The sequence below is a fragment of the Crinia signifera genome, chromosome 7, assembly GCF_055691185.1.
Source record: "Crinia signifera chromosome 7, ASM5569118v1, whole genome shotgun sequence".
Lineage (NCBI taxonomy): Eukaryota > Metazoa > Chordata > Amphibia > Anura > Myobatrachidae > Crinia > Crinia signifera.
In genome coordinates, this window is record NC_139223.1 from 17428202 (window position 1) to 17572380 (window position 144179).

General features: G+C 47.6%; 6 protein-coding genes and 2 long non-coding RNA genes across 12 annotated transcripts; 1 reads left to right on the forward strand and 7 right to left on the reverse strand.

The window, feature by feature from the left end:
• Window positions 1–16480: 16480 nt before the first annotated feature.
• Window positions 16481–18133, reverse strand: LOC146021079 (E3 ubiquitin/ISG15 ligase TRIM25-like). The gene has a single exon (XM_083154881.1). It carries the CDS (start codon window positions 18131–18133, stop codon window positions 16481–16483), a length of 1653 nt encoding a protein of 550 aa, XP_083011007.1.
• Window positions 18134–60170: 42037 nt separating this feature from the next.
• LOC146019874 (E3 ubiquitin/ISG15 ligase TRIM25-like) lies at window positions 60171–121264 on the reverse strand. 4 transcript variants are annotated; one of them, XR_014450676.1, is made up of 4 exons: window positions 121152–121216; window positions 97274–97448; window positions 90577–93292; window positions 60171–60803 (listed from the first exon to the last, which is right to left on the reverse strand). XR_014450676.1 is itself a non-coding variant. In XM_083152500.1 (3 exons), the coding sequence occupies exon 3, from the start codon at window positions 93289–93291 to the stop codon at window positions 91732–91734; it is 1560 nt and encodes a 519-aa protein (XP_083008626.1). In that variant the 5' UTR covers window position 93292; window positions 97274–97448; window positions 121152–121216; the 3' UTR covers window positions 89898–91731. The 4 variants fall into 4 exon arrangements, 3 of the variants coding, with proteins under 3 accessions (XP_083008626.1, XP_083008627.1, XP_083008625.1); XM_083152500.1 differs by lacking the exon at window positions 60171–60803 and having other exon boundaries at window positions 89898–93292; XM_083152501.1 differs by lacking the exons at window positions 60171–60803; window positions 97274–97448 and having other exon boundaries at window positions 89898–93292; window positions 121152–121264.
• Window positions 61691–76793, reverse strand: LOC146019872 (E3 ubiquitin/ISG15 ligase TRIM25-like). Its single transcript, XM_083152496.1, has 2 exons — window positions 76678–76793; window positions 61691–63687 (listed from the first exon to the last, which is right to left on the reverse strand). The coding sequence occupies exons 1-2, from the start codon at window positions 76692–76694 to the stop codon at window positions 62124–62126; spliced, it is 1581 nt and encodes a 526-aa protein (XP_083008622.1). The 5' UTR covers window positions 76695–76793; the 3' UTR covers window positions 61691–62123.
• LOC146021388 (uncharacterized) lies at window positions 66457–67443 on the reverse strand. Its single transcript, XR_014450889.1, has 3 exons — window positions 67346–67443; window positions 66968–67247; window positions 66457–66625 (listed from the first exon to the last, which is right to left on the reverse strand). It is a non-coding gene; the product is annotated as an uncharacterized LOC146021388 (long non-coding RNA).
• LOC146021389 (uncharacterized) lies at window positions 72867–73998 on the forward strand. Its single transcript, XR_014450890.1, has 3 exons — window positions 72867–72964; window positions 73063–73342; window positions 73690–73998. It is a non-coding gene; the product is annotated as an uncharacterized LOC146021389 (long non-coding RNA).
• LOC146019873 (zinc finger protein RFP-like) lies at window positions 80583–88583 on the reverse strand. Its single transcript, XM_083152498.1, has 2 exons — window positions 88475–88583; window positions 80583–82278 (listed from the first exon to the last, which is right to left on the reverse strand). Exon 2 carries the CDS (start codon window positions 82275–82277, stop codon window positions 80685–80687), a length of 1593 nt encoding a protein of 530 aa, XP_083008624.1. The 5' UTR covers window position 82278; window positions 88475–88583; the 3' UTR covers window positions 80583–80684.
• Window positions 121265–123583: 2319 nt separating the features above from the next.
• Window positions 123584–141199, reverse strand: LOC146019875 (E3 ubiquitin/ISG15 ligase TRIM25-like). Of its 2 annotated transcripts, none has more exons than XM_083152502.1 (2): window positions 141102–141199; window positions 123584–126282 (listed from the first exon to the last, which is right to left on the reverse strand). In XM_083152502.1, the coding sequence occupies exon 2, from the start codon at window positions 126279–126281 to the stop codon at window positions 124719–124721; it is 1563 nt and encodes a 520-aa protein (XP_083008628.1). In that variant the 5' UTR covers window position 126282; window positions 141102–141199; the 3' UTR covers window positions 123584–124718. The 2 variants fall into 2 exon arrangements, with proteins under 2 accessions (XP_083008628.1, XP_083008629.1); XM_083152503.1 differs by lacking the exon at window positions 141102–141199 and adding an exon at window positions 129947–130094.
• LOC146021080 (E3 ubiquitin-protein ligase TRIM39-like) lies at window positions 134412–136199 on the reverse strand. The gene has a single exon (XM_083154882.1). It carries the CDS (start codon window positions 136197–136199, stop codon window positions 134412–134414), a length of 1788 nt encoding a protein of 595 aa, XP_083011008.1.
• Window positions 141200–144179: the final 2980 nt, after the last annotated feature.

Genomic DNA, 144179 nt, shown 5'->3' on the forward strand with positions numbered 1-144179 from the left:
TTTTTGTAGAAAAATAGGCTCGGGAACTGCTGTGGGCGGGGCATCAATTATTGCATACACTTTTTTTATACAAAATGCCCTCAGCAGTGCCATATTTACACAATGCCCCCAGCATCCGCTCTGGGCCCCATAGCAGCTGCTCCCCTTGCTCCTATGGTAGTTAAGCCCTTGTTGCTGCCCCTAAATTATCTAGAGATTTGCTACATTTGGAGTGACAGCAACAGATGTGTATAAGCAGCACAACTGTGCACAGGATGTGTATAAGGAGCACCACTGTGTGATTGAATATGAATCAAGGGCACTACATGTGGTGTAATGTGTATATGATTGTGCTACTGTGTGTTGTCATTTTAATTGGAGTTACTATCATGTGACCGCACCCCTTCCTTGTGGGACCATTATCCCTTTATGAGAGGTAGGGCACAAATTCCCGGGCAATGGTCTAGGCTCCAATACACACCACTAGAGAAAAAGATTCCTGCACCAGTTCAAAAAAATCACTTAGGTCAGATCCTCTCCCTCCTGTTTTCATCAATATTAGAATTTTTTTAAAGAAACGAGGGAGCTGTCATCAGTGCTGAACCCAGGAAAAGCCTACGAGGTAGCAGTCCTCAGTGCTGAACCCAGGCACACAGTCTTTGAGGGAGCTGTCCTCAGTGCTGAACCCAGGCACAGCCTGCGAGGTACATAGCTGCCCTCAGTGCTAAAACCAGGCACAGCCTGAGAGGGAGCTGTCCTCTGTGCTGAACCCAGGCACAGCCTAGGAGGGAGCTGTCCTCTGTGCTGAACCCAGGCACAGCCTAGGAGGGAGCCGTCCTCTGTGCTGAACCCAGGCACAGCCTAGGAGGGAGCCGTCCTCTGTGCTGAACCCAGGCACAGCCTAGGAGGGAGCCGTCCTCTGTGCTGAACCCAGGCACAGCCTAGGAGCGAGCCGTCCTCTGTGCTGAACCCAGGCACAGCCTAGGAGCGAGCCGTCCTCTGCGCTGAACCCAGGCACAGCCTAGGAGGGAGCCGTCCTCTGCGCTGAACCCAGGCATTTTTTCAAGTAAAGCATTGTCATACATTTTTTTACAAGTTTTTGTTGGCGTGAAATCATTTCAGCGTTTGACGTTATATTTAAGGGATGTAAAGTATACATAAATAAGATTGTGTTATCAATGCACAGCACTGAACCCGTGACAGGAAAAAGAGCACTCAAAAAGATACCTGTTTGACCGTCTGGGGGCAGTGGGACCTGCCTGATGAGGCGGGAGGGGGTGGGGGGATTGCCTAGTATAGGGAGGGAGCTGGTAACTGTACACAGGGAGCTGTTAAACATCTAACAATAATTAAAATATATATATGCAGAGCCTCACACAGGATCCCATCTCAGCTTTGGTCTTTCATATTCAGCCCGTATTAATAGTGCCTCTGCATGAATTTAGAATAAAGAGAAAACCCCCTGATGAAGTCTCACTGGAGACAAAACGCGTTGGATCTTCTACATTGCAATGCGGAATCTCTATTTACAAGATCACAAATGGAAAATTAAATTGTAACTGTATGAAACATGACACTAAAGACTTTAATAAATGTTATTTTTTATGGACTTCGGACGTGCATGTTTCACTCAAACATTGAGGTTTATGATTAAAGACTATCCAGGTCTAATTAGTAGACCTAGAATAGGGCGCCAGTCCACAAATGGTCATGTATATAATTCGTGTTCCCCTCCAACAGGGAACTTTGTGAATAAGGCAGCCACAATCATCTATATAACCGCCTGGAAGGTAACATCTTATTCCACTTTAAATTTAGACCCATATGCATATAGTAGAATATGAATGAGCATGTATTCTCTCACTTCCTCGCTTTTAGAAATTACGGTTGTTCGATCCCGTAGAACGTCCATCCAGTTCCGTTCCATTCAGTCCAGTCCTATTCAGACATTTCACTTACATCATACGGCAGGTGCTTGTTAGATTATCCTGTGAAGGTAATATTACCTCGATTCCACTTATAAATTTAGATCACTAATTATTCAGCTAATTATTAAAACTCATCCTCCATCCAATAGATTCTTCACATCGAGTATGGGACCAACAATAGTCTCATCCCATATGGACCTATAATTTCTCACCCAGTTTAAACTCCTATTTAAGGTATATATAGTTTTTGGGTTTAGTTCCCTTTGGAAAACATTTCCTATATCTATCATTCTTTTATCATTTACACGTACTCCCCTCCATCTCCATCCATCTTATGTTACTATTGTTTGATCCTCCAGATTGCGAGCTCGCTCTTATCACTGAGTATCATCATATATTTTGAAAATATTTGAGGCATCTCCATGTATTCTTTGGTATGTACAAAATGTTTGGAACCATGGATATTTTCTGCTAATTATCTGAACCGTCCTATTTATTGGACACAGTTGTACTTACTTTCGATATGTGTTTACCACTTGCAGTGTCTATTTTAAACCCCTGATGAAGTCTTTCTAAAGACGAAACGCGTTGGGTTATTACCGTCTTCAAAAGAACTGAGACACCACACGTTTTCTCATAAACGTTTTAATAAAATATGTCAATTTTTAAAAACATGCTTTGATAATTTGTATATCTGATTCATGCACTGCACTTAAGGTGGTGGAAACCTCTGGCGCTCTCTATACTTTCTACTATCCATACCCTTTGTCTACACTTTTTTTATACAAAATGCCCTCAGCAGTGCCATATTTACACAATGCCCCCAGCATCCGCTCTGGGCCCCATAGCAGCTGCTCCCCTTGCTCCTATGGTAGTTAAGCCCTTGTTGCTGCCCCTAAATTATCTAGAGATTTGCTACATTTGGAGTGACAGCAACAGATGTGTATAAGCAGCACAACTGTGCACAGGATGTGTATAAGGAGCACCACTGTGTGATTGAATATGAATCAAGGGCACTACATGTGGTGTAATGTGTATATGATTGTGCTACTGTGTGTTGTCATTTTAATTGGAGTTACTATCATGTGACCGCACCCCTTCCTTGTGGGACCATTATCCCTTTATGAGAGGTAGGGCACAAATTCCCGGGCAATGGTCTAGGCTCCAATACACACCACTAGAGAAAAAGATTCCTGCACCAGTTCAAAAAAATCACTTAGGTCAGATCCTCTCCCTCCTGTTTTCATCAATATTAGAATTTTTTTAAAGAAACGAGGGAGCTGTCCTCAGTGCTGAACCCAGGAAAAGCCTACGAGGTAGCAGTCCTCAGTGCTGAACCCAGGCACACAGTCTTTGAGGGAGCTGTCCTCAGTGCTGAACCCAGGCACAGCCTGCGAGGTAGCTGCCCTCAGTGCTAAAACCAGGCACAGCCTGAGAGGGAGCTGTCCTCTGTGCTGAACCCAGGCACAGCCTAGGAGGGAGCTGTCCTCTGTGCTGAACCCAGGCACAGCCTAGGAGGGAGCTGTCCTCTGTGCTGAACCCAGGCACAGCCTAGGAGGGAGCCGTCCTCTGTGCTGAACCCAGGCACAGCCTAGGAGGGAGCCGTCCTCTGTGCTGAACCCAGGCACAGCCTAGGAGGGAGCCGTCCTCTGTGCTGAACCCAGGCACAGCCTAGGAGGGAGCCGTCCTCTGCGCTGAACCCAGGCACAGCCTAGGAGGGAGCCGTCCTCTGCGCTGAACCCAGGCACAGCCTAGGAGGGAGCCGTCCTCTGCGCTGAACCCAGGTACAGTCTCTGAAGGGAGCTGTCCTCAGTGCTGAACCAAGGAACAGCCTACAAGGGAGCTGTCCTCAGTGCTGAACCCAGAAAAAGCCTATGAGGGAGCCGTCCGCATTGCTGAACCCAGGCACACAGTCTTTGAAGGAGCTGTCCTCAGTGCTGAATCCAGGAATAGCCTACGAGGGAGACGTCCTCAGTGCTGAACCTAGGAACAGCCTGCGAGGGAGCCGTCCTCAGTGCTGAACCCAGGAATAGCCTGCGAGGGAGCTGTCCTCTGTGCTAAACCCAGGCACAGACTGCGAGGGAGCTGTCCTCAGTGCTGAACCCAGGAACAGCCTGCGAGGGAGCTGTCCTCAGTGCTGAACCTAGACACAATCTTTGAGTGAGCTGTCCTCAGTGCTGATCCCAGGCACAGTGTATGAGGGAGCTGTCCTCAGTGCTGATACCAGGCACAGTGTATGAGGGAGCTGTCCTCAGTGCTGATCCCAGCCCTGTAGTCCAGGAGTGCAGGCATCAGATGTGCAGGATAAAAGACACTGCTGGGCTATACCATTACTTGCAATCCTCTCAGTACTTAGGACAGTAACATCTATAGAACACTGCTGACTGTCAGAAAAACCTTCAGGGAAAATTGCAAATATTCACGTTAACAAGCTACAGTATTGTGTCGGTACGACAACGGTGTGGTAATCTTCAGCATAACTACCTCATATTATTAACTGAAATCAGACCCTTATTAGGAGTACTACATCTAAAAATAATTTAAAAAAAGGGAAATATGATTATTTTATCGCTGAGGTTTTAAGAGGACAGAATGCTGCAGGTTAGAGACATCTAATCGTGTAACATAACCACATGCCATGTGCACACTGTATACCTGTGTAACATAACTACATGCCCTGTGTAACATAACCACCTGCCCTGTGTAACATAACCACATGCCCTGTGCGCACTGTATCCCTGTGTAACATAACTCCATGCCCTGTGTAACATAACCACATGCCCTGTGCACACTGTATCCCCGTGTAACATAAGTACATGCCCTGTGTAACATAACCACCTGCCCTGTGTAACAACCACCTGCCCTGTGCACACTGTATCCCCGTGTAACATATCCACATGCCCTGTGTAACATAACTACATGCCCTGTGTAACATAACCACATGCCCTGTGCACACTGTATCCCCGTGTAACATAAGTACATGCCCTGTGCGCACTGTATCCCTGTGTAACATAACTACATGCCCTGTGCGCACTGTATCCCTGTGTAACATAACCACATGCCCTGTGCACACTGTATCCCTGTGTAGCATAACTCCATGCCCTGTGTAACATAACCACATGCCCTGTGCACACTGTATCCCCGTGTAACATAACCACCTGCCCTGTGTAACATAACCACATGCCCTGTGCACACTGTATCCCCATGTAACATAACCACATGCCCTGTGTAACATAACCACATGCCCTGTGCACACTGTATCCCCGTGTAACATAAGTACATGCCCTGTGTAACATAACCACATGCCCTGTGCGCACTGTATCCCTGTGTAACATAACTCCATGCCCTGTGAGCACTGTATCCCTGTGTAACATAACTCCATGCCCTGTGTAACATAACCACATGCCCTGTGTAACATAACCACATGCCCTTTGCGCACTGTATCCCTGTGTAACATAACCACATGCCCTGTGCGCACTGTATCCCTGTGTAACATAACTACATGCCCTGTGTAACATAACCACATGCCCTGTGTAACATAACCACATGCCCTGTGTAACATAACCACATGCCCTGTGCGTACTGTATCCCTGTGTAACATAACTACATGCCCTGTGTAACATAACCACCTGCCCTGTGTAACATAACCACATGCCCTGTGCACACTGTATCCCCGTGTAACATAACCACATGCCCTGTGTAACATAACTACATGCCCTGTGCACACTGTATCCCCGTGTAACATAACCACATGCCCTGTGCACACTGGATCCCCGTGTAACATAACCACATGCCCTGTGTAACATAACTACATGCCCTGTGCACACTGTATCCCCGTGTAACATAACCACATGCCCTGTGTAACATAACCACATGCCCTGTGTGCACTGTATCCCCGTGTAACATAACCACATGCCCTGTGTAATATAACTACATGCCCTGTGCACACTGTATCCCCGTGTAACATAACCACATGCCCTGTGTAACATAACCACATGCCCTGTGTGCACTGTATCCCCGTGTAACATAACCACATGCCCTGTGTAATATAACTACATGCCCTGTGCGCACTGTATCCCTGTGTAACATAACCACATGCCCTGTGCGCACTGTATCCCTGTGTAACATAACTACATGCCCTGTGTAACATAACCACATGCCCTGTGCGCACTGTATCCCTGTGTAACATAACTACATGCCCTGTGCGCACTGTATCCCTGTGTAACATAACTTCATGCCCTGTGAGCACTGTATCCCTGTGTAACATAACTCCATGCCCTGTGCGCACTGTATCCCCGTGTAACATAAGTACATGCCCTGTGTAACATAACCACATGCCCTGTGTAACATAACCACATGCCCTGTGCACACTGTATCCCCGTGTAACATAACCACATGCCCTGCGAGCACTGTATCCCTGTGTAACATAACTACTGTGCACTGTATCCCTGTGTAACATAACTACATGCCCTATGTAACATAACTACATGCCCTGTGCGCACTGTATCCCTGTGTAACATAACTACATGCCCTGTGCGCACTGTATCCCTGTGTAACATAACCACATGCCCTGTGCACACTGTATCCCTGTGTAGCATAACTCCATGCCCTGTGTAACATAACCACATGCCCTGTGCGCACTGTATCCCTGTGTAACATAACCACATGCCCTGTGTGCACTGTATCCCTGTGTAATATAACCACATGCCCTGTGCGCACTGTATCCCTGTGTAACATAACCCCATGCCCTGTGTAACATAACCACATGCCCTGTGCGCACTGTATCCCTGTGTAACCTAACTCCATGCCCTGTGTAACATAACCACCTGCCCTGTGCGCACTGTATCCCTGTGTAACATAACTCCATGCCCTGTGAGCACTGTATCCCTGTGTAACATAACTCCATGCCCTGTGTAACATAACCACATGCCCTGTGCACACTGTATCCCCGTGTAACATAAGTACATGCCCTGTGTAACATAACCACCTGCCCTGTGCGCACTGTATCCCTGTGTAACATAACCACATGCCCTGCTAGCACTGTATCCCTGTGTAACATAACTCCATGCCCTGTGAGCACTGTATCCCTGTGTAACATAACTCCATGCCCCTTGTAACATAACCACATGCCCTGTGCACACTGTATCCCCGTGTAACATAACCACATGCCCTGTGTAACATAACCACATGCCCTGTGCGCACTGTATCCCCGTGTAACATAACCACATGCCCTGTGTAATACAGGTTGAGTATCCCGTATCCAAAATGCTCGGGACCAGGAGAATTTTGGATAACGGATTATTCCGTATTTCGGAATATTTTAATATTTCAATGATGTATTTTGAAGTATCTTGCATTTATGCTGTATAAACACATAATATACACACAAATATATTTTATTACCACATAAAATACACACAAACATATTTTAATTGTTCAAAAAACAAGGTTTCAAAATGTGAAACAAAATGTGTGTACTATCTCAGCACTGAATTTGAATGCCAAGCAATCATTGTCTTGCACATATATAGTGCCAGTTCCATATCATGTCCGCAGTGATGCTGTTACATATGTCCCCAGTGAGTTTTTAGCAAAAAAAAAATTTTTTTTCACTTTCTGGAATGTCCGTATTTCGGAATAATTCGGATAACGGATATTCGGATACGGGATACTCGACCTGTATAACTACATGCCCTGTGCGCACTGTATCCCTGTGTAACATAACCACATGCCCTGTGCGCACTGTATCCCTGTGTAACATAACTACATGCCCTGTGTAACATAACCACATGCCCTGTGTAACATAACCACATGCCCTCTGTAACATAACCACATGCCCTGTGCATACTGTATCCCTGTGTAACATAACTACATGCCCTGTGTAACATAACCACCTGCCCTGTGTAACATAACCACATGCCCTGTGCACACTGTATCCCCGTGTAACATAACCACATGCCCTGTGTAACATAACTACATGCCCTGTGTAATATAACTACATGCCCTGTGCACACTGTATCCCCGTGTAACATAACCACATGCCCTGTGTAACATAACCACATGCCCTGTGTGCACTGTATCCCCGTGTAACATAACCACATGCCCTGTGTAATATAACTACATGCCCTGTGCGCACTGTATCCCTGTGTAACATAACCACATGCCCTGTGCGCACTGTATCCCTGTGTAACATAACTACATGCCCTGTGTAACATAACCACATGCCCTGTGTAACATAACCACATGCCCTGTGCGTACTGTATCCCTGTGTAACATAACTACATGCCCTGTGTAACATAACCACCTGCCCTGTGTAACATAACCACATGCCCTGTGCACACTGTATCCCCGTGTAACATAACCACATGCCCTGTGTAACATAACTACATGCCCTGTGTAACATAACTACATGCCCTGTGCGCACTGTATCCCTGTGTAACATAACCACCTGCCCTGTGTAACAACCACCTGCCCTGTGCACACTGTATCCCTGTGTAACATAACTACATGCCCTGTGTAACATAACCACATGCCCTGTGTAACATAACCACATGCCCTGTGTAACATAACCACATGCCCTGTGCGTACTGTATCCCTGTGTAACATAACTACATGCCCTGTGTAACATAACCACCTGCCCTGTGTAACATAACCACATGCCCTGTGCACACTGTATCCCCGTGTAACATAACCACATGCCCTGTGTAACATAACTACATGCCCTGTGCACACTGTATCCCCGTGTAACATAACCACATGCCCTGTGCACACTGGATCCCCGTGTAACATAACCACATGCCCTGTGTAACATAACTACATGCCCTGTGCACACTGTATCCCCGTGTAACATAACCACATGCCCTGTGCACACTGGATCCCCGTGTAACATAACCACATGCCCTGTGTAACATAACTACATGCCCTGTGCACACTGTATCCCCGTGTAACATAACCACATGCCCTGTGTAACATAACCACATGCCCTGTGTGCACTGTATCCCCGTGTAACATAACCACATGCCCTGTGTAATATAACTACATGCCCTGTGCACACTGTATCCCCGTGTAACATAACCACATGCCCTGTGTAACATAACCACATGCCCTGTGTGCACTGTATCCCCGTGTAACATAACCACATGCCCTGTGTAATATAACTACATGCCCTGTGCGCACTGTATCCCTGTGTAACATAACCACATGCCCTGTGCGCACTGTATCCCTGTGTAACATAACTACATGCCCTGTGTAACATAACCACATGCCCTGTGCGCACTGTATCCCTGTGTAACATAACTACATGCCCTGTGCGCACTGTATCCCTGTGTAACATAACTCCATGCCCTGTGAGCACTGTATCCCTGTGTAACATAACTCCATGCCCTGTGCGCACTGTATCCCCGTGTAACATAAGTACATGCCCTGAGTAACATAACCACATGCCCTGTGTAACATAACCACATGCCCTGTGCACACTGTATCCCTGTGTAACATAACCACATGCCCTGTGTAACATAACCACATGCCCTGTGCACACTGTATCCCCGTGTAACATAACTACTGTGCACTGTATCCCTTTGTAACATAACTACATGCCCTATGTAACATAACTACATGCCCTGTGCGCACTGTATCCCTGTGTAACATAACTACATGCCCTGTGCGCACTGTATCCCTGTGTAACATAACCACATGCCCTGTGCCCACTGTATCCCTGTGTAGCATAACTCCATGCCCTGTGTAACATAACCACATGCCCTGTGCGCACTGTATCCCTGTGTAACATAACTACATGCCCTGTGTAACATAACCACATGCCCTGTGTGCACTGTATCCCTGTGTAGCATAACTACATGCCCTGTGTAACATAACCACATGCCCTGTGTGCACTGTATCCCTGTGTAACATAACTACATGCCCTGTGTAACATAACCACATGCCCTGTGCGCACTGTATCCCGGTGTAACATAACTACATGCCCTGTGTAACATAACCACATGCCCTGTGTGCACTGTATCCCTGTGTAATATAACCACATGCCCTGTGCGCACTGTATCCCTGTGTAACATAACCCCATGCCCTGTGTAACATAACCACATGCCCTGTGCACACTGTATCCCTGTGTAACATAACTACATGCCCTGTGTAACATAACCACATGCCCTGTGCACACTGTATCCCTGTGTAGCATAACTCCATGCCCTGTGTAACATAACCACATGCCCTGTGCGCACTGTATCCCTGTGTAACATAACTACATGCCCTGTGTAACATAACCACATGCCCTGTGTGCACTGTATCCCTGTGTAATATAACCACATGCCCTGTGCGCACTGTATCCCTGTGTAACATAACCCCATGCCCTGTGTAACATAACCACATGCCCTGTGCGCACTGTATCCCTGTGTAACCTAACTCCATGCCCTGTGTAACATAACCACATGCCCTGTGCGCACTGTATCCCTGTGTAACATAACTCCATGCCCTGTGTAACATAATCACATGCCCTGTGCACACTGTATCCCTGTGTAACATAACCACATGCCCTGTGCGCACTGTATCCCTGTGTAACATAACCACATGCCCTGTGCGCACTGTATCCCCGTGTAACATAACTACATACCCTGTGTAATATAACCACATGCCCTGTGCGCACTGTATCCCTGTGTAACCAGTGGTGTAGCTAGGTGCCACGGCGCCCGGAGCAAGGGCATGTTTCGCGCTCCCCCAAATTTGTAGTAGGTGAGGCTCCTGCGCAGTGAAAAGCGTGCACGGACCGACATTATACCACACACACCGTAATGCCCATTACATACTATGTAATACACCATAATGCCCATTACACATTTGACACATAAGTGCCACTTTCCTACATGCTCAATGCCAGGGGCTTCATGCTCGATGCCAAGGTACTTCATGCTCAATGCCAAGGGGGACTGAATTTACTCGTTGCCAAGGGGGACAGAACTGTGCAGCAGCCCGCTCCTGGCTCCCCGCTGCTATTTTCAATTCAATGCACCACCAGTAGTGTGCAGCAGGGAGGGAGGGTGGGAGCAATAGTGTGCAGCAGGGAGGGAGGGTGGGAGCAGTAGTGTGCGGGAGGGTGGGAGCAGTAGTGTGCAGTAGTGTGCGGGAGGGTGGGAGCAGTAGTGTGCGGGAGGGTGGGAGCAGTAGTGCGCGGGAGGGTGGGAGCAGTGGTGTGCAGGAGGGTGGGAGCAGTAGTGTGCAGCAGGGAGGGAGGGAGTACACCTTACTTAGCCAGCCGCTCACCTCCCCCCCCCCAACGCCCGGGCCGTCAGGGGTTGAAAGATGCAGCATGCGTGCATCCGGAGGAGAGGTGCTGAAGATGAAACATCAGCGTCTCTCCTCAGTCCGTGAGCGGGTACCGGCCGGGTGATACGCGACCTGGGCTACGGCGGAAAGAAGAGGACGGGAGCTTTGCCGGAGAACCTTGGTGAGTAGGATTTTCTTCCACAGGTACCCCTATGGATTTCTTCAGATCCTGGACCCCAGACCATGGAGCCCCGGACCCCGGGACCTACCTACGGGCTCAAGATAGGTAAGTATCAGTGTGTTTGTGAAATGTATGTATTAAACTTTTATTGTTGTTGGTTGTCAGTGTATTTATTTAAATATTTCTTGTACTGTGGAACTACAAGTGCCAGCGGGCCCTTTAATGCTCCGCATGCTGGGACTTGTGGTTCTCCAAGTCCCAGCATGCGGGGGAGGCTTGCTGGGACTCATAGTTGCACAGTATAAGACAATAGTTTATTCTATTTTTTTTTTACACCCTTTAATCAGCCCGGTGACCACCGCCCAGGGTCACCGGGGACAGCACCAGGCTTCAGCCTGGTCAGGTAAGTCCTGGAGGGGGGGACCCCTTAATTGGGGGGGTCCCCACTCCCCCAGGACCCCTGGCCAGGCTGACCGGTCACAGGGTTGAATGCTTTGGCCGTGCGACCTTATATAAAAAGTGTCCCCCGGCTGTGGCATTACCCTGCTGGCTGGTTGTGCCTGGGGCTGGTTCTTAAAATACAGGGGGACCCCTAGTCATTTTGTCCCCCGTATTTTGGGAACCAGCCCCGGACCTGGAGCCTGGGGCTGGTTTTAAAAAATCAGCGTAGCCCCTATTTGCCTGGTTTCCTGATTTTTATAATACCAGCCCCGGCTCTTCAGCCTGGTGCTGGGTACGGCAGTGGGGAGGGGGGCCATGCCGTGTTTTTTTTAATGGCTAGAATCAGGGCTATTTTTCTGCATGCTCCAGCAGAAACTGAGGCCCTTATTCTAGTTCACTCTTTCTGACAAAATATTTCTCAGATGGACAAAACCATGTGCACTGCAGGTGAGGCAGGTGTAAAACCCCACCCAAATCTAATTATCTCTGGACAAGTAACACCTGCCTCACCTGCAGTGCACATGGTTTTGTCCATCTAAGAAATATTTTGTCAAAAAGAGTGAACTAGAATAAGGGCCACAGTTCCTGCTGGAGCCTGCTGAAAAATAGCCCTGGCTACAATGAATACCCCTGTTCAAATGTCCTTATACCACATAGTGCTATCGCCATGCTCCTGCTAGAAGGACATTTACCAGAAGTATTTATTCTTCATCATACACAAGAATGTAATTCAATACAATACCACATAACAAGACATCTTCACGTCTCGGCTTCCCCATCACAGCTTAACTTCTCCCTCCTCTCCTTATGTGACACCCACGACCAAAAAAAACGGCTTTTAAACGGGTAAAACACTGCTTTTTACCCGTTCAACAAATACCGGTATTTGTTAAACGGGTAAAGCTAATGGAGCATTCCCACTGCAGCTCTACCCGTTTAAAAAGGCTAAAAAAAAGGTAATTTACCGTGTAAGAGCTGCAGTGGGAAAGGGGCATAAAGTGCAGCATACTTGCCGACTTTGGCATACTCCTTTCCGGGAGAAGCCCGGAGAGGAGTGAAAGGGGGCGGGTAGAGGCTTCGTTTTGGGGGCGGGGCACGGGTGATGTCATCAAGCCCCGCCCCCATGACGGACTGAAGCCTCAATTTGCGGGTCCGTGGGTGGGGGGGAGGGGCTAAAAATGCCGCGAAATGCTGCGAATTGCGTCATTTAGCCCCGCGCCCTCCCCGCGGTCCCGCGAAAATCAGTTTTTAGACCGCGGGGAGAGGGGGAGCCGGGGCTGTAGGGAAATGCGGGAGACTTGCCCCCCTTCCCAAGGGACCGGGAGGGGGACCCGATTTGCGGGACCCTCCCGGCCATTCCAGGAGGGTAGGCAAGTATGAAGTGCAGTCTATAGAGGTGGTCATGTGGCCCATAGTAAAAGATTTCACTTATTTCTCTAGCACCGTATAGAAGATAGTTACAATCTGTTTCGTTCCCCAAAGCAATATCTCAACTGTTAGAAAGCTACACTTTAGTTAATATACGTGTGTGTGTGTGTGTGTGTGTGTGTAACAATGGTTTCTGAAATCAGCCAGTAATTTAGTAAACACTCATTTACACAATGTCACAATCAGTCTCGCCCCCTACAGTGTCTGTATATTGTTATATACACAAGCCTCACTATTCATGTACAGATCTCTGACAATAACGTCTCCTCCCTCCTCATTTGTCCTCATCACTTATCTCTTAAGAAACCGTTTCCAATAATCAGTTTGTGTCACCTTAAAAGCCCCCATACACTGGGTTTGCCCTTGAAAGACCCCTGGCAGCCCCCCGGGGGGCGGCATACGATTTGGCATAAAATGCGCCAAATTATACATGCAGTAAATCACATGCATATCCCTGGGGAGCTGGCAGCGGGGTCCATGCAGCGCGGGGCATTAAGTCAGTGGTTCTGTGTGGCGGTTGGTAACTGAGTAGCGCTATTCGCCAGGTGGTGGTGCGGGAAGTGCTGTTGAATTTGAAAACACCAATCACCATCCGGCCAGGGCTTTCAAATTCAACAGCACCTCCTGCACCGCCACCTGGCGAATAGCGCTACTCAATTCCCAACCGCCACACAGAACCACTGACTTAATGCCCAGTGCCGCAGGGACCTCGCTGCCCACCGCAACCACCAGCTGGCTGGACCCCGCAGCCCGCCTCCCCCCCCAACCCCCCGGGAAGGAGGTCCCAGAACGCGTGGTCAGATGGCCAGCAGGTCCGACCACCCGCGCATCGGATCTGAGGGGACATCAAACCGAAACCAAATTGGGACGCTTTCACGGCCCGATTCATCGCAATCAGCCTTAATCGGCTCTGTGTATGGGCACCCTAACAGTCAGTAACCGCCTTATAGACGGAGCTCTCCTGTAACTACTTAATCACTTGATAGTCTTAACCCTTTTTGTCCAGGAGAAAGAAAAAAAAAGGTTTCCAATGTGACCATTTTAGAGGGACAACCCCCCTCCTGAGTGACGTTCCCGCGCATCATGCACAATACCTGACATTATAGATGACAAATACTGTATTACTGTAGGTAGCTTTATTAAGCTTCCAAAAATGAAGAGTGCTGTTACCCATAGTAACCAGATGATCGCTATTTTTGGTACTTTCCTGTGGATCACATCGTATGCAAATATTGCATGCAATTTGTATATGATTTGCATACAATTCAATCCGCAATGCGATTTAGCACACCCCCACTATCCACATCAGCCCGAAGCGTGGCGTGTAGTGAGACCCGCGGAATGCGTCCTCACAACCTGTTCATACCCCCACTATCCATGTCGGCGTGAAGTTGATGTTATAAAGTGTGGTGAGCGCAGCGACCCTCGCGAGGGGACACGATTACGTGACGCGTATTCTGCGTCCGCTCGCCACGCTTCGGGCTCGCCACACTTTATAAAATCAACTCCACGCCGATGTGGATAGTGGGGGTATGAACAGGTCGGGATGACGCGTTTCGGGCTGACGTGGATAGTGGGGGTGTGCTAAATTGCATCGCAGATCAAATCGTATGCAAATATCGCATGCGATTTGCATACGATCCACTGGCCGTGAAACTACACAAGACCCTATTTTTATATTACATACTAGAAAGCAACAGACAAAGGGCCTGATTCTGGTTTACTCCCAAAAGCAAATTCTCTTTCGCTTATGGACAAAACCATGTGCACTGCAGGTGGGGCAGATGTAACATGTGCAGAGATTTACATTTGGGTGAGTTATTTTGTTTCTGTGCAGGGTAAATACTGGCTGCTTTATTTTTTCACTGCAATATAGATATCAGTTTGAAGTAAAAACCCCACCCAAATGTAAATCTCTGCACCTGTTACATCTGCCCCACCTGCAGTGCACATGGTTTTGTCCAGTAGAGAGAATTTGCTTTTGGAAGTGAACCAGAATCAAGCCCATAATCTGATTTTATTTTGTAGGAAAATTTCAGTAAATCTACCACTAGGGACTCCAAAAGGGGTGTGGTACGGGACACCGACTGCCCGGAGTCAGACAGCATGGCGAGCGCAAAAAAGCCCCACACGAGCCACCTATTCTATTCTCCCTCTATGGGGGTCGTGAACCCCCACGAGGGAAAATAGCGGGTGGCTGTCAGGCACCCGGCTGTCTGCGTTTTGACAGTCGGGATCCCGACTTCGGGTAAACGACTGGCGGGATCCCGACTGGCGGGAACCCGTCCGGCACGCCTCCTAAAGGCTTTTCCTTCCACACGTGTCATCCACATACACACATACATACATACATACATAATTATTATTTAGAGTAAAATAGAGGCTGTGCTGGGAAATCTGACACATGAAGGCCACCTACACTTTTACTTAAGCAATTGTCCTTAGCCAGTTGTTATATAGCAGCGTTACCCCTGTGTAGGACATCTCTGTACTGTAAGCCATAGTGACAAACACACACAACTCTGATAATCATAAAAACATTTATTTACAGTTACTTATATACAGCGCACACATATGCCGCAGCGCTGTACAGAGAATATTTGAACACTCACATCAGTCCCTGTCCCAGTGGAGTGTACAATCTACATAGCGACATAGTAGTTTAGGTTTAAAAAAAAAAAATCCCCGGTACTTGTGTAGTTTCACGGCGCCAGCTTCGCTCGCCCGCCCTGCGGGCTCGGTGGCTCGCTACACTCGCCACGCTATTTAAAATCAACTCCATGCCAACATGGATAGTGGGGGTATGAACTATCCATGTTGGCATGGAGTTAAGTCACTTTTTTTAACATAGTTTGAGGCAAGCGTAGAATCATGAAGTAGTATGGCGCCATGCTGGCGCCGTGAAACTACACAAGTACCAAATCCCCTACCACATGTACACGCCCACAGACATTCTAGGGTTAAGTTTGTTGGGAGCCAATTAACCTACCAGTATATTTTTGTGGGAGGAAACTGGCATACGTACATGGGAAGAACATACAGACTCCACAAAGTTAAAGCATAATGGAAATGGAACCCATGACACCATGGCTGTTTGGTAGCAATGCTAACCATTACACCCTCCGTGCTGCCCAACATGACTGCAAAGCACAAAAAGATAAGAGGAAAAAGAAAAAACAGCAATGTAAGCTGCAGGAAGGCAAAAATAAAAATTGGTGATGGAGGGTTCAGTACCTAAGAAATGTCGTTCTCATTGTATCTTGACCCAGCCATCCTCCCATACCATGAAGGCGGCATGCAGGGGCTCAGTGAAGGTGGCGGAGAAGGTACACAGGCGTATAATGGGGTCCCACAGCTGGTAGAAGGACAGGCGGCCGGCCTCATAGTCCAGGTATATCCCTAATCTGCACACAGGGGACTGCGGATGTAATTTGGTTGACACAGAATTATGTATCGCTAAGTGACCATTATCAGCTCTGCTCAAGCACCAGGACTTGGAATTCCTGCCCATTTTGGATGCCATCCCTTTGCGGTCTATACTGGCATAGGCCACCCCTACCATCCAGTATGCAGAGCTACTGGTCTCCACTTCCCAGTAATGTCGTCCTTTGGAAAAAGTGGTTTTACTTAGGGCCTGACAATAAGACATGAACCTCTCCGGCTTTTCCTCACGGCCCTGAAGTGTTGGGGACCAGGAGGCAGATTTCAGGTCTCCGGAGACAATAACCCTATTCGAAGCGGTGTTTATGTCCAGTGTTAGATCAATAGCCTCCGGTACATACAGTCCTCTTATTGCAGTAATAGATATCTCAGATAATGATGTGTGTAACATTACAGGGACCACACCTTCCTCATATTCCTCCAGTTTAAGATCAACTTTTCCAGAATTCTCAAAGTCATCTCCATCTGATTCTCCATCGTGTAAGATTACGGGGACCAAGCCTTCATCATAGTCCTCCTCATCAACAACCTGTGTGGCCGGAAGATCAACCTTCACAAAATTACTAAAGTCACCTCTGTCAGATTTATCACCTTGTAACATAGTAAGTGGGACAGACACGTTTCCCTGCGCCTCAATGCGACCCATTATCGTGGACAACTTGTCCTTCTGTGTTTCCAGCTCCTGGATCAGGTCTGAGATCTCCTCTTCCTGGCTGGAGATCTCACTCAGGACTCGGGTCTCCAGGTCTTGCAGCTGCTTCCTGAGGTCCAAAAACAGGTCAGTAACTCTCTGTGTGGCATCAGACACTTTCTCCTGCTCCTTTCTCCTGTGGTCCTGCAGACACTGGACTCTTTCCTCCACATCTCCAGTCCTGGAGGTCAGTTCCTCCAGGTGTTCTCTCAAGGTCTGTTTATTTACCCCAACGGCCTCATCCATTGACGGCACCTGGTGTCCTTTGTGTGGTCCTGTTACAAAGCAGGAGACACAGATACAGGCAGCATCCTCACAGCAATGGTACGCAAGAAGGTTCTTGTGCATCTGACACTTTCTGTTCTCCAGTGAGGACATTGGCTCAACCACAGTGTGATCCAGGGACTTGTTGTGTGCCCTCAGGTGGTCCTCACACAGGGAGGTCTCACACTGCAGGCAGGTTTTCACAGCTGGTACAGGAGCCTGGAGACAATACATGCAGGAGACCCCAGAGTTGTCCGACCGCAGCAGAGTATGGAGCAAACGCTTTACTAAGATACTCAGTATCCTGTACTTCTCCAGCGCCGGACGCTCCTGATACTCTGCTCTGCACTCCGGGCAGGAATAGCCCCTGACCCTTTCCTGTGAATCCAGCACCATCCCAATACAGTCCCGGCAGAAGATGTGGCCACATGTCAGGGACACGGGGTCGGTATAAGTGCTCAGGCAGATGGAGCAGCTCAGCTCAGCTTCCAGGTCTGCAGATGCCATTCTGGAATGGAGATCCTACAGTGAAAGTCCTGTTATAGGCAATGAGGTGGAAAGATGTAGGTGAGGGAAGGGGTGGAACACTTATGTGAGTCAGTAAAAGAGGTGGAGTAGTTGTGTGTGTGTGTTTGGGGAGGGGGTGGAGTAGATGTGTTTGGGGAGGAGGTGGAGTAGTTGTGTGTATGTTTGTGTAAGAGGTGGAGTAGATGTGTGTATAATTGGGGAGGGGGTGGAGTAGATGTGTGTATATTTGGGGAGGGGGTGGAGTAGATGTGTGTATAATTGGGGAGGGGGTGGAGTAGTTGTGTGAATGTTTGGGGGGTGGGGGAGCCCTTGTTACTGGTGACCTAATTTCCTGGCTTATTATCTCACTACATCATGGAAATTACTATATAGAAAACCCACATGATTGTTGTGCAAAACAACCAGTGTGAGATGATCCAGCCACAATCAGTGTTAGTTCTATCCACCATCAACATCACCCTGACAGATATGGCTTTTCCACACTTCTATGTGTTTTACTACCCTGTTAGCATATTACCATTTATATAGCACACACATATACCTTAGCGCTGTACAGAGAATATTATTACCAGTTATTATATAGCGCACACATATTCCGCAGCGCTGTACAGAGAATATTATTACCAGTTATTTATATAGCGCACACATATACCTTAGTGCTGTACAGAGAATATTATTACCAGGTATTATATAGTGCACACATATTCTGCAGCGCTGTACAGAGAATATTATTACCAGTTATTATATAGCGCACACATATTCCGCAGGGCTGTACAGACTATTATTACCAGTTATTATATAGTGCACACATATTCCGCAGCGCTGTACAGAGAATATTATTACCAGTTATTATATAGTGCACACATATTCCACAGCGCTGTACAGAGAATATTACCAGTTATTATATAGCACACACATATTCCACAGCGCTGTACAGAGACTATTATTACCAGTTATTATATAGCGCACACATATTCCGCAGCGCTGTACAGAGAATATTATTACCAGTTATTATATAGCGCACACATATTCCGCAGCGCTGTACAGAGAATATTATTACCAGGTATTATATAGTGCACACATATTCTGCAGCGCTGTACAGAGACTATTATTACCAGTTATTATATAGCGCACACATATTCCACAGCACTGTACAGAGGTTATTACCAGTTATTTATATAGCGCACACATATTCCACAGCGCTGTACAGAGACTATTATTACCAGTTATTATATAGCGCACACATATTCCACAGCGCTGTACAGAGACTATTATTACCAGTTATTATATAGCGCACACATATTCTGCAGAGCTGTACAGAGAATATTATTACCAGTTATTTATATAGCGCACACATATTCCGCAGTGCTGTACAGAGAATATTATTGCCAGTTATTATATAGCGCACACATATTCCGCAGCGCTGTACAGAGAATATTATTGCCAGTTATTATATAGCGCACACATATTCCACAGCGCTGTACAGAGACTATTATTACCAGTTATTTATATAGCACAAACATATTACGCAGCGCTGTACAGAGAATATTACCAGTTATTATATAGCACACACATATTCCGCAGCGCTGTACAGAGAATATTACCAGTTATTATATAGCGCACACATATTCTGCAGAGCTGTACAGAGAATATTATTACCAGTTATTATATAGCACACACATATTCCACAGCACTGTACAGAGACTTTTATTACCAGTTATTATATAGCGCACACATATTCCGCAGCGCTGTACAGAGACTATTATTACCAGTTATTATATAGCGCACACATATTCCACAGCGCTGTACAGAGATTATTATTACCAGTTATTATATAGCGCACACATATTCCACAGCGCTGTACAGAGACTATTATTACCAGTTATTATATAGCGCACACATATTCCGCAGAGCTGTACAGAGACTATTATTACCAGTTATTATATAGCGCACACATATTCCACAGCGCTGTACAGAGACTATTATTACCAGTTATTATATAGCGCACACATATTCCGCAGAGCTGTACAGAGACTATTATTACCAGTTATTATATAACGCACACATATTCCGCAGAGCTGTACAGAGACTATTATTACCAGTTATTTATATAGCGCACACATATTCCGCATCGCTGTACAGAGACTATTATTACCAGTTATTTATATAGCGCACACATATACCGCAGCGCTGTACAGAGACTATTATTACCAGTTATTATATAGCGCACACATATTCCGCAGCGCTGTACAGAGGTTATTACCAGTTATTATATAGCGCACACATATTCCGCAGCGCTGTACAGAGGTTATTACCAGTTATTATATAGCGCACACATATTCCACAGCACTGTACAGAGACTATTATTACCAGTTATTTATATAGCGCACACACATTCCGCAGCACTGTACAGAGACTATTATTACCAGTTATTATATAGTGCACACATATTCCGCAGCGCTGTACAGAGAATATTATTACCAGTTATTATATAGTGCACACATATTCCGCAGCGCTGTACAGAGAATATTATTACCAGTTATTATATAGCGCACACATATTCCGCAGCGCTGTACAGAGAATATTATTACCAGTTATTTATATAGCGCACACATATTCCGCAGCGCTGTACAGAGACTATTATTACCAGTTATTATATAACGCACACATATTCCGCAGCACTGTACAGAGACTATTATTACCAGTTATTATATAGCGCACACATATTCCGCAGCACTGTACAGAGACTATTATTACCAGTTATTATATAGTGCACACATATTCCGCAGCGCTGTACAGAGACTATTACCAGTTATTATATAGCGCACACATATTCCGCAGCGCTGTACAGAGAATATTATTACCAGTTATTTATATAGCGCACACATATTCCGCAGTGCTGTACAGACAATATTATTACCAGTTATTATATAGTGCACACATATTCCGCAGCACTGTACAGAGACTATTATTACCAGTTATTATATAGCGCACACATATTCCGCAGCGCTGTACAGAGACTATTATTACCAGTTATTATATAGTGCACACATATTCCACAGCGCTGTACAGAGACTATTATTACCAGTTATTATATAGCGCACACATATTCCGCAGTGCTGTACAGACAATATTATTACCAGTTATTATATAGCGCACACATATTCCGCAGCGCTGTACAGAGAATATTATTACCAGTTATTTATATAGCGCACACATATTCCGCAGTGCTGTACAGACAATATTATTACCAGTTATTATATAGCGCACACATATCCTGCAGCACTGTACAGAGAATATTACCAGTTATTATATAGCGCACACATATTCTGCAGCGCTGTACAGAGAATATTATTACCAGTTATTATATAGGGCACACATATTTTGCAGCGCTGTACAGAGAATATTATTACCAGTTATTATATAGCGCACACATATCCTGCAGCACTGTACAGAGAATATTACCAGTTATTATATAGCGCACACATATTCTGCAGCGCTGTACAGAGAATATTATTACCAGTTATTATATAGCGCACACATATTCCGCAGCGCTGTACAGAGAATATTATTACCAGTTATTATATAGCGCACACATATCCTGCAGCACTGTACAGAGAATATTACCAGTAATTATATAGCGCACACATATTCTGCAGCGCTGTACAGAGAATATTATTACCAGTTATTATATAGCACACACACATATTCCGCAGTGCTGTACAGAGAATATTATTACCAGTTATTTATATAGCACACACACATATTCCGCAGAGCTGTACAGAGAATATTATTACCAGTTATTATATAGTGCACACATATTCCGCAGCACTGCACAGAGAATATTACCAGTTATTATATAGCACACACATATTCCACAGCGCTGTACAGAGACTATTATTACCAGTTATTATATAGCGCACACATATCCTGCAGCACTGTACAGAGAATATTACCAGTTATTATATAGCACACACATATTCCACAGCGCTGTACAGAGACTATTATTACCAGTTATTATATAGCGCACACATATTCTGCAGCGCTGTACAGAGAATATTACCAGTTATTATATAGCGCACACATATTCCGCAGCACTGTACAGAGACTATTATTACCAGTTATTATATAGCGCACACATATTCCGCAGCACTGCACAGAGAATATTACCAGTTATTATATAGCACACACATATTCCACAGCGCTGTACAGAGACTATTATTACCAGTTATTATATAGCGCACACATATTCTGCAGCGCTGTACAGAGAATATTACCAGTTATTATATAGCGCACACATATTCCGCAGCGCTGTACAGAGACTATTATCAGTTATTTATATAGCGCACACATATTCTGCAGCGCTGTACAGAGATTATTATTACCAGTTATTATATAGCGCACACATATTCTGCAGCACTGTATAGAGAATATTATTACCAGTTATTTATATAGTGCACACATATTCCACAGCGCTGTACAGAGACTATTATTACCAGTTATTATATAGCGCACACATATTCCGCAGCCCTGTACAGAGAATATTATTACCAGTTATTATATAGCGCACACATATTCCGCAGCGCTGTACAGAGACTATTACCAGTTATTATATAGCGCACACATATTCCGCAGCACTGTACAGAGAATATTATTACCAGTTATTATATAGAGCACACATATTCCGCCGCGCTGTACAGAGAATATTATTAGCAGGTATTTATATAGCGCACACATATTCCGCAGCGCTGTACAGAGACTATTATTTCCAGTTATTATATAGCGCACACATATTCCACAGCGCTGTACAGAGAATATTACCAGTTATTATATAGCGCACACATATTCTGCAGAGCTGTACAGAGATTATTATTACCAAGTATTTATATAGCGCACACATATTCTGCAGCGCTGTACAGAGACTATTATTACCAGTTATTATATAGTGCACACATATTCCGCAGCGCTGTACAGAGATTATTATTACCAGTTATTATATAGCGCACACATATTCCGCAGCGCTGTACAGAGAATATTACCAGTTATTATATAGCGCACACATATTCTGCACAGCTGTACAGAGATTATTATTACCAAGTATTTATATAGCGCACACATATTCTGCAGCGCTGTACAGGTCCTGTTTGTTGACTTCAGCTCGGCTTTCAACACAATCATCCTCAACATCCTCCACCCCAAACTATTTCGCCTAGGAGTCCCTGAAGCTACGTGTTCTTGGATTGGTGACTTTCTGGCTGATAGAAAACAAGTTGTGAAAGCGGGGGAATTCACCTCCCAAGGCGGTCCATTAGCACAGGAGCCCCCCAGGGCTGTGTACTCTCCCCCCTGTACACCAACGACTGCACCTCAGAGGCACAATCAGTAAAGATAATCAAATTCGCCGATGATACTAGTCATTGGCCTTATCAAGAATGGGGAAGAATCGGCCTACAGACATGAAGTGGACCGATTGGCCCGGTGGTGCTGCAGCAACCATCTAGAGCTCAACCCACTCAAAACCGTTGAGATGGTAGTGGACTGTAGCAATACGGCTGTTGTTGTTCCTCCACTAACAATTGCTGACAGTGTGGTGTCGCTAGTGGACTCTTTCAAGTTTCTAGGAACCACAATCTCCCGGGACCTTAAATGGGGGCCCAACACTGATACTATTGTTGGAAAAGCGCAGCAGAGGCTATTCTTCCTTAGGCAACTGAGGAAGTTCAACATCCCACAGAAGCTTCTGCTCCTCTCCTACTCAGCGATTGTGGAGTCTGTACTGTGCTCCTCAATACTGGTCTGGTACGGCTCCGCCAGCGAGAGAGACAAATGCAGACTCCAAAAGGCAGTCAGAACTGCGGGGAAGATAAATCGGGGCGGACCTTCCCTCTGCCCAGGACCTGTACCTGTCCAGAGCAAAAAAGCGGGCAACGAAGAGAGTCAAGGACCAACTACATCCTGGCCATGGCTTGTTTAACCTGCTGCCACCAGGCAGACGCTACAGGGCTATTTCCACCAGAAGCCTAAAAAGTTTCTTCCCTCATCGGTTCACCTGTTGACACATTAATTTATGAACTCCTCACTGTCTAGTCGCGCCATAACCCTTTGCACATAATCTAACAAGGTGTCCCCTCGGAATAACTTTCTATATGACTGTACATGTTCCCCCACCTGGTTATATTGTTTATACTGTATGCTGTTTATTTGTTACCCTCCTGGCTGCTGCACAGCAAACCGAAAACAAATTCCTAGTATACAGCAAGTATACCTGGCCAATAAAGCTGATTCTGATTATTACAGGGGTAGACTGCTGCAATAGATCAGAATGTGATGGGGGAGAGGTCAGTCATGGAGGAGGGGAGATACATGTTATTAGGAGATAGGAGGACAGGGAAGGGACCAGGCCTAGTACAGGATGTATGGTGTGACAGGGGTAGTCTGCTGCAGGAGATCAGAATGTGATGGAGGTTAGAGGTCAGTCACGGAGGGGGGAGGGGGGGATGCTGGGAATGGGCAATAGATAAGATCTCAGCAGGGAGACCATTACCATTCCCAAGTCAGGGAGATCAAAGACTGTGATAGAAAGCAGAGGAGGAATGTGGGTGATAGGAAGGTTATATTCATTCTTAACAAGACCATATGTTTTTATAGGAGAAGCTGAGGTAAACTGGGCTGGGAGAGCTATTGAATGATAGCAGCCAATCAGATTCTATAATTTATCTTCTAGAAGGTGCTAAATAAGTAAGTAGATCCTGATTGGTTGCTACGTGCAATGGCCCATCTGCAATATAACTCCCATCTTAGCATAGTTACCCGGCAGGGTCTGGGCTACACATGGGCATCGCAGCACTGGTGGACCCTGCAACAAAACAACTAACACCCAGGCTGGGGGCACATGGGCACGATATGTGGTTTCCAGGCAACGATATATCGTACAGTGTGTATGGTCAATTGTGCGCTCCCACCTGTTGTAGGCAGTATATGACGATTGGCCGTGCTGCAGAGCCAATCAGAATGGGTATGGATCATTGGATAGACAACAACTAGGTCGACAAGCATTAGGTCAACACCACTAGGACAACATGCATGAAGGTCGACATGACTGAATGCCGACATGGTGTTTTTCACACTTTTATTTTTATCCGAATGTTGACACCATCGACATGGACACCAAAACATAACACCGCATCCGCTTGCCATGCTTCGGGCAGGGCCAGATTTCCCATTAGGCCCGTCAGGCATAATGCCCAAAACACAATGGCTGAGGGAAGGCTGCTACGCATGCATGGCAGCACGCAGCTTCTCCCATGGTCCTTTGCGGAGTGTCAGTGATGGCACACACCGCTCACACTGCCCGCCTCCAATAGGGGGGCGGGTGCCAAAAACTTTGTGCCTAGGGTCGGCCTGACCTCTAAATCCGCCTCTGGCTTTGGGCACACTATTTTATTCTCACACCGCACCCTAGTGGATGGTAGCTCGTGAAATACCGCCTGTCGGCACATGTCGGCTCAAAAAAAAAGTGAAAAATCCCATGTCGACCTTTTGACTGTCGACCTTCCCCATGTCAACCTAATGCTTGTGTTGACCTAATGACCCTGTCAACTTAACCCCGTGTCGTCCTTCATGCATGTCTACCTAGTGGTGTTGACCTGGTGACCGTATCCCAGAAGATATCATGTACGACGTGGTGCAGATAAATGAAGGAGGGAACAAGATATCGTTCAGTCAGTCATAGAATTGCACAGTGTGTACGGCCAATCTCACTTGGCCCTGGATGAAGGGAATGTGTCAGGCCAACGTTCTGGTGTGTCCCCAGCCTTAGAGAACATCAGTAGATCTGAGAATTGCAGTAAAGATTCAGAATAAGACATTTTGGGGGAAATTTGCTAAAATAGGAGTTCTTTATCACATGGGATGTTGCTATTGGCAACCAATCACATGCTATCTATTATCTTCTAGAAGGTGCTAAATAAATAAGTAGATTTTGATTGGTTGCCCAGAGCAACATCCCATGTGACACAGTATGCCCATATTCGGGGAGCGAATGGATAAACCCAGGAGTGTTAGGAACATGCGGAGATCATAGGGTCCCCTGTTACTATAGGGACACTGGAGAGATGTTGACAAGCAAAAGGTCAACCTAAAAGTAGTTGACACAATAAAGAGGTTGACATTAGTTTGAGTTGTTTTGCGTTGTACATATTTATCATGTAGCATTGTGGTTTCCAATCTGTTGTGAATCCTGGCACCCCAGGGTATCAGAACTTAGTACACAGAACCCCTAAAGGCCCCCACACACTAGAACGTTTTTTTGGCCGATTGTCCGATATATCGGCAACAATCAGACAATTATTGTCAATTATCGGTAAAAATCGGCCGATATATTGGATGACCGGTCGGAAATCGGCCAAAAAATCGTTCTAGTGTGTGGGGGCCGTAAGCCACACGGTTCCTGAGATTGTGTTGCACAGTATGTTATCCTTAAGGCCCCCATACATTGTCCTTTGGACAAGTCGGAACTTATCTACTGACAACTCCCCTGGGGAAGGGGGAGGGGGGGTCACACGCGATTTTGCATGTAATAAATTGCATGCAATTTATCACATGCAGTCCCCGGGGAGCTGCAGGTGAGGGAGCTGAGCAGAGCGTGGTGGGAGGGCTGCAAGCAGAGCCAGGCAGGGGACACAGAGGCAGTTTACTCACTGGGCGGCAAGGGGACCAGATTGCCTGATAGCGTAGGGAAGCCCCCTGCCCGACTCCCTGTTTGCGGCGATCACCGCCCAGGTCAGTGAGTCCACGGCCTCTCCTGCCCGGCTCCTTGCATCAGCCCGCCCCGCTCAGCTCCCTGCTTCCCATGCGCCGCGTCCCCTGCCCGCCTCCAGGCTGCACATAAGATTTACCAAATCTCATGTGCAGCCCGTCCGACCTCCCGACCCAATGCGTACGGGGCCGCGCATCAGGTCGGATGGCATGTCTGCACATACGATTTGGGCTGATTTCAATGCCCGATCCATCCGAATCGGGTGAAATCGAGCCCAAATCGCACAGTGTATGGGGGCCTTTAGGTTACAGTATATTGGGCTAGATGTATCCAGCTTCAAACGTGAAAAGAGTGAGAGAGTGATATACAACCAGCCACTCAGCGCCTAACTGTCATGTTACAGGCTGGGTTTAAAAAATGACAGAAGCCGATTGGCTGTTATCACTCTTCACTTTGGCCCTTATTCTGCTTGGTGCGGCCGGAGCCGCATATGCGGCTCCGACCGTGCAGGCGAATCCCCGCATTCCATACGGATCGCCCTGGCCGTCCGTACGCGGACATGTGGCGGTCCGCATGAAAATGGCGGGGGAGACGCCTCCACCATCTTGGAGCAGCCCCCTGCATTCGATGGTCGCCGACCATCGAAGGCAGGGCCGCACGCTCCACCAGCTCCCGCAACCATAGACCTCACGGACACTTGTCCGTGTGAAAGCATGTATGGGGGCGGGCAGCTGACATCCGGCGATGTCAGATGCCCGCCCCCAACACATGCGTCACAGCCTCATTACCATGCGTACGCCCCGCGTTTGCATGGGAACGCCCATGAAACGCGGGGCGTATGCATAGGGAAATGAGGCTAAGTAGCCCCTCACGCCCCTATCCACCCCCTTTGCGGCGGTAAAAAAAATTGTGCGGCGATTTCGCCTGCACATGCGCAGAGTGCCCTCTGCACATGCGCAGAGCGAAAACATCGGCGGAACGGCCGCAAGCGGCCGTTACCGCTTAGATCTGAATAAGGGCCTTTATCGTGTTTAGAAGCTGGCCCATTATGAGGGACAAGATCTGCTTCTATTTGGCCACAGATGTATTTGATTGACAGCCACCAGCCCTGATTTTGCCTATTGAGCATAAACAATTTATTTTATTTTCGGGACCCTCCCTGCCATTCCGGGAGGGTAGGCACGTATGCTACACATACACAGTAATATTGTGTGTAATAATACTTTCTGCAATGCGACGGAGTCAGTTCACCATTTGCTACACAGCGGGGTGAAAGCCATTGTCCTCTGTCCCATGCCACACCCAGACTTGCCCCCTACAGTGTCTGTGCATACACCAATACACAGCAGTCTGGTCTCAGGTTCCCTCCATTCTGATGTGTTACTGAAACATTTACATTTGTTACAGTCACAGTTCTTTCCTTTGGAATGCAGATACTATTATTGGTATTATCACACAGTAACGTTTGTACACACAGGTGTGGGAGGAACTTCCTTTATCCGCTCTATAATGGTGCGGTTCTCCCTAAATATGAACATTTCATAGGGAAAACAATGTTTTTTATGCATGTAAAATGTAAGCTCTCACGAGCAGGGCCCTCCCTCCTCATGTATATCCCCAATTGCTTCAGTGTCCTGTTTCCTGAGGCAATGTCATTAGTTACCATATACTTGTCCTACATTTCTTTGTACTGTCATTTGCGCATTTATGTAATGTTGGGCGCTGCAGAACTCTTGTGGCGCTAGATAAACGATCATGTAAATAGGTCATAACTACTTCTCCTAAGCAATAGAGATTCCCTATGATAGGTCATGGAATGTATACTTTTTGTAGAGAAAACCAAAAATGAATAGATATTCCTAAGATTCACCCCCCCCCCCTTCCCCGCTTTTACCCAATCAGCGACACCACTGACATTTACCCATGAACGCGGCTCTCAAAATCCCCTGACTATAGCCAAACCAGGGAAGAAATGAGCTTCAATTTAGCAAAATCTTACATTTTCCATGTTTTTTTGTGTTTTTACTGCAGAATTTAAAAGTGGAATTTGCATTAAAAAGCCCCCATAACGCGACATTTTGTGTTTTTTTTTTTTTGGGGGGGGGGGGGGGGTGGTATCATCGGTATTAGAAACAACAGAAGACAGCATTCTAAGCCAAAATTATAGATGGATAATAATACACTGTAAATATGGCTATAATCTCTTGGCCAGGAGGGCCCCAGAAATCGGGGCCCCCAGAAAGGTGAGCAAACCTCGCGGTTTTCCCCGCGCCCGCCCACTCACCCTCGACCTGTTGTTTAAATACCGCGATCCGTGGTATTTAAACAACACACGGTCGCTAGGTCGCCATACATTTGGTTGTGCACTAAAGGGCTACAGGACATGAAGGAGATCAGCATGGCTGAGGTCGCCAGGGTCCGAAGGTGGGCAACCAGTAGGTGGACAATGGGAAGGTCGAATGTCAAAGGTCAACATGAGTTTTTCAGCTTTTTGTTCTAAAAACAGGAGGTACCATCCACTAAGGCGAGGAGGGAGAACATGATAGTGTGCAACGAGCCACCCGCGGGGGCGCCGTACACTGAAGTCCATGACGAAATTCAGGACAAAAAACTATGAAAAACTCATGCTGACCTTCCCATTGTCGATCTACAGATGGAGTCGCCATCAGCCCGATTGCCAGATCTCATCGGCTGGCGCGGGCTGGGTGACAGGGACACGCGAGCAACTCACTCACACGTCTCCATCAGCAAGGCGGCGGGGAGCGAGGACCGGGTGCTTCCCTGGCCGTACCTGACACAGGGAGACAGGCAGGGAGTGCCAGCGGCGGGGAGCGAGGACCGGGTGCTTCCCTGCCCGTATCTGACACAGGGAGACAGGCAGGGAGTGCCAGCGGCGGAGGGCGGCGCATGGGGATTCTATCACCAGGAAACACTCTAATGAGAGCGCCTCCATCTGTAATGCTTGTGTCGACCTTAGTCATGTCGACCTATTTCATGTGTTGGCCTAATGCATGTTGACTTTCATAGTGTCGACCCTATGACCCATACCTAGGAATTGGAAGAACATTTAAACTGCCCATACATGGTGCTATTAACGGGTGCGATGCGCGCTCCCCCGCACATCTCATTGCACAGCATATACAGTCTGTGCCGCCCGTACTTTAAACTAGAGTGCATAACATCCAATACAAACCGCACGGCGCTTCAGCCCATTGCATGTGATCTAGCTCAAAACACACAGAATTTATCGCTCCGTGTATGGGCGGCGCTAAGATTACGCTGCGGAGACACTAGACGATTTTTAAAACTAAGTTACCGATAATAGCAGAATTATAATGAAAATGTAACATTATGTGCAGCACCAGGCTCCCGTCACTGGGTAGGACAGGCACCGCACCAGGCTCCAGTCACTGTGTAGGACAGGCACCGCACCAGGCTCCCGTCACTGGGTAGGACAGGCACCGCACCAGGCTCCCGTCACTAGGTAGGACAGGCACCGCACCAGGCTCCCTTCACTGGGTAGGACAGGCACCGCACCATGCTCCCGTCACTAGGTAGGACAGGCACCGCACCAGGCTCCCGTCACTGGGTAGGACAGGCACCGCACCAGGCTCCCGTCACTGGGTAGGACAGGCACCGCACCAGGCTCCCGTCACTGGGTAGGACAGGCACCGCACCAGGCTCCCGTCACTGGGTAGGACAGGCACCGCACCAGGCTCCCGTCACTGGGTAGGACAGGCACCGCACCAGGCTCCCGTCACTGGGTAGGACAGGCACCGCACCAGGCTCCCGTCACTGGGTAGGACAGGCACCGCACCAGGCTCCCGTCACTGTGTAGGACAGGCACCGCACCAGGCTCCCGTCACTGGGTAGGACAGGCACCGCACCAGGCTCCCGTCACTGGGTAGGACAGGCACCGCACCAGGCTCCCGTCACTGGGTAGGACAGGCACCGCACCAGGCTCCCGTCACTGGGTAGACAGGCACCGCATCAGGCTCCCGTCACTGTGTAGGACAGGCACCGCACCAGACTCCCGTCACTGGGTAGGACAGGCACCGCACCAGGCTCCCGTCACTGGGTAGGACAGGCACCGCACCAGGCTCCCGTCACTGGGTAGGACAGGCACCGCACCAGGCTCCCGTCACTGGGTAGGACAGGCACCGCACCAGGCTCCCGTCACTGGGTAGGACAGGCACCGCACCAGGCTCCCGTCACTGTGTAGGACAGGCACCGCACCAGGCTCCCGTCACTGTGTAGGACAGGCACCGCACCAGGCTCTCGTCACTGGGTAGGACAGGTACCGCACCAGGCTCCAACTACTGGGTAGAACAGGCACCGCACCAGGCTCCCATCACTGTGTAGGACAGGCACCGCACCAGGCTCCCGTCACTGGGTAGGACAGGCACCTCACCAGGCTCCCGTCACTGGGTAGGACAGGCACCTCACCAGGATCCCGTCACTGGGTAGGACAGGCACCGCACCAGGCTCCCGTCACTGGGTAGGACAGGCACCTCACCAGGATCCCGTCACTGTGTAGGACAGGCACCGCACCAGGCTCCCGTCACTGGGTAGGACAGGCACCTCACCAGGATCCCGTCACTGGGTAGGACAGGCACCGCACCAGGCTCCCGTCACTGGGTAGGACAGGCACCTCACCAGGATCCCGTCACTGGGTAGGACAGGTACCGCACCAGGATCCCGTCACTGGGTAGGACAGGCACCGCACCAGGCTCCCGTCACTGTGTAGGACAGGCACCGCACCAGGCTCCCGTCACTGGGTAGGACAGGCACCTCACCAGGATCCCGTCACTGGGTAGGACAGGCACCGCACCAGGCTCCCGTCACTGGGTAGGACAGGCACCTCACCAGGATCCCGTCACTGGGTAGGACAGGCACCGCACCAGGCTCCCGTCACTGGGTAGGACAGGCACCGCACCAGGCTCCCGTCACTGGGTAGGACAGGCACCGCACCAGGCTCCCGTCACTGGGTAGGACAGGCACCGCACCAGGCTCCCGTCACTGTGTAGGACAGGCACCGCACCAGGCTCTCGTCACTGGGTAGGACAGGCACCGCACCAGGCTCCCGTCACTGTGTAGGACAGGCACCGCACCAGGCTCTCGTCACTGGGTAGGACAGGCACCGCACCAGGCTCCCGTCACTGGGTAGGACAGGTACCGCACCAGGATCCCGTCACTGGGTAGGACAGGCACCTCACCAGGCTCCCGTCACTGGGTAGGACAGGCACCGCACCAGGCTCCGGTCACTGGGTAGGACAGGCACCGCACCAGGCTCCCGTCACTGGGTAGGACAGGCACCGCACCAGGCTCCGGTCACTGGGTAGGACAGCACTGCAGACACAGCTCTCTCCAGGGGATGTGACCATTAGGTTGACAGTCATTTGGCCCACCACTATTAGTCGACACTCAAAAGGTTGACACATGAAAGAGGTCAACATGCTTTAGTCTGGCATGTTCAAAAGGTCAACATGACTTGGTTCATACTTTACTATCCCAGTGGGCATAGTGGGAGAATATAGTATCAAGCTGAGATCCATGTCCACAGTTCTTAGGTACAGATGATCTTAGTATACAGGAAGGAGGGAATGACAGAGGAAGAATTCCCAGAACTATGGAGAGGGCAGGCAGTGTGCATGGTGGGGACGCCTGTAGAGAGTCTATTGAAGGGGAGATGGGAAAGAGGAAGCTAGTAAAGAATTCAAATGGGTCCTGGGGTGAAACTAATCACAATAATAGAGCCATATCTAAAAATAAACATAAATTAAAATGCTTACTGGCTAATGCAAGAAGCTTAGTGAGTAAAATCGGGGAGCTTGAAACGGTGATCAGTAGGGATGACTACGACATCATTGGTATTACAGAAACATGGTGTAATGAGTCGCATGACTGGGCATTAAACATCGAGGGATATACACTCTACAGGAAAGACAGGGAAAATAGAAGGGGCGGGGGTGTGTGCCTATATGTAAATAATAACTTAACATCATGTGAGAAAAATATGAGCACAGACCTGGAAGACGACAACTCGGAGACAGTGTGGGCAGAGATAACCGACAATAATAAGAAACCAAAAAACAAATTTATAATAGGGGTATGCTATAGACCACCAAATATAAATGAAAGGGAAGAGTCTCTTCTTTTAAACCAAATCAAACAAGCATCAAATCAGGGTCAGGTATTAATTATGGGGGATTTTAATTTACCCGACATTGATTGGGAAAACGAAACAGGTAAATCAGCAAGAAGCAATGGGTTCTTAAGCTTACTTAAAGACCAGTTTATTACACAAACGGTAGAAACTCCAACTCGTGATGAGGCGCTCTTGGACTTAGTATTAACAAATAACACAGACTTAGTTTCAAACACAAAAGTAATTGAACAATTAGGGAATAGTGATCACAATATGGTTTCACTGGAAATCAACTTCAGTAAATTACATCAAAAAGGATCTGCAAAAATACTAAACTTCAGAAAAGCGAACTTTGAATTATTCAGGGAAGCCCTAACAGGAATTGGGTGGGAAACGGTTATGGAAGGAAAAAATGCAGAGGAAATGTGGGATACTCTAAAAAAGGTGCTTGATTCACTAACTATTGAATACATTCCTAAAGTAACTAAAGGTAAATTCAACAAAAAAAAGCCACCATGGTTGGACAAAGAAGTAAGGTCAGCTATCAACAATAAAACCAGAGCCTTTAAATTCTATAAAAATAACTTGAATGAGGAGGCGTTCGCAAAATACAAAGAATCAAACAAAACTTGTAAAGGGGTAATCAAAGCAGCTAAAATATTATATGAAGAGTGCATAGCCACTGAAAGCAAAACCAACCCAAAGAAGTTTTTTAAATACATAAATAGTAAACGTTTAATTAAGGAAAACATAGGCCCACTAACTGATACTAGTGGAAAAAGTGTTACTGAGGACAAGGGAAAAGCAAAACTGTTAAATGAGTTCTTCTCATCAGTATTTACTAAGGGAGAGCAGACTGTGGAACGAACATTTACCACAAACGGGACAAATAAGCTAGATCTCATTGTGGATTTCACGCCGAAAGAAATAATACTGAGGCTAAGCAAACTCAAAACAAATAAGTCACCAGGGCCAGATGGGATTCATCCGAGGGTATTAATGGAATTAAGGGATGAACTAGCTACCCCCCTACATTATATCTTTAGCAAGTCACTATCGTCAGGTTTAGTACCAAAAGATTGGAGAATAGCAGAGGTAGTGCCAATATTCAAAAAAGGAAAAAAGGAAGATCCAGCTAATTACAGACCCGTTAGTTTAACATCAATTGTGGGTAAACTATTTGAAGGATTTTTAAGGGATGGTATCCAGGAATATTTAGATCATCACCGTCTACTCAGTACTAACCAACATGGGTTCGTGAAAAATCGTTCATGCCAAACTAATCTACTAGGGTTCTATGAAGAGGTTAGCAAAAACCTCGATAATGGAAATGCTGTAGATGTGATTTTCCTAGATTTCGCTAAAGCATTTGATACTGTCCCACACAAGAGATTGATTAATAAAATGGAGAACCTAGGATTGGGTGAAAATATCTGCAGATGGGTAGGGAATTGGCTATGTAATAGAGAACAAAGAGTGGTTGTGAATGGTGCCGTATCAGATATGATACCGGTACTAAGTGGAGTGCCCCAGGGTTCGGTTTTGGGGCCCATTTTGTTTAACATTTTTATTAACGATATTGGGATAGGGTTACTCAGCAATGTATCCATCTTTGCGGACGATACAAAACTTAGCAAAGTCATCAAATCACCAGAAGATGTCACCATGCTTCAAAATGATCTTGCAATTCTAGATGAGTGGGCAAAAAAATGGAAGATGAGGTTCAATGTAGATAAATGTAAGGTTATGCACCTTGGGAGACACAACCAGTGTGCAAGTTACAACCTTAGCGGAGAGGAACTGGGTAATTCCATACTTGAAAAGGATCTAGGAGTCCAAATAGACAGCAATCTAGGATGTAGTGCCCATTGTAATGTAGCTACAAAAAAGGCCAACAAAATTCTGGCATGTATTAAGAGGGGAATGGAAGCTAGGGACTCAAGGGTAATTATGCCACTATATAAAGCATTGGTGAGACCTCACCTGGAGTACGGAGTACAGTTCTGGGCCCCACACTATAAAAAGGACATCATAGAATTAGAAAAAGTCCAAAGGCGAGCAACAAAGCTTATTAGGGGAATGGAGAATTTAAGCTACGGGGAGAGATTAAGCAAATTGGGACTATTTACATTAGAAAAGAGACGTTTAAGGGGGGACATGCTCAACATGTACAAGTATATCAAGGGCCAATATAAGGAACTGTCACACACCCTATTTTCTACTAGAAAGGAATCTAGGACGCGAGGGCATGAGTATAGATTAGAAGAAAAAAGATTTCATTCAGCTAGTAGAAAGAATTTCTTTACGGTCAGAACAGTCAAACTCTGGAACTCTCTTCCCAGAGAGGTGGTAACGGCTGGCTCATTAAATGCGTTCAAGGCAAAGTTGGACAGACATTTACTGGAGAAAAACATCCATGGGTACAAATAAGAAATATAATTTGTCTGTAAAATACCAGAACCTACCAAATCAGCAATGGATATCTATACCAGGTTGAACTAGATGGACGCAAGTCTTTTTTCAGCCTTACCTACTATGTAACTATGTAAGTCAAAATAGACCCCAAAAACACATGAAAAACTAATGTCGACTGTATGAGTGTGTTGACCTATGACTGTCGACCCAAGTTCTGTGATGCCTGGGGGACGACGACTGATCACTGAATAGATGGCATGCACACAGAATATATCAGTGCAGGGAGGGGAGCCTGGGACTGCTCAGTGCACCCCCTCCCCAAATGAGAAATATTGGGGTTGCGGTACTAGGCTACACCGTCAAAGGCCACTGCCATCCCTCCGGTAGCACCCCCCCACCCCCCTCTAGGTCCGGTCACGCCTCTGGTGCAGCAGGTTCCAATTCCAAGGGCCCGATTCAGACCTGATCGCTCATCTGCATAGTTGAAGATGACTGGACAGATAACTGCCACCCAGACAGAAAACCCGCCATGTGCAGATCTGCAAGTGAATTGTGAATAAATCGCTATTAACCACAAATCCGCACGCAATTCACAGACCATTGAAGCATTTTCCCGGTCTGTGCAAATGTGCGCAACGCTGACTTGTCTTTAGATCAATACTATAAATTTATTTTCCAGGCTGAGCCAGGAATTCCTTTGGTCTCCCATGGCTGCTGAGCTATAAATTAGGTGTCTCCAGAGAGCACTGGTCAGATGTCTTTTGGGAGAAGTCGTCACCCCCTCGCCTCTAATAGGTTTATGGCAGGAAGGCCCTCTGATAGCCTGTGTCTGTGTCCAGAGCAGGGCCACTGTGATAGCAAGGTCACACCTTGTCAAACTTAAGGGTCCCCATACATTAGGCCGACTTGTCCTAAGGATTACAGTCGGCTCCGACTTCCCCTGAGATTGATAAATGATTTGGCACTCGCCATATTTTACCTGAGATAAAGCAGATGCGATTTATCACATGAAAACCGGGGAAGATGCAGGAGAGCAGGGTATGGGGGAGCTGCAGGCAGGGTAGCAGCAGCAGAGGTAGCGGCAGGGTCCGTGGTAGAGGCAGATTGGGAGCGGGGACCGGAGAGCAGAGTCCGGTCCCTGCGGCGAACGGTGGAAGAATAGAAAAAAAAGGTACCTGTTTCCTAGTACGGCACCCAGATTTTCTACGTACGGCACCGTAGGGAAATCGCATTGCATCGCATGGGCCATTATAGCGGCATGCGATGCGATTTTTTCATGTATTTTTGTTTTTACTTGGTGTACACCACTATAACGCATCGCATCGCATGTCCCGCAAAATCGCATGCGATTTTATAGGGTGTGCAATGCCATGACATTAGGTATACAATAATATGATTGTATGTCCCAAAAATAGATTTAACGCACCCCTCCACTATCCACACCACCCGGAAGCGTGGCGAGCGGCGGCGGAATGCATCCTCCAACTTCTTCATTCCCCCACTATCCACGTCGGCGTGGAGTTGATTTTATATAGTGTGGCGAGCGCAGCGAGCCACCGAGCCCCGCGGATTACTTTACATGTATTCCACGTCCCCTTGCCACGCTTCGGGCTCGGTGGCTGGCTGCACTCGCCACACTATATAAAATCAACTCCACGCCGACGTGGATAGTGGGAAAACGAAAAAGTCGGAGGACGCGTTGCGCCGCCGCTCGCCACGCTTCGGGGTGGCATGGATAGTGGAGGGGTGCGTTAAACCTATTTTTGGGACATACAATCATATTATTGTATACCTCATGTCATGGCATCACACACCCTATAAAATCAAATGCAAATTAAAAATCGCATGCGATTTTGCAGCAGATGCGATGCGATGGCCCGGGGCTGAGTGAGCAATGAATAAATTACATAGGAAAATCACATCGCATATCGCATGGCCCTAAAATGGCGATGCGATTTCTCTACGCAGAATAGCCCACTAAGCAATAGCTTAGTGGGCACCGTGCTAGGAAACAAGTACCAAAAAAAATCCTATTCAAAGACTGGGCGGCCGCTGATTAGTTTCTATTCTCCCGTCGCTCGCCGCTCCCCCGGACTCTGCTCTGCGGTCCCCACTCCCAGCCTGTCGGTACATCTCCTGCCGCTACCCCTCCTGCAGCTCCCCCGGACTGGACCCTGCTCTCCGTCCCCGCCGTATATAAGATTTACCTTGTGTGCAGACTGTCCGACCTCTGGATCTAATCCAATGTGCACGGGACCGCACATCAATTACTACGCAATTTGGGCAATGTCACCCGATTTTACAGCCCGATCCTCCAAGCCTGGCCTCTCCAGCTGTTGTAAAACTACACATCCCAGCATGCATTGCCACAGTTTTAGCATTCTCAATAGTAAAACTATGGTAAGGGATGCTGGGACTTGTAGCTTTACAACAGCTGGAGAGCCACAGGTTGGCCAGGCCTGGGCTAACAAGATACAGACACAGCTTTGAGAGTAGCCAAGAAGACATCCATAAATTATACACATGTAATAATTACCCAGAACACCATTCTCACAATGTACCTAGGACACATGGAATGCGCACAGTCATTAAACAGTGACTTTGGGTAATCGCTGTAACCCATGGCAACACCACACCTCACAACAGGGATGGCAAGTCAGAGTTAAACACCAGAATCCCAAAAAGGCAATATAATTGAATAGCTATAACCCAGCCGGCAATTGAATACCCCCCATGTAGATCCGGAACAAGGGGCTTCCCATAATTAGTTACCAAGCACTTGTGGGTATTGGAGACTGTAACAGGCAGGGCCAGCGTAAGTATAAGGCACAACCAATCACCGTCTGAAGGATGCCCGTTCCCTCCCTGGTCACACAGGCAGCTGTAGGCAACCTCCCTCACATTGCCAACACTTCTACATCTCTCCTAAGATACCAGAATCATGGGCAATAGGCTCACCAAGGTTGCTAGGTGGGTACCTCTGGCTGTCCAGCTGCCACCACTACATGCATATGATATTACCATATAACACAGGTTCAGCCAATCATCTTTCATCTCTTTGTGGAGTAAATATCTTTTAAATCAATTGAATTTCTCTATAACAGGCCAAGTTTTCTAGATCAGTGGTTCTCAACCTCGGTCCTCAGGGACCCCCAACAGCGCACATTTTCCGGGTCACCCAGCAGGTGCACTCATTACTCACTGACACATTTTAAAAGATCACAGGTGCAGCCAATTACTTCACCTGTGATTCTGTGCGGAGACCTGGAAAACGTGCTCTGTGTGGGGTCCTGAGGACCGAGGTTGAGAACCACTGATCTACATGTACTCAGAGAGAAATACGCAGCAGCTGAAACAATCCAATCAACCCACAGGCGCTCGTCATATTTAGGGGACAGGGGATGGTAGCTACATTCAGAGGTACACTACAACACAACTAATAGAAGTATAACTGAAATGATACCCGATCCATATATACCAGATCCTTTCAATGCAAAAGCCACAGTTCCTCTTTTCCCTCCAAACAAGGTTCAAAAATCAAATAGGGGAGAGTCACCAACTGCCAGTGAGCCCATTAGGAATGGCAGTTGGTGGCAGGGGGTGTGACTCATGTATTTGAATTTTGAACTGTGCGGCAGCCTCTCCTCTGGAGCCTATCCTGTATAAATGCCATGCACCCTGCCGCTCTGGTCCTTAGTGGAAACATGAGGCTTATGGTTATACTTGTGGTCAGCACCATTCTCCACCTGTGCATCACATGAGTTATGGGGGGGGGGGGATTTACTAAGATGTGTATTCTACTTCACATGTGATGTTGCTATGGGCAACCAATCAGATCCTGTCTACTATCTTCTAGAGCAGGGATGGGGAACCTTCGGCCCTCCAGCTGTTGTTGAACTACACATCCCAGCATGCCCTGCAACAGTTTTAGTATGGCCAAATAGCAGAGCTGTAGCACAGGGTTGCCGACCCTCCCGGAATTCCCGTGAGTCTCCCGAAAATTGGGTCCCCCTCCCGGCCCCCCGGAAGGGTGGGCAACCCTCCCGGAATCTGGGTGACCCCCCTGAACCCACCGAATCGCGGCATGTAAACGCCGCAATCCGTGGGTCTCAGAGGAGGGGGCGGAGCTAAAATGGCACAATCGCGTCATTTTAGCCCCCCTTCCCCTCCATGGATAGCAGTAATTTCTACTATTTCCCATAGTGGGGGCGGGGCTTAATGACGTCACCGCCAAGCGCCCCCCCCCGATCAGGTAAGAAAAGTCTCCTCTCACAAAGAAATCCTGGGATCTGTAGTCCTACCCACAACCCCCTGCTCTTAGCTTTATAACTTCCTCCTGAGGGAGGGGCCTTAGATTGTTTGGTACTTATATGTTAGTTGGGCGCCCAGTACATAGTTTGCGTAGTGGTGTATGGAGAATACCAATACAGCACTATGCTGGCTACGTAACTTATGCAAATGACGTAAGTTACGTAACTGGAGCTGTGCTAATACATAAAGGATCATATCCCCACTATCCACGTCATATCCCCAGTGTCCACGTGGACGTGGAGTTAATTTCAGAAAGTGAGGCGAGCGCAGCGAGCCACCGAGCCTGAAGCGTGGTGAGCCCCGCGAGGGGATGCGTATATGTGTCCGCTCGCCATGCTTCAGGCTCTAAAATTAACTCCACACCCACGTGGACACTGGGGATATGACGTGGATATTGGAGATATGATTGTGTTAGTGTGTGTAGTGTGCATGATACTTACCATCCACGATGTCCCCGGCGCCTCTGGCACTGTGATCCCCGCATCGCGGCCACCATGACAGTCGGCCCCGGCTACGCTATTAGCGTAGTGCCACTGGGGGAGCAGGGAAACCCTGTGATGCTCCCCCAGCGGCTGCCGAGATCTCTCCTCTCCGCCGCTATTGAAGCACCGCTGCGGCTGTGCTCGCCCTGCCCGCCGCCACCCACCGTACGTAATAGCAGGGCGACCGCCATCTCTCCCCCCCTACGGCCGCCTGCCCCGTAAGTATTAGCTGAACGCACGGCAAAGGCTACGTTGTCAGCATAGCGTAGCCGGGCGCCCGGCTAATACACAAGTACCAATTATTATTTTTTAACCCTTTGAAGGCCGGATGCTTTTTTATGGCTCCAACCCTGTCAATCTTTCATCGACCTTCCCATTGTCAACCTAATGCTTGTGTCAACCTTCCAACCCTGTCGACATTACCCAGGTTGACCTATTTTATTTGTTGAACTAAGCCATGTCGACCTAAATACGGTTGACATACTGACGGTATCCCAGCAGCTACAGATCCATGTAGTGGGGAATTACAGCCGAGCAGGAAGACCATGGTCAGGGGGTCTCCAGCCGACGGATTGATGGGGTCTAGATGGACAATCACTAGGTAGACCACTCATGGGCGAACCCGTCTAGGTAGACGCCTAAAGATAGTCGACAGAGTCAAGTTCGTCGGTAACGGAAGATAGACACACGTTAGGTAAGGTTGACGGGAACGTGATTGACAGACACAAGTTTTTCATGTTTTTTGCTTTAGACGGATTTGGTTCATACCATCCGAGAGGGTGTAAGGTTACACTATAATAGTGTTCCGGGCGCAGCGAGCCATGGGGGCAGGGGACACTGTACACTTATATGGGGTCCATGTTGACCTATGTCGACATAGACACCCAAAAATTGTGAAAAACTTGCGTCGACCTAGTAACCGTCGATCACGTGCTCGTTGACCTAGCGTTTGCGTCGATCTTGTGTTCCTGGTGATCTAGCCACTGTCATTAGTAATGACCACACCTAGCACAAGACAGGGAAATCCTGAAACCAGCACCTGCAGGATCTCACAGGATTGTCCACATGGGAGACGCTATCTCCATCCTGGAATCCGGATGATAGATCGACACAAGCAAACAGTTGACATAAGATTCAATCAGAGGACACGTGGATGTTAGTGTGGGGAGCATGTTGGTAGAAGAGGGAGGCACCATGTCCACAGATGACAACATTGACCCCCAAAAAACTGTGAAACTCATGTCAACCTATGCATGTGTCGACCATTCCATGTTGAACTTTTGCAGGTGCCGACCTGGACGGGAAGGAGAAGGCGGTTTCTCACAACTTCCAGATGGGGCGATGTTTACTAAGCGGCGGCTTTTCAAGTCTGCCTCTAACATCAGCGTCCCATCCAGCCAGCACCACCGCTGCCGGAGTCCCCCAGCCGCAACTACAACCAGCGGCGGCTCCGTCTCCTCTGATTGGTGGGAGCAGGCTAGTACCGGCAATACATAGGGTAAGAATAGAACAAATCTGCAATTACACTGGAAAAGAACCTAAACATTATTGCCTTGTTTTATTTTATTTATTGTTTTTGTTTATTCATTTCATTCATTTTATTTTACCCCCTCAGTGGTGTTTTTTTTTTTTTAAGGTAGCGCTCCCCACTGGGCGAGTTTTTTAGGGGGAGCGCTACCTAAAAAAAAAACAACACGCTGTGTGTAGGGTCCGGGCAGCACCGCTAAACACTTTGACAGCCGCTGCCCGGCCCTGCGCGCGGCAACTCGGCGTGTCCTAAGCTGGCGCCGCAGGCTGTAATACAACAGCCAGGGGGCGAGGTGAGGCGGAGACACGGCAGAGGAGAGGGAGCCGGGCAGCGCTGAACTCAGCAGTGCTACCCGGCGCTAAACACTGGGAATTTTCCGGGCTTGCCAGTCTGGGCATCGAGCCATAGCCCTGAAAATTCTCGGGATTACCAGTGAAGAGGTTAATTAGATTGTTATTTTTCCATCCATCATCCTGTATTGCATATTCTCTTTCCTCTTTCTTATTCCCCCCAAACAAATGGAATGGGATCATTTGGACTACAGCAAGTTAGTCGACAGTCATTAGGTCGACATGGTTCTAGGTCAACATGGCTTTAGGTCGACAGGTCATTAGATTGACACAAGCATTAGGTCAATATGGTCTAGGTCGACAGTCAAAAGGTCGACATGGGGTTTTTCACAGTTTTTTTTACCCGAATGTCAATGCAGTCGACATGGACACTGGTTAAAGTGCACCGCGTCCCCTCGCATGGCTCGCTACGATCGCCATGCTTCGGGCACGGTGCACCGCTGCGCTCGGCACACTATTTTATTCTCCCACCATGCCCTAGTGGATGGTAGGGTATGCAATACCGTCTGTCCGCACGTGTCGGCTCAATAATACATGAAAAACCCCATGTTGACCTTTTGACTGTCGACCAAGACCAGGTCGCCCTAATGCTTGTGTTGACCTAATGAACTGTTGACCTAGAGTCATGTCGACCTTATGGTGTCGACCTAATGACCATATCCCAAACAAATAGCGCTCTAAAAACCTTCTGGGCTTTTCCAAGCAGACAATTGCTGGCATTAGTACATTAATAAATGCAAAACCAGGAGTAACGTGTAGCTAATGTTACTAAATCCCGCCCCCAGAACTGCCGACATGCGTCGACTTCTCAAAGTAAAAGCAGATATAGCTCCAGGCTCAGATTTCCCATAAGGCAGCCTAGGAGGAGATCTGTGCTGTCCGGTGCAGCCCTGTGTGACGTCGGGTCCCGTTGTCTGCATTACGCATATTAGGTCCATGTAACATACGTGTAACATAAGACAGCCTAGGAGGAGATCTGTGCTGTCTGGTGCAGCCCTGTGTGACGTCGGGTCCCGTTGTCTGCATTACGCATATTAGGTCCATGTAACATACGTGTAACATAAGACAGCCTAGGAGGAAATGTGTGCTGTCCGGTGCAGCCCTGTGTGACGTCGGGTCCCATTGTCTGCATTACGCATATTAGGTCCATGTAACATACGTGTAACATAAGGCAGCCTAGGAGGAAATGTGTGCTGTCCGGTGCAGCCCTGTGTGACGTCGGGTCCCGTTGTCTGCATTACGCATATTAGGTCCGTGTAACATACGTGTAACATAAGGCAGCCTAGGAGGAGATCTGTGCTGTCCGGTGCAGCCCTGTGTGACGTCGGGTCCCGTTGTCTGCATTACGCATATTAGGTCCATGTAACATACGTGTAACATAAGGCAGCCTAGGAGGAAATGTGTGCTGTCCGGTGCAGCCCTGTGTGACGTCGGGTCCCGTTGTCTGCATTACGCATATTAGGTCCGTGTAACATACGTGTAACATAAGGCAGCCTAGGAGGAAATGTGTGCTGTCCGGTGCAGCCCTGTGTGACGTCGGGTCCCGTTGTCTGCATTACGCATATTAGGTCCGTGTAACATACGTGTAACATACGGCAGCCTAGGAGGAAATGTGTGCTGTCCGCATTACGCATATTAGGTCCGTGTAACATACGTGTAACATAAGGCAGCCTAAGAGGAGATCTGTGCTGTCCGGTGCAGCCCTGTGTGACGTCGGGTCCCGTTGTCTGCATTACGCATATTAGGTCCGTGTAACATACGTGTAACATAAGGCAGCCTAGGAGGAGATCTGTGCTGTGCGGTGCAGCCCTGTGTGACGTCGGGTCCTATTGTCTGCATTACGCATATTAGGTCCGTGTAACATACGTGTAACATACGGCAGCCTAGGAGGAAATGTGTGCTGTCCGGTGCAGCCCTGTGTGACGTCGGGTCCCGTTGTCTGCATTACGCATATTAGGTCCGTGTAACATACGTGTAACATAAGGCAGCCTAGGAGGAGATCTGTGCTGTCCGGTGCAGCCCTGTGTGTAAATATGAACATTTCATAGGGAAAACAATGTTTTTTATGCATGTAAAATGTAAGCTCTCACGAGCAGGGCCCTCCCTCCTCATGTATATCCCCAATTGCTTCAGTGTCCTGTTTCCTGAGGCAATGTCATTAGTTACCATATACTTGTCCTACATTTCTTTGTACTGTCATTTGCGCATTTATGTAATGTTGGGCGCTGCGGAACTCTTGTGGCGCTAGATAAACGATCATGTAAATAGGTCATAACTACTTCTCCTAAGCAATAGAGATTCCCTATGATAGGTCATGGAATGTATACTTTTTGTAGAGAAAACCAAAAATGAATAGATATTCCTAAGATTCACCCCCCCCCCCCCTTCCCCGCTTTTACCCAATCAGCGACACCACTGACATTTACCCATGAACGCGGCTCTCAAAATCCCCTAACTATAGCCAAACCAGGGAAGAAATGAGCTTCAATTTAGCAAAATCTTACATTTTCCATGTTTTTTTGTGTTTTTACTGCAGAATTTAAAAGTGGAATTTGCATTAAAAAGCCCCCATAACGCGACATTTTGTGTTTTTTTTTTGGGGGGGGGGGGGGGTGGTATCATCGGTATTAGAAACTACAGAAGACAGCATTCTAAGCCAAAATTATAGATGGATAATAATACACTGTAAATATGGCTATAATCTATTGGCCAGGAGGGCCCCAGAAATCGGGGCCCCCAGAAAGGTGAGCAAACCTCGCGGTTTTCCCCGCGCCCGCCCACTCACCCTCGACCTGTTGTTTAAATACCGCGATCCGTGGTATTTAAACAACACACGGTCGCTAGGTCGCCATACATTTGGTTGTGCACTAAAGGGCTACAGGACATGAAGGAGATCAGCATGGCTGAGGTCGCCAGGGTCCGAAGGTGGGCAACCAGTAGGTGGACAATGGGAAGGTCGAATGTCAAAGGTCAACATGAGTTTTTCAGCTTTTTGTTCTAAAAACAGGAGGTACCATCCACTAAGGCGAGGAGGGAGAACATGATAGTGTGCAGCGAGCCACCCGCGGGGGCGCCGTACACTGAAGTCCATGACGAAATTCAGGACAAAAAACTATGAAAAACTCATGCTGACCTTCCCATTGTCGATCTACAGATGGAGTCGCCATCAGCCCGATTGCCAGATCTCATCGGCTGGCGCGGGCTGGGTGACAGGGACACGCGAGCAACTCACTCACACGTCTCCATCAGCAAGGCGGCGGGGAGCGAGGACCGGGTGCTTCCCTGCCCGTACCTGACACAGGGAGACAGGCAGGGAGTGCCAGCGGCGGGGAGCGAGGACCGGGTGCTTCCCTGCCCGTATCTGACACAGGGAGACAGGCAGGGAGTGCCAGCGGCGGAGGGCGGCGCATGGGGATTCTATCACCAGGAAACACTCTAATGAGAGCGCCTCCATCTGTAATGCTTGTGTCGACCTTAGTCATGTCGACCTATTTCATGTGTTGGCCTAATGCATGTTGACTTTCATAGTGTCGACCCTATGACCCATACCTAGGAATTGGAAGAACATTTAAACTGCCCATACATGGTGCTATTAACGGGTGCGATGCGCGCTCCCCCGCACATCCCATTGCACAGCACATACAGTCTGTGCCGCCCGTACTTTAAACTAGAGTGCATAACATCCAATACAAACCGCACGGCGCTTCAGCCCATTGCATGTGATCTAGCTCAAAACACATGGAGTTTATCGCTCCGTGTATGGGCGGCACTAAGATTACGCTGCGGAGACACTAGACGATTTTTAAAACTAAGTTACCGATAATAGCAGAATTATAATGAAAATGTAACATTATGTGTAGCACCAGGCTCCCGTCACTGGGTAGGACAGGCACCGCACCAGGCTCCAGTCACTGTGTAGGACAGGCACCGCACCAGGCTCCCGTCACTGGGTAGGACAGGCACCGCACCAGGCTCCCGTCACTGGGTAGGACAGGCACCGCACCAGGCTCCCGTCACTGGGTAGGACAGGCACCGCACCAGGCTCCCGTCACTGGGTAGGACAGGCACCGCACCAGGCTCCCGTCACTGGGTAGGACAGGCACCGCACCATGCTCCCATCACTAGGTAGGACAGGCACCGCACCAGGCTCCCGTCACTGGGTAGGACAGGCACCGCACCAGGCTCCCGTCACTGGGTAGGACAGGCACCGCACCAGGCTCCCGTCACTGGGTAGGACAGGCACCGCACCAGGCTCCCGTCACTGGGTAGGACAGGCACCGCACCAGGCTCCCGTCACTGGGTAGGACAGGCACCGCACAGGCTCCCGTCACTGGGTAGGACAGGCACCGCACCAGGCTCCCGTCACTGGGTAGGACAGGCACCGCACCAGGCTCCCGTCACTGGGTAGGACAGGCACCGCACCAGGCTCCCGTCACTGGGTAGGACAGGCACCGCACCAGGCTCCCGTCACTGGGTAGGACAGGCACCGCACCAGGCTCCCGTCACTGGGTAGGACAGGCACCGCACCAGGCTCCCGTCACTGGGTAGGACAGGCACCGCACCAGGCTCCCGTCACTGGGTAGGACAGGCACCGCACCAGGCTCCCGTCACTGGGTAGGACAGGCACCGCACCAGGCTCCCGTCACTGGGTAGGACAGGCACCGCACCAGGCTCCCGTCACTGGGTAGGACAGGCACCGCACCAGGCTCCCGTCACTGGGTAGGACAGGCACCGCACCAGGCTCCCGTCACTGTGTAGGACAGGCACCGCACCAGGCTCCCGTCACTGGGTAGGACAGGCACCGCACCAGGCTCCCGTCACTGGGTAGGACAGGCACCGCACCAGGCTCCCGTCACTGGGTAGGACAGGCACCGCACCAGGCTCCCGTCACTGGGTAGGACAGGCACCGCACCAGGCTCCCGTCACTGGGTAGGACAGGCACCGCACCAGGCTCCCGTCACTGGGTAGGACAGGCACCGCACCAGGCTCCCGTCACTGGGTAGGACAGGCACCGCACCAGGCTCCCGTCACTGGGTAGGACAGGCACCGCACCAGGCTCCCGTCACTGGGTAGGACAGGCACCGCACCAGGTTCCCGTCACTGGGTAGGACAGGCACCGCACCAGGCTACCGTCACTGGGTAGGACAGGCACCGCACCAGGCTCCCGTCACTGGGTAGGACAGGCACCGCACCAGGCTCCCGTCACTGGGTAGGACAGGCACCGCACCAGGCTCCCGTCACTGGGTAGGACAGGCACCGCACCAGGCTCCCGTCACTGGGTAGGACAGGCACCGCACCAGGCTCCCGTCACTGGGTAGGACAGGCACCGCACCAGGCTCCCGTCACTGGGTAGGACAGGCACCGCACCAGGCTCCCGTCACTGGGTAGGACAGGCACCGCACCAGGCTCCCTTCACTGGGTAGGACAGGCACCGCACCAGGCTCCCGTCACTGGGTAGGACAGGCACCGCACCAGGCTCCAGTCACTGGGTAGGACAGGCACCGCACCAGGCTCCCGTCACTGGGTAGGACAGGCACCGCACCAGGCTCCCGTCGCTGGGTAGGACAGGCACCGCACCAGGCTCCCGTCGCTGGGTAGGACAGGCACCGCACCAGGCTCCCGTCGCTGGGTAGGACAGGCACCGCACCAGGCTCCCGTCGCTGGGTAGGACAGGCACCGCACCAGGCTCCCGTCGCTGGGTAGGACAGGCACCGCACCAGGCTCCCGTCGCTGGGTAGGACAGGCACCGCACCAGGCTCCCGTCGCTGGGTAGGACAGGCACCGCACAAGGCTCCCGTCGCTGGGTAGGACAGGCACCGCACCAGGCTCCCGTCGCTGGGTAGGACAGGCACCGCACCAGGCTCCCGTCGCTGGGTAGGACAGGCACCGCACCAGGCTCCCGTCGCTGGGTAGGACAGGCACCGCACCAGGCTCCCGTCACTGGGTAGGACAGGCACCGCACCAGGCTCCCGTCGCTGGGTAGGACAGGCACCGCACCAGGCTCCCGTCACTGGGTAGGACAGGCACCGCACCAGGCTCCCTTCACTGGGTAGGACAGGCACCGCACCAGGCTACAGCCACTGGGTAGGACAGGCACCACACCAGGCTCCCGTCATTGTGTAGGACAGGCACCGCACCAGGCTCCCGTCACTGTGTAGGACAGGCACCGCACCAGGCTCCCGTCACTGGGTAGGACAGGCACCGCACCAGGCTCCCGTCACTGGGTAGGACAGGCACCGCACCAGGCTCCCGTCACTGGGTAGGACAGGCACCGCACCAGGCTCCCGTCACTGGGTAGGACAGGCACCGCACCAGGCTCCCGTCACTGGGTAGGACAGGCACCGCACCAGGCTCCCGTCACTGGGTAGGACAGGCACCGCACCAGGCTCCCGTCACTGGGTAGGACAGGCACCGCACCAGGCTCCCGTCACTGGGTAGGACAGGCACCGCACCAGGCTCCCGTCACTGGGTAGGACAGGCACCGCACCAGGCTCCCGTCACTGGGTAGGACAGGCACCGCACCAGGCTCCCGTCACTGGGTAGGACAGGCACCGCACCAGGCTCCCGTCACTGGGTAGGACAGGCACCGCACCAGGCTCCCGTCACTGGGTAGGACAGGCACCGCACCAGGCTCCCGTCACTGGGTAGGACAGGCACCGCACCAGGCTCCCGTCACTGGGTAGGACAGGCACCGCACCAGGCTCCCGTCACTGGGTAGGACAGGCACCGCACCAGCCTCCCTTCACTGGGTAGGACAGGCACCGCACCAGGCTCCCGTCACTGGGTAGGACAGGCACCGCACCAGGCTCCAGTCACTGGGTAGGACAGGCACCAAACCAGGCTACAGCCACTGGGTAGGACAGGCACCACACCAGGCTCCCGTCATTGTGTAGGACAGGCACCGCACCAGGCTCCAGTCACTGTGTAGGACAGGCACCGCACCAGGCTCCCGTCACTGGGTAGGACAGGCACCGCACCAGGCTCCCGTCACTGGGTAGGACAGGCACCGCACCAGGCTCCCGTCACTGGGTAGGACAGGCACCGCACCAGGCTCCCGTCACTGGGTAGGACAGGCACCGCACCAGGCTCCCGTCACTGGGTAGGACAGGCACCGCACCAGGCTCCCGTCACTGGGTAGGACAGGCACTGCACCAGGCTCCCGTCACTGGGTAGGACAGGCACCGCACCAGGCTCCCGTCACTGGGTAGGACAGGCACCGCACCAGGCTCCCGTCACTGGGTAGGACAGGCACCGCACCAGGCTCCCGTCACTGGGTAAGACAGGCACCGCACCAGGCTCCCGTTACTGGGTAGGACAGCACTGCAGACACAGCTCTCTCCAGGGGATGTGACCATTAGGTTGACAGTCATTTGGCCCACCACTATTAGTCCACACATGAAAGAGGTCAACATGAGTTTTTAACAAAACCGACTTGGTTCATACGTTACTATCCCAGTGGGCATAAAGGGAGAATATAGTATCAGGCGGAGGTACACTTATACAGTGCCCATGTCCACTTACGTCAAAATAGACACCAAAAAAACCATGAAAAACTCATGTCAACTGTATGAGTGTGTTGACCTATAGTGGTTGATCTAATGACTGTCGACCCAAGTTCCGTGACCCTATGACCCATGCCCGGGGGACGAAGACTGATCACTGAATAGATGGCATGCACACAGAATATATCAGTGCAGGGAGGGGAGCCTGGGACCGCTCAGTTACTTGGGGGGTGCACCCGCTCCCCAAATGAGGAATATTGGGGTTGCGGTACTAGGCTACATCTTAAAAGGCCACTGCCATCACTCCGGTAGCACCCCCCCCCCCCCCCTCTCGGGCTGGTCACTCCTCTGGTGCAGCAGGTTCCGATTCCAAGGGCCCGATTCAGACCTGATCGCTGATCGCTCATCTGCAAAGTTGTTGATAACCGCCACCCAGACAGAAAACCCGCCATGTGCAGATCTGCAAGTGAATTGTGAATAAATCGCTATTAACCACAAATCTGCACGCAATTCACAGACCATTGAAGCATTTTCCCGGTCTGTGCAAATGTGCGCAACGCTGACTTGTCTTTAGATCAATACTATAATTTATTTTCCAGGCTGAGCCAGGAATTCCTTTGGTCGCCCATGGCTGCTGAGCTATAAATTAGGTGTCTCCAGAGAGCACTGGTCAGATGTCTTTTGGGAGAAGTCGTCACCCCCTCGCCTCTAATAGGTTTATGGCAGGAAGGTCCTCTGATAGCCTGTGTCTGTGTCCAGAGCAGGGCCACTGTGATAGCAAGGTCACACCTTGTCAAACTTAAGGGCCCCCATATATTAGTCCGACTTGTCCTAAGGATTACAGTCGGCTCCGTCTTCCCCTGAGATTGATAAATGATTTGGCACTCGCCATATTTTACCTGAGATAAAGCAGATGCGATTTATCACATGAAAACCCGGGAAGATGCAGGAGAGCAGGGTATGGGGGAGCTGCAGGCAGGGTAGCAGCAGCAGAGGTAGCGGCAGGGTCCGTGGTAGAGGCAGATTGGGAGCGGGGACCGGAGAGCAGAGTCCGGTCCCTGCGGCGAACGGTGGAAGAATAGAAAAAAAAGGTACCTCTTTCCTAGTACGGCAACCAGATTTTCTACGTACGGCACCGTAGGGAAATCGCATTGCATCGCCTGGGCCATTATAGCGGCATGCGATGCGATTTTTTTATGTATTTTTGTTTTTACTCATTGTACACCACTATATTGCATCGCATGTCCAGCAAAATCGCATGCGATTTTATAGGGTGTGCGATGCCATGACATTAGGTATACAATAATATGATTGTATGTCCCAAAAATAGGTTTAACGCACCCCTCCACTATCCATGCCACCCCGAAGTGTGGCGAGCAGTGGCGTAACACGTCCTCCGACGTGGATAGTGGGGTAATGAAAAAGTCGGAGGACGCGTACCGCCGCCGCTCACTACACTTCAGGGTGGCATGGATAGTGGAGGGGTGCGTTAAACCTATTTTTGGGACATACATTCATATTATTGTATACCTAATGTCATGGCATCACACACCCTGTAAAATAAAATGCAATAGCATGCGATTTTGCGGCAGATGCGATGGGATGCGATGGGATGCGATGGCCCGGGGCTGAGAGAGCAATGAATAAATTACATAGGAAAATCACATCGCATATTGCATGGCCCTAAAATGGCGATGCGATTTCTCTACGCAGAATAGCCCACTAAGCAACAAGTACCAAAAAAAATCCTATTCAAAGACTGGGCGGCTGCTGATTAGTTTCTATTCTCCCGTCGCTCGCCGCTCCCCCGGACTCTGTTCTGCGGTCCCTGCTCCCAGCCTGTCGCTACATCTCCTGCCGCTACCCCTCCTGCAGCTCCCCCGGACTGGACCCTGCTCTCCGTCTCCACCGTATATAAGATTTACCTTGTGTGCAGACTGTCCGACCTCTGGATCTAATTCAATGTGCACGGGACCGCACATCAATTACTACGCAATTTGGGCAATGTCACCCGATTTTACAGCCCGATCCTCCAAGCCTCCAGCTGTTGTAAAACTACACATCCCAGCATGCATTGCCACAGTTTTAGCATTCGCAATAGCAAAACTATGGTAAGGCATGCTGGGACTTGTAGCTTCACAACAGCTGGAGAGCCACAGGTTGGCCAGGCCTGGGCTAACAAGATACAGACACAGCTTTGAGAGTAGCCAAGCAGACATCCATAAATTATACACATGTAATAATTCCCAGAACACCATTCTCACAATGTACCTAGGACACATGGAATGCGCACAGTCATTAAACAGCGACTTTGGGTAATCGCTGTAACCCATGGCAACACCACACCTCACTACAGGGATGGCAAGTCACAGTTAAACACCAGAATCCCAAAAAGTCAATATAATTGAATAGCTATAACCCAGCCGGTAATTTAATACCACCCCCCCCCCCACACCCCCCCCCATGTAGATCTGGAACAAGGAGTTTCCCATAATTAGTTACCAAGCACTTGTGGGTATTGGAGACTGTAACAGGCAGGGCCAACACAAGTATAAGGCACAACCAATCACCGTCTGAAGGATGCCCGTTCCCTCCCTGGTCACACAGGCACCTGTAGGCAACCTCCCTCACATTGCCAACACTTCTACATCTCTCCCAAGGTACCAGAATCATGGGCAATAGGCTCACCAAGGTTGCTAGGTGGGTACCTCTGGCTGTCCAGCTGCCTCCGCTACATGCATATTACCATATAACACAGGTTTAGCCAATCATCTTTCATCTCTTTGTGGAGTAAATATATTTTAAACCAATTGAATTTCTCTATAACAGGCCAAGTTTTCTAGATCAGTGGTTCTCAACCTCGGTCCTCAGGGACCCCCAACAGCGCACATTTTCCGGGTCACCCAGCAGGTGCACTCATTACTCACTGACACATTTTAAAAGATAACAGGTGCAGCCAATTATGTCACCTGTGATTCTGTGCGGAGACCTGGAAAACGTGCTCTGTGTGGGGTCCTGAGGACCGAGGTTGAGAACCACTGATCTACATGTACTCAAAGAGAAATACGCAGCAGCTGAAACAATCCAATCAACCCACAGGCGCTCGTTGGTCATATTTAGGGGACACACCCTCAAATTGGGGTCAGGGGGGATGGTAGCTACATTCAGAGGTACACTTCTACACAACTAATAGAAGTATAACTGAAATGATACCCCCATATATACCAGATCCTTTCAATGCAAGAGCCACAGTTCCTTTTCCCTCCAAACACAGTTCAAAAATAAAATAGGGGAGAGTCACCAACTGCCAGTGAGCCCATTAGGAATGGCAGTTGGTGGCAGGGGGTGTGTCTCATCCATTTGAATTTTGAACTGTGTGGCAGCCTCTACTCTGGAGCCTATCCTGTATAACTGCCATGCACCCTTCCGCTCTGGTCCTTAGTGGAAACATGAGGCTTATGGTTATACTCCACCTGTGCATCACATGGGCGGAGTCATGGGGGGGGGGGGGGGCGAGATTTACTAAGATGTGTATTCTACTTCACATGTGATGTTGCTATGGGAAACCAATCAGATCCTGTCTACTATCTTATAGAGCAGGGATGGGGAACCTTCGGCCCTCCAGCTGTTGTTGAACTACACATCCCAGCATGCCCTGCAACAGTTTTAGTATGGCGAAATAGCAAAGCTGTAGCAGGGCATGCTGGGATGTGTAGTTCAACAACAGCTGGAGAGCCAAAGGTTCTCCATCCCTGTCCTAGAGGGAGCTAAATAAATAAGTAGATTCTGATTGGTTGCCCATAGCAACATCACATGTCACGAGCAGGGATGGGGAACCTTCGGCCCTCCAGCTGTTGAACTACACATCCCAGCATGCCCTGCAAGTTTTAGTATGGCCAAATAGCAGAGCGATCGCATCATTTTAACCAGAGCCAGATTAAGGTCTAAATGGGCCTGGAGCTGAAAATGATCAAGGGCCTATTATGCGCAATAATAGGGGTTGTGGCCAGCACCTAATAATGTGGGGGGCGTAACCAGTGTTCTGGTTGGGTGGTCTGCTCATGGGTGTGTCTCTATTTTTGTAAATACTTTCAACTAATTATATATGCCTGGAAAAAGCAGGGGGCTGACATAGGAAAAATGCAGGGAGATATCCAAAGGTGCACTCGCAGGATGCCGATGTCCTAAGATACTTGCGGGGTGAGGCGGCACTCCAGTCAGAATAAAATAGTGTGCCGAGCGTAGCAAGGCACCGTGCCCTCTGCTTGGCGAGTGCAGCGAACCCGAAAGGAGGAGCGATCCACAGCCCCCCCTTGTCGGCATTGCGGCAGTCGGGAGTCCGGCGTCGGTATTTCGACCGTCAGAATATCATACCGGACCCCATATATCCCTTAGACAAATCATGCAACACAATAGTAACCCCTTTATACTGTACACACCCCTTTATACTCTTACACATTATGCCACATGGAATGAGAAAAAAATTCACACTGACTGAGCCAAAATTCACACTATGGTTCACGGATTGAGTCAAAATTCACGTTATGCCACCCAGATTAAGGCAAAAATTCACATTCTGCCACATGGATTGAGCCAAAATACACACTATACCAAACAGATTGAGCAATAATGCACAATATGATTCATAAACGGGCATTGCGCGCCATTGTGTGCATTAAAAATTACACCATAATATCAATTACATGTTAAGCCACACACCATAATGTCCATTACGTATTAAGCCAAACACCATAATGCCTATTAAAAATTATGCTACATAAGTGCTGCTTACCTATATGCTCATTGCCAGGGGTTCCAAGCTCATTGCCAGAGTTTCCATGCTCATTGCCAAGGGGGAATACATGCTTGTGGTAACTGAGGGACAGCCGCCGCCAGGCAGAAATGACAGCCATTGACAGCCGGGCAGAGAGCAGGGGGCTGCCCTTCTGTATTCAGAGCAGATCCCAGCTATTTGATATAATACCCCTTTCACACCAGAAAATGCAGGGATTTACCTAGGAATATTGACCAAGGATCATGCAGGGACATTCCCGGATTGGCCCCTTTTACACCAGCCTAGTTCCTGCATTTTCTGGCGTGAGGAGGAGAGAAAACTACCCTCCCCTCTTTAAACAACCAGCTATATCTTCGGAACCAACTGACCCATGTACACGAGGGATTCAAATTATTTTCAAATCAATTTGGTCCTGTGAAACTGGGCCATTTGGTTCCAGAGAAATCTGTCCTCAAACAACATGATCAACCATGAAATCACATTTAAAAAATGAAAAAAAAAAAAAAAAAAAAATCGGTTTACACGAAATCTCTAGAACCAATAAACCCATATGGACCAGCCTGGTATCAGATTGAAGGTCCAGCAATTTGGGTTAGACTGAGATCAACCTTGAGCTTCTGTGATGCCGTTGGAACCAGGTGGGAGTCGGAATTTGTGGGTCTCATGTTATCCTATGGGGAAAACATTCCAGCTTTGCCTGGCAGTATCTCCGGTTCCCGGGGGGCTAGAGACGCGGGGCTGGGCTCGTTGGAAAGCCCTGACCATCAGCTACAAAAATGGGCCTATTTAGAGAGTGGCCCTGGAGCTGTAGCTCCATCAGGCCCATTGTTAATCCGGCTCTGATTTTAACCCCGCCCCCCGCCGTGCAATGCCTGAAATACCGACATTGCACGACGGGGTGAATGGCTAAAATGACGCGGATCAATGTAGGCATGCCCCCCAACAGGAATGCCCGTCTGTGGCTCCGCCCCCAATCTGCCTCTTTTTAGCTCCCGGCTATAGCCCCGCCCCCCTGTATAACAGAGCTGGCTGCCCTCTCCCGGAAGGCAGCCAGCAAAAGTCGTCAAGTATGACGTTTGGTGCGTATGTGACATACTAATAGGCCATTACTTTGTATTGGGGAGAGGCCGCTGGTAACCGCTACCTCTGCCAGTAACATTAGGTCATCTGATCTCTGCTCACAAAGAAATCCTGGGATCTGTAGTCCTACCCACAACCCCCTGCTCTTAGCTTTATAACTTCCTCCTGAGGGAGGGGCCTTAGATTGTTTGGTACTTCTATGTTAGCAGGGCGCCCAGTACATAGTTTGCGTAGTGGTGTATGGAGAATACCAATACAGCACTATGCTGGCTACGTAAACTACGTAACTTATGCAAATGACGTAAGTTACGTAACTGGAGCTGTTCTAATACATAAAGGATCATATCCCCACTATCCACGTCATATCCCCAGTGTCCACGTCATATCCCCAGTGTCCACGTCATATCCCCAGTGTCCACGTGGGCGTGGAGTTAAATTCAGAAAGTGAGGCGAGCGGATGCTGATATGTGTCCGCTCCTCATGCTTCAGGCTCGGTGGCTCGCCACACTTTCTAAAATTAACTCCACACCCACGTGGACACTGGGGATATGACGTGGATAGTGGGGATATGATTGTGTTAGTGTGTGTAGTGTGCATGATGCTTACCATCCACGATGTCCCCGGCGCCTCCGACACTGTGATCCCCGCATCGCGGCCACCATGACAGTCGGCCCCGGCTACGCTATTAGCGTAGTGCCACTGGGGGAGCAGGGAAACCATGTGATGCTCCCCCAGCGGCTGACGGGATCTCTCCTCTCCGCGGCTATTGAAGCGCCTGTTCACCGTCACCCACCGTAAGTAATAGCAGGGCGGCCCCATCTCTCCCCCCTACGGCCGCCTGCCCCGTAAGTATTAGCTGGGCGCACGGCAAAGGCTATGTTGTCAGCGTATCGTAGCCGGGCCCCCGGCTGATACATAAGTACCAATTATTATTTTTTAACCCTTTGAAGGCCGGATGCTTTTTTATGGCTCCAACCCTGTCGACATCGACCTTCCCATTGTCAACCGAATGCTTGAGTCGACCTTCCAACCCTGTCGACCTTACCCAGGTTGACCTATTTTATTTGTCGAACTAAGCCATGTCGACCTAAATAGGGTTGACATACTGACGGTATCCCAGCAGCTACAGATCCAGGTAGTTGGGAATTACAGCCGAGCAGGAAGACCATGGTCAGGGGGTATCCTGCCGACTGAATGATGGGGTCTAGATGGACAATCACTAGGTAGACCACTCATGGGCGAACCCGTCTAGGTAGACGCCTAAAGATAGTCGACAGAGTCAAGTTCGTCAGTAACGGAAGATAGACACACGCCTTAGGTAAGATTGACGGGAACGTGATTAACAGACAAGTTTTTCATGTTTTTTGCTTTAGACGGATTTGGTTCATAAGGGTATGAGGTTACATTATAATAGTGTGCCGGGCGCAGCGAGCCATGGGGGGAGGGGACACTGTACACTCATATGGAGTCCATGTTGACCTATGTCAACATAGACACCCAAAAATTGTGAAAAACTTGCGTCAATCTAGTAACTGTGGATCAGGTTCTCGTTGACCTAGCGTTTGCGTCGATCTTGTGTTCCTGGTGAGTGATAAACCACCAATCAGCTTCAGAGCCGGCCCTAGCCTAAATGACGCCCTAGGCAAGATTTTGGCTGGTGCCCCCTAGCACCACCACTAGTTCCGCCTCTGACCCTGCTCCCCTTTCCCAGCACCATCAACCCTCATCATAGCAGTCATCATTTTGGTGCTCCTACCCGCAATATTTTAAATAGAAACAGTGCACACAATTGGTGCGCAGCCCAAACAGGTGTGTGTTCTTGCTGGGAAGGGGCATGGCCACACAATAGTACCTACAATTCAAATTATGCCACACAGTAGTGCAACTTTATTCACATTATATCATGCGATGGTGTCTCTTATTCACGTTACATCACACAGTAGTAACACTTTACCTTATGTACATTACTCCTCACATTATACCCTAAGAAAAAAATCCTGAGAAAATATTGTATTTTAAGCACCTCCATGGCCACACTGCAACTCAGCACAAAGCAGTGTGTGCTGGGCAGAGGAGAAGAGCTGCAGCTGCTGCTGTCACTTAAGGGGAGGGACTCCGGGGCCCCCACTGGGCCCTTCCATCAGACTTTGGCCTGGGTAATTTGTACCCCCTACCCCTTTCTCTCGGCAACCCTGATAATACCACACAGTAATGCGCCTTACACATGACACACATTATTAATCTCCTTATAACCATAATGCCCCTTACACATTATGCCAACCCTTATTAATGCCCTTCATACACATAATGACACACATAATGTCCCTTACATATATGTTGCACATTATTAATGCATTTATACATGACACACATAATGCCCCTTACACATATGCCGAACACTATTGCACAACCAACCCACCCACAGACAGCACTCGCACAGCCGCTAACACTGTGACCTATGCCCCTGCTTGGATACAGATGTTTCCTCATACATCTTGCCTCAATAGGCCATGCAGCTCCTGGCCAGTTCTGCTAATGTTGGGTGCATTTTTTGCTGAAAATTCGTCTTATTTGGATTGTTACGACCAGCACACACAAAGAGCTTCCAATGATTAAAATGATATGCGGCATGCCTATATTCTGTGTGTGACTGTGGCTGTACCTGCATACGGAATGCTATGTTACAGTGATTTCCATGAATACACTATTTCATATGCAGATACAGCCTCACTCACACACAGAATATAGGCATGCTGCATATATATCATTTTAATCAGAAGAAGCTGCTGATGCCCCTAGGCATTCCAAATGCCCTAGGCAATTGCCTAGTTGGCCTATGCCTAAGGCCGGCCCTGATCAGCTTCTACCTGCTATGTCATGGGCTTTGTTTGAAAAATGACAGGTAGGAGCTGATTGGCTGGTGATTTATCATTCTCCATGTTATCACTATTCATGGCTTAGTACATCTCACCCTAAGTGATATTATATACAACATCGCTCACAGGGACCAAAATTAAACAGATCATTTATAAGATCGCTTAGTGCGTATGGGGCTTTAAGGTTAATTTACAGAAAACTGTCCCAATAATGCTAATTGGATACTGCCCCACCCACGGCTTGCAGCATTCCATGGGCAGAGGAATTTGTCAAAATAGGTGCGGAAATTGCCAAGCAAATCGTTTTGATCAACCCTTCGAGTGTCAACATTGCTGTGAGGGATCCTCAAAATATCCATAAAAATGCCAACAGCGAACACAGCGACGCAGCTTTTTAGGCCGAGGACTCTAATTATTATAGCCACAGTAATGATGGAATGTCCGTGTGTCCTGGCTTGGTTGCTATGGAAACAGTCCTATTCGCTAGCGCAATATAGAATGTCATATTCTCTCATTTACCTTAATTGGCTCCTTTATGTTTAATATTTTACTCTTAGTTACTCTATGACAGGCATGTACAGACAATGGCCCTGCAGCTGTAGTGAAACTACACATCCCAGCATGCCTTGCCATACTTTTAGCATTCCCTAAGAGCAAGGCATGATGGGACTTGTAGTTCACAACAGCTGGAGGGCCATAGTTTGGACATGCCTGGTCTATGAGGTGAATCTTATTCTATGATGGCCACAAAGCACATGTGCAATGGTCGCTCAGAGACAGTGACCAGAATCCTGGGAAATTTCCCAGCATCCCACAGAGGTCGGTATAATAATGAACAAAAAAGTATTGTCTACCGTAACAGATAATGGGGGCGATTCAGCTTCATGCCCAGCATTTTATGGGTGTTCAGGTTGGTTTGCTAATGACAAAACTGAGAGCACTGCAGGTGGGGCAGATGTAACCTATAGGGAGAGAATTAGATTTGGGTGAGTGATTTTGTTTCTGTGCAGGATAAATACCGGCAGCTTTATTTTTACACTGCAATATAGATATCATTTTAGAGTACATACCTCACCCAAATGTAACTCTGCACATGTTACATCTGCCCCACCTGCAGTGCAGCATGGTTTTGTCCATTAGCAAATCAACCTGAATCACCCCCTAAGTACGCAACTTTGGGGGTTATTCTGGTTAATTTGCAGCCTTGCAAGTCCACCAAACCCTGCCCGGCGAATGCCAGGCCACCCGCCCCGCACTGGCTGCGAATGGATGGTTAACAGACATCCATTCACATGCTCCGGGAAACACCCAAATCTTTCCAAGATGTGGAAGGTGCACGCATATAAAAGTCACTTACATATGCGCGCACGCTGGGACGGAAATGGGTGGGCAGCTGACATCCGGTGATGTGCACACCCCCCACCCCTGCGTCACTGCCTCATTACCATGAGAACCCCTATGAAACACTGGGCATTCCCATATGGTAATGGGGCTGCCCCGCGCCCCCGCCATTCTCCACTCCCCGCTCGCCATGTAGGGTGCGTGCCACCGCCGGACCGAATGGATCTGAATAAAGGACCTTTGTGTGCATTCAAAACATGCACATCATTTCCAAGGGTATCCGGGCAAACATCGCCCACTTGTGGGGAAAATACAACATTGCATACAAATCAGAATTAACTCCCCAGTGCCTCATGCCTCAGTGAGGTTCCCAGCATAATACTGGTCAGCATTTGATTACGGATTCTGGAATTGAAGTGAACTTACAACAAAGGGTTAAGTATTTATTTTATTAGCAATAAGAAAGATCCAGCAACAGAACCTCATACTACGGATGTAGCAGCCATCACCAAATTACAGCAACCACTAACTGGAATTACTGCGACTCCAAGGGGTACATTCACTGACGCTTCTACAGATGAAAAGAGACGTTGCCCAGAGCAACCATCTAGGATGCAATAGAGATATTGCAGACAGATTGGTTTACCCCAGAGACGGAGTAGAAAAGCCCTTTAGGAGGCTAAAACAACTAAACCTAATGAATGTATGGACTATTAAAAACAAAACCCTCCTCTAAATAACAAAATACAATAGAAGGTCCCGCAATATTGGGAGGAACAGAACTTCAGAACTTATACAGCTCCGTTCTATATGAAGCAAACATCCCATGAAAATATGAAATCACTGCGGCAATCTAGTAGCATTTAGTGGTATTTACTCCTTGGTTTGTTTGCTATTAGTGTTATCAGACTACCATGGCAACCACAGTCATATTACTGCTTTACAGATTTGTTTGGAACCATTAACTAGAGACATTACTATCTCCTCCTAAGCGCCAAATACAGTATTATCAGTTATAGCAGACAGTTCCCACCACACGCGTTACCCAAATACATAGGCTTACCTACTATCCCTATAACCCGGAACGCTCATGAATTACACACGTTCTGGAGCCGATTAAAAAAACAGGTGAAATTTAGGTTTGAAGTCAGCCACAGAACCTCTGCAATTCCTGTGCTCCAGGTTAAAGGGATATTATGGTAAGCCTACACTTACAGGTACTTGTTACCTAGAGCGGCGCCCATCGCATGTACATCGCATGCCATTATAATGGCATGCGATGCGACCGATGCGATGCCCGCGATTTCACATAGAAATGAATGGTAAAAGGTAAATCGCGTCGGTCGCATCGCATGCGGCCAAAAAAATGCATGCGATGCGACCGACGCGATTTACATAGGGAATAATTTTAAATGGCCCAATTGACCCGATTTTACCTACGGAACAATGTTAAATGGCCCACAGACCCCAAATAGCCACCCTGAAGTGTGAAATGGCCCCCCCAATTGTTAACGCCACCCCACGATCAACGTCAACCCGAAGCGTGGCGATCGCAGCGGTAAGCGTCCTCCGACCTTTTCATACCCCCACTATCCACGTCGGTTTGGAGTTGAGAATAAAAAAGTGTGGCGAGCGCAGCGAGCCACCAAGCCTGAAGCGTGGCGAGCGCAGCGAGGGGACGCGGATACCTGTGAAGCCCGCGAGGTGACGCGGATACCTGTGAAGCCCGCGAGGGGACGCGGATACCTGTGAAGGTATCCGTGTCCGCTCGCCACACTTTCTATTCTCAACTCCACGCCGACGTGGATAGTGGGGGTATGAAAAGGTCGGAGGACACGTACCACTGCGCTCGCCACGCTTCGGGTTGACGTTGATCGTGGGGTGGCGTTAACAATTGGGGGGCCATTTCACACTTCAGGGTGGGTAATTGGGATCTGTGGGCCATTTCACATTGTTCCCTATGTGAAATCGGGTCAATTGGGCCATTTAACATTGTTCCCTATGCAAAATCGCAGTAATCGCGTCGGTCGCATCGCATGCGATTTTTTGGCCGCATGCGATCAACGCCATTTTTTTTCTTGCGATGCCTAGGATCAAAATCGTCGGCGCCGTTCTAGGTAACAAGTACCCATTTACATTTCGCCGTATCACGTAAAGAGGAAAAGAAGCACTTTTCTGACATGCTACGCCCTCCTGCAACCTTTACTAAATCCATTACCTGTTATTTCCCCCTAGCCAGATGTCAGGAGACAGTTATTATTTCCATTGCCTCTGTATATGACACCGCTATTGCTACAGGATTTATTGTCATGACTGAAAAGCAGAGAAAACAGCAGACCAGGGTGGGGAGGGATAAACAACAACTTAAGCTTCATTACTGTATTTAGCATTTTATCCGGACCCAGCCATCCTTCCATACCACAAAGGCGGCATGCAGGGGCTCAGTGAAGGTGACGGAGAAGGTGTACAGGTTTATAATGGGGTCACACAGCTGGTAGAAGGACAGACGCCCAGCCTCATAGTCCAGGTATATCCCTAATCTGCACACAGGAGACTGCGGATGTAATTTGGTTGTCACAGAATTATGTATCGCTAAGAGACGATTATCAACTCTGTTCAAGCACCAGGACTTGGTACTATTTCCCAACAGTGAACCCTCTCCTTTGCGGTCTATACTGGTATAGGCCACCCCTACCATCCAGTATGCAGAGTTACTGGTCTCCACTTCCCAGTAATGTCGTTCTTTGGAAAAAGTGATTTTACTTATGACCTGACAAAAAGACATGAACCTCTCCGGCTTTTCCTCACGGCCCTGCAGTGTTGGGGACCAGGAGGCAGATTTCAGGTCTCCGGAGACTATAACCTTATTCGCAGCTGTGTTTATATCCAGTATTAGATCAGTAGCCTCCGGCACATACAGTCCTCTTCTTGCAGCAGCAGATAACTCAGATAATGATGTGTGTAACGTTACAGCGACCACATCTTCGTCATATTCCTCCTCTTCATCCAGTTTAAGATCAACTTTTCCAGAACTCTCAAAGTCATCTACATCCGATTCTCCATCGTGTAAGAAAGTAAGTGGGTCAGCCACATTACACAGCACCTCAATGCGACCCATCATCGTAGACAACTTGTCCTTCTGTGTTTCCAGCTCCTGGATCAGGTCAGAGACTTTCAACAAGATCTCCTCTTCCTGGCTGGAGATCTCACTCAGGACTCGGGTCTCCAGGTCTTGCAGCTGCTTCCTGAGGTCCAAAAACAGGTCAGTAACTCTCTGAGTGTCAGCAGACACTTTCTCCTGCTCCTTTCTCCTGTGGTCCTGCAGACACTGGACTCTTTCCTCCACATCTCCAGTCCTGGAGGTCAGTTCTTCCAGACGTTCTCTCAATTTCTTCTTTTTCACCCCAACGGCCTCATCCAGTGACAGCACCTTATGTCCTGTGTGTGGTCCTGTTACAAAGCAGGAGAGGCAGATACAGGCACCATCCTCACAGCATTGGTACGCAAGAAGTTTCCTGTGCGTCTGACACTTTCTATTCTCCAGTGAGGACGTTGGCTCAATCAGAACATGATCCAGGGACTTGTTGTGTGCCCTCAGGTGGTCCTCACACAGGGAGGTCTCACACTGCAGACACAGCTTCACTGCCGGTACAGGAGCCTGTAGACAATACATGCAGGAGACCCCAGACACGTCCGAGCCCAGCGGAGTGAGGAGAAAATGCTTTGTTATGTTATTCAGCTTCCTGTTCTTCTCCAGCACCGGACGCTCCTGATACTCTGCTCTGCACTCCGGACAGGAATAGCCCCTGGCCCCCTCCTGTGTATCCAGCACCCGCACAATACAGTCCTGGCAGAAGATGTGGCCACATGTCAGGGACACGGGGTCGGTATAAAGGCTCAGGCAGATGGAGCAGCTCAGCTCCTCTCTCAGACACACAGACGCCATTCTGTAACAGAAGAGAGAAAGTGAAAGTAGTGTGACGAGTTAGGGGGAGGGAGGGGGAGCAGTGTGTGGTATGGGGGGGGGGGGGAGGAGGAGGAGAAGGGCAGGAAGGGGGGAGGAGTATTGTTCACTCTGACTTAACCCTTTACTGCAGTATTTCTGTCTGCATAGAATGTACTCTAGAAAACACATTAGGAACTGAAAACAGAGGCTGGTTAAAATGAATGAAGGGAACTTTCAGAGTAATGGGGGGGGGGGGGGATTCAGAAAGTGAGAGATTTGGTAAGATATCTGCAGTTTCTTTGGTACTTGTGTATTATCTGGGTGCCCGATTTTTTCATTGCATGCCACTAAAGGCATGCGATGCGATTTTTAATTGTATAGTCACCCATGGGTGATTTCATACCCCCACTATCCAACTACGCATGGAGTTGATTTTATATAGTGTGGCGAGCGCAGCGAGGGGACGCGGATTACTTTACATGTATTCTGCGTCCGCTCGCCACGCTTCGGGCTCGGTGGCTCGCTGCTCTCGCCACACTATATAAAATCAACTCCATGCGTAGTTGGATAGTGGGGGTATGAAATCACCCATGGGTGACTATACAATTTTAAAAATTTACAATACGGGTCTTTACAATGAAAAATTGCATTGCATGAATTGTATGCCACTATATTGCATGCGATGCGATGAAAAAAAATCGGGCGCCCAGATATTAAACAAGTACCGTTTCTTTAAAGCGGCAATCATTGACATGGCAAAACAAGTTTGAACAAGTGTAAAATGATTTCTGCTTTAAAAAGAACTTAAAATTTCTTCCCAAATCTCTCATCCTATTACATTTCCCCCATAGATACGCAACAAAGACCTGCTATACAAAAATACCCCACATACTGTTCTAAGCATGGAATGCTACAGTAACCACCTCAAAAATTATTTCTTTACCCTCTGGTAAAATCAGGGTTGCCTATGTAATACCCTGGTACTGCAAGAGTTAATAACTATTTAGCTTTATCATGCACAGCTAGGGCTATTTGAAGTTTGGAGATCAGGCAGTGATCATGTGCAAGCCTCCTGCAGAGGGGAAACAGATGCAATGCTGCATTCTCATTGCCGCCCCTGCAAAAACCCGGGTTTTTTTGTCGGGGCACAGAGCATCTCAGCTCTACAGACCCCATTCATACAGCACCTTAGACCCGGGAAATTCCTGTGTCTGCCCCGTTCACACTGCTTCCCCTAGTATTCCTGCCATCAAGTGTGTGGCATCTAAGAGCAGCTTTGATTGGATGTTTAAAAAGTATCTTTGATTGGCTGTTAAAGAGCTGCTTTGAGCAATGCAATGAACTTGCTTTTTTGCATTTTGTGAGAAAAACCCGGGTCTAGCCTGTTCACACTGCCACACACCCGGGTATTACCCAGGAAAACCCCCTGCAAAAAACGTGTATAATTCCCGGGGCATAACACCCGGGAATTTCACAAAGACACTTTCACACAGAGACGCGACACTGGAAATTACCGCTCGCCCTGGCAAATACCCGGGTTGTTGCGACCGTGAGAACAGGGTATAAGTGAGAAAGCAGTAGGGATGGCCATCGGTGCCTTTGCCATCGATGGCAAAAGTGCAACTGGCCATAGATAGTGTAAAACTATTCAATGGGTGACCATCGATAGTTTTATATATTGATGGTACTCTATTATGTTTGAGTGATTGGCCTGTGGGCCAAACAAAACACTTGGTCAGGGCTATGCTCCGTGTCCCGGCGCAAAACATCGGTTTTGCTGTGTTATCGATTGGGGGAGAACCAGATGGGTCTCCCCCATCGAGGGCAAAAGTATTTGACATCGGCCATAAACCATCGATGATTTCAAATCGCAGATGGCCATCCCTAGAAATCAGCATAAGTCTGGAGTGTTAGTAAGGAGAAGGTGCATGAATGTCTGCTGGGACCATGGAAAGGCCAGCTGTCGTTTCCATGGTCCCCAGCTTTGGAAATAACAGCCACAAGTTGCATCCCTATTATGGAGAGAGCAGCAGTACATGTGGGTTGCTGGGAATAGAGCCCATTTCTGCAGAGTAACATGAGGAAAATGCAGCCTCAGTATGAGCCCCTCACAGCACATGTGGGGAGCAGTGCCAGATTAAGGTCCACAGGGGCCTGGAGCTGAAATTCACAAATGGCCTATCCACCATACTGTCTAAAGGAACGCTTTATTCTTGGTCCTTTTCTTCTTCTCTATCTCTTTGGCAGGTATTCAATGCTTTCTATGGGGAGCTGCAGCGAATCCTGTGTAGGATTCGCTGCACTTTCTCCCCAATTCTCCCTGTAGGGAGATTCGCCGGGCAGCCGTCCGTTCTCCTTATTCAACGCCTCAGGGGCTCTCTGCCCCTGGCGGCGAATTTTAACCCCCCGGCGAATGCCGCCGGGGAGCTGGGGGATGGCTGCAGGCAGGGAGATGGAAGCCTCCCTGCCTGCGCCGGACACTGTGGGGGTGTTGGTGGGCTGTGGGGAACACAGGGAGAGCCCCCCACAGCTGGCAGGGGGCTGTGCTAGGGAGCCGCTACACACTGGTCCCGATCGTGCATGTGTAATGATCGAGACGAGTGTGCAGTGAATACATGAATATTAATGAGCGGCTCCCGGCTCGGCCCCCTGCTGGTGAATGTGTAAAAAAAATTATATATATATATATATATATATATATATATATATATATATATATATATATATATATATATATATATATATGATAGAAGGGAGTTCAGAGTGCGCCTCAAATTACAATCACAAATAATACTTCAATGAGTTACAATAAAATGTTTTTAAAAAAACAACTTTTATTCAAAAGTGTCTTCTGCAAGATGTCGGTAGCCCAACGCGTTTCGTCAAAAACTTGACTTCCTCAGGGGCATTATAGCAGATTTGTACAGACAGATTTCACACTGTGAATCATAATAAAATCAGTGTGATTTTACACATACATAAAATTAATACAATACAAAAATGTTTATATATATATAAAACGAGAAGAGCATGATGAAGGGAATGAGAAAAAATCAAGGACGAGGAGGATGAAGGAGAGGTCATTAAATAAGAATAATTTTTCTTAGGAGAGGTCTAATCAATATGACCACCAATACATAAACTGTAGTGCATAGAAAAAGGACCTTATTCAGGAAAAAAAGGTGATTAAAACCAGTAGTGTTGCCATTCAATAATTAATGGAGGAAAAAGAAAGAATAAGAACCCAGTGAGGAGTAATTAATTTGGATTATTAATCATACCGAAAGCAAATTTCGTGGATAGGATTCTTGCAATTAAGGGACCAGATTTCCCAAATGAAGAATCAACTCGCAATCCTAAGCAGAAAAATGATAGCCTTGCTGTAAAGGTGCATTGTAAACCTCAATTTTGACCGAGACAGGTGTTGGTAATTACATACCCCTGATGATCAGGTATAGCAATAAATACTGGCTGTTCAGTGTATTCCAAGTCAGGTGAGTTGGTTTTAGGGGGAATTGATTACCCCAAGTTTCCACAAAACAGGGTAACAGGAAAATCAGGCTATAAAATGAAAAACATATTGTCCCCTTTCAATACATGCATAGAAGATTTTCAAATATGTGACAGCATTCGAATTCATAATGATAGCAGGCACTTACCAAGCAGGAGCTAAACCGGATGTGGATACCAGGATTCCAAAGTGCTGAATGAAATCCTGAACTCCTCTCAGGTTATTTATGGGGCTAGCATGATTACATCACTTCCTGTGTGTGCAATTATCCTAAGTCTCAAAAAATGCTATAAAGCCACCCTTTGAGATGTGGAACTTAATTGGAGACATGAACCTCCTACTTATATTTATATCAGGAGTGTGAAACCCGTGAAAAAAAAAAAAAAAAAAACATAAATAAATAATAAATAAAAAAATAAATAAAATGGAAAAAAAAAAAAAATTATAATAAATAAATAAATAATAATTAAAAAAAAAAAAAAAAAAAAGCTATGGCTCAGTGTGACGCGCATAGCCTTCCATAACTTGAAAAAATAATAATCAAAATAGTACTGACCACTGCTAAGGCCGCTATTAAATACAATATTAGTGTCCGTGTGAATAAATATATATGTGCTTCCCACTTATAATGACCTATACATATGTGGGTATATACAATCGATGGTAGCTTAAATTTAAATTAGTGTTCCCTAAGGGGTTCCTTAATGAACCTATATGTAATAACCCGTGAAGGGGAATGTGTAGTGTAAAAAAATATTTTTAGAGAAAAAAATTGGAGTATAAAGAATTATTATATGTATAAGATATCATATAGATATCAAAAAATTATAAATATATAAGATATCATCTAGAGATCGATTACTGTCACATTTACATCAAAAAGAGTCAAGATCGTCAAAGACAGTTATTTTTGAACAAGTATTGGGTATCATCTAGAGAATAATTAATCATAATTACATCAAAAAACTAGAAAAAAATCGTCCAAGACAATTTAAATATTGTGAACGAAATAACGTATAAATTTTGTACCCAAAAGAGTGTATACATGACATAATGGGTTAACATATTAATATGACTGTGCCTATAGAGACCCCAGTGTTGCAGTTGCAATTAATTAAGAAAATAGAGATAAGAATTAACATATAAAGAATAAGAGTAGGGGGGTGTATCATACCCTAATAATATGCATGAAGATACTGTCTGCATCTAATGGGGTTTATAAAAAGGCCACAATGTCCACACCTTCATTGAGACCTTTGGGGGCTAAGGAATTCAAGGTATATATCCAATAGCTCTCTTTTTTAATCAGCTCGTGGTCTCTATTGCCTCCCCTGGGGTTCAGAGGTACCCTTTCAAGAATGGTGAATTTGAAGTTGTCTCTGGTCACGGTTGCATTGTGTTTGTCCAAATAATGGCGGGGTAGACTATGGACCTTCATCTTATTCCTGATATTCCTTACATGTTCCTGAATGCGTATCTTCGCTTGCCTGATGGTCTTTCCTATATAATTTAAATTGCAGCTACATGTAATCATATAGACCACATGATCTGAATTACAAGTGACAGCTTCTTTGATGTTGTATGTTTTGCCATTGTTCTGGGTATGATGAAATTGGACTTTATCCAGATATTGGCAGCAGATACACTTATTACAGGGGGTGGTGCCTGGTTTTTTGCTTAGAAAATGCGAAATTGGGGGATTTGGATCGGGGGTCGGTTTTAGTTTACTGGGTGCCAGAATGGATTTAAGATTTTTGGCTTTGCGATATACCACATGAGGTCTTGGGGGAAGATGTTGCCCCAGTACTGGGTCCCGGAGTAGAGTGCCCCAATGTTTCTCTAGAATGTTCTTGATGATCCGGTTCTCGCAATTGAATTGGGTGACGAAAGGTCTACACTTTAGATCTTTTTTGGCTCTGTCGTTTTTTATGAGTAAACCATTCCTTTCTTTCAGTGAGGCTTTTTTCCTTGCTTCTTCTATAAATTCAGTTTTGTACCCCCTTTCTAGGAACCGATCTACAAGGAGCTGTGATTGGGACCAATATTCACTTTCCTCACTGCAATTCCGTTTGATCCTCAAGAATTGTGCGTACGGAACGCTATTCTTCCAGGCTGGGTAGTGGCAACTTGTAGAAGGTATAAAACTATTAGCATCGACAGTTTTAAAGTGTGTTCGAGTAATAATTTCCTCATCTGGTTTCCCCTCCAGTTCAAGATCGAGGAAATCCATTTTTGTTGAATGGATTTTATATGTAAATTTTAGATTGAGGTCATTATCATGGATGTATGTGATAAACTCAAGGATGCTGGATTCATCTCCGTGCCAAATGAATAGCAGGTCATCTATATATCTTTTATACATAATGATGTTATTTTCGAACCTAGAACCATAGATGTAACGTTCTTCCCAAGCCTTCATGTGTAGATTCGCATACGCTGGGGCAAATTTTGTCCCCATGGCTGTCCCCTGTTGTTGAAGGAAATATTCGCCATTGAACTCGAAAAAATTATGTTTCAGTATATATTCTATACTGTTGAGGAGGAATGCAATTTCAGAGTTGGAATTCTTGGGGTCATCGTGTAGAATTTTGTCTATTGACTGTAGTCCTTTGTCATGTGGTATTGAGGAATATAACCCTTGTACATCAATGGTTAACCAACAGTGATCTCTTGACCAAATTTTTCCTTTTAGAAGACATAGGACTGAAGAACTATCATTTAGGTGAGACTCATTAAGTAGAACATATGGCTGCAGTTTCAAGTCCAAGTAGTGCGATAAGTTCGAGGTTAAAGAGTTGACACCTGCTATTATTGGGCGTCCAGGTGGATGTCTTGGGTCTTTATGAACTTTTGGAATGTGGTAAAATACCGGGAGAATTGGGTGTTTCACGTTCATGTACTCGAACTCCTCCTGACATATGACACCTTTTTGGAGGCCAGAGGATAGAAGATTGACCAAATCCTTTTGGAATTCAATCGTTGGGTTGGATGGTAATTTCATATATGTGGTGTCGTCATTAAGAATTTTTTCAGCTTCAGAGAGATAACTGGCTTTGTCTTGCAGTACCACTGCTCCGCCTTTGTCGGCTGATTTTATGATCATGTTGTTGTCTTTCCCCAATGATTTAACCGCCTTACTTTCTTGGACATTCAGGTTCTTCGGGAAATGTTTTTTAAGCTGGATGGATCTGAAGTCATCTCTAACTGCTTCGAAAAATATATCGAGGTGGCTGCCTCTTGATTCCACTGGATAAAAGTGTGATGTGGGGGCTACTAGTGGTTTATCTTCTGATGTATTGATGGGTTTGGAAGGATTTTTTAAAAAGTGCCTCTGGACAGTGAGATTTCTGATGTACTTATTCAGGTCGATGAAGAGGTCAAAATGATTAAGGTGACTGTCTGGTGCGAACTTGAGGCCTTTGTTTAATACCGCATTCTCTGTTGGAGATAATTCTTTCGTTGAGAGATTGATGACTCCTGTCCCTGTGACAGTGGGATTGGTAGATTTTTTTTCTTTTTGGGGGAGTTTTTTTCCTCCTCTGGATCCTCGATATCTCCGTTCAGTCTGCGTTTTAGACCATGTGGGGAATCGAGTCTCACATGAAGTTCCTCTCTTACTGTGCGATGGGGGGGATCTGTATCCCGTCCTTCCTCTAAAAAATGTTGGTGCTGATTTCTGCGTGGGGAGGGGGATCTAAAACCATCTCTACGATTAGGATGAAGGCGATCATTGTGAGGGGGTATTCTCCCTCTCTGGAATCTATTGTAATTACGATCATTTCTATTGTCTTCATGACGCACAATTCTTGAGGATCAAACGGAATTGCAGTGAGGAAAGTGAATATTGGTCCCAATCACAGCTCCTTGTAGATCGGTTCCTAGAAAGGGGGTACAAAACTGAATTTATAGAAGAAGCAAGGAAAAAAGCCTCACTGAAAGAAAGGAATGGTTTACTCATAAAAAACGACAGAGCCAAAAAAGATCTAAAGTGTAGACCTTTCGTCACCCAATTCAATTGCGAGAACCGGATCATCAAGAACATTCTAGAGAAACATTGGGGCACTCTACTCCGGGACCCAGTACTGGGGCAACATCTTCCCCCAAGACCTCATGTGGTATATCGCAAAGCCAAAAATCTTAAATCCATTCTGGCACCCAGTAAACTAAAACCGACCCCCGATCCAAATCCCCCAATTTCGCATTTTCTAAGCAAAAAACCAGGCACCACCCCCTGTAATAAGTGTATCTGCTGCCAATATCTGGATAAAGTCCAATTTCATCATACCCAGAACAATGGCAAAACATACAACATCAAAGAAGCTGTCACTTGTAATTCAGATCATGTGGTCTATATGATTACATGTAGCTGCAATTTAAATTATATAGGAAAGACCATCAGGCAAGCGAAGATACGCATTCAGGAACATGTAAGGAATATCAGGAATAAGATGAAGGTCCATAGTCTACCCCGCCATTATTTGGACAAACACAATGCAACCGTGACCAGAGACAACTTCAAATTCACCATTCTTGAAAGGGTACCTCTGAACCCCAGGGGAGGCAATAGAGACCACGAGCTGATTAAAAAAGAGAGCTATTGGATATATACCTTAAATTCCTTAGCCCCCAAAGGTCTCAATGAAGGTGTGGACATTGTGGCCTTTTTATAAACCCCATTAGATGCAGACAGTATCTTCATGCATATTATTAGGGTATGATACACCCCCCTACTCTTATTCTTTATATGTTAATTCTTATCTCTATTTTCTTAATTAATTGCAACTGCAACACTGGGGTCTCTATAGGCACAGTCATATTAATATGTTAACCCATTATGTCATGTATACACTCTTTGGGGTACAAAATTTATACGTTATTTCGTTCACAATATTTAAATTGTCTTGGACGATTTTTTTCTAGTTTTTTGATGTAATTATGATTAATTATTCTCTAGATTATTCTCTAGATTCCCAATACTTGTTCAAAAATAACTGTCTTTGACGATCTTGACTCTTTTTGATGTAAATGTGACAGTAATCGATCTCTAGATGATATCTTATATATTTATAATTTTTTGATATCTATATGATATCTTATACATATAATAATTCTTTATACTCCAATTTTTTTCTCTAAAAATATTTTTTTACACTACACATTCCCCTTCACGGGTTATTACATATAGGTTCATTAAGGAACCCCTTAGGGAACACTAATTTAAATTTAAGCTACCATCGATTGTATATACCCACATATGTATAGGTCATTATAAGTGGGAAGCACATATATATTTATTCACACGGACACTAATATTGTATTTAATAGCGGCCTTAGCAGTGGTCAGTACTATTTTGATTATTATTTTTTCAAGTTATGGAAGGCTATGCGCGTCACACTGAGCCATAGCTTTTTTTTTTTTTTTTTTTTTTTTTATTATTATTTATTTATTTATTTATTATAATTTTTTTTTTCCATTTTTTTTTTTTTTTATTTATTATTTATTTATGTATTTTTTTTTTTTATTTATTTTTTTTTTTTTTTTTCACGGGTTTCACACTCCTGATATAAATATAAGTAGGAGGTTCATGTCTCCAATTAAGTTCCACATCTCAAAGGGTGGCTTTATAGCATTTTTTGAGACTTAGGATAATTGCACACACAGGAAGTGATGTAATCATGCTAGCCCCATAAATAACCTGAGAGGAGTTCAGGATTTCATTCAGCACTTTGGAATCCTGGTATCCACATCCGGTTTAGCTCCTGCTTGGTAAGTGCCTGCTATCATTATGAATTCGAATGCTGTCACATATTTGAAAATCTTCTATGCATGTATTGAAAGGGGACAATATGTTTTTCATTTTATAGCCTGATTTTCCTGTTACCCTGTTTTGTGGAAACTTGGGGTAATCAATTCCCCCTAAAACCAACTCACCTGACTTGGAATACACTGAACAGCCAGTATTTATTGCTATACCTGATCATCAGGGGTATGTAATTACCAACACCTGTCTCGGTCAAAATTGAGGTTTACAATGCACCTTTACAGCAAGGCTATCATTTTTCTGCTTAGGATTGCGAGTTGATTCTTCATTTGGGAAATCTGGTCCCTTAATTGCAAGAATCCTATCCACGAAATTTGCTTTCGGTATGATTAATAATCCAAATTAATTACTCCTCACTGGGTTCTTATTCTTTCTTTTTCCTCCATTAATTATTGAATGGCAACACTACTGGTTTTAATCACCTTTTTTTCCTGAATAAGGTCCTTTTTCTATGCACTACAGTTTATGTATTGGTGGTCATATTGATTAGACCTCTCCTAAGAAAAATTATTCTTATTTAATGACCTCTCCTTCATCCTCCTCGTCCTTGATTTTTTTCTCCTTCCCTTCATCATGCTCTTCTCGTTTTATATATATATATATAAACATTTTTGTATTGTATTAATTTTATGTATGTGTAAAATCACACTGATTTTATTATGATTCACAGTGTGAAATCTGTCTGTACAAATCTGCTATAATGCCCCTGAGGAAGTCAAGTTTTTGACGAAACGCGTTGGGCTACCGACATCTTGCAGAAGACACTTTTGAATAAAAGTTGTTTTTTTAAAAACATTTTATTGTAACTCATTGAAGTATTATTTGTGATTGTAATTTGAGGCGCACTCTGAACTCCCTTCTATCTCATTTCTATTACTTTGGTTCCTGTCTAACAGAGGATCCCTCAGAGTTGCTGCCACTAGCAAACGTTAGCGCGGTCTGGGTACCTTTTTCTTTAATATATATATATATATATATATATATATATATATATATATATATATATATATATATATATATATATATATATATATATATATATATATAGTTTAAAAAAAAAAAAATGACAAATATTCATGTGCTGCAAGCACATGAATAAAAATAGCATGCCCCTTCACAGAAAAAAAATTCGAATTTTTTGACCCCAAAATAAAAAACACTTTATTTTCAAAGATCACATTCCAGTTCTCCAGAAAAAGATGAGGAATGTAAATAGGAGAATCCGGGGAAAATCACTGGAGAAAGCAGTTCTCAACTTCAGCATTGAATATACTCTCGGCGAATTCAACTAAAAACCCCATTGAAAACCACTGGAGAATCGCGGAGAATCACAAACAGAGAATCGCCAGACATTCGCTCTTCATTTGCAGAGAATTGTGTCCATTGAATAGGGCGAATTGTTTTTCCTGTGAGAAAATTCACTGTAAACCCGGGGAATTGACTGATTCCCCAGAAAATATGGAGAAACAGAGGCATTGAATACTGGCCTATATGTCCTCTCTGGGGGGTTTATTCTAGTTCATTCTTTCTGACAAAATCCTTCTTAGATGGACAAAACCATGTGCACTGCAGGGGGGCAGATTTAACATGTGCAGAGAAAATTAGATTTGGGTGAGTTTTTTTGTTTCTGTGCAGGGAAAATACTGACTGCATGATTTTACACTGCAATATAGATCTCACTTTGAAGAAAAACCCCACCCAAATCTAATTCTCTCTGCACAAGTTACATCTGCCCCACCCGCAGTGCACATGGTTTTGTCCATCTAAGAAGGATTTTGTCAGAAAGAATGAACTAGAATAACCCCCTGGGTGAGCTTATTTGCTCACTTAACTTCCACTATCACCTCTATGCTGATAATACTAAAATCTACCACTCCTTTCCTGATCGCTCTCCTTCCATCCTCACTCATATCTCCTACTGTCTCTCTGCTGTCTACTCCTGGATGACCCAGCGCTTTTTTAGACTTAAAATATCAAGGACTAAGCTGACCTCTTCCCACCCTCCAGCATAAAACCTGACCACCTCTCATCCTAACCTACTGTTTATGCTCACTGCTACCCCTTCTGTGTCACCCCTGTCTGTCTAACCCTCCCCTTTAGAATGTAAGCTCTCATGGGCAGGGCCCTCTCTCCTCTTGTGCCTTTCTTAGAATATATAAGCCTCTGCCACCCTGATGATTGCTTCAGTGTCCTGTCCCCTGATGCAACTATCCATATTTACCATGTACTTGTCCTAAACTGTCTTGTGCTGTAATTTGATATGTGTTTTTGCTCCTAATTATGCTTTGTAAAGCGCTGCGGAATCTGTGTGCGCTATATAACAAACTGTTAATAAATAAATAAAATAAATAACACTGCACGCCAAAGACACGTGGCGCAAAAAAGGGGTGTTATCACAAAGTGGCGTAATCACCCAATAATTCAAGTGACACCAAACTAGCACAAGCTGATTGTCAACAGATAAATTGTTAATACATACATTACACCGCATGTAATGCCCCGATTTCATATTACGCCACAGAGTGCTTACACAGTACTGCCCCATATTCACAATATGCTACACAGAAGTGCCCCTTATACCCAATGCCCACTGTAGCAGTGCCACTTATACACATAGTAAATGCCAGCAGTAGCAGTGTCCCTTATATGCATAATAATGCACACCAAATACCCCCCCCCCCCCCCACACACACACACATACACACACACACACATTTCCTTTAAGCGAACAACATTGGTCCTGTCTCCTCTCAGTGAGCTGCCGATTCCTCTCCTTGTGGCACCATACCTGCCGCAGCCCAGCGCCATCAGAGGAGAACCACCCCATCTATTAATATGGGGGACCCAGCTCACAGAGAGCAGACAGCGCTGCCTGTACACATGGTCCTATGGTTGGGCAAGGTGAGCTGGCTAAGGTGGAACCAAATACCACAGACGCTTCACAGTTTTGCTCTGTGCTGGCTTATAACCCCCTGCCTACCACTACATATACAGTACACACTAAAAACAGACACACACACACACACACACACACACACACACACACACACACACACACACACACACACACACCCACCACCACCACCACCACATATAGCAGTACACACTAAAAACAGACAGAAACACACACACCACCACATATACAGTACACACTAAAAACAGACACACACACACACAGAGACACCACCACATATACAGTACACACTAAAAACAAACACACACACACACACACACAGCGACACCACATATACAGTACACACTAAAAACAGACACACACACACACCACCACCACCTATAGCAGTACACACTAAAAACAGACACACACACACACACACACACACACACACCACCACATATACAGTACACACTAAAAACAGACACACACACACACACCACCACCTATAGCAGTACACACTAAAAACAGACACACACACACACACACACACACCACCACATATAGCAGTACACACTTGAAACCATAAAAACACACACACACACACACAAATCCTCTGCTGACACATATGCATACACAACCACACACAAATATATACACACACACACACAGTACACTCTACAGACATACACACAGTACAAACCATACACACACTTGTCAGGTGCTATTCATCACCTACAAGTAGCCATTATTAAAACTACTTACACAGTCCCAGGCCACATGCAGCAGCTCCTCGTGTTGTCTGGGGGTGGAGCTTGTAACTGAGTGGCAGGCTCAGGACCCCGGAGAAGCAGAAAGCTGATGGGAGGGTGGCCACCACATTGCCTGCTTGGCTCTTCAACTGATCTCAGGTGAGATTTGAAGTGCTGGAGCCTGAGGCATGGAAGAGAGGACAGGCGCTGGCAATCTCTGGCAGGAAAATGTTTTTTTTTTTCCTGTCAAAGCTGTCAGTCTCATGTGGGCCTATTATTACATACCCTCCAACTGTACCGTTTTAGCCGGTACAGTACCGCTTTTTAACGGACTGTACCGGCTAAAAATCAAATGTACCGATTTTCTTTGTCGGTAGCCGCTCCTCTGAGCCCGTAGGCGATGGCTGCAGGCTGTGATGGATCGTGGATGGCTGGACGCATATACGCAGACCCAGTAAGGATAATTGTGTCCCAGTGTGGCTTGTGCGGCATCACGGCAGCCAGCGCTGAAGCTCCGTCTGACGTCACCACTCAGCACGCTTCCTGGGTACCTGACTGTCCCGCATGCTGCCTGCGCACCCGTCCAGCATTCTTCCTGCGCACCCACCACCAGTGATCTGACTGGCGTCACGGCCGCTGGACTTGGATGGGGGTGCAGTACATTTTTAAAATGAATGTTCATCCTCAGGTGGGGGCGTGGCCACGGATATATGAGGTGTTGCCACACACCCTCTGCACATGGCCCTACATATGTGACCACGCCCCCTGTACCGATTTCCATCGCTAAAATGTTGGAGGGCATGTTATTAATGGGGGGCCTGGAGCTGCAGCTCTATCCACCTCATTGTTAATCCAGCCCTGGTGGGGAGTGCTGCCAGTAGGGATGGCCATCGATGGCAATTCTGCAACTGGCCATCGATAGTGGTAAACTATGCAATGGCTGACCATCAATAATTTTACATATCGATAGTCATCCATTGTGTTTGATTGATTGGCCTGTGGGCCAATCAAAACACGGGGGCGGGGCTATGCTGCATGTCCCATCGATGGAGGGAAACCATCTGGTTCTCCCCATCGATGGCAAAAGTATTCGACATCGGCCATGAACCATCGATGATTTTGAATCATCGATGGTCGATGGCCATCCCTAGCTGCCAGTCCCAGCAAGGCACATGACAGAGAGAGAGAGACCGCAGTGTGGCAGCAGCAGTACTCAGAGTGCAGGGAGAGGGGAGAGGGTGATGATGCCCACCTGTAGGGGTGCCCTAGAAGAGTGCCAGGTGAGAGTCTCAGGAGAGGATGTATCTGGTTGAGTGTTCAAAGCCACGCGGCATGCTGAGTAGCCCCCCATTACCTAGAGTCCTTGTTATATATGAGAGACAGTAACCTGTGATGTGTAGCACTACTGGTCCCAGGATGCCCTAGTATGTACTGTTCGCCATATTTATGTCACTGCAATTAAGTGATGTGCTGGAGGAGGTGGCTTGATGTACTGTAACCAATACAAATAATGTGCTGGAGGAGCTGGCGTGATAAGTGACCCGATGTAACCGTCATGCTGTGTGCTGGAGGAGGTGGCGTGATGTAACCGTTATGCTGTGTGCTGGAGGAGATGCCCTGATGTCCTGTAACTGATGTGATTAATGTGCTGGAGGAGATGGCGTGATAAGTGACCTAATGTAACCGTTATGCTGTGTGCTGGAGGAGGTGACCTGATGGAACCGTTATGCTGTGCGCTGGAGGAGGTGACCTGATGGAACCGTTATGCTGTGTGCTGGAGGAGGTGACCTGATGTAACCGTTATGCTGTGTGCTGGAGGAGGTGACCTGATGGAACCGTTATGCTGTGTGCTGGAGGAGGTGACCTGATGGAACCGTTATGCTGTGTGCTGGAGGAGGTGACCTGATGTAACCGTTATGCTGTGCGCTGGAGGAGGTGACCTGATGTAACTGTTATGCTGTGCGCTAGAGGAGGTGACCTGATGTAACAGTTATGCTGTGTGCTGGAGGAGGTGACCTGATGGAACTGTTATGCTGTGTGCTGGAGGAGAGTGTTCAGAAGTTATCCCTGCTATATGTTAAATAAACGGTTTATGCTGTTTTATTTCGGGGGATTAGCCACAAATATTAAGTAGACCCCAAATGTATCAAAGGGGGACCGCAGCAGGAATCTCCGATCTCTGTTGCAATCCCCCCCTTCACCGCCACCAGCCAAAGCTGCCCGATGTATCAACATCGGGCAGCCCGGCTTTGCATCCCTGGGCTATTGCCACTCTGAGATGGTGGAAGCCCATTGTAGCCTGTGGCTATGGGATTGCACTGCCCGGCAGGGGGTCAGTGCTAACCGCACATGCATAGACACCCTCCCCCCACCCCCCAGCATTGCAGGGATGCCCTGTCCCTGCGCCCTGAGGTAGGATACATACCTCCGATAGGATCGCATTTTACAATGCGATCCCGGGTGATAACATTCTGTCCTTGATAAATGGGCCTCAATCACTAGAGAAAATAAACCAGAAATCCAAGCTCAGCAGAAACCATTGTGAGGACTTCGCAAGTTCCTACCACAGATGCCACCCCATGTGGACCTCTTCACAGTCAACCTTCCCAATGTCGACCTAATGCCTGTGTCACCTTTATAACCCTGTCAACCTTCAGTGTCAACCTTTTGACCAGTCAAGGACGGAGTCCCAAGAAGGGCGGAGTAGTCAGTAGTTCCATCAGATATGAAGCGGGGAGCCCATCTCTATATTACACCTCCAACAGGTATCTGCCACCCCCGGAATCATCCCAGCTAAGGTGAGTAGACACCTGCACCATCGTGAGAGGACTCTGAATTGGGTCTTGATTAAGAAAAATGGGCAGAACTAGCAAATGTATTTTGAAAGATCTTTGTCCAATCATCATCCGCTTAATTAATCTGAAGGTCATGCCTCCAAACAGTGACCTATTTAGGTAGAGAAGGATTGATGTTCAGGAGTCTATTACCCATTGAGAAAGTGTGCCAGATGTAGAGGGTTCAGTAACATGTTCTCAAACAGGGTCACATGTCCTATGGCGGCCGGACACACAACCCTCGCCTGCGCAAAATGCCCAATAACCAGCTGTCCGATTTGCTGTGCCCCACATTACTTCCATGTAGCGAAAGCAGAACTAGCGACTCCTGCCCGTAGTAGAACAGCTTCCCATGGCTGGGATAGTAGGAGAGCCGCCTGATTAATGATCCCCTTTCCCAATACTGTACAAGAATAAAATTCCCCCACAAGATGGCGAGTTTTTTTTCAATTCCCGGGAATTACATGCAATAAATCACATGTAAAAATGGGCAAATCGTATGTATATGAGTCCTCCTGGGGGGCCTTTAGTGACCTCTGTTTAGCGGCGGACAAAAAAAAAAAATTACACACCTCACTATAACGAGATTGATGAACATTTTTTTTTAATAGTTGCTATGGCCAACATCACTTCTTCATTTTCAGAAGCCTTAGTAAATTTACTCAGTTACGCAACTAGAAATTGTGATACCCTGCCAAAAAAAAAAAAAAAACTGGTTCCCCCAGGGGTTTCATGCTTGCAGGCATGCACAAGCATCCCCAAAATCTAGCACTGGGTGAGGATTATCGCTATGCATTCCCCTGACAGACACTAGAGCACCAGTAGGACCTCTAGCATTAGTCTCCATGAAGCAGGCAGCCATTTTTGGAGGGCTCCAGCAGCTTCCATGCAGATGGTCAGACCACTGCTCCGCCACTGAATTTGCAGCTTAGTTTGAGACAAATGTTATATGCAATCTCCTAGCCAGCATACATCTAATGAGTGAAATCTATTAAGTAGGCTGGAATCTCTCATCAGGAAAAAGGTCACCACTATTAGCGAACAGAGAAAAGGATCATACATTACAAAATACACTAAGATTATATGCATGTATTTTTTATTCATAAAGCAACAGTGCAACCCATATACAATCCAGGGACATAAGAAGGACATGACGTATGCATTACTTGAGTACATAAAGGCACATCTAGCGCATGACCCTTATCCAGGCCCCATCGCTTACATAGAAGGCAGCGTGCAGGGGCTCAGTGAACGTAGCAGTAAAGGTGTGCAGGTGTCTGTATACACGCCTGTCCTGGTCACACAGCTCATAGAAGCTCAGACGTCCGGCCTCGTAATCCAAATAAATCCCAATTACCTGAGAGCACTGATCGAAGAGTAAAGAATGAGCATCAGAGTTGTGAGCCCACATATAGCGGTTGGTATATCTGCGCAAACACCAAGACCTGGTGTCATCCCCGATCCCGGAACGCTTTCCGCTTCTCTCTATACTGGGATAGGACAAACCGATGTCCCACAGCCCTGTAGAGCTGGTCTCTACTTCCCAGTAATGCTGCCCTAGTGTGAAACTATTAACACTCAATATCTGATTGTAAAAAGAGAATCTCACAGTGGAGTCTGGACGACCATGGTTTATATAGGAGTCGGATACAGTTTTCAAGTCGGACGATAACTCCAGGCTATTGTGAGCCGTGTTCAAATCCATGGTGATTGGCAAGAACTGCAGCGTGAAGAGGTTTCTCTTTATGACGGTCACAATATCAGACAGTCCCGTGTTCACAGTTTCTGTGATCAGACCTTCATTCAGATCCCCAATTGTGCTAAACATCTTCTCATATCTTTCCTCATCGTCAAACCCATGGCTAGGGTCACAAACACCAGTACTATGCAGCTCTAGTCCTTGCAAGATAGATAATGGATCACTTTGGTTATACAAGTCCACGATGTGGCCGATTTTCCGGGATTGCGCTACTTTTCTCATCTCCAGCTCTTGGAGGAGGTCCGAGATTTTGAAAGTAATCTGGTAAACTTGTCTGGAGATCTCCGCTACTACTCGCCCCTCTACGGCTTCCAGCTCTTCCCGGATGTCCTTGAATTGGCCGGTGACTCTACTTTGGATGCTAGCTGCTTCTTCTTGAACTCTCTCCATATGCTCCTGCAGCCTCAGGACCCTCCACTCAGTTTCGTCTTTCCCTGAAGACAGATTATCCAGAAGCTCTCTTAGTTTTTGCTTTTTCTTCTCCAAGGCCTCCCCGATGGTCTCCACCAGGTGTCCCCTGTGCTTGCCAAAAGCAAAGCAGGAGATACAGATGTTCACTGCATCCTCTGAACAGTAGTAGGCCATCGTTTTCTGATGGGCAGGGCAAGTCAGGTCTTCCAAAGAAGTCATGGGGTCAACCAGTACATGGTCCACTGACTTCTTGTGTTTCCGTAAGTGTTTATTGCAGAGGGAGACCTCGCACTGCATGCACATTTTAGCAGCTGGTACGTGGTAATCGCAGTATGTACAGAAGACCTTCGCTTCCATTTGCTCCAGGTGAGTAGGCCTGAAATGCTTCACGATGTTACTCAGCTTCGTGCTCTTTTGGAGTGCAGGGCGTTCCATGTACTCCGCTCTGCAGTCGGGACAGGAGTAGACACCAGCCTCTTCCTGGGCATCCAGAGCCTCGGTGATACAGGTTTCACAGAAGTCGTGACCACAACTCAATGACACGGGTTCCGTATATAGGCTCAGGCAAATGGAGCACTTCAGCTCATGCATGAGGTCAGAAGAGTCCATTCTGCAAATAACAAACAGAAAACAAAGCTTCAGCATGTTCCACAGCTCATACAATAAAGTCTGCTCCTCTAGTCTAGCTGTGCGAGATCCCATTGTGTATATGGGTTTTGGCCATACATGGGAGAGGAACAATAGGATGTGGTGGCAGGGGAGGATCTTGTGATCGAGACGGAAACCTTTCATGACCAGCTACCTCATTTACCAAAGCCCGCCAGTGGTATAAACTAGGTGAAGATAGTTTCTTGGAAACTTGATAACTTTAAACAGGATAGTATATTACAGGGTGGTTAGATTCCTCTACATCTAGACCAAAGGTACACAATTAAGGAGACCTGACCGGTAGTGTCGGCTCTGTGAGTACAGTATCAGCAATTACCGCTGCCCAGAAGGCATGTACCGCTGCGCATAACCATAACAAATTGGCACCAGGGACACCACATCTAGGGCAGATGTTAGCAGATCCAGTGGCGGCTCTTACCTCTGTTGAGGAGGAGGGCTGCTGCAATGCACCACCCCCTCGCTGCTGCCGGTGTTTATGGTCGGGCCCAACCTCCCCCCTCGCTGGACCAGCGCATGCGCGGTATCTTCTTCGGTATTGCGCATGTGCTGGCCCACCAGCCTTAATGGGCTGCTTCGGCAATCCACAGCCTAGGGTCTAGGGCAGTGGTTCCCAAACTGTGTGCCGTGGCACCCTGGGGTGCCTTGGGGGACTTGCAGGGGTGCCCTGCGTTGATGGTCCAGGACCAATTCAAGTTATTTATGTGCAATATAATAGTCAAATTATGGACAAACAGAAGTAAATTGTGTCCATTACCACATAACGGATACTAAGGATGAGATAGAAACACAATTTATTTAACGTAATATTTGTTTCTGACTTTCTCAATGAGAAACCTTTAGCCTATGGGTGCCGCAAAAAAAAAAAATTCTGATGCTTCGGGGTGCCGTGATTCAAAAACGTTTGGGAACCCCTGGTCTAGGGAATGAGCAGAACCCATTATTGTGGGCTTCACACCATGGCGGATTTTACCTGGGGGGGACTGCAGCCCATGGGTAAAAACCGCCACTGATCAGGTCTCCGCCCCACACTCTGTAGAGACACTGGAGTATGATAGGTTTGGTGCAGAAAAAAAAAAAAAAACAAGATCTGAACTCTGAATGATTTTCATCTAACGCACCTATATCTTGTTCACAAGGGATCTTAAGAGGATCCAAGAGGTGAGGACAGACGCATATAAGGTGGAGATTTGACCTTGTGTAACCACATTTATAATCAGCTCCTTAACTGACGAGTTGGAATTGGAAGGAGCCAACATACCAAGTTGTGTCTGTACCACATGACGCATTTACAGATCCCACCCTAAGCCAGAGATTATCGTGTGACAGGTGTAGTAACTCTTTATACAGAGTGTTAAACCATAAATGGGTTTCGCCGTGAGCATCTTGCCAGGAACCTGACACAAGAGCAAGCAACGACTGACGTAGCAAATGCGGGAGACCGCCGGCAGATGATCCAAGAGGAGAAATTGCAGGAAGAGAAAAGAGATCCCACATACTCGGCAAACAGTCCTGACTGTAAGTTCCCCCTACCTAAACTCAAGTAGACAAATGTTCCAACTGAATATATAAATAAACTTGGAAATTAGGAAGATCCAAGCCACCATCAGTTTTGGCCATCATCAATGTCCTCAATGCCACCCAAGATGTCCTACCGCCCCAAATAAATGAGATAATACGGTGTATAGTAGTGAAAAAATGAAAAATGTTCTTAGGGATATACACAGATAGGGGAGTTTTGTCATAGATACAGATGGAGCCGCTCTCTTTGGATGGGGACATGACACAACTACCGCCATGCGCCAGGTCCTCCAAGAATGGGGCGTGCGTGTCCCAGTCTCGGCAATGGGACATGCAAGCGTGTAAGACGATCGGGCGTCCCCACCAGCTCCACCAGAAATAGCGATATGTCCAGCTGGCAGACAGAGAGAGGGCGGCCCCATCTGTATAAATAGTTGGCTTGTACAGTCCTCTATAGCCAAGTCTCTGGCCTGTATCAGTAAGAGAAGTTTCTGCCATATATGGACCCGTCGCTTGAGGCCCATCGTGACCTGGTCAATATTTTGCTGCACATCGGTTTTACCGTTCACAGTAATCTAAAATGAAGAGCCCATTGCAATGGGGACAAGGCCGGCAATACACCAGGGTAACACCTTATAGGGGAACAGTACTGGGTTTGTCCCAATTGGTTAGTAGACCTTAAAAAGTCCCAAACTTATTTACAATATTAAGCAAGGATTTCAAAAAAAAAAAAGCCTGTCACCAGCATGTGACCTAGAGAATAAGGGGATACGGGATACTGTCATTGGGTCACCAGTATAATGGTTGACAGTCATGAGAGCGACATGAGTCTAGGTTGACATGCAGGAAGTCGACATGGGGTTTAAAAAAATAAATTTGGGCCGACAGGTGGTATTTCATGCCCTACCAGCCACTAGGGTTTGGTGGGAGAATTAAAATAGTGTGCCAAGCGGACGCGGTGCTACGTTTCAGTGTCCATGTCGACTGTGTCGACATTCGGGACAAAAAAATGTGAAAAACTCCATGTCAACCTTTAGACTGTCGACCAAAATTGTGGTGACCTAATGATCCATACCCGGGGATACAATGTGACTGTTTACAGAAATCCTAGCCATTGGGGGAGGAATATAATAGTTGAACCCAGCATACAAAGTTGGGGTCAAAAGAAAGAGCTTAGATCAGAGGTTCCCAAACGCGGTCCCCAATGCACCACAACGGTCCAGGTTGTGAGTATATCCTTGACCCAGCACAGATGTTTAGATCACAGAGAAAGGGCCACCAGCGCTGAGGTCACCTCTGAGGCCGAGCAGGTCCCGAACACTCTATATTTTTGAATATAAGGGAGGAATATATAGATTAGCAGAAATGATTGCACAGTGCACCTGCACCCCATTCTGCATGTAACTATGAATCCCAGCAAGGAAGCCCCTCATTACAGTCAGGGTGTGCAGTCTAGAGACCCATTCCCTATATTATTATTCCATACGTGTCATTGAGAGGGGGGGGGGGGGTTGCCCTGGTCCTGCGCCCCCCTCCCGCTGCCGGAGCAGCACAGCCTCTCTCCCCTGCTCAGCACACTCTGCTCAGTACCGTGTGGTGAGCAGGGGGAGAGAGGCAGCTGCAGCCTGTCCCCCGGCACACAGACTGCACCCCCTGCAAATCTATTTCATTTTTGTTTCGGTATGAATATAATAGTGAGCCCTTCCCATTGTTGGCCTAATGCTTGTGTCGACTTATTTCATGTGTCAACCTAAGCCCTGTCGATCTTTATTGGTCGACCTTCAGGGCCGGCGCTACCCACTCAGCAGCTCCTGCAAAGCAGGGAGGCGCCATGCTGAAAAGGCGCTGTCCCCTTCCCTGCTCTGCTAAAGCTGCCTCAGTCCTCACTGTCACTGCCTCCTGCACGCCGCCCGCAGCGCCTGTCTGACAGCGGGCGGCAGTATGGAGAGGCTGAGCAGCTCCCTGCACCGCGCACACACTGTCCTCATCCAGCGACCGGCCCCCTCTTCCTCACGGACACTTGCGCTGAGGCATGTAGCGCTGTCTGTGAATGCCTGGATGACGTCATGTCCGGATCCACCCCCTACACATTGCTCCCTGAGCCTGTCAGCTGACGAACAGGCAGCAGCGTCGCCTCCCCTTCCTTCCCTCTGCTCAGTGTGCTGTGCCAGTGCCGCTGCCAGTCCTCAACACTCCGCCCCCTCTATCTCCTCCCCTCTTCTTCCATCTCCTCCATCTCTCCCCTCCTTTCCCCCTCAGTCACGAGAGGGGTGTAATGGCGTCCTCAGCGTCCTGCCTACGCAGATAGAAGGGAGGGACTGCACAAGAGTTAAACAGCAAAAGAACAGTGAGTCATTTTTAATAATTGTAGATTTTTTTAAATATTAATTTAGACACTTTTTAAATAATGGGCTGGGTTATGTGCCTAAAGGTTGCCATACAGGCTGCAATAGCAGCGTGCGATGCGATGTGCACTCCTGCGGGCATCGCACAGTACAAAAAGCATGTGCTGCACATACTTTTTGTACTACTTTCGGATCGCATCGCACACACATTGTATGCATGCCGTGCGATGCGATCTAGCCCATAACGTATGCGATTCTCGCAGCGTGTATGGGCACCTTTAGTGCCTGCAACATTTTGCGGACACAGCACTGAGATGGTGTATGCATGTACATGCACCCGAGATCCTCCATAGGATCACATGTTGCATACACTCCCACAATCAGGCTGCAGCTTGTTGCAATGGCAATGTGAAGGGGCGCAAAATGTATGGTTTGCAGGAGGGCGCCGGACACCCTAGCACCGGCCCTGTCTACCTTCATATTGTCTACCCTATGACCCATACCCTTACTAATACACCTGAACGGTTTATCAGATACGCCGCATGACGTCTAAGGTTACTGATAATGGGCCTAATTCAGGACGAGTTGTAGTTTTGCAAATAATTCCCAACAATGCGACTGCAAAATCTTGCAAGCGCATTGCTATTATGATAGCGCCTTGCGAGTTATGGGTAGAAACCATCGATGCAGAGATCTGACTCGTCCCCACCATCGATGGCAGAGATCCGATACAGCGCGGTTTTATTTCACTAATTCAGGAGGCCCAAATCTTAGCTCCTTCCCTTCCTGATTGGTCAACCGCAGCCCCTTGTCCCGATGTACTGATGCCCATTGATTGCTTCCTGCTGTCAAGGTAGGTACTGATGGCCCCTTTTGATGGTCACCCTGACATGAGATCAGTGCAAGGGGTAAACAGATCTAGAATACAGAACTATCCACAAGCCAAATTATATATACATCTTTATCTATCTAACTGATCCTCGGTTCTATGAGAAGTACCAGCACTGACCACTAGAGGCCACTTGACTGACCAAATTACCCTTTTATGTGCTAAAAGATGTCCTAACAGAAAGTGAAAGCAATTTTTGCAGGGACAGTGATCTGTTTCAAACTTGCTGGATATGTAGAGAGGGAGCTGTGAAGACAGAGATTGTAGGTAGGAGCAGATAAGGACTGTGGGTGGGGTGGAGAGTTTGTGGGATAAAAACTGTCACAGCTCAAAGTGAATGTACATTGCAAAAGCAGCATTTTGATGGGGGGGGGGCGCTTTTAACTTGTTAGCTATAGGAGCAGTATGGACGCACTGAGGTCATGGGTTCTATCCCCACCATGGCCCTAACTGTGTGGAGTTTGTATGTTCTCCCGTGCTTTTGTGGGTTTCCTCCCACAATACAAAAATATACAGTTAGGCAGGGCTATTTTTCAGCAGGCTCCAGCAGGAACTGAAGCCCTTATTCTAGTTCACTCTGACAAAATATTTCTTAGATGGACAAAACCATGTGCACTGCAGGTGAGGCAGGTGTAAAACCCCACCCAAATCTAATTCTCTCTGCACAAGTAACACCTTCCTCACCTGCAGTGCACATGGTTTTGTCCATCTAAAAAATATGTGTGAACTAGAATAATGGCCTCAGTTCCTGCTGAAAAATAGCCCTGCAGTTAGGTTATTTGGCCCCTAACAAATATTAGCCCTATAATGTCTGTGTGTGCGTGTACATGTGGTAGGGAATATAGATTGTAAGCTCCACTGGGGCAGGGACTCATGGGAATGTTCAAATATTCTCTGTGAAGCACTGCGGAAAATGTGCGTGCTATATAAAAAACTGATAATAAATAATATAACAGCTGGGGCTAAACCATGGACTTCTATATATAAATGCTTTTCAAAGTTTCAAAGGGGGGGGGGGGGGGGGGGGGGTAGCAACTTCCAGCACCACACTGCTAAACAACCAATAAGGTTATAACGGAGGTTATTACCCAGCAGCCCCTCTTCTCTCCTCTGACTCATCACATGCTCTGTATGGCTTCTAATTGTAGAGATTGCTTTCACCCGACAGCTCTGGTGCATTGTGGGAACACGTGGGATATGGCCATCTGCACACTAAGGGGTCTATGTACTAAGGAGAGATACAGAGGGCAAATATAATGTACTCCTGAATGTCATTATTCCTACACAGCCTGTGACATGGCAGGTATTAGTGGATTGGCTGGTACTTTATCTCTCTCCAAAGCTTCGTACATAGACCTTCAGTCAGTAACGTGTTTTCCAATTACCTTGTGTTGGTGAGAGGCCGCTGGTAGCTCTGTCCACACTCACGGCACCACCAGCTCACAAAGACATCCTGGGCTATGTAGTCCTACCCAGCACTTCCCTCCTCTTAGCTTTATAATTGCCTCCTGAGGGCGGGGCCGGTTTTTATTTAACCATTTTGCGGCTGGATGAGATTCACATACCTCCCAACATGACCTCTCCAGGAAGGACCCTCTTGGCCATTTCGGGAGGGTAGGCAACCCTGTCTGGAGATCATTAACAAAGTAATAAGGGCCAGATGTACTAAGCTTAGTGATAAAATGGAGAGTGATAAACCACCAATCAGCTTCTACCTGCCATGTCATGGGCTGTGTTTGAAAAATGACAGGTAGAAGCTGATTGGCTGGTGATTTATCACTCTCCATTTTATCACTCTCCATGGCTTAGTACATCTCACCCTAAGCGATATTATATACAACATCGCTCACAGGGACCAAAATTAAACAGATCATTTATAAGATCGCTTAGCGCGTATGGGGCTTGAAGGTTAATTTACAGTAAACTGTCCCAATAATGCTAATTGGATACTGCCCCACCCACGGCTTGCAGCATTCCATGGGCAGAGGAATTTGTCAAAATAGGTGCGGAGATTGCCAAGCAAATGGTTTTGATCAACCCTTCGAGTGTCAACATTGCTGTGAGGGATCCTCAAAATATCCATAAAAATGCCAACAGCGACCACAGCGACGCAGCTTTTTAGGCCGAGGACTCTAATTATTATAGTCACAGTAATGATGGAATGTCCGTGTGTCCTGGCTTGGTTGCTATGGACACAGTCCTATACGCTAACGCAATATAGAATGTCATATTCTCTCATTTACCTTAATTGGCTCCTTTATGTTTAATATTTTACTCTTAGTTACTCTATGACAGGCATGTACAGACAATGACCCTGCAGCTGTAGTGAAACTACACATCCCAGCATGCTTTGCCATAGTTTTAGCATCCCTAATAGCAAGGCATGATGGGACTTGTAGTTCACAACAGCTGGAGGGCCATAGTTTGGACATGCCTGGTCTATGAGGTGAATCTTAATCTGTGATGGCCACAAAGCACATGTGCAATGGTCGCTCAGAGACAGTGACCAGAATCCTGGGGAATTTCCCAGCATCCCACAGAGGTCGGTATAATAATGAACAAAAAAGTATTGTCTACCGTAAGAGATAATGGGGGCGATTCAGCTTCATGCCCAGCATTTTATGGGTGTTCAGGTTGGTTTGCTAATGACAAAACTGAGAGCACTGCAGGTGGGGCAGATGTAACCTATAGGGAGAGAATTACATTTGGGTGAGTGATTTTGTTTCTGTGCAGGATAAATACCGGCAGCTTTATTTTTAATGGTCAGCATTTGATTACGGATTCTGGAATCGAAGTGAACTTACAACAAAGGGTTAAGTATTTATTTTATTAGCGATAAGAAAGATCCAGCAACAGAACCTCATACTACGGATGTAGCAGCCATCCCCAAATTACAGCAACCACTAACTGGAATTACTGCGACTCAAAGGGGTACATTCACTGACGCTTCTACAGATGAAAAGAGACGTTGCCCAGAGCAACCATTTGGTCTATCATTTTCTAGGATGCAATAGAGATATTGCAGACAGACAGAGACTGAGTAGAAAAGCCCTTTAGGAGGCTAAAACAACTAAACCTAATGAATGTATGGACTATTAAAAATCAAAACCCTCCCCTAAATAACAAAATAATAAAATAGAAGGTCCCAAAATATTGGGAGGAACAGAACTTATACCGCTCCATTCTATATGAAGCAACCGTCCCATGAAAATATGAAATCACTGCGGCAATCTAGAAGCATTTAGTTGTAGTTATTCCTTGGTTTGTTTCTTCCCGCTGCTATTAGTGTTATCAGACTACCATGGCAACCACAGTCATATTATTGCTTTACAGATTTGTTTGGAACCGTTAACTAGAGACAGAACATCAGCAGGGGTAACTCAGGCCCGTCACCTCCATCACTATCTCCTCCTAAGCTCCAAATACAGTATTATTGGTTATAGCAGACAGTTCCCACCACACGCGTTACCCAAATACATAGGCTTACCCTAATATCCCTATAACCCAGAATGCTCATGAATTACACAGGTTCTTGAGTCGATTAAAACCAGGTGAAATTTAGGCTTGAAGTCAGCCACAGAACCTGTGCAATTCCTGTGCTCCAGGTTAAAGGGATATTATGGTAAGCCTACACTTACACAAAACATTTACATTTCGCCTTATCACGTAAAGAGGAAAATAAGGGGTACTTGTGTAATATCTGGGCGCCCGATTTTTCATTGCATGCCAGTATTAAAGGCACGCGATGGGGACCAGATTTTTGGAATTTTTGGACGTTATCTGTACAATGTAAAAATCAGTTGCATCGCATGCCATTATAATGGCATGCGATGCGAAGCGACGGGCCCGATTTTTACATTGTACTCATGTTAAATGGCCCCCAGATCCGATTTTTAATTGTATACCCACCCGGATGGGTAATTATTAGGTAAAATGCCCCCCCCCCCACACACTTTTCATACCCCCACTATCCACGTTGGCGAGGAGTAGATTTTATATAGTGTGGCGAGCGCAGTGAGCCACCGAGCCCAAAGCGTGGCGAGCACAAGCCCCGGATGCAGAATACGAGCCCGAAGCATGGCGAGCACCGCGAGGGGACGCGGATTACTTAACATGTATTACGCTCGCCACTCTACGGGCTCATATTCCGCGTCCTCTCGCCACACTATATAAAATCAACTCCACGCCGATGTGGATAGTGGGGGTATGAAAAGGTCGGAGGACGCGTACCGCTGTGCTCGACACACTTCGGGTTGGCGTTGATAGTGGGGTGGCGTTAACAATGGGGGGGCATTTGACATAGGCATTACAATCAAAAATAGGTGTACAATCAAAAATTGGGTCTGGGGGGCATTTAAAATGGGAATCCGGAATCTGGGCGCCTGTACAATTAAAAATTGGGTCCAAAATCGGTCGCATCGCATGCAATGCGACCGATTTTTGGTTGTACAATCACATAAGACGAAAAAAAAAAAAAAAATTAGGTGCCCAGATAATACACAAGTACCAAATCAGGACTTCTTTGACATGCTATGCCCTCCTGCAACCTGTACTAAATCCATTACCTGTTATTTCCCCCTAGCAAGATGTCAGGAGACAGTTATTATTTCCATTGCCCCTGTGGGGGGGTTCATTACTGTATTTAGCATTTTATCCGGACCCAGCCATCCTTCGATACCACAAAGGCGGCATGCAGGGGCTCAGTGAAGGTGGCGGAGAAGGTGCACAGGCGTATAATGGGGTAACACAGCTGGTAGAAGGACAGACGCCCGGCCTCATAGTCCAGGTATATCCCTAATCTGCACACAGGGGACTGCGGATGTAATTTGGTTGACACAGAATTATGTATCACTAAGTGACCATTATCAGCTCTTTTCAAGCACCAGGACTTGGAATTATTTCCCAACCTGGAACCCTTGCCTTTGCGGTCTATACTGGCATAGGCCACCCCTACCTTCCAGTATGCAGAGCTACTGGTCTCCACTTCCCAGTAATGTCGCCCTTTGGAAAAAGTGTTTTTACTTATGACCTGACAATAAGACCTGAACCTCTCTGGCTTTTCCTCACGGCCCTGCAGTGTTGGGGACCAGGAGGCAGATTTCAGGTCTCCGGAGACTATAGCATTATTTGAAGCTGTGTTTATGTCCAGTATTAGATCAGTGGCCTCCGGTACATACAATCCTCTTCTTGCAGCAGCAGATAACTCAGATAATGATGTGTGTAACGTTACAGCGACCACATCTTCGTCATATTCCTCCTCTTCATCCAGTTTAAGATCAACCTCTGCAGAATTCTCAAAGTCATCTCCATCAAATTCTCCATTGTGTAAGAAAGTAAGTGGGTCAGCCACGTTACACAGCGCTTCAATGCGACCCATCATCGTAGACTTGTCCTTCTGTGTTTCCAGCTCCTGGATCAGGTCTGAGACTTTCAACAAGATCTCCTCTTCCTGGCTGGAGATCTCACTCAGGACTCGGGTCTCCAGGTCTTGCAGCTGCTTCCTGAGGTCCAAAAACAGGTCAGTAACTCTCTGAGTGTCAGCAGACACTCTCTCCTGCTCCTTTCTCTTGTGGTCCAGTAGACACTGGACTCTTTCCTCCACATCTCCAGTCCTGGAGGTCAGTTCTTCCAGACATTCTCTCAATTTCTTCTTTTTCACCCTGACGGCCTCATCCAGTGACTGCACCTTATGTCCTGTGTGTGGTCCTGTTACACAGCAGGAGAGGCAGATACAGGCGCCATCCTCACAGCATTGGTACTCAAGAAGTTTCCTGTGCGTCTGACACTTTCTGTTCTCCAGTGAGGACGTTGGCTCAATAAGAACATGATCCAGGGACTTGTTGTGTGCCCTCAGGTGGTCCTCACACAGGGAGGTCTCACAATGCAGGCAGGTTTTCACAGCCGGTACAGGAGCCTGTAGACAATACATGCAGGAGACCCCAGACACGTCCGAGCCCAGCGGAGTGAGGAGAAAATGTTTTGCTATGTTACACAGCTTCCTGTTCTTCTCCAGCACCGGACGCTCCTGATACTCTGCTCTGCACTCCGGACAGGAATAGCCCCCGGCCCCCTCCTGTGTATCCAGCACCCGCACAATGCAGTCCTGGCAGAAGATGTGGCCACATGTCAGGGACACGGGGTCGGTATAAAGGCTCAGGCAGATGGAGCAGCTCAGCTCCTCTCTCAGACACACAGACGCCATTCTGCAAACAGAAGAGAGAAAGTGAAAGTAGTGTGACGAGTTACGGGGAGGGAGGGGGAGCAGTGTGTGGTATGGGGGGGGAGAGGAGGAGAAGGGCAGGAAGGGGAGAGAAGTATTTGTCACTGTGTCCCAACTCTGACTTAACCCTTTACTGCAGTATTTCTGTCTGCATGGAATGTACTCTAGAAAACACATTAGGAACTGAAAACAGAGGCTGGTTAAAATGAATGAAGGGCACTTTCAGAGTAATGGGGGGGGGGGGGGGGATTCAGAAAGTGAGAGATTTGGTAAGAAATCTGCAGTTTCTTTGGTACTTGTGTATTATCTGGGCGCCCAATTTTTTCATTGCATGCCACTACTTAAGGCATGCGATGCAATGCGATGCGATATTTATTGTATAGTCGCCCATGGGTGATTTCATACCCCCAGTATCCAACTACGCATGGAGTGGATTTTATATAGTGTGGCGAGCGCAGCGAGGGGACGCGGATTACTTTACATGTATTCTTCGTCCGCTCGCCACGCTTTGGGCTCGGTGGCTCGCCACACTATATAAGATCAACTCCATGCGTAGTTGGATAGTGGGGGTATGAAATCACCCATGGGCGACTATACAATTAAAAAAATCGGGTCTTTACAATGAAAAAGTGCATTGCATGAATTGTATGCCACTATATTGCATGCAATGAAAAAAAATCGGGCGCCCAGATATTAAACAAGTACCGTTTCTTTAAAGAGGCAATCATTGACATGGCAAAACCAGTTTGAATTTGCAGTGTAAAATGATTGCCGCTTTAAAAAGAACTTAAAATTTCTTCCCAAAACTCTCATCCTATTAGATTTCCCCCATAGACCCGCTATACAAAAATACCCCACATACTGTTCTAAGCATGGAATGCTACAGTAACCACCTTAAAAATGATTTCTTTACCCTCCGGTAAAATCAGGGTTACCTATGTAATACCCTGGTACTGCAAGAGTTAATAACTATTTAGCTTTATCATGCACAGCTAGGGCTATTTCCTGTGCACTGATTGGGTGAAGTTTGGAGATCAGGCAGTGATCATGTGCAAGCCTCCTGCAGAGGGGAAACAGATGCTGCGTTCTCATTGCCGCCCCTGCAAAAACCCGGGTTTTATGGGCAGGGCACAGAGCATCTCAGCTCTACAGACCCCATTCATACAGCACCTTAGACCCGGGAAATTCCTGTGGGTACTTGTGTATTATCACGGCTCCCATCTCATTGCATACCATAAGGCTTAAGGTGCCCAGACGCATCAATTATCGAATGCGTTTTGTACTTTTGAAGCACAAATTGCATCTTATGTACAATTATTGGATGGTGTTTATGTTCCCGGGAGCCCGATATTGTATGTCTAAAAAAGTACGTGCTGCACGTACTTTTTAGACTAGATCTGAAATTTAACATTACAAACATGGGTTCATCACATCGCATCTTATGCATCCAAGTGCACATCTCATAGCAAGCTGGAAGAAAAATTGTATAGAACCATTGTACAGTCAAAAACGCATAGCACAGTACAATTGTAGCGTCTGTGGGCACCTTCAAGATGGTATGCAATGAGATGAGATGTGCTGCGATGGGACCCGATCTTATACAATTTAAAATTGTATACCATTGTATATGGCATACGATGAGATTTTAAATTGTATAAGCACACTAATGGGTTGTCAATCGGCCCCCCAATAAGATTTTTTATTGTATAAGCACCCTAATGGGTGCTTACAATGTTAAATGCACCCCCACTATCAACGCCAACCCGAAGCGTGGCGAGCCCGCGAGGGGCGGCGGTACGCGTCCTCCGGCCTTTTTATACCCCCACTATCCATGTCGGCGTGGAGTTGATTTTATATAGTGTGGCGAGCGCAGCAAGCCACCGAGCCCAAAGCGTGGCGAGCCTCGCGAGGGGACGCGTAATACTTTATTATTATTATTATAATTTTATTTATAAGGCGCCACAAGTGTTTCGCAGCGCCGTACAAAGGAACAATACAGGGAGACAAAAACTTAGCATAACATTGAATAAATAACAAAAATACAGTACAAATAAAGAGCACCACAGTTCAATACACATTACAGCTTAAATGTAAGTAGTGAGGACCCAATCAACATACAACTAGAGGCTTGAGGCCAATGATGGAGATGAGTATGAAGATGGTCACTGAGTTTTGGAGTAAAGGAGAGCTGTGAGTGAAATGTGAAGAGAAGTGGGCTTTGACAACAGGAGGGAAGAGGGCCCTACTCGGAGGAGCTTACAATCTAGTAGGAAGGGGAGACAGACAGATTACAAGAGGTGCAAGCGAGGGGGTGGTGGTTAGATAGCAGGATGTAAACAGGAAACAGGCAAGGGGTCAGAGAACCAGCTGGTTTATGCAGTGGAAGGGTACGCTTTGATGAATAGGTGAGTTTTCAGTGCCCGTTTGAAGCTTTGCAAGGTCGGGGAGAGTCTAATGGAGCGAGGGAGTGCGTTCCACTGAAGGGGTGCAGCACGGGCAAAGTCCTGTACTCTAGCATGGGAAGCAGTGATCAGGGTGGAGGAGAGACGACAGTCGTCAGCTGACCGTAGAGGGCGTAATACATGTAAAGTATTACGCGTACGCTCGCCACGCTTCGGGCTCGGTGGCTCGCTGCGCTCGCCACACTATATAAAATCAACTCCACACTGACATGGATAGTGGGGGTATAAAAAGGTCGGAGGACGCGTACCGCCACCCCTCTCGGGCTCGCCACGCTTCGGGTTGGCGTTGATAGTGGGGGTGCATTTAACATTGTAAGCACCCATTAGGGTGCTTATACAATTAAAAATCTTATACTGAGGCCAATTGACCTTGAAAGCACCCATTAGTGTGCTTATACAATTTAAAATCTCATCTCATCGTATGCCATTGTATGCCATATACAATTTTAAATTGTATAAGATCCCATAAGATGGAAATCGTGGGAGCCGTGATAATACACAAGTACCTTCCTGTGTCTGCCCCGTTCACACTGCTTCCCCTAGTATTCCTGCCATCAAGTGTGTGGCATCTAAGAGCAGCTTTGATTGGATGTTTAAAAAGTATCTTTGATTGGCTGCTAAAGAGCAGCTTTGAGCAATGCAATGAACTTGCTTTTTTGCATTTTCTAAGAAAAATGCCAGCAGTAGCAGTGTCGCTTATGTGCATAATAATGTACACCAAATAAATACCCCCCAACCCCCCCCCACACACACACACACACACACACATTTCCTTTAAGCGAACACCATTGGTCCTGTCTCCTCTCAGTGAGCTGCCGATTCCTCTCCTTGTGGCACCATACCTGCCGCAGCCCAGCGCCATCAGAGGAAGACCACCCCATCTATTAATATGGGGGACCCAGCTCACAGAGAGCAGACAGCGCTGCCTGTACACATGGTCCTATGGTTGGGCAAGGTGAGCTGGCTAAGGTGGAACCAAATACCACAGACGCAACAGTTTTGCTCTGTGCTGGCTTATAACCCCCTGCCTACCACTACATATACAGTACACACTAAAAACAGACAGACAGACAGACACACACACACACACACACACACACACACACACACCACCACATATGGCAGTACACACTAAAAACAGACACACACACAGAGACACCACTACATATACAGTACACACTAAACACAGACACACACACAGACACCACCACATATAGCAGTACACACTAAAAACGGACACACACACACACACACCACCACATATACAGTACACACTAAAAACAGACACACACACAGAGACACCACCACATATAGCAGTACACACTTGAAACCATAAAAACACACACACACAAATCCTCTGCTGACACATATACATACACAACCACACACAAATATATACACACACAGTACACTCTACAGACAGTACAGTACAGTACAAACCATACACACACTTGTCAGGTGCTATTCATCACCTACAAGTAGCCATTATTAAAACTACTTACACAGTCACAGGCCACCAGCAGCAGCAGCAGCTCCTCGTGTTGTCTGGGGGTGGAGCTTGTAACTGAGTGGCAGGCTCAGGACCCCGGAGAAGCAGAGAGCTGATGGGAGGGGTGGCCACCACATTGCCTGCATGGCTCTTCAACTGATCTCAGGTGAGATTTGAAGTGCTGGAGCCTGAGGCATGGGAGAGAGGACGGGCGCTGGCAATCTCTGGCAGGAAAATGTTTTGTTTTTTTTTCCTGTCAAAGCTGTCAGTCTCATGTGGGCCTATTATTAATGGGGGGCCTGGAGCTGCAGCTCTATCCACCTCATTGTTAATCCAGCCCTGGTGGGGAGTGCTGCCAGTAGGGATGGCCATTCTGCAACTGGCCATCGATAGTGGTAAACTATGCAATGGCTGACCAGAAATATTTTTACATATCGATAGTCATCCATTGTGTTTGATTGATTGGCCTGTGGGCCAATCAAAACACGGGGGTGGGGCTATGCTGCATGTCCTATCGATGGAGGGAAACCATCTGGTTCTCCCCCATCGATGGCAAAAGTATTCAACATCGGCCATGAACCATCGATGGTCGATGGCAATCCCTAGCTGCCAGTCCCAGCAAGGAACATGACAGAGAGAGAGAGACCGCAGTGTGGCAGCAGCAGTACCCAGAGTGCAGGGAGAGGATGATGCTCACCTGTAGGGGTGCCCTAGAAGAGTGGCAGGAGTCTCGGGAGAGGACGTATCTGGGTGAGTGTTCAAAGCCATGCGGCATGCTGAGTAGCCCCCCATTGACTAGAGTCCTTGTTATGGATGAGAGAGACAGTAACCTGTGATGTGTAGCACTACTGGTCCCAGAATGACCTAGTATGTACTGTTCGCCATATTTATGTCACTGCAATTAAGTGATGTGCTGGAGGAGGTGCCTTGATGTACTGTAACCGATGTGATAAATGTACTGGAGGAGATGGCTTGATAAGTGACCTGATGGAACCGTTATGCTGTGTGCTGGAGGAGGTGACCTGATGTAACCGTTATGCTGTGTGCTGGAGGAGGTGACCTGATGTAACCGTTATGCTGTGCGCTGGAGGAGGTGACCTGATGTAACCGTTATGCTTTGTGCTGGAGGAGGTGACCTGATGTAACCGTTATGCTGTGTGCTGGAGGAGGTGACCTGATGGAACCGTTATGCTGTGTGCTGGAGGAGGTGACCTGATGGAACAGTTATGCTGTGTGCTGGAGGAGGTGACCTGATGGAACCGTTATGCTGTGTGCTGGAGGAGGTGACCTGATGGAACCGTTATGCTGTGCGCTGGAGGAGGTGACCTGATGTAACCATTATGCTGTGTGCTGGAGGAGGTGACCTGATGTAACAGTTATGCTGTGTGCTGGAGGAGGTGACCTGATGGAACCGTTATGCTGTGTGCTGGAGGAGGTGACCTGATGGAACCTTTATGCTGTGTGCTGGAGGAGGTGACCTGATGGAACCGTTATGCTGTGTGCTGGAGGAGGTGACCTGATGGAACCGTTATGCTGTGTGCTGGAGGAGGTGACCTGATGTAACCGTTATGCTGTGTGCTGGAGGAGAGTGTTCAGAAGTTATCCCTTCTATATGTAAAATAAACGGTTTATGCTGTTTTATTTCGGGAGATTAGCCACAAATATTAAGTAGACCCCAAATGTATCAAAGGGGGACCGCAGCAGGAGGGTCAGTGCTAACCGCATATGCACAGATACCCTCCCCCCGGCTCCGGACATTGCAGGGATGCCCTGAGGTATGATACATACCTCCGATAGGATCGCATTTTACAATGCGATCCTGGGCGATAACATTCCGTCCTTGATAAATGGGCCTCTCAATCACTAGAGAAATTAAACCAGAAATCCAAGCTTAACAGAAACCATTGTGAGGACTCAAATTCCTACCACAGATGCCACCCCATGTGGACCTCTTGACAGTCCACCTTCCCAATGTCGACCTAATGCCTGTGTCACCTTTATAACCCTGTCAACCTTCGGTGGTCAACCTTTTGACCAGTCAAGGACCGAGTCCCAAGAAGGGCGGAGTAGTCAGTAGTTCCATCAGATATGAAGCGGGGAGCCCATCTCTATATTACACCGCCAACAGGAATCTGCCACCCCCGGAATCATCCCAGCGAAGGTGAGTAGACACCTGCACCATCGTAAGAGGACTCTGAATTGGGTCTTGATTAAGAAAAATGGACAGAACTAGCAAATGTATTTTGAAAGATCTTTGTCCAATCATCATCTGCTTAATTAATCTGAAGGTCATGCCTCCAAACAGTGACCTATTTAGGTAGAGAAGGGTTGATGGTCAGGAGTCCATTTCCCATTGAGAAAGTGTCCCAGACGTAGAGGGTTCAGTAACATGTTCTCAAACAGGGTCACATGTCCTATGGCGGCCGGACACACAACCCTCGCCTGCGCAAAATGCCCAATCACCAGCTGTCCGATCTGCTGTGCCCCACGTTACTTCCATGTAGCGAAAGCAGAACTAGCGACTCCTGCCCGTAGTATAACGGCTTCCCATGGCTGGGATAGTAGGAGAGCCGCCTGATTAATGATCTCCTTTCCCAATACTGTACAAGAATAAAATTCCCCCACAAGATGGCGAGTTTAGCCAATCAGCAGCCGACCAGTCTTTTCAATGTTTTTTTTATTTTTTATTTTTATTCTCCTGGGAATTACATGCAATAAATCACATGTAAAAATGGCACATCAAGTGCCAAATCGTATGTATATGAGCCCTCCTGGGGGGCCTTTAGTGACCTCTGTTTAGCGGCGGACAAAAAAAAAAAAAAAAAACACACACACACACACACACACACACACACACACACACACACACACACACACACACACCTCACTATAACGAGATTGATGAACATTTTTTTTTAATAGTTGCTATGGCCAACATCACTTCTTCATTTTCAGAAGCCTTAGTAAGTTTACTCAGTTCCGCAACTAGAAATTGTGATACCCTGCCAAAAAAAAAAAATAAAAAAAAAAAAATTCTGGTTCCCTCAGGGGTTTCATGCTTGCAGGCATGCACAAGCGTCCCCAAAATCTAGCACTGGGTGAGGATTATCGCTATGCATTCCCCTGACAGACAATAGAGCACCAGTAGGACCTCTAGCATTAGTCTCCATGAAGCAGGCGGCCATTTTTGGAGGGCTCCAGCAGCTTCCATGCAGATGGTCAGACCACTGCTCCGCCACTGAATTTGCCGCTTAGTTTGAGACAAATGTTATATGCAATCTCCTAGCCAGCATACATCTAATGAGTGAAATCTATTAAGTGGGCTGGAATCTCTCCATCAGGAAAAAGGTCACCACTATTAGTGAACAGAGAAAAGGATTATACATTACAAAATACACTAAGATTATATGCATGTATTTTTTATTCATAAAGCAACAGTGCCACCCATATACAATCCAGTGACATAAGAAGGACATGACGTATGCATTACTCGAGTACATAAAGGCACATCTAGCGCATGACCCTTATCCAGGCCCCATCGCTTACATAGAAGGCAGCGTGCAGGGGCTCAGTGAACGTAGCAGTAAAGGTGTGCAGGTGTCTGTATACACGCCTGTCCTGGTCACACAGCTCATAGAAGCTCAGACGTCCCGCCTCGTAATCCAAATAAATCCCAATGACCTGAGAGCACTGATCGAAGAGTAAAGAATGAGCATCAGAGTTGTGAGCCCACATGTACCGGTTGGTATATCTGCGCAAACACCAAGACCTGGTGTCATCCCCGATCCCGGAACGCTTTCCGCTTCTCTCTATACTGGGATAGGACAAACCGATGTCCCACAGCCCTGTAGAGCTGGTCTCTACTTCCCAGTAATGCTGCCCTAGTGTGAAACTATTAACACTTAATATCTGATTGTAAAAAGAGAATCTGAAGGTGGAGTCTGGACGACCATGGTTTATATAGGAGTCGGATACAGTTTTCAAGTCGGACGATAACTCCAGGCTATTGTGAGCCGTGTTCAAATCCATTGTTATTGGCAAGAACTGCAGCGTGAAGAGGTTTCTCTTTATGACGGTCACAATATCAGACAGTCCCGTGTTCACAGTTTCTGTGATCAGACCTTCATTCAGATCTCCAATTGTGCTAAACATCTTCTCATATCTTTCCTCATCGTCAAGCCCATGGTTAGGGTCACAAACACCAGTACTATGCAGCTCTAGTCCTTGCAAGATAGATAATGGATCACTTTGGTTATACAAGTCCACGATGTGGCCGATTTTCCGGGATTGCGCTACTTTTCTCATCTCCAGCTCTTGGAGGAGGTCTGAGATTTTGAAAGTAATCTGGTAAACTTGTCTGGAGATCTCCGCTACTACTCGCCCCTCTACGGCTTCCAGCCCTTCCCGGATGTCCTTGAATAGGCCGGTGACTCTGCTTTGGATGCTAGCTGCTTCTTCTTGAACTCCCTCCATATGCTCCTGCAGCCTCAGGACCCTCCACTCAGTTTCGTCTTTCCCTGAAGACAGATTATCCAGAAGCTCTCTTAGTTTTTGCTTTTTCTTCTCCAAGGCCTCCCCGATGGTCTCCACCAGGTGTCCCCTGTGCTTGCCAAAAGCAAAGCAGGAGATACAGATGTTCACTGCATCCTCTGAACAGTAGTAGGCCATCGTTTTCTGATGGGCAGGGCAAGTCAGGTCTTCTAAAGAAGTCATGGGGTCAACCAGTACATGGTCCACTGACTTCTTGTGTTTCCGTAAGTGTTTATTGCAGAGGGAGACCTCGCACTGCATGCACATTTTAGCAGCTGGTACGTGGTAATCGCAGTATGTACAGAAGACCTTAGCTTCCATCTGCTCCAGGTGAGTAGGCCTGAAATGCTTCACGATGTTACTCAGCTTCCTGCTCTTTTGGAGTGCAGGGCGTTCCATGTACTCCGCTCTGCAGTCGGGACAGAAGTAGACACCAGCCTCTTCCTGGGCATCCAGAGCCTCGGTGATACAGGTTTCACAGAAGTCGTGACCACAACTCAATGACACGGGTTCCGTATATAGGCTCAGGCAAATGGAGCACTTCAGCTCATGCATGAGGTCAGAAGAGTCCATTCTGCAAATAACAAAACAGAAAACAAAGCTTCAGCATGTTCCACAGCTCATACAATAAAGTCTGCTCCTCTAGTCTAGATGTGCGAGATTCCATTGTGTATATGGGGTTTGGCCATACATGGGAGAGGAACAATAGGATGTGGTGGCAGGGGAAGATCTTGTGATCGAGACGGAAACCTTTCATGACCGGCTACCTCATTTACCAAAGCCAGCCAGTGGTATAAACTAGGTGAAGATGGTTTCTTGGAAACTTGATAACTTTAACCAGGGTAGTATATTACAGGGTGGTTAGATTCCTCTACATCTAGACCAAAGGTACACAATTTAGGAGTCCTGACCGGTAGTGTCGGCTCTGTGAGTACAGTATCAGCAATTACCACTGCCCAGAAGGCATGTACCTCTGATACAGGGTGGTACATGTAATCAATCCCAAGATCTGAACTCTGAATGATTTTCATCTAACGCACCTATATCTTGTTCACAAGAGATCTTAAGAGGATCCAAGAGGTGAGGATAGACGCATATAAGGTGGAGATTTGACCTTGTGTAACCACATTTATAATCAGCTCCTTAACTGACGAGTTGGAATTGGAAGGAGCCAACATACCAAGTTGTGTCTGTACCACATGACGCATTTACCCACCCTAAGCCAAAGATTATCGTGTGACAGGTGTAGTAACTCTTTATACAGAGTGTTAAACCATAAATGGGGTTCGCCGTGAGCATCTTGCCAGGAACCTGACACCAGAGCAAGCAACGACTGACGTAGCAAATGCGGGAGACCGCCGGCAGATGATCCAAGAGGAGAAATTGCAGGGAAAAGAAAAGAGATCCCACATACTCGGCAAACAGTCCTGACTGTAAGTTCCCCCTACCTAAACTCAAGTAGACAAATCTTCCAACTGAACATATAAATAAGCTTGGGAATTAGGAAGATCCAAGCCACCATCAATGTCCTCAATGCCACCCAAGATGTCCTACCGCCCCAAATAAATGAGATAATACTGTGTATAGTAGTGAATTTTCTTAGGGATATACACATATAGGGGAGTTTTGTCATAGATACAGATGGAGCCGCTCTCTTTGGACGGGGACATGACACAACTGCCGCCATGCGCCAGGTCCTCCAAGAATGGGGCGTGCGTGCCCCAGTCTCGGCAATGGGACATGCAAGCGTGTAAGACGATCGGGCGTCCCCACCAGCTCCACCAGAAATAGCGATATGTCCAGCTGGCGGACAGAGAGAGGGCGGCCCCATCTGTATAAATAGTTGGCTTGTACAGTCCTCTATAGCTAAGTCTCTGGCCTGTAACAGTAAGAAAAGTTTCTGCCATATATGGACCCATCGCTTGAGGCCCATCGTGACCTGGTCAATATTTTGCTGCACATCGGTTTTAAAGTTCACAGTAATCTAAAAATGCCAAGTATCTAAAATGAAGAGCCCATTGCAATGGGGACAAGGCCGGCAATACACCAGGGTAACACCTTATAGGGGAACAGTACTGGGTTTGTCCCAATTGGTTAGTAGACCTTAACCCCTTCCCGACATTTGACGTATATATACATCATGGCCGGGAAGTACTTCCCGACACATGACGTATATATACGTCATGGCTTCTAACTGTCACTGCGTCTAGAGACGCAGTGACAGAGGGACGATGTCTGCTGTCCCTGACAGCAGACATGTCCCTGCATGCCCAGGGGGGGCTGCGATGCCGCCCCCCCGTCGGCGATCGCTGTGATTGGCTGTTCAGTGTGAACAGCCAATTACAGCGTTTTCTGTGTCACCGGCGAATAACGTTCGCCGGTGACACGGGATCGGAGGTGATTGGTGCTGTAAAGTACAGCACCAATCACCGCGGGGTGTAAGGGTGACACTGGTGTCACCCCACCTCACCCCGCCCGCCCCCAAAGGCCGTGATTGGTCCGTCGGACCGACGGACCAATCACAGCCATGGAGGGGGGTTTAAACTAACGGGGACTACACTGCAGACGCCATTCCGGTCTGGAATAGCGTGCAGTGCGGTCACCGTGCCCAGCTGTCGCCATTTACTGACCAGAACCTTGCTCAATACTTACCTGATCACTGCTTGGGATCTTGCTTCATCTTGTGACATCCTGTGCTGTGTTGTGCTGCTGCAGTGTCATCGAGTTAGAGAGAGAGAGAGATAGAGAGAGAGAGATAGAGAGGCCTAGTGACAGAGAGTGCTATATTTTGTGCTGCTGCAGTGTAATAGAGTTATAGATAGAGAGATAGAGAGAGATAGAGAGAGATAGAGAGATAGTGACAGATCGTGCTATATATTTTTTATATAACTGACTGCTGCCCCCCCTTTTGTGCTGATCAGTATAAATTAACTGATCAGCAACTTTTTGGGGGCGCAGGGTATTTTTTATATATATATATATATATATATATACCTGCTGCAGTGTCATAGAGTGATAGATAGTGAGAGATAGAGAGATAGAGAGAGATAGTGACAGAGAGTGATAGAGACTGCTATATTTTGTCTGCTGCCCCCCTTTTGTGCACCCCCAGCAACTTTTTGGGGGTGCAGGGGTTATTTTTCATATATATAACTGTCAGTGCTGCTGCTGCAGTGTCATAGAGTGATAGATAGTGAGATAGAGAGAGATAGAGAGAGATAGAGAGAGATAGTGACAGAGAGTGATAGAGAGTGCTAAATGTTGTGTCTGCTGCCCCCGCCTTTTGTGCTGATCACTATATCTGAGGTGATCAGCAACTTTTTAGGGGTGCAGAGGTTTTTTTTTTTTATATATACCTGCCAGTTGCACTGTCAGTTGCACCAAAGGTTGTGCACCTGCTGCCCCTCACTGGTAATCAGTGTCGCATCACTGATCACCTTATTTTTTTGTGTGTGCGCTGTGGGGTCTTTTTTTAATTTTTTTTTTTACACACACTGTGATTTTGGGGGTGTCCTGTGGCCGCTGTGCGCTGATCAGTGACGTACATCACTGATCATCTTTTTCGGCACAGGGTTGATCTATTTTTTTTTTTTTTTTTGATCAAATTCCTGTTGCCTTTGAGCGCTGTTCAGTGACGGACGTTACTGACCAACATCTGTGCTCAATTTTTGGCGCAGGACCTTTTTTTTTTTTTTTTTAAACCCTTCAATTTTTTATTTTTTTTTAACCCCTTCATTTTTTTTTTTTTTGTATAAAGTATTTTTTTTTTTCTGCACTACATACACACTACACACTACATACCCCCCTGGTTCAAATAAAGTTTGTACCCCCCCTACACTATACACGTGTTGAAACATTTCACTACCAGTAACACAAAAATAAAAATGGCATCCCAAATGTCATCCCAAATGTCATCCCAGTCATCCAGAAGAATGTATTCAGTGGAGGAGGCATATGCCCTGCTTGCTTCTGACTCTGACACAGCCAGTGATGCAAGCGGGGAATTTGAAGGATTCATCTTAAGCTCCTCTTCCTCCTCTAGTGATGAGGGACCCCCTCAAAGACGCCCCCGTAGAGCAGCTGAGACCCCCCCCCCAATAATTGATCTCGTATGGACCCCACCACCAGACAATTTTGAGCCCCAGGTTCCTGAGTTTTTGGCCATGCCAGGAATCCAATTTGATTCCACAGGTCTCAGAGAAATTGACTTTTTCAAATTATTTTTCTCTGATGATTTTATAAATTTAATGGTGGACCAAACTAATTTATATGCCCAGCAGTTTATTGCTCAAAACCCCACGTCATCATTTGCTAGGTGGACCCCTGTAGATGCAGTAGAGATGATGACGTTTTGGGGTCTGGTGTTTCATATGGGCATAGTAAAAAAGCCAGAAATTAGGCAATATTGGAGTACAGATGTTCTGTACAGCACCCCATTTTACCGTATGGCCATGCCCCGGGCTCGATTTGAGACGATCCTTAAATTTTTGCATTACAACGATAATGCACAGTGCCCACCCAGAGATGATCCCACCTTTGACCGGCTATTCAAAGTCAGGCCGGTCATTGATCATTTCAGTGCCAAATTTGAAGAGATGTACATCCCAGATAAATTCATTTGCATAGACGAGTCCCTTATACATTTTAAAGGAAGGGTTAAATTCCGCCAGTACCTTCCCAGTAAGAGGGCAAGGTATGGCATAAAAATGTATAAGCTGTGTGAAAGCACCTCAGGGTACACTCACAGGTTTAGGGTATATGAAGGGAAGGATTCAAGAATTGAACCGCCAGAATGCCCCCCCTCCCTCGTAGGTGTTAGTGGAAAAATTGTCTGGGATTTAGTGCACCCCTTCCTAGATAAAGGTTATCACCTCTATGTGGATAACTTTTACACTAGCATCCCCCTGTTTAAGGCCCTTGGTTCAAGAGGTACAGCAGCTTGCGGTACTGTGCGCAAGAACCAAAGAGGCCTCCCAAAAACGCACATTGCCCAAGTAATGAGAAGGGGTGAAAGCAGGGGAATATGCACCGAAAATATGTTGTTGGTCAAATATAAGGACAAGAGGGATGTCCTTATACTGACAACAATTCACGGAGACAGTACCACCTCCGTCCCTGTACGAGGTACCAGTACCCACACCTCAAAACCTAATTGTATCCTGGATTACAATAGGTACATGGGCGGAGTGGATCTTTCAGATCAGGTACTGAAGCCGTACAGTGCCCTGCGGAAAACAAAAATCTGGTACAAGAAGCTGGCCGTGTATATCATCCAGATGGCACTGTATAACGCTTACGTGCTATTCCGTTCTACCGGCCAGAGGGGGACATTTATGCACTTTCAAGAGGAAGTCATAAAGGGCCTAGTATTTGGGAACCAGCAGGCAGAGGGCCCCAGTACTTCTAGTACTGGCCCCCGTATTGTACCAGGGCAGCATTTTCCGAACGAAATCCCCTCCACTGCAAGAAAGGGCAGACACAAAAAAGGTGCAAAGTTTGCTATAAAAAGGGAATAAGAAAGGAAACTATTTTCCACTGTGAAACTTGCCCCGACAAACCCGGCCTATGTATAAAGGAGTGTTTTAAAATATACCACACATCTATGGATTATTAGGTTCATCATTTCACCGTGCTTCGGGGGTCTTGCTAATGCCACATAGCACCCACCAACATTCCACCAGAATCTGAGCTGCAAAATCCAAAAATCACTCCTTCCCTTCTGAGTCCTGCCATGCACCCAACTGGTATTTTTTGGTCACATATGAGGCATTGCCATACTCGGGAGAAATTGGGGCACAGATTTTGGGGTGCTTTTTCTCCTTCATACCTTCTGAAAATGAAAAATTTTGAGCCAGAACTGCATTTTTGTGTAAAAAAATGTAATTTTTCATTTTCACTGCCCACTTGTATCAAAATTGGTGAAACCCCTGGGGGTTTGAAATGTACACTATACCCCTAGATGAATTCCCTGAGGGGTGTAGTTTGCAAAATGGGGTCACTTGTGGGGGGGTTCCACTGTATTGGTGCTTTGGGGGTCTTGCTAATGCGACATAGCACCCACCATCATTCCACCAGAATTTGTGCTGCAAAATCCAAATATCACTCCTTCCCTTCTGAGTCCTGCCACTTTTTGGTCACACATGAGGCATTGCCGTACTCGGGAGAAATTGGGGCACATTTTGGGGTGCTTTGTCTCCTTCATTCCTTCTGAAAATGAAAAATTTTGAGCCAGAACTGCATTTTTGTGTAAAAAAATGTAATTTTTCATTTTCACTGCCCACTTGTATCAAAATTGGTGAAACCCCTGGGGGTTTGAAATGTACACTATACCCCTAGATCAATTCCCTGAGGGGTGTAGTTTGCAAAATGGGGTGACTTGTGGGGGGGTTCCACTGTATTGGTGCAACATAGCACCCACCATTCATTCCACCAAAATCTGTGCTGCAAAATCCAAAAATCACTCCTTGCCTTCTGAGTCCTGCCATGCACCCAACTGGTATTTTTTGGTCACATGTGAGGCATTGCCGTACTCGGGAGAAATTGGGGCACAGATTTTGGGGTGCTTTTTCTCCTTCATACCTTCTGAAAATGAAAAATTTTGAGCCAGAACTGCATTTTTGTGTAAAAAAATGTAATTTTTCATTTTCACTGCCCACTTGTATCAAAATTGGTGAAACCCCTGGGGGTTTGAAATGTACACTATACCCCTAGATGAATTCCCTGAGGGGTGTAGTTTGCAAAATGGGGTCACTTGTGGGGGGGGTTCCACTGTATTGGTGCAACATAGCACCCACCATTCATTCCACCAAAATCTGTGCTGCAAAATCCAAAAATCACTCCTTCCCTTCTGAGTCCTGCCATGCACCCAACTGGTATTTTTTGGTCACATGTGAGGCATTGCCGTACTCGGGAGAAATTGGGGCACATATTTTGGGGTGCTTTTTCTCCTTCATACCTTCTGAAAATGAAAAATTTTGAGCCAGAACTGCATTTTTGTGTAAAAAAATGTAATTTTTCATTTTCACTGCCCACTTGTATCAAAATTGGTGAAACCCCTGGGGGTTTGAAATGTACACTATACCCCTAGATGAATTCCCTGAGGGGTGTACTTTGCAAAATGGGGTGACTTGTGGGGGGGTTCCACTGTATTGGTGCAACATAGCACCCACCATTCATTCCACCAAAATCTGTGCTGCAAAATCCAAAAATCACTCCTTCCCTTCTGAGTCCTGCCATGCACCCAACTGGTATTTTTTGGTCACATGTGAGGCATTGCCGTACTCGGGAGAAATTGGGGCACAGATTTTGGGGTGCTTTTTCTCCTTCATACCTTCTGAAAATGAAAAATTTTGAGCCAGAACTGCATTTTTGTGTAAAAAAATGTAATTTTTCATTTTCACTGCCCACTTGTATCAAAATTGGTGAAACCCCTGGGGGTTTGAAATGTACACTATACCCCTAGATGAATTCCCTGAGGGGTGTAGTTTGCAAAATGGGGTCACTTGTGGGGGGGTTCCACTGTATTGGTGCTTGGGGGGTCTTGCTAATGCGACATAGCACCCACCAAAATTCCACCAGAATCTGAGCTGCAAAATCCAAAAATCACTCCTTCCCTTCTGAGTCCTGCCATGCACCCAACTGGTATTTTTTGGTCACATGTGAGGCATTGCCGTACTCGGGAGAAATTGGGGCACATATTTTGGGGTGCTTTTTCTCCTTCATACCTTCTGAAAATGAAAAATTTTGAGCCAGAACTGCATTTTTGTGTAAAAAAATGTAATTTTTCATTTTCACTGCCCACTTGTATCAAAATTGGTGAAACCCCTGGGGGTTTGAAATGTACACTATACCCCTAGATGAATTCCCTGAGGGGTGTACTTTGCAAAATGGGGTGACTTGTGGGGGGGTTCCACTGTATTGGTGCAACATAGCACCCACCATTCATTCCACCAAAATCTGTGCTGCAAAATCCAAAAATCACTCCTTCCCTTCTGAGTCCTGCCATGCACCCAACTGGTATTTTTTGGTCACATGTGAGGCATTGCCGTACTCGGGAGAAATTGGGGCACAGATTTTGGGGTGCTTTTTCTCCTTCATACCTTCTGAAAATGAAAAATTTTGAGCCAGAACTGCATTTTTGTGTAAAAAAATGTAATTTTTCATTTTCACTGCCCAGTTGTATCAAAATTGGTGAAACCCCTGGGGGTTTGAAATGTACACTATACCCCTAGATGAATTCCCTGAGGGGTGTAGTTTGCAAAATGGGGTCACTTGTGGGGGGGTTCCTAAGTTTTAGCATCTTATGGTGCCTAGAAACCTACATGGTGCCTAAAAAATAATCTCATAAAAAGGAGGCTCCAAAATCAAGTAGGTGCTCCTTCTATTATGAAGCCTGTGGTTTGGTCAACGTGCACACTAGGGCCACATATAGGATATTTATGAAAACAAAAGAATTGGGGGAATCAATTTTTAGTCACATTTCTCTAGTAAAATGTACTGTGTTCCTTAGAAAAATGTATTCAAATTGCAAATTTCACCTACACTTTGTTTTAATTCCTGTGAAACACCTAAAGGGTTAACAAACTTCCAAAATGCTGTTTTGAATACTGTGAGGGGTGCAGTTTTTGAAATGGTATCATTTATGGGGGTGTCTCACATACAAGTCCCTCAAAGTCACATCAGAACTGAACTGGTCCCTAAAAAAATCAGTGTTTGAAATTTTCTTGAAAATTTGAGAATTTGCTATTCATATTGTAAGCCTCCTAGTGTCCAAAAAAATTAAAAGGAAGTTGAAATAATGATGTCAACATAAAGTAGACATATGGTCTATGTTAGTTATTAACTATTTTGAGTGGTATGATTATTTGTCTCACAAGCAGAAAATTTAACATTTTGCAAATTGCTAAATTTTCCATTTTTTTACGACATTTTGGTATTTTTCACAAAAAAACACAGACTGTATCGACCCAAATTTACCACTATCTTGAAGTACAATGTGTCACGAGAAAACAATCTCAAAATCACTGGGATAAGTAAAAGCAAAAAAAAGTTATCCCCACTTAAGTGAGACATGCCAGATTTGAAAAAAAGGGCTCTGTCAGGAACGCAAAAACTGGCTCTGTCAGGAAGGGGTTAAAAAGTCCCAAACTTATTTACAATATTAAGCAAGGATTTCAAAAAGAGAAGCCTGTCACCAGCACGTGACCTAGAGAATAAGGGGATACGGGATACTGTCATTGGGTCACCAGTATAATGGTTGACAGTCATTAGAGCGACATGAGTCTAGGTTGACATGCAGGAAGTCGACATGGGGTTTAAAAAAAAAAAATTTGGGCCGACAGGTGGTATTTCATGCCCTACCAGCCACTAGGGTTTGGTGGGAGAATTAAAATAGTGTGCCAAGCGGACGCGGTGCTACGTTTCAGTGTCCATGTCGACTGTGTCGACATGCGGGACAAAAAAAGGGATTTTTGTAAGAACTTACCGTTCGAATCCCTTTCTCTGATATGGTCCTGGTGACACAGCTCAACACTGGGATGTAGGAGGGTCCGAAGGAGCCAGGCACCTATCTTAAAGCTTTAGAGGGTAGGCTCCTCCCCTACTGCATCCCTGGACTCTTCAGTTCAAACTTTCAAAGCCACTGGAATACATTAACTCAGTACAAACGCCTGCACATATTATATGCACATTTTATAACAGAAAACTGTTAACTTTTAACCATTTTAACATGAACATCATGAAACTTCTGGCATACTTACTGAGCGTAAGGGAGGGATCGCTGTGTCACCAGGACCATATCAGAGAAAGGGATTCGAACGGTAAGTTCTTACAAAAATCCCTTTTTCTCTTTCAATGGTCCTGGTGACACAGCTCAACACTGGGACGTTCCAGAGCCGGTCCTTTGGGAGGGTACGCTCAGGTCTGCAGCTCTCAGCACTGCTCGCCCGAATGATGCGTCCTCCGACGCGAACTCATGGAATCTATAGAATTTGGCAAATGTGTGAACAGATGACCAAGTGGCAGCTCTGCAAACCTGCTCAGCTGTGGCCCCATGTCGAACCGCCCAAGAGGTGGCAACTGACCTGGTGGTATGCGCATTTATTTTGGCCGGTACTGGTCTACCCACTTTGGTGTATGCAAAGGCTATCACAGACCGCAACCACCTAGCAATAGTCTGCTTAGATGCAGGCCAACCAATTTTGTGTACGTCATACAATACCAACAATGTGTCAGTCTTCCTGACACTCTTCACTCTGTCCACATATATGCGTAAGGCACGCACAACATCCAAAGTTCTCAACTTGTCCCTTTTCTTAGAACCCTCTGGGGGTTGAAACACAGGTAGAACTATCTCCTGATTTAAATGGAAGGTAGATACCACCTTCGGTAAAAACTGAGTCACTGTTCTTAAAACAGCCCTGTCATCATGAAAAATTAAGAAGGGAGATTTACATGACAAAGCTCCCAATTCTGAAACTCTTTTAGCAGATGCTACTGCTAACAAAAACACTAGCTTCCACGTGAGAAACTTAAAGTCAGCCGACGACCTTAAAGGTTCAAAAGGTGCCTTTTGAAGGCATTCCAAAACCAGTGATAGATCCCAAGGTGCTACTGGTTGCTTGTATGGAGGTTTCAACCTGGATACTCCTTGTAAAAAGGTTTGAATTTCCGGCAAAATGGCTATCTTTTTCTGGAAATAGATGGACAAGGCCGAAATCTGCACCTTCAGTGACTGAAGGCTTAGGCCCGATGAAAAACCATCTTGTAAGAATTCCATCATTCTTGATAGCTTAAAATGAGATGTATGAGCCTTTCTTCTCTCACACCATCGAATGTAAGTCTTCCAGACTCTATAATAATTTGCCGAAGATACAGCTTTTCTGGCTTTTATCATCGTCTTTACTACTGCCTCAGAAAACCCTTTTCTTTTCAAAATGGTGGTTTCAATAGCCAGGCCGTCAAAATCAATCGATCTGAATCCAGGTGATTGAATGGGCCTTGTCTTAGAAGGTCTGGTCTCAGAGGTAGACGCCATGAGTCCACAGACAACCTCTGAAGCCTCGAGTACCAGGACCTCCTTGGCCAATCTGGGGCCACTAAGATCACTGGAACCTTCTGCCCCTGTATTTTCTTCAGAAGTCTCGGTAACATTGGTACTGGTGGGAATGCATAAAGGAGATCTCCCTTCCAGTGAATAGTCATGGCATCCACTGCCTCCGCTAGTGGATCCCTTGTTCTGGCATAGAACCTGGGCACTTGACGGTTGACCCTGGATGCCATCAGGTCCACATCCGGAGTTCCCCACATCGAAGTGATTTGGTGAAACACCTGAGGGTGTAAGCTCCATTCCCCTTCCTTGAGCTCCTCCCTGCTCAGGAAGTCGGCTTCTATATTCTCTATTCCTGGAATGAATATAGCCGATACAGCTGGAACATTCTGTTCCGCCCATAGGAAGATTCTGGACACCTCCCACATGGCCAATCTGCTGCGTGTACCTCCCTGGTGATTCAGATACGCCACAGCTGTGGCATTGTCGGTCTGAATCCTCAAAGGGAGGTTCTGTAACCTGTCTCCCGCCAAGGAAATCACTTTCCAGACAGCTCTCAGCTCCAAGATGTTGATTGGTAACGCTGATTCCTCTGCCGTCCACAGGCCCTGAAGCCTGAGATCCAGGACTATTGCCCCCCAGCCCCTGAGACTGGCGTCGGTAGTTACTATCAACCAGTCCCAGGTCTGTAATGACCGACCCCACTGAAGGGAATCTACTTCTGTCCACCATTTCAAGGATTCTCGGGTGTCCGAAGACAGCACTATCATCTCGGATTTCATGGTCAAAGTGTTTCCTGACCAGGCTGACAAAATGTTCCATTGGAACCTCCGAGAGTGGAACCTGGCAAATTGAAGCGTCTCGAATGACGCCACCATCTTCCCCAGGAGCTTGAGGCACCTCCATACTGAAATGCTCTGAGCCCTGAGAATCTCCTGGACTAGGGTGACCAGATCCCTGGCCTTTACCTCCGGGAGGAATACCCAATGAAGATGGGTGTCCAGTATGACTCCCAAGAATTGGAGCCTTTGTGACGGTACCAACTGAGATTTTTGCAAATTTAAAATCCAGCCGTGAGCCTGCAAAAAACTGATGGCCTCTGCCAAGTGACTCTGCAGCATGGCTGCTGACTCTGCTTTGAACAGGAGATCGTCCAAATAGGGTATTACTGTGATTCCCCTGAGCCTCAGCACCGCCGCCATTACTGACATTATCTTTGTGAATACCCTTGGCGCGGTTGCTAGCCCAAAGGGTAACGCCTGGAATTGTAAATGCAGGTCTCCTATGGCAAACCTCAACAAGGTCTGATGCTCCGGGTGTATAGGAACGTGCAAATATGCGTCCTGGACATCCATGGACGCCAAAAATTCTCCCTGGTCCAGACTCAGGAGTACTGACCGTAGGGACTCCATTTTGAAATGGTCTACCCATAAATGAACATTTAGGGACTTCAAATTTAGTATTGGTCTGAAAGACCCGTCTGGTTTGGGCACCAGGAACAGCGTGGAGTAAAAGCCTTTCTTCCACTCTGCCCTGGGGACTGGTGTAACCACCCCTTTTTCCAAAAGGGAGTGAGCTGCTCTCACAAGAGCTGTACGAAGCCGTGCCTCCTTTGGTAAGGATGTGGGGATGAACCTCTTCGGAGGCGACCCTCTGCAAGGGATTTTGTAACCCTGTGTTATAATATCTAACACCCAGGCATCCTGGCCTAGAGAAGCCCAAGCGTCCCTGAAAAGTGTGAGACGCCCCCCCACTTTTGTCACTGTCGGGCGAAGCCCCTGACAGTCATGCAGAGGGTTTATCCTCTCCCTTTGTGGCAGGCTTCTTGTGAAAAGAGCCAAATTTTGACTTTTGTGTCTTGCCTCTAGAGGACTGAAACCTTCCCCTGAAAGACTGTCCTCGAAAGGACGCACCACCTCTAGGGGAGGGCCGAAAGGACGGCTTAAAAGCAGAAAATCTGGACGTCTGCTTTGCTGAGGAGGCCGGCAGGAATGTACTTTTGCCGCCCGTGGCCTGCTTTATAATCTCCTCTAATTCGGTACCAAAAAGTACCTTTCCTTTGAAGGCTAATGTTTCCAGAGCCTTCTTGGACTCATTGTCTGCTTCCCAGGCTTTAAGCCAAAGCACTCTCCTGGCATTAATGGAGACTGTGGACACTCTGGTTGCCATTTTAATAGCTTCCTCCTCTGCTTCCACTGCATATTCTGCAGCTGCCTTAATCTTTTCGGCAAGCAGTAACGCCCCAGGGTCAGCCTGCAGCATGGTGCATAATTCACCAGCCCACTCTATCATGGCCTTAGAGACCCAGGCTGAAGCAATAAGGGGCCGTAAGGTAAACCCCACCCCTTCAAAGATAGCCTTGAGGTTACCCTCCAGCTTTTTATCCACAGAATCTTTGAAAGCTGCACCGCCCTGTACTGGTAATACAGTAGCCTTGGACAAACGTGCCACTGAAGCGTCCACAACTGGGACCTTTTCCCAGAGCTCCGCATGAGACTCTGGCATGGGGTACAGACTAAGGAATCGCTTAGGCATCTGTAGCCTCTTATCAGGAGTTTTCCAAGCCCCTTCTAACAATTCCTGTAACCCCTCATCTGAAGGAAAAGTAACAGCCTCCTTCCGCTGTCGCTTAAAAACACCTTTAACAGGAGTCTTATCCTCCACAGACAGCTTTAAAGCCTGCTTCACAGCTACAATGAGATCCTCTATACCAGCAGCAGAGTTCTCTTCCACATCATCACCCTGATCCCAGGGGATGTCAGTATACTCTCCTTCCTCCTCATCTACCACAGTAGTTAAAGCATAAGACCTTCTAGGGGTCCCTGCCACATCATCCATTTTGTCCAGCATTTCACTGAACCTGTTGATCCCTTTAGCAGTATCCTGCATCACCTGAATCAGCGCAGGATCTGCCTGGGTAAGAGGCAAGGAGCCAGACGACTGCTGAGATGATGGCATAGGTCTCTGTGATTCTACCAGCCCATCACTCTGCCTGTCCAAAAGCTGCACCAAAGCGTTAACTGACCTGCCTAGGGCCCTGGCCCACGCAGGTTCCATCTGCTCTGCCCTATGGGGTTCACTGCCCATGGGTCTCACATCAGCGCAAGTAATACATAAGCCCCCCTTGGCCATCTGCTCAGGGACAAACTTTTGTGTGCAAACATTGCACGCGCTCAGTGCACTAAGGGCTCCCTCCCCCAAAACCACAGCCTGATGCTCAGACATGATGCAAGTGATAAATGTATATATATCAGTATACACAGTGCAAACAATGTACAAGCGTTTATACAGAGGCAATGCACCCAATCACTTATCTGTCTGTTGGTTTCAACTGCGGGGAAGCGATGCCCAGGAAATCCAAGTCACTCTGCCAGGATCAGTAAGCCAGCTCAGCTCCGCTGCAAGCGTTCTGAAAGGCGCCAAAGTCAGAGTGAAGGAAGAGACCACAGGTCCCTGCTGCTGCGGGGTCCGTGACCTTTTGGCGCCAACCACCCCCAGCCAGCCGCTCCTCAGGTAGGATTTCCTAGTTCCAGTGTCTCCCCCTCAACTGGGGATCACTTGGAACATGCCTGTCACAACGCTGCTGTCCTCTCATCTAGGAGCTCAGCGTGTAAGCTCCGCATAAAATGGCCGCCGCCATCACGGAGCGCCTGTCCCCCATGATCCCCACCTAAATGTGGAGCCGGTTTCAGGATACTCCGGAGCCCAGGCCGCCTTTTAGAAAAGGCTATAAGCGCTGCACAGGGAGACCAGACAGTGTCTCCACTGTGCACAGTGAGCTGACAGGACGCGCTTCTGTCAGCTCCTGCTGCGCTAGCAGTGTGAGGATTCACTATGAGAATCCTCACACTGTGCCTACCTACAGATGGAGCAGGGCTTGTTATTGCTGGCGGAGCGCCAGGACCGTGTCCCTGGCGATCCGCCAGCAATCTGGCGCTCTGGCTGAATGAGACGCTCGTGCGTCTCCCACGCACGAGCGTCTCAATAGCCGGGCGGCGAGGCGGCGCGGCGGGTGCAGTCCTGCCCGTCTCCAGCTTCAGGGAGACGGGCAGGGCTGCGGGGGGCTGCGGGGGGGCGGTGTGGACCGGCGGGGACCCGGGGAAGCCGGCGGGGACCCGGGCAAAAGCTCCGTCGGAACGGGACGCGCGTGCACCTCGTGCACGCGCGTCCCCTTCCGACATACAGATGGCGCGGGGCGGGGGATGGCGGGTGGCGAGTCCTCCGCCATCCCCAGCAAAGACAAGCCCTGCGCTATCTGTAGCTAGGGTAAAAGTTAATAAAACAATAAAAATCCCCTAACTACTCTAATTCTTCGGCTGCTCCTGCAGCCCTTTAGAATAGCACCCACTCCAGTGGGCACCTAACACGAACTGAAGAGTCCAGGGATGCAGTAGGGGAGGAGCCTACCCTCTAAAGCTTTAGGATAGGTGCCTGGCTCCTTCGGACCCTCCTACATCCCAGTGTTGAGCTGTGTCACCAGGACCATTGAAAGAGAAAAATGTGAAAAAGTCCATGTCAACCTTTAGACTGTCGACCAAAATTGTGGTGACCTAATGATCCATACCCGGGGATACAATGTGACTGTTTACAGAAATCCTACCCATTGGGGGAGGAATATAATAGTTGAACCCAGCATACAAAGTTGGGGTCAAAAGAAAGAGCTTAGATCAGAGGTTCCCAAACGCGGTCCCCAATGCACCACAACGGTCCAGGTTGTGAGTATATCCATGACCCAGCACAGATGTTTAGATCACAGAGAAAGGGCCACCAGCGCTGAGGTCACCTCTGCCGGTCCCGAACACTCTATATTTTTGAATATAAGGGAGGAATATATAGATTAGCAGAAATGATTGCATAGTGCACCTGCACCCCATTTTGCATGTAACTATGAATCCCAGCAAGGAAGCCCCTCTCATTACAGTCAGGGTGTGCAGTCTAGAGACCCATTTCCTATATTATTATATTATTATTCCATACGAGTCATTGAGAGGGGGGTTGCCCCGGTCCTGCCCCCCCCCTCCCCCCCCCCGCTGCCGGAGCAGCACAGCCTCTCTCCCCTGCTCAGCACACTCTGCTCAGTACCGTGTGGTGAGCAGGGGGAGAGAGGCAGCTGCAGCCTGTCCCCCGGCACACAGACTGCACCCCCTGCAAATCTATTTCATTTTTGTTTCGGTATGAATATAATAGTGAGCCCTTCCCATTGTTGGCCTAATGCTTGTGTCGACTTATTTCATGTGTCAACCTAAGCCCTGTCGATCTTTATTGGTCAACCTTCAGGGCCGGCGCTACCCACTCAGCAGCTCCTGAGGCGCCATGCTGAAAAGGCGCTGTCTCCCTCCCTGCTCTGCTAAAGCTGCCTCAGCCCTCACTGTCACTGCCTCCTGCCCGCAGCACCTGTCTGACAGCGGGTGAGCGGCAGTATAAAGAGCTGCTCCCTGCACCGTGAGTGCACACAGCCTGCATGCCGCCCGCAGTGCCTGTCTGACAGCGGGTGAGCGGCAGTATAAAGAGCTGCTCCCTGCACTGTGAGTGCACACAGCCTGCACTCCACCCACAGCGCCTGTCTGACAGCTGACGGCAGTATGGAGAAGCTGAGCAGCTCCCTGCACCGCGCACACACTGTCCTCCTCCTGCGACCTGCCCCCTCTTCCTCACGGACACTTGCGCTGAGGCATGTAGCGCTGTCTGTGAATGCCTGGATGGCATGTCCTGTGCGTATCCGCCCCCTACCCATTGCTCCCTGCACCTGTCATTCAAATGACGAACAGGCAGCAGTGCCGCCTCCCCTTCTTTCCCTCTTCTCAGTGTGCTGTGCCAGTGCCATTGCCAGTGCTCAACACTCCGCCCCCTCTATCTCCTCCCCTCTTCTTCCATCTCCTCCTTCTCTCCCCTCCTTTCCCCTCAGTCACGAGAGGGGTGTAATGGCGTCCTCAGCGTCCTGCCTACGCAGATAGAAGGGGAGGGACTGCACAAGAGTTAAACAGGAAAAGAACAGTGAGTCTTTTTTAATAATTGTAGATTTTTTAAAATATTAATTTAGACACTTTTTTAATAATGGGCGGGGTTATGTGCCTAAAGGTGGCCATACAGGCTGCAATAGCAGCGTTCGATGTGATGTGCACTCCTGCGGGCATCGCACAGTACAAAAAGCATGTGCTGCACATACTTTGTGTACTACTTTCGGATCGCATTGCACACACATTGCATGCATGCCGTGCGATGCGATCTAGCCCATAATGTATGCGATTCTCACAGCGTGTATGGGCACCTTTAGTGCCTGCAACATTTCACGGACACAGCACTGAGATGGTGTATGCATACATGTACATGCCCCCGAGATCCTCCACAGGATCGCATGTTGCCTACACTCCCACAATCAGGCTGCAGCTTGTTGCAATGTGAAAGTGAAGGGGCGCAAAATGTATGGTTTGCAGGAGGGCGCCGGACACCCTAGCACCGGCCCTGTCGACCTTCATATTGTCTACCCTATGACCCATACCTTACTAATACACCTGGACGGTTTATCAGATACGCCGCATGACGTTTAAGGTTACTGATAATGGGCCTAATTCAGGACGAGTTGTAGTTTTGCAAATAATTCCCAACAATGCGTCTGCAAAATCTTGCAAGCGCATTGCTATTATGATAGCGCCTTGCGAGTTATGGGTAGAAACCATCGATGCAGAGATCTGACTCGTCCCCACCATCGATGGCAGAGATCCGATACAGCGCGGTTTTATTTCATTAATTCAGGAGGCCCAAATCTTAGCTCCTTCCCTTCCCGATTGGTCAACCGCAGCCCCTTGTCCCGATGTACTGATGCCCATTGATTGCTTCCTGCTATCAAGGTAGGTACTGATGGCCCCTTTTGATGGTCACCCTGACATGAGATCAGTGCAAGGGGTAAACAGATCTAGAATACAGAACTATCCACAAGCCAAATTATATATACATCTTTATCTATCTAACTGATCCTCGGTTCTATGAGAAGTACCAGCACTGACCACTAGAGGCCACTTGACTGACCAAATTACCCTTTTATGTGCTAAAAGATGTCCTAACAGAAAGTGAAAGCAATTTTTGCAGGGACAGTGATCTGTTTCAAACTTGCTGGATATGTAGAGAGGGAGCTGTGAAGACAGAGATTGGAGGTAGGAGCAGATAGGGGACTGGGGGTGGGGGTGGAGAGTTTGTGGGATAAAAACGGTCACAGCTCAAAGTGAATGTACATTGCAAAAGCAGCATTTTGATGGGGGGGGGGGGCGCTTTTAACTTGTTAGCTATAGGAGCAGTATGGACGGTGTAATGGTTAGCATTACTGCCTCAACGCACTGAGGTCATGGGTTCTATCCCCACCATGGCCCTAACTGTGTGGAGTTTGTATGTTCTCCCGTGCTTTTGTGGGTTTCCTCCCACAATACAAAAATATACAGTTAGGCAGGGCTATTTTTCAGCAGGAACTGAGGCCCTTATTCTAGTTCACTCTTTCTGACAAAATATTTTTTAGATGGACAAAACCATGTGCACTGCAGGTGAGGCAGGTGTAAAACCCCACCCAAATCTAATTATCTCTGCACAAGTAACACCTGCCCCCCTGCAGTGCACATGTTTTTGTCCATCTAAGAAATATTTTGTCAGAAAGAGTGAACTAGAATAAGGGCCACAGTTCCGGCTGGAGCCTGCACAAAAATAGCCCTGCAGTTAGGTCATTTGGCCCCTAACAAATATTAGCCCTATAATGTCTGTGTGTGTGTACATGTGGTAGGGAATATAGATTGGAAGCTCCACTGGGGCAGGGACTGATGGGAATGTTCAAATATTCTCTGTGAAGCGCTGCGGAAAATGTGCGTGCTATATAAAAAACTGATAATAAATAATATAACAGCTGGGGCTAAACCATGGACTTCTATATATAAATGATTTTCAAAGTTTCAAAGGTGGGGGGGGGGGGGGGGGGGTAGCAACTTCCAGCACCACACTGCTAAACAACCAATAAGGTTATAACGGAGGTTATTACCCAGCGGCCCCTCTTCTCTCCTCTGACTCATCACATGCTCTGTATGGCTTCTAATTGTAGAGATTGCTTTCACCCGACAGCTCTGGTGCATTGTGGGAACACGTGGGATATGGCCATCTGCACACTAAGGTGTCTATGTACTAAGGAGAGATACAGAGGGCAAATATAATGTACTCCTGAATGTCATTATTCCTACACAGCCTGTGACATGGCAGGTATTAGTGGATTGGCTGGTACTTTATCTCTCTCCAAAGCTTCGTACATAGACCTTCAGTCAGTAACGTGTTTTCCAATTACCTTGTGTTGGTGAGAGGCCGCTGGTAGCTCTGTCCACACTCACGGCACCACCAGCTCACAAAGACATCCTGGGATATGTAGTCCTACCCAGCACTTCCCTCCTCTTAGCTTTATAATTGCCTCCTGAGGGAGGGGACGGTTTTTATTTAACCATTTTGCGGCTGGATGAGATTCACATACCTCCCAACATGACCTCTCCAGGAAGGACCCTCTTGGCCATTCCGGGAGGGTAGGCAACCCTGTCTGGAGATCATTAACAAAGTAATAAGGGCCAGATGTACTAAGCTTAGTGATAAAATGGAGAGTGATAAACCACCAATCAGCGTCTACCTGCCATGTCATGGGCTGTGTTTAAAAAATGACAGGTAGGAGCTGATTGGCTGGTGATTTATCATTCTCCATTTTATCACTATTCATGGCTTAGTACATCTCACCCTAAGTGATATTATATACAACATCGCTCACAGGGACCAAAATTAAACAGATCATTTATAAGATCGCTAATGCTGTGTACACACGGGGGAGATATATTGCTCAGTATTTCCTTTACATCAGCGACCAGAGATGTCGCTGATGAAAAAGAAACTGCCCGGGGGGAGCCCGGCAGTGGTAATCAGCTGGTCGCAGGAGCATGTTCCTGCGACCAGCGATCACCACAGGGGCAAAAACGGGAGCGCGCACCCGGCGATATATCGCCGGTGCACACTCCCATTGCGGGCAATATGGTCGCTCAGCGACCATATTTCCCGCGATTTTGGACAAAATCGCCCCCGAGTGTACGCACCTTTAGTGCGTATGGGGCTTTAAGGTTAATTTACAGTAAACTGTCCCAATAATGCTAATTGGATACTGCCCCACCCGCTATCCCACCCACGGCTTGCAGCATTCCATGGGCAGAGGAATTTGTCAAAATAGGTGCGGAAATTGCCAAGCAAATCGTTTTGATCAACCCTTCGAGTGTCAACATTGCTGTGAGGGATCCTCAAAATATCCATAAAAATGCCAACAGCGACCACAGCGACGCAGCTTTTTAGGCCGAGGACTCTAATTATTATAGTCACAGTAATGATGGAATGTCCGTGTGTCCTGGCTTGGTTGCTATGGACACAGTCCTATTCGCTAGCGCAATATAGAATGTCATATTCTCTCATTTACCTTAATTGGCTCCTTTATGTTTAATATTTTACTCTTAGTAACTCTATGACAGGCATGTACAGACAATGGCCCTGCAGCTGTAGTGAAACTACACATCCCAGCATGCCTTGCCATAGTTTTAGCATTCCCTAATAGCAAGGCATGATGGGACTTGTAGTTCACAACAGCTGGAGGGCCATAGTTTGGACATGCCTGGTCTATGAGGTGAATCTTATTCTATGATGGCCACAAAGCACATGTGCAATGGTCGCTCAGAGACGGTGACCAGAATCCTGGGGAATTTCCCAGCATCCCACAGAGGTCGGTATAATAATGAACAAAAAAGTATTGTCTACCGTAAGAGATAATGGGGGCGATTCAGCTTCATGCCCAGCATTTTATGGGTGTTCAGGTTGGTTTGCTAATGGGCAAAACTGAGTGCACTGCAGGTGGGGCAGATGTAACCTATAGAGAGAGAATTACATTTGGGTGAGTGATTTTGTTTCTGTGCAGGGTAAATACCGGCAGCTTTATTTTTACACTGCAATATAGATATCATTTTAAAGTACACACCTCACCCAAATGTAACTCTCTCTGCACATGTTACATCTGCCCCACCTGCATTGCACATGGTTTTGTCCATTAGCAAACCAACCTGAATCACCCCCTAAGTACGCAACTTTGGGGGTTATTCTGGTTAATTTGCAGCCTTGCAAGTCCCCCAAACCCTGCCCGGCGAATGCCAGGCCACCCGCCCGCACTGGCTGCGAATGAATGGTTAACAAACATCCATTCACATGCTGCGGGGAACACCCAAATCTTTCTATGGTCGACAACCATCGAAAGATGTGGAAGCTGCGCGCATATAAAAGTCACTTACTGTACATATGCGCGCACGCTTGGACGGAAGTGGGTGGGCAGCTGACATCCGGTGATGTGCCCACCCCCCACCCCTGCGTCACTGCCTCATTACCATGACAACCCCTATGAAACACTGGGCATTCCCATATGGTAATGGGGCTGCCCCGCACCCCCGCCATTCTCCACCCCCCGCTCGCCATGTAGGGTGCGTGCCACCGCCGGACCGAATGCATCTGATTAAGGACCTTTGTGTGCATTCAAAACATGCACATCATTTCCAAGGGTATCCGCGCAAACATCGCCCACTTGTGGGGAAAATACAACATTGCATACAAGTCAGAATTAACACCCCAGTGCCTCATGCCTCAGTGAGGTTCCCAGCATAATACTGGTCAGCATTTGATTACGGATTCTGGAATTGAAGTGAACTTACAACAAAGGGTTAAGTATTTATTTTATTAGCAATAAGAAAGATCCAGCAACAGAACCTCATACTACGGATGTAGCAGCCATCACCAAATTACAGCAACCACTAACTGGAATTACTGCGACTCAAAGGGGTACATTCACTGACGCTTCTACCAGATGATAAGAGACGTTGCCCAGAGCAACCATTCGGTCTATCATTTTCTAGAATGCAATAGAGATATTGCAGACAGAATCTGATTGGTTTACCCCAGAGACTGAGTAGAAAAGCCCTTTAGGAGGCTAAAACAACTAAACCTAATGAGTATATGGACTATTAAAAAACAAAATCCTCCTCTATATAACAAAATAAAATAGAAGGTCCCACAATTATTGGGAGGAACAGAACTTATACCGCTCCATTCTATATGAAGCAAACGTCCCATGAAAATATGAAATCACTGCGATAATCTAGAAGCATTTAGTTGTATTTACTCCTTGGTTTGTTTCTTCCCGCTGTTATTAGTGAGCAATCGTGTTATCCTACTACCATAGCAACCACAGTCATATTACATGTTGACAGATTTTTTTGGAACTATTAACTAGAGACAGAACATCAGCAGGGGTAACACAGGCCCGTCACTTCCATCTATATCTCCTCCTGAGCTCCAAATACAGTATTATCAGTTATAGCAGACCGTTCCCACCACACGCGTTACCCAAATACATAGGCTTACCCTACTATCCCTATAACCCAGAACGCTCAAGAATTACACAGGTTCTGGAGCTGATTAAAAAAACAGGTGAAATTTCGGCTTGAAGTCAGCCACAGAACCTCTGCAATTCCTGTGCTCCAGGTTAAAGGAATATTATGGTAAGCCTACACTTACACACAACATTTACATTTCACGTAGAGGAAAATAAGGACTTTTCTGACATGTTATGCCCTCCTGCAACCAGTACTAAATCCATTACCTGTTATTTCCCCCTGGGCAGATGTCAGGAGACAGTTATTATTTCCATTGCCCCTGTATATGACACCGCTATTGCTACAGGATTTATTGTCATGACTAAAAAGCAGAGAAAACAGCAGACCAACGAGGGGTAGGAGTCAGTAGGTGAAGCAGGAAGGCATATACAGCAACAAATTATGGTTCATTACTCTTTTTAGCATTTTATCCGGACCCAGCCATCCTTCGATACCATGAAGGCAGCATGCAGGGGCTCAGTGAAGGTGGCGGAGAAGGTGTACAGGTATATAATGGGGTCACACAGCTGGTAGAAGGACAGTTGCCCGGCCTCATAGTCCAGGTATATCCCTAATCTGCACACAGGAGACTCCGGATATAACTTGTCTGGCACAGAATTATGTATCGCTAAGAGACGATTATCAGCTCTTTTCAAGCACCAGGACTTGGAATTATTTCCCAACATGGAACCCTCTCCTTTGCGGTCTATACTGGTATAGGCCACCCCTACCTTCCAGTATGCAGAGCTACTGGCCTCCACTTCCCAGTAATGTCGTCCTTTGGAAAAAGTGGTTTTACTTATGACATTACAATAAGACATGAACCTCTCCGGCTTTTCCTCACAGCCCTGCAGTGTTGGGGACCAGGAGGCAGATTTCAGGTCTCCGGAGACTATAACCTTATTCGCAGCTGTGTTTATATCCAGTATTAGATCAGTGGCCTCCGGCACATACAATGCTCTTTTTGCAGAAGCAGATAACTCAGATAATGATGTGTGTAACGTTACAGCAACCCAATCTTCGTCATATTCCTCCTCTTCATCCAGTTTAAGATCAACCTCTCCAGAATTCTCAAAGTCATCTCCATCGGATTCTCCATCGTGTAAGAAAGTAAGTGGGTCAGCCACGTTACACAACGCCTCAATGCGACCCATCATCGTAGACAACTTGTCCTTCTGGGTTTCCAGCTCCTGGATCAGGTCAGAGACTTTTAACAAGATCTCCTCTTCCTGGCTGGAGATCTCACTCAGGACTCGGGTCTCCAGGTCTTGCAGCTGCTTCCTGAGGTCCAAAAACAGGTCAGTAACTCTCTGGGTGTCAGCAGACACTTTCTCCTGCTCCTTTCTCTTGTGGTCCAGTAGACACTGGACTCTTTCCTCCACATCTCCAGTCCTGGAGGTCAGTTCCTCCAGGTGTTCTCTCAATTTCCTCTTTTTCACCCTGACGGCCTCATCCAGTGACAGCACCTGGTGTCCTGTGTGTGGTCCTGTTACAAAGCAGGAGAGGCAGATACAGGCGCCATCCTCACAGCATTGGTACGCAAGAAGTTTCCTGTGCGTCTGACACTTTCTGTTCTCCGGAGAGGACGTTGGCGCAATCAGAACATGATCCAGGGACTTGTTGTGTGCCCTCAGGTGGTCCTCACACAGGGACGTCTCACACTGCAGACACAGCTTCACTGCCGGTACAGGAGCCTGTAGACAATACATGCAGGAGACCCCAGACACGTCCGAGCCCAGCGGAGTGAGGAGAAAATGCTTTGTTATGTTATTCAGCTTCCTGTTCTTCTCCAGCGCCGGACGCTCCTGATACTCTGCTCTGCACTCCGGACAGGAATAGCCCCCGGCCCCCTCCTGTGTATCCAGCACCCGCACAATGCAGTCCTGGCAGAAGATGTGGCCACATGTCAGGGACACGGGGTCGGTATAAAGGCTCAGGCAGATGGAGCAGCTCAGCTCCTCTCTCAGACATACAGACGCCATTCTGTAAACAGAAGAGAGAAAGTGAAAGTAGTGTGACGAGTTAGGGGGAGGGAGGGGGAGCAGTGTGTGGTATGGGGGGGGGGGGGAGGAGGAGGAGAAGGGCAGGAAGGGGGGAGGAGTATTTGTCACTGACTTAACCCTTTACTGCAGTATTTCTGTCTGCATAGAATGTACTCTAGAAAACACATTAGGAACTGAAAACAGAGGCTGGTTAAAATGAATGAAGGGAACTTTCAGAGTAATGGGGGGGGGATTCAGAAAGTGAGAGATTTGGTAAGAATCTGCAGTTTCTTTGGTACTTGTGTATTATCTGGGTGCCCGATTTTTTCATTGCATGCCACTAAAGGCATGCAATGCGATTTTTAATTGTATAGTCAAACATGGGTGATTTCATACCCCTACTATCCAACTACGCATGGAGTTGATTTTATATAGTGTGGCGAGCGGACGCGGATTACTTTACATGTATTCTGCATCCCCTCGCCACGCTTCGGGCTCGGTGGCTCGCCACACTATATAAAATCAACTCCATGCGTAGTTGGATAGTGGGGGTCTTTACAATGAAAAATTGCATTGCATGAATTGTATGCCACTATATTGCATGCGATGAAAAAAAAATCGGGCGCCCAGATATTAAACAAGTACCGTTTCTTTAAAGCGGCAATCATTGACATGGCAAAACCAGCTTGAATTTGCAGTGTAAAATGATTGCCGCTTTAAAAAGAACTTAAAATTTCTTCCCAAATCTCTCATCCTATTACATTTCCCCCATAGATACGCAACAAAGACCCGCTATACAAAAATACCCCACTTACTGTTCTAAGCATGGAATGCTACAGTAACCACCTCAAAAATGATTTCTTTACCCTCCGGTAAAATCAGGGTTACCTATGTAATACCCTGGTACTGCAAGAGTTAATAACTATTTAGCTTTATCATGCACAGCTAGGGCTATTTCCTGTGCACTGATTGGGAGAAGTCTGGAGATCAGGCAGTGATCACGTGCTAGCCTCCTGCAGAGTGGAAACAGATGCAATGCTGCGTTCTCATTGCCGCCCCTGCAAAAACCCGGGGTTTTTGGGCGGGGCACAGAGCATCTCAGCTCTACAGACCCCATTCATACAGCACCTTAGACCCGGGAAATTCCTGTGTCTGCGCCGTTCACACTGCTTCCCCTAGTATTCCTGCCATCAAGTGTGTGGCATCTAAGAGCAGCTTTGATTGGATGTTTAAAAAGTATCTTTGATTGGCTGTTAAAGAGCAGCTTTGAGCAATGCAATGAACTTGCTTTTTTGCATTTTGTAAGAAAAACCCGGGTCTAGCCTGTTCACACTGCCACACACCCGGGTATTACCCAGGAAAAACCCCTGCAAAAAAACGTGTATAACTCCCAGGGCATAACACCCGGGAATTTCACAAAGACACTTTCACACAGACGCGACACACGAAATTACAGCTCGCCCTGGCAAATACCCGGGTTTTTGCGACCGTGAGAACAGGGTATAAGTGAGAAAGCAGTAGGGATGGCCATCGGTGCCTTTGCCATCGATGGCAAAAGTGCAACTGGCCATAGATAGTGTAAAACTATTCAATGGGTGACCATCGATAGTTTTATATATTGATTGTACTCTATTATGTTTGAGTGATTTTGCTGTGTTATCGATTGGGGGAGAACCATCTGGTTCTCCCCATCGATGGCAAAAGTATTTGACAACGGCCATAAACCATCGATGATTTCAAATCGTGGATGGCCATCCCTAGAAATCAGCATAAGTCTGGAGTGTTAGTAAGGAGAAGGTGCATGAATGTCTGCTGGGACCATGGGAAGGCCATCTGTCGTTTCCATGGTCCCCAGCTTTGGAAATAACAGCCACAAGTTGCATCCCTATTATGGAGAGAGCAGCAGCACCTGTGGGTTGCTGGGAATAGAGCCCATTTCTGCAGAGTAACATGAGGAGAATGCAGCCTCAGTATGAGCCCCTCACAGCACATGTGGGAGCAGTGCCAGATTAAGGTCCACATGGGCCTGGAGCTGAAATTCACAAAGGGCCTATCCCCCATACTGTCTAAAGGAACACTGCACGCCAAAGACACGTGGCGCAAAAAAGGGGTGTGTTATCACAAAGTGGCGTAATCACCCAATAATTCAAGTGACACCAAACTAGCACAATCTGATTGTCAACAGATAAATTGTTAATACATACATTACACCGCATGTAATGCCCCTATTTCATATTACACCACAGAGTGCTTACACAGTACTGCCCCATATTCACAATATGCTACACAGAAGTGCCCCTTATACCCAATGCCCACTGTAGCAGTGCCACTTATACACATAATAAATGCCAGCAGTAGCAGTGTCCCTTATATGCATAATAATGCACACCAAATACCCCCAAACCCCCCCCCCCCCACACACACATTTCCTTTAAGCGAACACCATTGGTCCTGTCTCCTCTCAGTGAGCTGCAGATTCCTCTCCTTGTGGCACCGTACCTGCCGCAGCCCAGCGCCATCAGTGGAAGACCACCCCATCTATTAATATGGGGGACCCAGCTCACAGAGAGCAGACAGCGCTGCCTGTACACATGGTCCTATGGTTGGGCAAGGTGAGCTGGCTAAGGTGGAACCAAATACCACAGACGCATCACAGTTTTGCTCTGTGCTGGCTCATTTTAACCCCCTGCCTACCACTACATATACAGTACACACTAAAAACAGACACATACACACCACATATACAGTACACACTAAAAACAGACACACACACACACACACACACACATATACAGTACACACTAAAAACAGACAGACACACACACACACACACACACACCACCACATATACAGTACACACTAAAAACAGACACACACACCACCACATATACAGTACACACTAAAAACAGACACACACACCACTACATATACAGTACACACTAAAAACAGACACACACACCACATATACAGTACACACTAAAAACAGACACACACACACCACATATACAGTACACACTAAAAACACAGACACACACACACACACACACCACATATACAGTACACACTAAAAACACAGACACACACACACACACACCACATATACAGTACACACTAAAAACACAGACACACACACACACACACATATACAGTACACACTAAAAACAGACAGACACACACACACACACACACACACCACCACCACCACATATACAGTACACACTAAAACAGACACACACACCACATATACAGTACACACTAAAAACACAGACACACACACACACACATATACAGTACACACTAAAAACAGACAGACACACACACACACACATATACAGTACACACTAAAAACAGACAGACACACACACACACACACACCACCACCACCACATATACAGTACACACTAAAACAGACACACACACCACCACATATACAGTACACACTAAAAACAGACACACACACACCACATATAGCAGTACACACTTGAAACCATAAAAACACGCACACACAAATCCTCTGCTGACACATATACATACACAACCACACACAAATATATACACACACACACAGTACACTCTACAGACATTCACACAGTACAGTACAAACCATACACACACTTGTCAAGTGCTATTCATCACCTACAAGTAGCCATTATAAAAGTACTTACACAGTCCCAGGCCACCAGCAGCAGCAGCAGCTCCTCGTGTTGTCTGGGGGTGGAGCTTGTAACTGAGTGGCAGGCTCAGGACCCCGGAGAAGCAGAGAGCTGATGGGAGGGGTGGCCACCACATTGCCTGCATGGCTCTTCAACTGATCTCAGGTGAGATTTGAAGTGCTGGAGCCTGAGGCATGGGAGAGAGGACAGGCGCTGGCAATCTCTGGCAAGGAAAAGGTTTTTTTTTTCCTGTCAAAGCTGTCAGTCTCATGTGGGCCCATTATTAATGGGGGGCCTGGAGCTGCAGCTCTATCCACCTCATTGTTAATCCAGCCCTGGTGGGGAGTGCTGCTAGTAGGGATGGCCATCGATGGCAATTCTGCAACTGGCCATCGATAGTGGTAAACTATGCAATGGCTGACCATCAATATTTTTACATATCGATAGTCATCCATTGTGTTTGATTGATTGGCCTGTGGGCCAATCAAAACACGGGGCGGGGCTATGCTGCATGTCCCATCGATGGAGGGAAACCATCTGGTTCTCCCCCATCGATGGCAAAAGTATTCGACATCGGCCATGAACCATCGATGGTCGATGGCCATCCCTAGCTGCCAGTCCCAGCAAGGCACATGACAGAGAGAGAGACTGCAGTGTGGCAGCAGCAGTACTCAGAGTGCAGGGAGAGGGTGATGCCCACCTGTAGGGGTGCCCTAGAAGAGTGGCAGGAGTCTCAGGAGAGGACGTATCTGAGTGAGTGTTCAAAGCCGCGCGGCATGATGAGTAGCCCCCCATTGACTAGAGTCCTTGTTATATGAGAGACAGTAACCTGTGATGTGTAGCACTACTGGTCCCAGGATGCCCTAGTATGTACTGTTCGCCATATTTATGTCGCTGCAATTAAGTGATGTGCTGGAGGAGGTGCCTTGATGTACTGTAACCAATACAAATAATGTGCTAGAGGAGATGGCGTGATACATGATGTAATGTAACAGTTATGCTGTGTGCTGGAGGAGGTGACCTGATGGAACAGTTATGCTGTGTGCTGGAGGAGGTGCCTTGATGTACTGTAACCAATACAAATAATGTGCTGGAGGAGATGGCGTGATAAGTGACCTAATGTAACCATTATGCTGTGTGCTGGAGGAGGTGCCCTGATGTCCTGTAACTGATGTGATTAATGTGCTGGAGGAAATGGCTTGATAAGTGACCTAATGTAATCAGGGCCGGCGCCACCACTAGGCAAATCTAGGCATTTGCCTAGGGCGCCGGCAACTGGAGGGCGGCATTTCGCCCCCCCCCTCCCCCCGTGCCGCGGGGGTACCTGTCCTGCGGCTGTGTATATAAAGCTTGCGGCCGCAGCGGGGGGTCCCTGCAGTCAAGAAATAACAAGCGCTATCCGCCGGGCTACGCGGAAGTGCTTCTGTTGTGGAAACACTGGCCGCACGCTGATTGGCTGAGATTCAGCCAATCAGCGTGCGGCCAGTGTTTTCACAACAGAAGCACTTCCACGTAGCCAGGCGGATAGCGCTCGTTATTTTTTTGACTGCAGGGACCCCCCGCCGCAAGCTTTATATACACAGCCGCAGGACAGGTAAACCCCCCCCCCCCCCGGCACCGGGGAGCCCCCACCCCGACTCGCCTGGGGCGCTCCGGTGCCTTGCACCGCCCCTGAATGTAACCGTTATGCTGTGTACTGGAGGAGGTGACCTGATGGAACAGTTATGCTGTGTGCTGGAGGAGGTGCCTTGATGTACTGTAACCAATACAAATAATGTGCTGGAGGAGATGGCGTGATAAGTGACCTAATGTAACCGTTATGCTGTGTGCTGGAGGAGATGGCGTGATAAGTGACCTGATGTCTCAATTATGCTGGAGGAGGTGCCCTGATGTCCTGTAACTGATGTGATTAATGTGCTGGAGGAGATTGCTTGATAAGTGACCTAATGTAACTGTTATGCTGTGTGCTGGAGGAGGTGACCTGATGTAACCGTTATGCTGTGTGCTGGAGGAGGTGACCTGATGGAACCGTTATGCTGTGTGCTGGAGGAGGTGACCTGATGTAACCGTTATGCTGTGTGCTGGAGGAGGTGACCTGATGTAACCGTTATGCTGTGTGCTGGAGGAGGTGACCTGATGGAACCGTTATGCTGTGTGCTGGAGGAGGTGACCTGATGTAACCGTTATGCTGTGTGCTGGAGGAGGTGACCTGATGGAACCGTTATGCTGTGTGCTGGAGGAGGTGACCTGATGTAACCGTTATGCTGTGTGCTGGAGGAGGTGACCTGATGGAACCGTTATGCTGTGTGCTGGAGGAGGTGACCTGATGGAACCGTTATGCTGTGTGCTGGAGGAGGTGACCTGATGGAACCGTTATGCTGTGTGCTGGAGGAGGTGACCTGATGGAACCGTTATGCTGTGTGCTGGAGGAGTGTGTTCAGAAGTAACCCCTCTATATCCCTGCTATATGTTAAATAAACGGTTTATGCTGTTTTATTTCGGGGGATTAGCCACAAATATTAAGTAGACCCCAAATGTATCAAGGGGGACCACAGCAGGAATCTCCGATCTCTGTTGCAATCCCCCCCTTCACCGCCACCAGCCAAAGCTGCCCGATGTATCAACATCGGGCAGCCCGGCTTTGCATCCCTGGGCTATTGCCACTCTGAGATGGTGGAAGCCCATTGTAGCCTGTGGCTATGGGATTGCACTGCCCGGCAGGGGGTCAGTGCTAACCGCACATGCACAGACACCCTCCCCCCACCCCCCGGCTCCGGACATTGCAGGGATGCCCTGTCCCTGCGCCCTGAGGTATGATACATACCTCCGATAGGATCGCATTTTACAATGTGATCCTGGGCGATAACATTCCGTCCTTGATAAATGGGCCTCTCAATCACTAGAGAAAATAAACCAGAAATCCAAGCTCAACAGAAACCATTGTGAGGACTTAGCAAATTCCTACCACAGATGCCACCCCATGTGGACCTCTTCACAGTCAACCTTCCCAATGTCGACCTAATGCCTGTGTCCCCTTTATAACCCTGTCAACCTTTTGACCAGTCAAGGACCGAGTCCCAAGAAGGGCGGAGTAGTCAGTAGTTCCATCAGATATGAAGCGGGGAGCCCATCTCTATATTACACCGCCAACAGGTATCTGCCACCCCCGGAATCATCCTAGCTAAGGTGAGTAGACACCTGCACCATCGGGAGAGGACTCGGAAATTGGGTCTTGATTAAGAAAAATGGACATAACTAGCAAATGTATTTTTAAAGATCTTTGTCCAATCATCATCTGCTTAATTAATCTGAAGGTCATGCCTCCAAACAGTGACCTATTTAGGTAGAGAAGGGTTGATGGTCAGGAGTCCATTACCCATTTAGAAAGTGTGCCAGATGTAGAGGGTTCAGTAACAGGTTCTCAAACAGGGTCACATGTCCTATGGCGGCCGGACACACAACCCTCGCCTGCGCAAAATGCCCAATCACCAGCTGTCCGATCTGCTGTGCCCCACGTTACTTCCATGTAGCGAATGCAGAACTAGCGACTCCTGCCCGTAGTATAACTGCTTCCCATGGCTGGGATAGTAGGAGAGCCGCCTGATTAATGATCTCCTTTCCCAATACTGTACAAGAATAAAATTCCCCCACAAGATGGCGAGTTTAGCCAATCAGCAGCCGACCAGTCTTTTCAAGGTTTTTTTTTTTTTTTTTTTTTAATTCTCCTGGGAATTACATGCAATAAATCACATGTAAAAATGGCACATCAAGTGCCAAATCGTATGTATATGAGCCCTCCTGGGGGGCCTTTAGTGACCTCTGTTTAGCGGCGGACAAAAAAAAAAAAAATTACACACCTCACTATAACGAGATTGATGAACATTTTTTTTTTTTTTATAGTTGCTATGGTCAACATCACTTCTTCATTTTCAGAAGCCTTAGTAAATTTACTCAGTTACGCAACTAGAAATTGTGATACCCTGCCAAAAATAAAAAAAAATTCTGGTTCCCCCAGGGGTTTCATGCTTGCAGGCATGCACAAGCGTCCCCAAAATCTAGCACTGGGTGAGGATTATCGCTATGCATTCTCCTGACAGACACTAGAGCACCAGTAGGACCTCTAGCATTAGTCTCCATGAAGCAGGCGGCCATTTTTGGAGGGCTCCAGCAGCTTCCATGCAGATGGTCAGACCACTGCTCCGCCACTGAATTTGCCGCTTAGTTTGAGACAAATGTTATATGCAATCTCCTAGCCAGCATACATGTAATGAGTGAAATCTATTAAAGTAGGCTGGAATCTCTCCATCAGGAAAAAGCTCACCACTATTAGCGAACAGAGAAAAGGATTATACATTACAAAATACACTAAGATTATATGCATGTATTTTTTTATTCATAAAGAAACAGTGCCACCCATATACAATCCAGTGACATAAGAAGGACATGACGTATGCATTACTTGAGTACATAAAGGCATCTAGCGCATGACCCTTATCCAGGCCCCATCGCTTACATAGAAGGCAGCGTGCAGGGGCTCAGTGAACGTAGCAGTAAAGGTGTGCAGGTGTCTGTATACACGCCTGTCCTGGTCACACAGCTCATAGAAGCTCAGACGTCCGGCCTCGTAATCCAAATAAATCCCAATTACCTGAGAGCACTGATCGAAGAGTAAAGAATGAGCATCAGAGTTGTGAGCCCACATATAGCGGTTGGTATATCTGCGCAAACACCAAGACCTGGTGTCATCCCCGATCCCGGAACGCTTTCCGCTTCTCTCTATACTGGGATAGGACAAACCGATGTCCCACAGCCCTGTAGAGCTGGTCTCTACTTCCCAGTAATGCTGCCCTAGTGTGAAACTATTAACACTCAATATCTGATTGTAAAAAGAGAATCTCACGGTGGAGTCTGGACGACCATGGTTTATAAAGGAGTCGGATACAGTTTTCAAGTCGGACGATAACTCCAGGCTATTGTGAGCCGTGTTCAAATCCATTGTTATTGGCAAGAACTGCAGCGTGAAGAGGTTTCTCTTTATGATGGTCACAATATCAGACAGTCCCGTGTTCACAGTTTCTGTGATCAGACCTTCATTCAGATCCCCAATTGTGCTAAACAACTTCTCATATCTTTCCTCATCGTCAAACCCATGGTTAAGGTCACAAACACCAGTACTATGCAGCTCTAGTCCTTGCAAGATAGATAATGGATCACTTTGGTTATACAAGTCCACGATGTGGACGATTTTCCGGGATTGAGCTACTTTTCTCATCTCCAGCTCTTGGAGGAGGTCTGAGATTTTGAAAGTAATCTGGTAAACTTGTCTGGAGATCTCTGCTACTACTCGCCCCTCTACGGCTTCCAGCTCTTCCCGGATGTCCTTGAATTGGCCGGTGACTCTGCTTTGGATGCTAGCTGCTTCTTCTTGAACTCCCTCCATATGCTCCTGCAGCCTCAGGACCCTCCACTCAGTTTCGTCTTTCCCTGAAGACAGATTATCCAGAAGCTCTCTTAGTTTTTGCTTTTTCTTCTCCAAGGCCTCCCCGATGGTCTCTACCAGGTGTCCCCTGTGCTTGCCAAAAGCAAAGCAGGAGATACAGATGTTCACTGCATCCTCTGAACAGTAGTAGGCCATCGTTTTCTGATGGGCAGGGCAAGTCAGGTCTTCCAAAGAAGTCATGGGGTCAACCAGTACATGGTCCACTGACTTCTTGTGTTTCCGTAAGTGTTTATTGCAGAGGGAGACCTCGCACTGCATGCACATTTTAGCAGCTGGTACATGGTAATCGCAGTATGCACAGAAGACCTTCGCTTCCATCTGCTCCAGGTGAGTAGGCCTGAAATGCTTCACAATGTTACTCAGCTTCCTGCTCTTTTGGAGTGCAGGGCGTTCCATGTACTCCGCTCTGCAGTCGGGACAGGAGTAGACACCAGCCTCTTCCTGGGCATCCAGAGCCTCGGTGATACAGGTTTCACAGAAGTCGTGACCACAACTCAATGACACGGGTTCCGTATATAGGCTCAGGCAAATGGAGCACTTCAACTCATGCATGAGGTCAGAAGAGTCCATTCTGCAAACAAACAGAAAACAAAGCTTCAGCATGTTCCACAGCTCATACAATAAAGTCTGCTCCTCTAGTCTAGATGTGCGAGATTCCATTGTGTATATGGCTTTTGGCCATACATGGGAGAGGAACAATAGGATGTGGTGGCAGGGGAGGATCTTGTGATCGAGACGGAAACCTTTCATGAGCAGCTGCCTCATTTACCAAAGCCCGCCAGTGGTATAAACTAGGTGAAGATAGTTTCTTGGAAACTTGATAACTTCAACCAGGATAGTATATCACAGGGTGGTTAGATTCCTCTACATCTAGACCAAAGATACACAATTTAGGAGACCTGACCGGTAGTGTCGGCTCCGTGAGTACAGGATCAGCAATTACTGCTGCCCAGAAGGCATGTACCACCGTGCATAACCATAACAAATTGGCACCAGGGACACCACATCTAGGGCAGATGTTATCAGGTCCAGTGGCGGCTCTTACCTCTGTTGAGGAGGAGGGCTGCTGCAATGCACCACCCCCTCGCTGCTGCCGGTGTGTATGGTCGGGCCCAACCTCCCCCCTCGCTGGACCAGCGCATGCGCAGTATCTTCTTCGGTATTGCGCATGTGCTGGCCCACCAGCCTTAATGGGCTGCTTCGGCAGTCCACAGCCTAGGGTCTAGGGCAGTGGTTCCCAAACTGTGTGCCGTGGCACCCTGGGGTGCCTTGGGGGACTTGCAGGGGTGCCCTGGGTTGATGGTCCAGGACCAATTCAAGTTATTTATGTGCAATATAATAGTCAAATTATGGACAAACAGAAGTAAATTGTGTCCATTACCACATAACGGATACTAAGGATGAGATAGAAACACAATTTATTTAACATAATATTTGTTTCTGACTTTCTCAATGAGAAACCTTTAGCCTATGGGTGCCGCAAAAAAAAAAAATTCTGCTGCTTTGGGGTGCCGTGATTCAAAAACGTTTGGGAACCACTGGTCTAGGGAATGAGCAGAACCCATTATTGTGGGCTGCCCCTGCAGCAGTCTTACAAACTGCATCTAGCTTCACACAATGGCGGATTTTACCTGGGGGGGCCTGCAGCCCTGCATCCCATGGGTAAAACCCGCCACTGATCAGGTCTCCGCCCCACACTCTGTAGAGACACTGTAGTATGATAGGTTTGGTGCAGAACAAAAAAAAATCCCTCTGATACAGGGTGGTACATGTAATCAATCCCAAGATCTGAACTCTGAATGATTTTCATCTAACGCACCTATATCTTGTTCACAAGGGATCCAAGAGGTGAGGACAGACGCATACAAGGTGGAGATTTGACCTTGTGTAACCACATTTATAATCAGCTCCTTAACTGGAGAGTTGGAATTGGAAGGAGCCAACATACCAAGTTGTGTCTGTACCACATGACGCATTTACAGATCCCACCCTAAGCCAGAGATTATCGTGTGACAGGTGTAGTAACTCTTTATACAGAGTGTTAAACCATAAATGGGGTTCGCCGTGAGCATCTTGCCAGGAACCTGACACCAGAGCAAGCAACGACTGACGTAGCAAATGCGGGAGACCGCCGGCAGATGATCCAAGAGGAGAAATTGCAGGGAAGAGAAAAGAGATCCCACATACTCGGCAAACAGTCCTGACTGTAAGTTCCCCCTACCTAAACTCAAGTAGACAAATCTTCCAACTGAACATATAAATAAACTTGGAAATTAGGAAGATCCAAGCCACCATCAATGTCCTCAATGCCACCCAAGATGTCCTACCGCCCCAAATAAATGAGATAATACTGTGTATAGTAGTGAAAAAATGAAAAATTTTCTTAGGGATATACACATTTAGGAGAGTTTTGTCATAGATACAGATGAAGCCGCTCTCTTTGGACGGGGACATGACACAACTACCGCCATGCACCAGGTCCTCCAAAAATGGGGGTGTGCGTGCCCCAGTCTCGGCAATGGGACATGCAAGCGTGTAAGACGATCGGGCGTCCCCACCAGAAATAGCGATATGTCCAGCTGGCGGACAGAGAGAGGGCGGCCCCATCTGTATAAATAGTTGGCTTGTACAGTCCTCTATAGCCAAGTCTCTGGCCTGTAACAGTAAGAGAAGTTTCTGCCATATATGGACCCGTCGCTTGAGGCCCATCGTGACCTGGTCAATATTTTGCTGCACATCGGTTTTACCGTTCACAGTAATCTAAAATGAAGAGCCCATTGCAATGGGGACAAGGCCGGCAATACACCAGGGTAACACCTTATAGGGGAACAGTACTGGGTTTGTCCCAATTGGTTAGTAGACCTTAAAAAGTCCCAAACTTATTTACAATATTAAGCAAGGATTTAAAAAAGAGAAGCCTGTCACCAGCACGTGACCTAGAGAATAAGGGGATACGAGATACTGTCATTGGGTCACCAGTATAATGGTTGACAGTCATTAGAGCGACATGAGTCTAGGTTGACATGCAGAAAGTCGACATGGGGTTTTAAAAAAAAAATTTGGGCCGACAGGTGGTATTTCATGCCCTACCAGCCACTAGGGTTTGGTGGGAGAATTAAAATAGTGTGCCAAGCGGACGCGGTGCTACGTTTCAGTGTCCATGTCGACTGTGTCGACATTCAGGACAAATAAAATGTGAAAAACTCCATGTCAACCTTTAGACTGTCGACCAAAATTGTGGTGACATAATGATCCATACCCGGGGATACAATGTGACCGTTTACAGAAATCCTACCCATTGGGGGAGGAATATAATAGTTGAACCCAGCATACAAAGTTGGGGTCAAAAGCAAGAGCTTAGATCAGAGGTTCCCAAACGCGGTCCCCAAGGCACCACAACGGTCCATTTTGTGAGTATATCCATGACCTAGCACAGATGTTTAGATCAAAGAAAAAAGGCCACCAGCGCTGAGGTCACCTCTGAGGCCGAGCAGGTCCCAAACACTCTATATTTTTGAATATAAGGGAGGAATATATAGATTAGCAGAAATGATTGCATAGTGCACCTGCACCCCATTTTGCATGCAACTATGAATCCCAGCAAGGAAGCCCCTCTCATTACAGTCAGGGTGCGCAGTCTAGAGACCCATTTCCTATATTATTATTCCAAACATGTCATTGAGAGGGGGGGGGGGGTTGCCCTGGTCCTGCGCCCCCCCCCCCCCCGCTGCCGGAGCAGCACAGCCTCTCTCCCCTGCTCAGCACACTCTGCTCAGTACCGTGTGGTGAGCAGGGGGAGAGAGGCAGCTGCAGCCTGTCCCCCAGCACACAGACTGCACCCCCTGCAAATCTATTTCATTTTTGTTTCGGTATGAATATAATAGTGAGCCCTTCCCATTGTTGGCCTAATGCTTGTGTCGACCTAAGCCCTGGTCAAGACTACCTTCATATTGTCTACCCGATGACCCATACCCTTACTAATACACCTGGACGGTTTATCAGATACGCCGCATGACGTTTAAGGTTACTGATAATGGGCCTAATCCAGGACTAGTTGTAGTTTTGCAAATAATTCCCAACAATGCGACTGCAAAATCTTGCAAGCGCATTGCTATTATGATAGCGCCTTGCGAGATATGGGTAGAAGCCATTGATGCAGAGATCTGACTCGTCCCCACCATCGATGGCAGAGATCCGATACAGCGCGGTTTTATTTCACTAATTCAGGAGGCCCAAATCTTAGCTCCTTCCCGATTGGTCAACCGCAGCCCCTTGTCCCGATGCTCATTGATTGCTTCCTGCTATCAAGGTAGGTACTGATGGCCCCTTTTGATGGTCACCCTGACATGAGATCAGTGCAAGGGGTAAACAGATCTAGAATACAGAACTATCCACAAGCCAAATTATATATACATCTTTATCTAACTGATCCTCAGTTCTATGAGAAGTACCAGCACTGACCACTAGAGGCCACTCGACTGACCAAATTACCCTTTTATGTGCTAAAAGATGTCCTAACAGAAAGGGAAAGCAATTTTTGCAGGGACATTGATCTGTTTCAAACTTGCTGGATATGTAGAGAGGGAGCTGTGAAGACAGAGATTGGAGGTAGGAGCAGATAGGGACTGGGAGTGGGGAGGAGAGTTTGTGGGATAAAAACTGTCACAGCTCAAAGTGAATGTACATTGCAAAAGCAGCATTTTGATGGGGGGGGGGGGCGCTTTTAACTTGTTAGCTATAGGAGCAGTATGGACGGTGTAATGGTTACATTACTGCCTCAACGCACTGAGGTCATGGGTTCAATTCTAACCATGGCCCTAACTGTGTGGAGTTTGTATGTTCTCCCGTGCTTTTGTGGGTTTCCTCCCACAATACAAAAATATACAGTTAGGCAGGGCTATTATTCAGCAGGCTCCAGCAGGAACTGTGGCCCTTATTTTAGTTCACTCTCTGACAAAATATTTCTTAGATGGACAAAACCATGTGCACTGCAGGTGAGGCAGGTGTAAAACCCCACCCAAATCTAATTATCTCTGCACAAGTAACACCTTCCTCACCTGCAGTGCACATGGTTTTGTCCATCTAAAAAATATGTGTGAACTAGAATAATGGCCTCAGTTCCTGCTGAAAAATAGCCCTGCAGTTAGGTTATTTGGCCCCTAACAAATATTAGCCCTATAATGCCTGTGTGTGTGTGTGTGTGTGTGTGTACACATGTGGTAGGTAATATAGATTGTAAGCTCCACTGGGGCAGGGACTGATGGGAATGTTCAAATATTCTCTGTAAAGCACTGCGAAAATGTGCGTGCTATATAAAAAAACTGATAATAAATAATATAACAGCTGGGGCTAAACCATGGGGCGGCCCCTCATCTCTCCTCGGACTCATCACATGCTCTGTATGGCTTCTAATTGTAGAGATTGCTTTCACCCAATAGCTCTGGTGCATTGTGGGAACACGTGGGATATGGCAATCTGCACACTAAGGGGTCTATGTACTAAGGAGAGATACAGAGGGCAAATATAATGTACCGGCCAACCAGCTCCTAAATGTCATTATTCCTACAAAGCCTGTGACATGGCAGGTATTAGTGGATTGGCTGGTACTTTATCTCTCTCCAAATCTTAGTACATAGACCTTCAGTCAGTAACGTGTTTTCCAATTACCTTGTGTTGGTGAGAGGCCGCTGGTAGCTCTGTCCGCACTCACGGCACCACCAGCTCACACAGACATCCTGGGATATGTAGTCCTTCCCAGCACTTCCCTCCTCTTAGCTTTATAATTGCCTCCTGAGGGAGGGGACGGTTTTTATTTAACCATTTTGCGGCTGGATGAGATTCACACACCTCCCAACATGACCTCTCCAGGAGGGACACAATGCTCTGTTTCTGGACTTCCCTCTTAATTTATGACTGCCAGCACCTGTTTTAAACAGGGTAATTGATAAGAAAGGTGTTTCAGCACAGGTGATGGTAATCCATAAATTAAGAGGAAAGTGCAGGAACAGAGCAATGTGTCCCTCCTGGAGAGGGTCATGTTGGGAGGGATTGATTCATGTCCTCACCCGGATTCAGTATGAAATCCCGGCGGTCGGGATCCCGGCGTTCAAAATCCAGACGCCGAAATCCCGACAAGGGGGGGACGTGGATCGCCCCCCCCTTGCGGGCTCGCTACGCTCGGCACGCTAATTTATTCTCCCTCCAGGGGTGTCGTGGACACCCACGGAGGGAGAAAGTGTCGGGATTTCGGCGGCCGGGATTTTAACTGCATCCCCCTCACCCCTGTAGTCAGGTTTCCATGGACGGAGCGACATCTTACAGATCAGACACATTTATAAAACCATCACACACAACATTCAGCATATGGCTGCAGACTTCTGCACATTGTTCCAGGAGGGATTTGGTATTGAGGGCCCCATGTAGAAACCCCCGCCCCCCATCTCCCTGATTATGCCCCAACCAGAGGTTCCCAAATGCGGTCCAGGTTTTACAGATGTACATGGATCAGCATGGATAATTAAATCAGATTGACAGAGGTACTAATTAAGTCACCTGAGGCCAAGCATGGATATCCTTAAAACCTAGATTGTTTCACACACTCCGGCTCCTGCCGTACCGCACACATTAGTTGTGAATGGACACTATTGTGTCCATTCACACGGGACAGCCACGGCCTGGCCGCACGGCTGCAGCCAGATCCCGCCTATGGAAGGGACGGCTGCCGGGCTGTGGCCATCCCTTCCATGATAAACTACTGTGTGCTGTGACGTTTCCATGTCTGACAGAACCTGTGATCTCCGCCTGTCTGTAAATGTGCATCACTTATAGTCTGAGAAGCGCTGGCAGGTGAGAATGTGACGGTGGCGGCACTCTGGCGAGAATGTGAAGGGGGCGGCACTCTGGCGAGAATGTGAAGGGGGCGGCACTCTGGCGAGAATGTGACGGTGGCGGCACTCTGGCGAAAATGTGACGGTGGCGGCACTCTGGCGAGAATGTGACGGGGGCGGCATCCTGTGAGAATGTGACGGGGACGGCACCCTGGTGAGAATGTGACGGGGGCGGCATCCTGGTGAGAATGTGACGGGGACGGCATCCTGGTGAGAATGTGATGGGGGCGGCACCCTGGTGAGAATGTGACGGGGGCTGCACCCTGGTGAGAATGTGACGGGGACGGCATCCTGGTGAGAATGTGACGGGGGCGGCATCCTGGTGAGAATGTGACGGGGGCGGCACCCTGGTGAGAATGTGACGGGGACGGCATCCTGGTGAGAATGTGACGGGGACGGCATCCTGGTGAGAATGTGACGGGGACGGCATCCTGGTGAGAATGTGACGGGGACGGCATCCTGGTGAGAATGTGACGGGGACGGCATCCTGGTGAGAATGTGACGGGGACGGCATCCTGGTGAGAATGTGATGGGGACGGCATCCTGGTGAGAATGTGACAGGGGTGGCACTCTATTGAGAATGTGACGGGGGCGGCATCCTGGTGAGAATGTGACGGGGGCGGCATCCTGGTGAGAATGTGATGGGGACGGCATCCTGGTGAGAATGTGACGGGGACGGCATCCTGGTGAGAATGTGACAGGGACGGCACCCTGGTGAGAATGTGACGGGGGCGGCACCCTGGTGAGAATGTGACAGGGACAGCATGCTGGTGAGAATGTGACAGGGGCGGCACCCTGGTGAGAATGTGACAGGGGCGGCACCCTGGTGAGAATGTGACGGGGATGGCATCCTAGTGAGAATGTGACGGGGACGGCACCCTGGTGAGAATGTGATGGGGACGGCATCCTGGTGAGAATGTGACAGGGACAGCACCCTGGTGAGAATGTGACGGGGGTGGCACCCTGGTGAGAATGTGACGGGGACAGCATCCTGGTGAGAATGTGACAGGGACAGCATGCTGGTGAGAATGTGACAGGGGCGGCACCCTGGTGAGAATGTGACAGGGACAGCATCCTGGTGAGAATGTGACGGGGGCGGCATCCTGGTGAGAATGTGACGGGGACGGCATCCTGGTGAGAATGTGACAGGGACGGCACCCTGGTGAGAATGTGACGGGGGCGGCACCCTGGTGAGAATGTGACAGAGACAGCATGCTGGTGAGAATGTGACAGGGGCGGCACCCTGGTGAGAATGTGACAGGGGCGGCACCCTGGTGAGAATGTGACGGGGATGGCATCCTAGTGAGAATGTGACGGGGACGGCACCCTGGTGAGAATGTGATGGGGACGGCATCCTGGTGAGAATGTGACAGGGACAGCACCCTGGTGAGAATGTGACGGGGGTGGCACCCTGGTGAGAATGTGACGGGGACAGCATCCTGGTGAGAATGTGACAGGGACAGCATGCTGGTGAGAATGTGACAGGGGCGGCACCCTGGTGAGAATGTGACAGGGACAGCATCCTGGTGAGAATGTGACGGGGGCGGCATCCTGGTGAGAATGTGATGGGGACGGCATCCTGGTGAGAATGTGATGGGGACGGCATCCTGGTGAGAATGTGACAGGGACGGCACCCTGGTGAGAATGTGACGGGGGCGGCACCCTGGTGAGAATGTGACAGGGACAGCATGCTGGTGAGAATGTGACAGGGGCGGCACCCTGGTGAGAATGTGACAGGGGCGGCACCCTGGTGAGAATGTGACGGGGATGGCATCCTAGTGAGAATGTGACGGGGACGGCACCCTGGTGAGAATGTGATGGGGACGGCATCCTGGTGAGAATGTGACAGGGACAGCAC

What these genes read in the sequence shown, in the direction of transcription:
- LOC146021079 (XM_083154881.1), bottom strand. Translation starts at nt 18,133, where the DNA reads ATGGCATCTGCAGACCTGGAAGCTGAGCTGAGCTGCTCCATCTGCCTG.
- LOC146019873 (XM_083152498.1), bottom strand. Translation starts at nt 82,277, where the DNA reads ATGGACTCTTCTGACCTCATGCATGAGCTGAAGTGCTCCATTTGCCTG.
- LOC146019875 (XM_083152502.1), bottom strand. Translation starts at nt 126,281, where the DNA reads ATGGCGTCTGTATGTCTGAGAGAGGAGCTGAGCTGCTCCATCTGCCTG.
- LOC146021080 (XM_083154882.1), bottom strand. Translation starts at nt 136,199, where the DNA reads ATGAGGCAGCTGCTCATGAAAGGTTTCCGTCTCGATCACAAGATCCTC.
- LOC146019874 (XM_083152499.1), bottom strand. Translation starts at nt 102,363, where the DNA reads ATGGACTCTTCTGACCTCATGCATGAGCTGAAGTGCTCCATTTGCCTG.